This window comes from Xenopus laevis, chromosome 7L, assembly GCF_017654675.1.
Source record: "Xenopus laevis strain J_2021 chromosome 7L, Xenopus_laevis_v10.1, whole genome shotgun sequence".
In the NCBI taxonomy this organism is placed as follows: domain Eukaryota; kingdom Metazoa; phylum Chordata; class Amphibia; order Anura; family Pipidae; genus Xenopus; species Xenopus laevis.
In genome coordinates, this window is record NC_054383.1 from 91,185,811 (window position 1) to 91,310,837 (window position 125,027).

Below are 125,027 nucleotides of genomic sequence, written 5' to 3' on the forward strand. Positions count from 1 at the left end.
CCTTGGACTCCCTATTATTATCCAAATAATCTACATTTTTTAAAAATATCTCCTTATCCTCTATAATAATAAAACAGTATCTTGTAATTTATCCAAACTAAAATATAATTAATCCTTATTGGAGGCACGACCAGTGTATTGGGTTTATTTAATGGTTACATGATTTTTTTTAGCTAACGAGGTACAGTACGAAGATCCAAATTATGGAAAGATCCATTATCTGGAGAACACCAAGGGGCACATTTACTGTGGGTCAAATATCGAGGGTTAATTAACCCTCGATATTCGACCATCGAAGTAAAATCCTTCGACTTCAAATATCAAAGTCACAGGATTTACCACATTTAGTTCGATCGAACGATCGAATTAAAAATCAGTAGATCGAACGATTAAATCCTTCGAAATGAACGATTCGAAGGATTTTAATCAATCGATTGAACGATTTTCCTTCGATCAGAAATTGCTTAGAGAGCCTATGCGGAAGGTCCCCATAGGCTAACATTGGTGCTCGGTAGGTTTTAGGTGGCGAAGTAGGTAGTCAAAGTTGTTTTTAAAGAGACAGTACTTTGACTATCGAATGGTCGAATAGCCAAACGATTTTTAGTTTGAATCGTTCGAGTCGAAGTCGTAGTCGAAATTCGATGTTTTTTTCATTCTAATCCTTCACTCGAGCTAAGTAAATGTGCCCCCAGGTCTCAAGCATTCTGGATAACAGGTCCTATGCATGTAATAAGATGCACGTGTATATCTGTTGTTTAAGCAACAGAAAAATACTGGAATACATTTTGCACAGACCCAGAATAGCAACTATTGCAGCCTATAGGAATTATGTGAATATTCACCTTAAGATGCATTCATGGGAATTTTTAAGTGAGAATCACCTGTTACAGGCATCTTTAAACTGAATCTTTGGTGACAGTTCATCTTTCTGTGGAAAATGATCCCAAACACAAGATCAAAGCTTCCGTTCAAAGTTCTGCTTGTGTTTCATTAATTCCCAGCAGTGAGAAAGATAGTAAAGAGCAAGTTTAGGAGTCTGTGATGGGGTCAGGGAAATGTCTAAGGCCAAACTTATCAGCAGGAGAATACCAGGAGGCTGTTAATTATATAGAGCTGGCAGGGGAGTTTCTCAGAAAGAATTTGCACAGTGCAAATGGGAGAGCATGTGCTAATAGAGTCCTCACACTATCATATAGTCAGAGCTGTAAACGGCATAAGGATAGATATGTTCTGCCTGTACACTGTCTGACTGTGCTAAACTCTGCAATCTATCTGGACCAGGGCATAACTACATATGAAGCAGACCCTGCGGCTGCAGGGGGGCCCATGAGGTATAGGGGGCCCCAGGAGGCCCAAATAAAAAGCAATTTCAACATATACTGTGTTGGTAAAACAGGAAAACCTCTGAATATATTGGGGGTCCTAAAATGTGGGGCCCAGTAACATCTAGTTACACCACTGTCTGTATCCACTGTATTTCTCTGTGCTCTCACACTTTATTTATTTATTTAATATAATATTAATTTGAAAAACAAACTTCTAAAACATGGAAACACCAGGAACATTACTTGCCTGCCTTTTGTCTTCTCTATCTTCTCCCAGTTCCAGGTGCACCCTGAACCCAACGCAAATAAAAATAGATATTAAAAGTTTTGAAAGATTTAAAGAAAAAATAGATAGACCCCTAGGCTATAGCCTAGGTAAGCCTGTGCATTAATCCGCCCCTGACTGCACCTAAAAGGGAGGTTTTCTACAGGTAAAAATAGCCTTGCATATGTAAATATAAGGAACATCCTCAAATATTCTAAATAAAGAAATCTCCTACCAGGCCAGCTGCCACATTTCTAAACTACTTTAATACATAAAGATAAAGTATGAAGGAGAGGAGGAGATCCTGGAAGCCAACCCAGTTATCCACAATTTGGCTTAGAAGCAATAGATATAATTTCATTTGACATATGATGTACGTCTGTACATTTTGTACCAGAAGCTATAATGCTACAGTTATCTATTTATATGAACTTATTTATGTGACATGGTGTTCCTCATCCCTCAACGTTCTATAATGGTATGTTCCAAAGTACATGTGATTGGTCCCTCAGACAATCTAGTGCCCAAAAGACAACACAAAGTTCTCTACTATGTACCAATATCCATCCTTCTGCAAATGGAAAGCTACAGACAATTCCAGCTGGCCAGTTCCTCTCTGGATATCCCAAAGAAACCAACTATTCAACTTCCAGCAGTGTCGGACTGGGACACCAGGGGCCCACCAAAAACCCTTAGACCAGGGGCCCACTCAAAAACCTTTAGACCAGGGGCCCACTCTAAGTATTATTCCTTACTCAACCTCTATTCTCCTAGTCTCTTTTCTTTACATACTATAACCTATTATTCCATCTATTTAGCCTCTTTATTCTCATAGAAATAGGGAAGGCCATGAAATAAGCCAAATGTTTAGAAGCAGGAGGGCCCACTGACACCTTGGCCCACCAGGAGTTTTCCTGGTATCCGGTGGGCCAGTCCAACACTGACTTCCAGAACTATTGCCTACTATGGAGTCTGGTGCAATGTTTAGCATTACAGGCTTACAGAACTGGGATGTTAATTTTCATTTCAGCTAGGCACTATACTGAAGAGTGGTATGTTCCCCACATGTTCTTTAGGCACTTTAGTTTCCTTCCACACTCCATCTATAACAAAGGCAGGTTTAATGACTCCTGATAAAAATTAACCATATTGTGCATGTGAAACGGACCAAGACTGTAAGTTCCATTGGGGCAGGAACAGATATTAATGATCTACAACCTTTGTAAAGGGCTCTGGATTACAGAATGGCTATCTTCCATAGACTCAAAATAATACAAATTTAAAAAAAAATATTTATTTTTTATCTGTAATAAAACAGTACCTTGTAACATATAATTAATCCTTATTGGAAGCAAACCCAACCTATTAGGTTTATTTAATGTTTACATGATTTTCTAGTAGACCTAAAGTATGAAGATTCAAATTACAGAAAGATCCCTTATCCGGATAACCCTAGGTCCCAAGCATTCTGGATAACAGGTCCCTGTATTACAATTCTCCAATTTATGCTAGCATTGTATAAAAAAATAATGTATTGTTTTTCCTTCTCGCCTTTACAATTCATTCCTTTTCTAGATGTTTCTCCTTTGTTTCTTGTAGCAGTGTATGAACAAACAAAAGTATTTACTCTTGGTTGCAGATCTGCTATAAGCATGAAAGGGTTATTAGGTTACATACCAAGAACTCCAAGTGCCATGGGAAAACATATATTACCAGAGACAGTGTCCCTTGCCATCACTATTTATTGATAATAACCCAAAATCAGGTGAATGCAATGCTGAAAAACAAAGACTACATGGGAAAAATGTTTGTTTACTTAAATGGGTGGTTCACCTTTAAATTGACTTTTAGTATTTTATAGAATGGCTAATTCTAAGCAAATTTTGATTATTTATTTTTCATTGCTTCAGAAGGAAATTTATGTCACTTTGGAATTTCCTATTTCTCTGAGAGTCATAAGCGAGTGTGGGAAGCTGCTAATCGAGGCTGCTACAAACTCCAATCTAACCCTACAATCTCGGGTTTTTAACGCTTATTTATTATTATATTTTCCCGAAAATTTGCTTTGCGGGAAAAGCTCAGATTTTCACGATTTTTTAGTGAATTTTCGCCTAAAAAAATCATGAATTCACCCGAAAGCGCCGAAAACATAGTGAAATTGCCCGAAACCCCAGACACAACCAAAAATCAATGGGACTGTTCCCATTGACTTTTATGCAACCTCGACAGGTTTGAGATGCCGTGTTTTCATATTCAGGCTTTTTAGCCCTCCGGGTTTAATAAATTCCAAAAAATTAGTGATTTTTTTAAAAGTCAGATTTTATAAAAACAAAATCACAAATTTTTCAGATTTCGGGGAATTTCGGGTATTCGGAGCTTAGTAAATAACCCCCTAAGTGTTAAGCAGCGTTAAAAACCTTAAGGTGTTTAAAACCGAAAAGGCTTTGTGAGGAATTGCATTTGGGAGACTGTAAGTACCCAGTGTAAATATGAGTGCAAGTGGGTTTGCTGGTATCACTCAGTGTGTGTCTTGTCACATGTATGTGGCATTGGAGCAGCAGTTCCATGCAGTATTTACATGTGAGAGATGTCGGTGGGTTTTCATCTTGGAATCTGAACTGCAGACTCTAAGGAGTGAACTTGCAGCACTGAGAGCAGCGGCAAACATGGGGGAGGAAAGGAGGCTCACAGAGCTAGTGGATTGGGGGGAGGAGAAGGGGCAGTGGAGGCTAATGAGGGAGGATGGTTTGTGACAGTCAGGAGGGGAGGTAGGGGACAGAAGGGTAAGGGGGCTGGTCCACAACTTGTCCAAAACAGCAAGTTCGCCGTTTTGGCTGAAGATGCTGGGGAGGAAAACTCTGAACTGGCATGTATGGAGCAGACCGACTCTCAGAGCACCCTGGGAGACAGTGGTTCTAATACGGATGGTGGGGGGAGTGCAAGGAAGGAAAGGCAGGTTTTAGTTATAGGGGATTCAATTATCAGAAAGGTGGATAGGGTAATCTGTCGTAGGGCCCCTACATGCCGAACAGTCTGCTGCTTGCCTGGTGCTAGGGTTCGGCATGTGGTGGAACGAGTGGACAGGTTATTGGGAGGGGCTGGGGAAGACCCAGCGGTCTTGGTACACATAGGTACCAATGACAAAGTTAGAGGAGGTGGTGAAGTCCTCAAAAACGATTTTAAAAAACTAGGTGTAAAGTTGAGGGCGAGGACTTCCAAAGTAATTTTCTCAGAGATATTCCCTGAGCCACGAGCAACGCTAAGGAGACAGCGGGAGCGTAGGGAGATTAATGCGTGGCTGAGAGATTGGTGTAGGGAGAAGGGTTTTGGGTTTTTGGAGAACTGGACTGATTTCTCAGTCGGCTACAGGCTGTTTGGTAGGGATGGGCTGCAGCTGTTTTGGGGGAGAAGATGGCTAGTCGATTGGAGGAGATTTTAAACTAGGCATGGGGGGGAGGGTTCAGTAAAAGATTCAGTGGAAGACAGGTTAGATGAGATAGTGGGCAATGAAAGGGAAAATGGGGGAGGAGAATTGGCTGGGGGTATCGTTAAGGATAGGGAGGACCACATGTCATATGTTCAATATGGTACCAGTATTAAATGTATGCAAATGCAAGGAGTCTGACTGGTAAAATGGGAGAGCTGGAGGTGCTGGTGCTGGAGGGAAAATATGATGTGATTGGTGTGGCCGAAACATGGCTGAATGAGTCACATGACTGGCAGTTAATATCAGTGGCTATACTTTGTTTCGGAGGGACAGAGGCAATAGAACAAAAGGAGGAGGGGTATGTCTGTTTGTTAGGCAGGATTTAAAAAGTTATATAAAGGAGGAGGTTATGTTAGAAAATGAGGACGCAGAAGTCTTATGGGTGGAGTTCTTCACCAATTGTAAAGAGTCCAGCAAATTAATTGTAGGCGTATGCTATAGACCCCCTAATGTAAGTGAGGAGGAGGAGACTAAGCTCCTGATGCAAATAGAAAAGGCTGCTAGTTTGGGTAAAGTAATGATAATGGGGGATTTTAATTACCCAGATATTGACTGGAGCAACAGTACTGCTAGATCAGTTAATGGGAACAAGTTTATAAACTTGTTGCATGACAATTTTATGGCACAGGTTGTTGAGGAGCCTACCAGAAAAAATGCTATTCTGGATCTAGTGATCTCAAATGACCCACAACTTATAGCAAATGTGCAAGTCATTGAACCCCTGGGTAATAGTGACCGTAATGTTATATCATTTAATGTCTGGTGCAAAAAACAAATGTATACTGGGGCAACAAAAAACATGAATTTTGGAAAAGCTCATTTTAGTGCCTTGAGGGCTGCCCTACAAAGTATTGATTGGGGCATTACGTTTTTAGCTAAAAACACAGAGCAGAAATGGTTGTCATTTAAAATGATATTAAATCATTACTGTTCTCAATTTATTCCCTTAAGGAGTAAATGTAGAAGCTCTAAGAAACATCCTATGTGGCTTAATACAGAAGTAAAGAAGTTAATATTAAAGAAGAGAAATGCATTTAAAAACTACAAATCAGTTCGGACAGAAGCTGCATTTAACGAATATAAACACTGTAATTAATGTTGTAAATCAGCAATCCGGAAGGCAAAGTAAGAAAATGAAGAGTTAATTGCAGTGGAGGTGAAAACTAACCCTAAAAAGTTTTTTAAATATATTAATAGTAAAAAGATGCAGGTTGAGAGAGTTGCTCCATTAAATAATGATACCAGTATGGTTGTAACAGATACAGAAAAGGCAAATGTGCTAAATCAGTTCTTTTCTTCAGTGTATACAATAGAGGAGTCTGAGTTCCCAGGCTCACTTTATAACTGCACTAATGGCTCAGATCAGGATATGATTTATATAGCTTTAATAGAAATTAATGTAAACAAGGCTCCAGGGCCTGATGGCATACACCCCCGGGTTCTAAGAGAGCTTAGTTCAGTTTTAGACCAGCCCCTATTTCTGATTTAATCAGATTCACTTTCATCTGGTATGGTGCCTATGGATTGGAGAAAAGCTGATGTTATTCCAAAATTTAAAAAGGGATTACATCTCAGTCTGTCAATTATAGGCCAGTAAATTTGACATCTGTGATGGGCAAATTATTTGAAGGCTTGTTAAGGGATCACATTCAAAATTTTGTCTTAGTGAATGGCATTATGAGCAGCAATCAGCATGGCTATGAAGGATAGGTCATGTCAGACAAATTTGATTGCTTTTTATGATAAGGTAAGTAAGATGCTGGACAGTGGGGGGGCAGTAGATGTGATCTATTTGGATTTCGCCAAAGCGTTTGATACTGTGCCCCACAAACGACTGCTTTCTAAACTAAGGTCTGTCGTTTGCACATGGATAGGAAACTGGCTACAGGATTGAGTACAGAGGGTGGTTGTTAATGGTACATTCTCTACTTGAAGTAAGGTTCTTAGTGGAATAAGGAACATATCCAAAATACGATCATTTATCACCCAAGATGCTGCCAAAATTCTTATTCACTTTCTCATGATATCGCGTCTAGACTACTGTAACTCTCTTTTAATTGGCCTCCCCCTCCAGAGACTGTCACCTCTCCAGTCCATAATGAACACTGCTGCGAGGCTCATACACCTCAGCAACCGCTCCTCCTCTGCCTCGCCATTCTGTCAATCCCTGCACTGGCTTCCGTTACCTTTCAGAATCAAATTCAAATTAATGACACTGACTTTCAAAGCACTTCAAAACTCTGCCCCACCCTACATCTCTGAACTCATCTCTATATACTCACCCAATCGCTTACTACGCTCCTCTACTGACCTGCTACTCAACTCTTCTCTCATTACCTCCTCACATGCTTTGCAAGACTTTGCAAGGGCTGCACCCCTCCTCTGGAACTCTCTCCCACGGTCTGTCCGACTTTCTCCCAACCTTTCTGCTTTCAAGAAATCTCTTAAAACGCACTTCTTTCGAGAAGCCAACCCTCACTCTGCTTAACTACCAAATGCAACACCACATACAAAACCACTTTTCTCACCCACTTAATTCGATCTTGCCCACTCCCACACCCTGTGTATTAATCCCTTCCATTTAGAGTGTATGCCTATGCATAGGGCCTTCCTCACCTTTTTGTACCTGTATTGATTGTGATGTATGTAACTCCATATGTTCTATGTATATAATTCATGTGATTTAGTTGTATAATCACATTTACTTTACAGTGCTACGCAATATGTTGGCACTATATAAATACATGTTAATAATAACAATAGTGGGGTCCCTCAGGGCTTGGGTCCACTTTTATTTAACAAATTCATTAATGACTTAGGGGAGGGTATTGTAAGTAATGTATCAGTGTTTGCAGATGACACAAAACTATCCAGCCCAATTAATTCCATCCAGGATGTGGCATCCTTGCACCAGCATCTTGACAAACTGGCAATCTGGGCAGTTAAGTGGCAATTGAGATTCAATGTTGATAAATGTAAAGTCATGCACCTGGAATGTAAAAATATCCAAGCCACTTATACCCTTAATGGGACTGCACTAGGCAAATCCATTATGGAAAAGGACTTTGGAGTCCTTGTAGATGATAAACTTGGCTGTAGCAAGCAATGCCAGTCAGCAGCATCAAGGGCAAATAAGGTCTTGAGCTGTATTAAAAGGGGCATAGAGTCACGGGAGGAGGGTGTCATTCTTCCACTGTATAGAGCACTTGTAAGGCCCCATCTAGAATATGCCGTACAGTTTTGGTCTCCATCAAACAGGACATTATTGTATTAGAAAGGGTACAGAGAAGGGCAACTAAGCTGGTAAAAGATATGGAAAATCGTAGCTATCAGGAAAGACTGGCCAAATTGGGGATGTTCACGCTGGAGAAGAGGTGCTTAAGGGGAGATATGATAACTATGTATAAATATATAAGGGGATCATATTATAATCTCTCTAATGCTTTATTTACCAGTAGGTCTTTGCAGATGACACAGGGTCACGCATTCCGATTAGAAGAAAAGAGGTTCCGCCTAAATATTCTGAAGGGGTTTTTTACAGTGAGAGCTGTGAAGATGTGGAATTCTCTCCCTGAATCAGTTGTACAGGCTGATACATTAAATAGCTTTAACAAGGGGTTGGATAGCTTTTTAGCAAGTGAGGGAATACAGGGTTATGGAAGATAGCTCATAGTACAAGTTGATCCAGGGACTAGTCTGATTGTCAGGAAGGAATTTTTTCCCCCTCTGAGGCAAATTGGAGAGGCTTCAGATGGGGTTTTTTGCCTTCCTCTGGATCAACTAGCAGTTAGGCAGATGAAAAACTAAAAAAAAACTAAAAGGTTGAACTTGATGGACGTGTGTCTTTTTTCAACCTTACTTACTATGTTACTATGTATGTATGATAGAATCATTATGCAGGCCTGGAGACTGTAGTGATTATTCAGTTCTGATGCAAGTTACACTGGTTTCTGAGCGGCCATGTAATGAAAACCTGAATGAATTACTAGTCAGACTTATATTGTTTTATAGTCTATATATGCTGTATAGTGTGTCAGCCCCTAAGCTCAGACAAGTGACAACAGCACAGAGTAGAGACCTGTAAAGACAGAGTGGGTCTATTGTTTAAGACCCACACCCAACCTGTACCTGCTTATTTTAATCCTGACCAGCACCCACTTTCAGGTTCTTATAAAACTTCACTCGACCCGCCCCTTCCTTAGTAAACCTTGTGACTTCACATAGCATGGAAGTGACATCAAGTGGATCGTTTTACATGGGGAACCTGCAACCTACCCACTGCAGTTAATGTCTACCCGTGGGCCATTGGCATGGTCCAGACATCAAGTATAATCCACCCTAACTCCAACTGCTTTGATGGTATTCCGGGGTATCCGACCTGCTTCTTTAGGACTTAGAAATCAGCAGATGGGGAGCTTCTAGAGGCAAATTCAGAGGCACAGATCTTCACTGGTTCACTGCTATGATGATGTTGGATTGGTACAGAAGCCCAAAACACAATGGGGCTCATTTATCAACACTGGGCATATTTGCACATGGGCAGTAACCCATGGCAACCAATCAGATTGCTGCATTCATTGTTCTACTTGCAGCTGGTTTCAAAAAGCTAATCACTGATTGGTTGTATAGGTAACTGCCCATGGGCAAATTTGCCCAGTGTCAATTAATGAGGCCCAATGTGCAGTATTTCTATTCTAATTATTTGTCAACCTTTAGTTCTCCTTTAAACAAAAAAGGGCTGCACAGTATGCTAATGTTTTATATAGGACATTAATGATGTAATGTAACTCTTTATTACCAGCCGAAACAACTTGTAGTTCACACCCAACATTTCAAGCTCTGTGGTTTGTTAAACTGTTTTGCTGAACCTGCATCAATCCTATGGATGAGCCTTGTTTGCATTCGCCTGTTCAAAGTAATTGACCTTCACGCTTCTCTGCTCTATCCCACAATCCTTGTGTACAAAGCGCTGGTGGCTTGGAATAACATGTGGGTGATACTCTACACCAGTTCCCTAACTGGGAGCATTTTCCTTTCCCAGGAGAAGTTTGACATTTTGGCAGCTGTGTGAAAAAGTCAGGCAGGTGTCTGTAAAGAATTATAGCTAGGTTCAACCACTATATATCACTAGTGCCATATATTTTGTTTGTACATCTATATATATATATATAAGACAAAGAACGCAGGCAAAATGATAGAAATGTTAAAAGCAGTGAGCACTATATTATATTACATAAATATATTAGGATTTTTAAACATAGGTTTTAGATCTATATGTACCATTATATTTTTATTATTTCATTATTTTAGGCTAAAGTCACCTTATTATCAAGGAATATACCTAGGCTAAAAGGGATATCTTGTATATCCAATGTTAAAGGGAAAGGGATGGTTACTTCTTAAATGTCTTGCAAATTATCCGCACCAGATGGAAATGTAAATTCAAAGTCAAGACTCCATTTCCACAAAATTTATGATGCTTATTCACAGGTCTGTTAATCTGGCTTTTTTCTGTCAGATCTGCTCTCTTTCAGACCTTTAGCCAAAATGAATGGAATACAGGTATGGGATCCATTATCCAGAAAACTCAGAATTACAGAATAGTCGTCTCCCATAGACTCTATTTTATAAAAACAATACACATTTTTAAAAAGTATTTCCTTTTTCTCTGTAATATTAAAACAGTAGCTTGTGCTTGATCCAAACTACAATATAATTAATCCTTATTGCAAGCAAAACCAGCCTATCGGGTTTATTTAATGTTTACATGATTTTCTAGTAGACTTAAGGTATATAGATCCAAATTACGGAATGATCCATTATCCAGAAAACCCCAGGTCCTGAGCATTCTGGATAACAGGTTCCATACCTGTCATAGACAAAATGGAGATAAAGGGGTTAATATATAAGGTCTTAAATGGGGGAGAGAATCTGACTAAATATCTTACCAAGAAAAGCTCAGGAAGTGAAAACAACATCATTCTTCATGCTCTGCACTATGTAGTACAATAAATGGCAAATAAAATATACACATACCGTTTACTATAAAATAAGCAAACCACATTTTCAGTGATGCCAACCTGGACCGGAAATGAATTGGGTTTGCCTTGGCTGTCCCGACCACACCCCTGTTGGCCCCCCTCCCCCCCGATTGTGCTCCCTACTCACCTGTTTTGAGGCTTATGGGTGACATTTCAATGCATTTCAGTGCAGCGGATAAGAAAGGACAGCAGTTAAGGAGCTTGTTACTGCAGGTGACAGACTTGAGTGAATTTGAGTCAATCCCAAAAATGTGGGTGAGTTGGCATATCTGCATTTACAAAATATGCCCATATTTATTGGGCTGAGGTTAAACACAACAACATCAAGTCAGTGTCCATGCGTCAGTCCTATCCTAAGTGAAAAAAAGAAAGTGTTACCTTTGGGGGGAGACAGACCATACCTGCTTTTCTCTTTATTTAGCATGATCTCTTTCAAAGACACAATTAGGCGGGGGTTGGGAGAGCGAGCATTGAAGGAGAGAGCCACCTCCCCAAAAAATATAGTTTTTTAAAACGAAACAAGCTGAAATGCCGCTCCTCACCTTTCTTATTGGGTGCACGTGGGCAAGGGTTAATTTACATACTAAACAATTTAGCTCCCCCTAAAGGTAACGCTTTCTTTTTTATACTTAGGATAGGACTAACGCATGGACACTGCCTTGATGGGGCGCGTCAGCTTATGCAAGCTTTGTACAAACTTTGTAACTAAAAGTGTATTTTTTTAAGAAAGTTAACAGTTCAGTTGTGCAAGAATATTTTTTTAGGGGTTTATATGTTGAGAGTGCTGGGGCTAACTTGTTTAGTATGTAAATTAAGCCTTGCCCACGTGCACCCAATAAGAAAGGTGAGGAGTGGCATTTCAGCTTGTTTCGTTTTAAAAAACTATATTTTTTGGGGCACCTCTAAAGAAAATCCTGTAATATTTTCTGCCTAGAACCAAAAATATGTGCAACTAATACATTAGAACAGGTGATCTTCTCGTCTCACGGAAACGTGTGGGTATGTTTTAACCCTTTAAACGCCATGTCTAGAGATCACAAGCAGCACTTGAATATTCTGCAATTCTCTTGTTCATGTTTCTACTGGGAAGTGACTAAAGATATATTGATTGTTTTTGTATGTAATCTGTACATTCAAGGGTCTATTTATTATGCTGTGGAAAAAGTGGAGTGACACATAATCGGTGATGTTGCTCACAGCAACCAATCAGATCTTTGCTTTTGTTTTCTAAAGGTGGTGTGCTCTCTCTCCCTGATATGCCCACCTTGAGGGTGGGTGATATCGGGATGATCCGATCGTGGGCCATAAGACTCAATGACTGGATCACAAGAAGGCGAATACGGGTGGTCTGGCCTAGGACCGCATCAACAAACTGATTTGGTCCTCATTCCAATAAGATTTTTAAACATTGGCCGATTGACATCAGGCTGATTTTCTGACAGATATCGATTGGGGGAAGCCCATCGCAGGGCCCCATACACTGCCCAATAAGCTCCTGACAATCTTTCGCAGCTTATATCCATGTATGGGGATCTTAACCGTTGAAATCTAATTGCAGGTTGGTTCGCCCATTTTTTACACAGCATGATAAATAGGCCCCTTAATGTACTTAACCATTTAGTCTACTTTATAAATACACACTGCCATGACAAGGAGTGTGTGTCAAGTCTTTAGGAGATGTTTTTGTCGCTAAGCTCAAAAATGGTCCTCTCTATAGCATAAATAGAAGTTATGTCACACTGTACTGACATTAAATATATTCCAGTATAGCCATTTTCTTTATTAAGATTCATTGGTAAGGACGTTTTGAGGGTTTCCTTTCTAATATGCATATACAAACTGAACTGTAATTAATGTGACCACAATAAAATGTTGTGGATGGTCAAAGCTCCCATTAGCTTATAAGTTTTTTAATGTATGAAAACCTTGTTGTATCAGCAATATAGCCATAGCTCCAATGATATCTAGGACAGTAAATATGTGTTCAGTCCAAATCACACAATAATTGCCCTTCAAGAAGCAATCAGAACAGCATATCCTCTTTAAATCCCACCTTACCCTGTAACTGACCCTCATCCTGTCTGTGTGTCTTTAGTTCATTATCTAATTCAGGGCTGTCCAGAGGGTGGCCCCATCCGTCTTTACATGATGTCATCCCTTTGGTCCCAAACCTGTGCCTTGACAGATAAACAGCCCACAACATAGAACAATATGAACACCACAATCTGTCAGTCTTCCCTACAAAGTTTTAAAAGATCCATGCACAATTAAAAGCAGCAGCAACTTGCACAGCTACACAATACTGAATCCTTCTGGGAAACACAGAGAAGCACTAGGAAACACGAAGATTTTAATTTCAAAGCTAACAGTTTAATAAACAAGAATAAAGCCCCCACCCTCCAAAAATACAGAATATGTACATTATTTAAACAGTGCAAAACAATCTTTAAAATAAATATTACATGTTAAATAGTTAGTCACGATGACCCTTCAAACCAGTATAAAAAAAACAAGGTCTTTGTAATCAAAGATAATAAACCAAATAATTAAATTAACTTTACATTAAACAGTTTCCTGTTGTAAACAATCCACCATGCTCTTTGGCAATATAGTTAAAGCACTGCAAGAGTTCCTGAGATACAAGCTGGGTATATCAGTGTGCATTCAGCCACCCTCATTAGAATGCTGCCACAGTTCCAGCTGGGTACTTGCCCTTCCCCAGAAAAAAGCCTCAGCAGCAATAATGTTTAAGTAGGAATAAAATATGTGTTGGTGGGGAAGTATTTGCATTTTGGGAGTGACATTAGAAAATATCAGGGAGTGTTGCATTTTAGAATGAAGGAGTTCCGTAATTGTAATGAACACTTTGTGAGTCAGGCTCCAGGGATGGGAGGATTCAGCGACAGAGTTATGCAAAAGCTGAAGTGCCAAAGCAAAGACAAGCACTTGTCACTGTATACACAGTGCAGATGAGTGAGTGCCTTTCAATGACAGCATGAAGAACCCAATGGAGAGATGCTGATAATCATGGTATTATTACTGTTCCAGTTTCCAATCTGCCATTTAAAAACCTCTAGAGCAGTAAAAAAAAAACAAGACACAACTCGTGATGGAAAAAGGCAGTATGACTGGATACTACTGCCTGGCAGTCATTAGTGCTTGTCATCTTATGACAGTTTAATGCCAACAAAGTTCCGTGGAGGTACTGTTGTTATAAGAAACCAGCAGCAGTATGTCCATCACAGTGGCATTGCCGTATCTCCATGGTGTATTAATCATTTTCAAGGCATTTATAACCACCGGCTCGGAATGGCCCTGCTCTGCTGAACCCCTGGATTGAAGTATCCTGGGAATGGAGGGGGTGAGAAGTGATGATGATCTTTTTCCTTCGCTTCATAGTCCCAAATATTGTCATAGCTGAGGTCACTGTGAAAGCTCTGCAGTTCTGTGTAATCATGCTCCAGGGCCTCGGAACAAGGTGGAGGAAGGTCAAACATATTTTCAACTGCAAAAAGAAAAAAAAGATTAAAATGTAATTTCTGAGACTACAACGTTGCATACATTGGATGTATTCTTTACAACTATACCAGAAGGTTCCCCTATTTATTGGAAATGGTTGTTTAATTTTGCATAATGAAGCAAATGAAGTCAGGTAATTCACTAGAAAGGAAGGAAAATTGATAGTTCCAAAGGGATGTCCCTTAGTATATCTGCCTCACAGTCAAATTCAATTAGAAGGCAGCATATTGACTCTTGCTTTTGAGAGAGCTTATTCTTAAGCAGCCACAGGGTTTAATGGAACAGCTGCTAAGAAGACGGTAACAATTAATGAAAAGTCACCAAAATAGGCAGCTATGAACATGGGTTAATTTAGTGAATGCACCACCACTCTGTCAGGCTGTCTAGTTTAGCAACTGCACTGTACTCTACACCATCATCATCAATGGATTTGTAAAGGGCTGTATTCTGTGGAAGCAAATGCACACTTCCTCCCTTCTAAGCTTTACTTAGTCTAGCTTGCTAGAAATTGCATTTATATCTTACCTTCTTTATTGCGTTGAGAATGAGCCATTTCTTCTTTGAGTGCTGACACCTGAAATGGAATGAAAAAGTATATTAACCTACTGGGGAAACCATTTCCATATAGCTTTCAACACTGTGTAGTTGTAATATACCATCAACAAAATGTTTGGTGATTACTGGCAATAGTGACATCCAACCCATTACTTTATTGGTTCAAAATGGCAATGCCTGCTATACCCCACCTCACTCACATGCATACTTTATCTTCAGACTAGGTTAGGAAGGTCTCTCAAAGATATATAAAGTAGGAGGTTGTAAACTCACATATACAATATTGCCCGATTGCAATTTTTTTAAAATAATGTTCTAGTTATTTGTAACTGTTATTTGACTAAACAAAAATGCATTGCACACTTCTGTTATTGTCACTTTTTACAAATTTTTTAATCAAAGAATATGCAAGGAATTGTGGGAATTGGGAGTTTTGGCTAAAGAAGAACTTATTATTGCAAAACTGTTTCAGTAGTATATGGTATCTTCAAGAGTTAGTTTTTTATCAAGAAGCTGTTCACCTTTGAATTAACTTTAAGTATGATGTAGAGAGTGATATTCTGAGACAATTTGCAATTGGTTTTAATTTTTTTTATTATTTGTGGTTTTTGAGTTATTTAACTTTTTATTCAGCAGCTGTCCATATTGCTATGGTCCCAATTGCCCAAGTAGCCATGCACTGATTTATAAGAGACTGGAATATGAATAGGAGAGGACATGAATAGAAAGATGAGTAATAAAAAGTAGCAATAACATTACAGAGCATTTGTTTTCAGATGGGGTCCGTGACCCTCATTTGAAAGCTGGAGAGAGTCAGAAGAAGAAGGCAACTAATTCAAAAACTAAAAAAGGACAATTGAAAAGTTGCTATTAGCTATTCTATAACATAGGAAATGTTAACTTAATGGTGAACTACCCCTTTAAGGTCTAACAGACAAGAGCAAAATGATAACTTACGCTTTTGAAAAAGCTGCCCTGTGCAGGTGGCATGGCCCTTGTGTGCCTTGAAGTATCTGGTTCATTGTTCCTGTGCATTATGGGCCTGACAAGTTGTTTGTTTCCCTTCACTGGATGAGAATATTTCTTCTGCAGAGCAGCTGGGTGTGGTTTGTGGCTTATTTGGAACGAACCAGTGGTCTTCAATTTTGAAGCAGGCTTTTCAGTTTGGCTCATATTCAGGTTCTTTAGAATCTAAAAAAATGGGAACAAACAGCCTGATTTATAGATATGCTTAAATCTAGGAGATTTATAGCATTTTAGTGCGTTTAATACCCCAGAAGAATAGAACTGGAACCACTTTTGCCACTGTGTGCATGTTTTTGACACACTGTTTAATGGTATAATCTAGCAAAATCAGGCAGGGTAAAATTGGGCTGCATATTTTATCTAGTCCATAGGGAAAGTGTTTTCTGCTGCACGGCATTAAAAACGAAATAGGGCTGAGAAGAGGTTCTAAGTGTCAATAGTGCCTATAACAGCCAATTACATCGTTGCTTTCATTTCTTAATTGCAGTCTGATTAAAACAAATTGCTGATGTGTTGCTATGGACAACAGTACTGGCACACTTCAGTTAGTAAACCAGCCCTGATATCTCTTAGATGAAAATGAACTTCTTACCTCATCCATAAAGTTGCATTCTAGGTCATCAATAGGAGTGTATGGGTCAGCATATAGTGAGGACTTCATGTTGTTGGAATCAGAGTGGTAAGAAGATTGTTGGCTGTCTGACTGCAGACTCCACCTATTTACCTGAAATAAACAATATATATTTCGGTCAGATATTTTCAGTTCCAATGTTCCATTATGTCTAGATTCCCACAATGCATCAGATTTCATCTTCCAGTATGCTTTAACTAAGAGGAATGTTATACATTTCCATTTATGAGACATGCAAGAATCATCCAGTAACTTATATGAATGCAAAAATAAATGAAAAGCACATTGCTAATGGCTATGAACACATAAATAATGAAACATAGACCAATGTAACTTGATTTGCCTTGGCCCATCCCAGGTAGAAACAAGGAAAAATAGGGAAAGACTAGAGGTGGTTTCAAAATAATAATATATAAATCACTGTGAACTGCAAATATGGATGCTCAAAATGATGAGGCCCAATGCTATTCAACTAATTATATTCAATTCTCGAGTATGCTTACTGAATCACATCTGGAATGTGTTACATTGCTTTACTTAACAACAGGTTACTCCTAGCTGAATAAACATTAGCATGAGAAAACACACTGGTCTGGAATTTATAAGGGACAGGCCCATTGGTTTTATGTGATGCTGAGATACAGAGAGAGAATGTCAAAGCAATACGTGTAGTTGTGTATGACACTTTTCTTAATGATTTCTGGTACATATTTTCATTTACTAATCATATGAAACATTTTGCAGATATAACATTTTGTAGCTGACAGACCATCTCCCACAGACATGGGGATTCATGTAAAGTTATATGTCTATCCTTCACTACTATGCTGTATAGGTTTGCTTAGGAGATAGTATTAATCTCATCATAGCTGGTGATCTAAATGTTAACATTTGAAACGACAGAAGTTCCCAAGGTTAGGATCAGGTGGGCAATTTTCCCTCAGCTATTAATCAGTGTTGGAATGTTGTTGCACAAACTGTGATGGTTGAATGTCAGCTAGAATAGTTGCTTGAGAAGCTGGCTGCCAACATCTTCCTAGATATAGCTCCCTGTTGCTGGTAAGATGTACACAGCTCAAGCCTTACAAAATTCATGGTTCAGACAAAAGCTGTGTTCTACTCAGTTTGCAAGCTAATGTATGGTAGTTCATAAAATGAAAGGCTAGTGGACATTGACTAGAAAAACTAACATACCCCATCATGATGGTCCCCTGAAGAATGCTTCTGAGATTTCTCATAGCAGTATGGCTCTTTGTACACTGGGGACATAACTTCCTCACTGGGTGTCTCAGGGATCAAACCAAATGCTGTTGTTTCCAGGTCATAGCTGTGAGGCAGGGCTGGTGGAATTTGCACCTTGACTTTGCTCTTTCCTTTTGATCCACGATTGTTACCACCTCTTTGCAGATCACTCAAGCCATTTGTTGCACTAGACCACACTGGATTACCCAAACACTGCAAAACAATTTAAATAGGAATAAATATTGATTTTACACAATGCAAGTGTGCTTATTAGATACAGATGCATAAAAGTATATATGTAGTTGGTGAGGCATTTCATATTCTTCAATAGAATGATGGAATTCATATATATTTATATGTACATAGCCGAAACGTTAGTCTCCCTAGAATAAAGACGCATCAAACAAGGGAAAGTTGTACTCACCACAAATTTTTAAAAACATTAAGCAGGGGTGCAATGAGGTTGTGACCACAAAATTCAAACAGACAAATACAGGAGGTCCTCTGCACTCAACCCATTATTATATTATTATCAACCCAGCAATTAAAAATGCCTTACCCTTTAAACAAAACAGGGATTGTTTGTTAAGCTGGCCAACTATGTCATCCCCCAATACCAGGGATGACTTTGACTTAGTTGGCCAGATTAAATATATTTCAATATATGGACAAACAATCCCTGTTTTGTTTAAAAGGTAAGGCATTTTTAGTAGCTTAAGGCACAAAATGTTTCAATGTCCTTAATATATTGATAATGGGTTAAGTGCAGAGGACCTCTTGTATTTGTCAGTATATATAAATATAGTATTTGTGTTAAGGAACTTACATGTACAGGTTCGGAATATCCAGGAGACAGGGGATCATCTTGCACTGGATGTTCTCGGAGGACGGTGATTGACTGGCGGTCAGAGCCATGTGTGGTGCTGTGAGACTGGCGGTTGGAATTGGGCAATTTGCCGACTGAGGTCCATGATTTGCTGTGAACGTCTGAGTTAAATGAACTCCTGCAGCTTGATGTTAGCTGTGGGGGTGGAAGGATATTCATTACAGACACTCAACAAGTAGCAACTCCAGATGAAACTAAACTCCCAGCAATCCCCAAGAGCTGATATTGGGATGTGTACTAGAGCAACAGCTGGAGGGCTACAGGATGAACAACATAATTCTGTATCATTTAAGAATTGTACACAACATACCTGTTCCTGCTGGGCAGAGTGAGATCCACAAAAGCTACTGGAGCCAGAGAGAGAGGAATCCCTGTTTTGCTGCTGTGCCCTTTTCAGGTGTTCAATCCACTCTTCATAATCCATCTGATTAAGGCATATCACCCTGATGGTATTAATGTACCTTCCTGTGCAATCACATAATGGAGACTTAATAAAGTTTTACCTTTTATCTACATTGTAGCTTAACTTCTTTCATAAGGTAAAGAATGATAGTATATATATATATATAGAACTCCAATAAGTACACGCACACCATTTTCTTTGTCAAGATTTATTTAGAAAAGTTAATAAACATTGCATCGACGTTTCGGTTCTTGGTTTCAAACCTTTTTCAAGATGCCATACTCATAGGATTTAACTTTATTAACCCTCGAAATTCGACCCTTGATAAATGTGCCTCACAGTATTGTACAACATGGAGCGGAATGGACGAGTCTGTGTGTGTGTAAGCGGGGTTTCACAGTGGGCAGGTTTCTGTGTGTGTTGGTGGCAGGCAGGCAGACACTGGGTGTCTGTACCTTCTGGCTAAGCTCTGTCGCATGCTCTTTTATATACTGCCAGAATCCCTTTAATAATCATTCATTTAGCTTTACAAATGCAAGGAATACTTATATAACTAGAAAAACCTAGTTATATAAGTAGAACTGGCAGGGACAGTGTCTGGAAAAATGCTAATATGGCTAATATGATGATTCATAACCACAATTTGCCAAAAAAAATGCAATTAAATTACTGGCACAGTTTTACGCATTTTTGTTTTAAAAAACCGATAATTTGGCAGTGATATCTCCCATTAAATTATAGTTGATTGCCATCACTTACCTTCTATTAAAAATGACTTCCTTTTCTTCTCCACCTCATCTGAAACTACCCGTATTGCTTTCAGTGGAAGCTCTCCCTGTACAAGAGAAATCAATGTCAGGAGCGTGACGGGTTTCAAGTTATGTAAAAAAAAGGCACATAATTCAAGAAACTAGGTGTATATTATTGGTAGAGACTACAGGGGTACAAAAAACAGTACATATATAGAATAGTAGGGAAGTATAACATTAATATCTGATCTTGCATTGCTGCTGTGCATTTAAGTGAATATTTTTTCATAGTTGCTGATAGATAATGTGTTTCGTCATATAGTGAATAATCACTTTGATTCCCTCACACGGGAGTTGTTTTCTACCTGTAAATATTGTAAATTAGATGTTGCTTCCTGTTCTCAGGCACACCCCTGCCTATATAGCATGAGTCTCGGTTTGTCAGCTACACTGACTCAACTAGTTTCTCCAGACAGACATGAACACATAGCTCCTTTCCTTTCTTTCTAACACAATTGCTAGCTGTACAGATTGAATGTACTTGTAGTTGTTTGCACTGCTGGATAACAGTGGCAATTTATGCTGGTAGTGCCTATACAGTATTCTAAAAGGAAAACATATAAATAATACTGTGTATGCAATGTGCAAGGAAACCACAGTGGCCGATTCTGGCTCTTCTTTGCTGGCTGAGATATGCTGTCAGAGAAAAAGCCCTGTGTAGAATTAGCTTTTAAAATATAGATGTTATTGTCAAAATGTTAATTTAACAATGAGAATTTTTACCTTAAAGCATAGATATTTCCCATCCTCAGAGAGTATAACTAAAGAACTTGAATAGAGGACCAATAGCCTTTCATTGAGCTCCTAGAGAAATAAAAACATTGAAGGAAATCAGTCATTTGAAACTCGAGATTGTTGTGTTTACAGTACAGTATTTTATTAACACACCAATAAAGTCTGCAAAGAGTGCTGAGTACATCTAAAAGACTAAGCAAATCAAGACAAAAGGTATCAGCCAGACAACAAGTGAAATAAAAGTGCTATTAACATTCACAATTATTTAAATTATGAACCCAGCTGATATTTTGCTACAAATGGCATACCCAGAAACAAAAAATATTTAACAATTCAGGATGCAATTGATGGCAAATCAGAGTTTCAGTTCTCAGAAAAAACTAGACCGGGGCACCATTTTTCCTATCTGTTCAAGTCTGGTTTTATAAAAGCACAGGTTTTGAAACAAACTTTAATTAACCTGTTTTCTTGCCAAGAATTTTTTGATGTATACAATCATAGGTGTGACAGCATTGCTATAGTGATCAGTTAATTTTTATGTTTCATGGCAAAGCTCACAGCAATAGGATCTTAAAATTTGACACATTGCATGGGGTGCTAACCTTGAAAGGCAATGTCTGCAGCTTGACCTTGGAGATGCAGGTAATGGAGCCCAGTGATTCTCTCTGCCTTTCCTCCCAGTCCTGGACCGGCTGACTCTGCACAGATCTTCTGAGTTCAGATTTCTCCCAGTTGCTATCTTTGCTTCCCTAGGGAGAAAGAAAATATAAACTCATTATATTACATTTTAAAAAAAATAAACTCTCTGTAAAACAGAAAAAAGGGTGTAGTGTACATTGTGGCCTCGGTCTCCATAACATAATAAATTGCAACTTGCTTCTACTTTAGGAAACTACAGCTGCTGTAGCTCCAGTTGCACTTAGAGGTGACACATGAGAAGTGCAGATGTTCAAACAGCAGGTGTATCTATGGCCCCTACAGGTTTATTTTTGATTTTCTAATATAAAAGCTGACCAATCAGGCTGACATGTGACATCAAAACTTACGCAATATTACCTAATCTAATACAGAGGGCCCTTACTCACTTCCTGGGCAGCTTTTCTCATAATGGAAACTTTTCCCAATTTCTCATGTTTGGCTATGTGTTGTTAATAAAATACAGTTCCTACTGTACGTTTATGGCAAAAGCCAAGTTGTGTACTGGGAATGACTTTTCACTTTGGTGACCCTGGTTGGACCAAAGAGTTCCTTTGTGTGACCCAGGCTGTCTTTGCAGCTGTGTTGGTAGCCATGATATTCAATTAACTGGCAGTGTAAATGAAGCTACACTTCCCACAGCTGTTGCTGCTGTTCAGAACTGTCTGTTCTCATAGCAGCCTCTTCTAGAATTACAAGAGAAACAAGTGGAAATACTGAAGGGAATACGGAAGGTTAGAAAGAGGGCACACAGTATTAAGGCTATTCTTCTGTTTCACCCTTTGAGACATTATACCAGATTTTGAATATACAAAATACATACAGAGACTGTAAAATTCTGCACAAACATTTAAGCTTATCTAAAATAGAAGACATCTTATATGTTTGATTAAAGGTGGAAGAATAAGGTAATATTTAAAGGGATATTGAAAATCTGAACATTTTTCCTATTTCATAGTGTTGTTCTATGTAACAAAAAAACAACTGCCATATGAGCTACTCTCCACCAGTACCACTGACGTATACAGTAAACTGAAACTGTAAAGTAAATTGTAAACAAAAAAATGCTGGAGCTCACATGGCTCAAAATTGATAATAAATGCACCTAAAATATATTGCCCAAACCATTTAGACGTCAAAGTGGGGGCTTCACCGAGGACCAATTTACATTTATGGCAGAATTTGCATATGAATTTATATATGAAGAACAGACATTTTTTTGAAGTAAACGCCATTTCCAACCCTATCGACATTCATGAAAGTGGAAGAAAACAAACAATTCTAATTTTGATGAAAATTTCCCCTTAGTTATCCTCTTGTTCATTGTTGTTTCAAACCATACACTAGACCTTTAGTGAAAAGGACTGTGCATTACCCAAAACTCATAAGAAACACAACTTTCAAATATAATGAGAGAGGGAATAGTCAGCTAAATTGTATTCCTGTAGGGATGCTGCTTGGAATCGGTTGGATTTTCTTTATAAGACTCTTTTTGTCTGCGGTGACAGCTGGAGCTGCCTGTACTCCCCCTATGTGATGAACACAGCTGCACGTCTACAGAAACAGGTGGGCGCAGTTGCTTGTTTGCAAGAAATAAACTCTGATTATGTAAGATGACCCTACTGGATAGCAAAGTATGTATGCTGATACCAGTCCTGAATACACCACAAGAAATGTACACAGGACTGTCTGTCTTTCATGTAATTTATACCTCATTTGCAGATATCTTATCTAGGTTGCCCCCGTTAAGTTGGATCTGTTTCTCCAAGTGGTAAAGCCACTTCTGCAACTCTTGCTGGCTTGCACAATAGACAATCAGAGGGTTCAGCAAGGGACCTGTGAAGAAAAATACATTTAAATATATATCTATATATCTATATATATATCTATATATATATATATATTTATATATATATATATATATATATATATATATATATATATATATATATATATATATATATATATATATATATATCTAATGCCACCAACGAAAACGGAATTAAGAAATCTTTCATTTAGCTTATATTTTGTCATTTTCAGCTTCATTGGTTTGTATAGTGAGAAAATTCTGAATTCTCTTTATTCCCCTTTTCCTACTGATGTGTTTCACAACCAAATAATAAAGAGGGATCTACCATTCCAGTAGATCTAAGTAGATCTCCTTGTGAAAGTAGATTTAGCAATAGTCTATGCCAGACTAAGAGAGTGGGCTTTTACCTGTTATCCGGAATGCATACTCTTGTGCTTGGTTAGAAGGGCCTTTGGAGCGCTCCAGTTTATATATACTCAGCTCCTTCAGCGGCACCAGTCCCTGGAATCAGAAAAAGAGGCATAGTGAAATATCAGCTTCACAACCAAGGGACTTAAAAATTTACAAAAGTCACTCGTATTTCTGTCCATGCTCTCTCCTATTCATATTACACTCTCTTATTTAAATCAGAACATAGTTGCTAGGGTAATTAGGACCCTAGCAAGCAGATTGCTGAAACTGCACACTGGAGAGCTACTGAAAAAAAAAAGCTAAATAACTCAAAAACCACAAATAATAAAAAATAAAAAAATAACTGTAAATTGTCATAATAAAAAAGGTGAACAATGCTCCAGAAAGTGCACACACTTGACTAGTCTAGTTACCAACAATAAGGCATAGAATACTCTATATATAGGTAGATTATATATTTAAAAAAGAAATCTAAATTCTATGTATGTTGTTCTACAGAATAACCAAACATATTTGCTCTGTGTGCAGATGGCCACACATCATCTACCATCAATACCAGTATTTGCATGTAGATTTTCTCTTCTCTATAGCTGAACAGAAATAATACACTGGTGGGAAAAGGTGTTTCCAACCACAAATGAGCAGAAAAGACAAGGCAAGAGACACGCACAGCATGATAAATTGGTAAACTGGGCAGTCAAGTTATTCCTAAAACAAATATCCATTTAAGGTGCATCCTGCCTAGAATTACAGTGACTACTGAGTCAAAATGCCTAAATGTATGCAAATATACAAAAAAAGTATTTGCAGCTGCCGCATTTGTGAGATCTGTAGTATAATGTCACTGAATGCAAAGTCTCTAAACTTAAACATTTTCTGGTAAAGAATGTGACACATATCCATGAAAAGCCAATTAGCTGTCCCTCGGGATGGAGAAGGCTGCAGTTGTAAGCAACCTTGAGGGCAAACATTTTAAAGTACACTTCTTATCTACTTTTTACTATTCAGGGCTGGGACACACTGGGCGATTTGAGGAGATTTAGTCAACTGGCGACTAATCGCAGGTTGTAAGCAACCTTGAGGGCTGGTTTGCCCCTTGAGGGCAAACGTTTTAAAGTACACTTCTTATCTACTTTTTACTATTCAGGGCTGGGACACACTGGGCTATTTGGGGAGATTTAGTCGCCTGGCAACTAATCGCCGCGACTTTTCTCCCCATGCCTCCCCTCGCTCTGCACCTGGATAAAATGAAAAGTCGCCGGCGCTAAACACACACGGCGATTCGTTTTCCGAAGTCGCCCGAAGTTGCCTCACGAGGAAACTTCGGGCGACTTCGGAAAACGAATCGCAGAGTGTGATTAGCGCAGGCGATTTTTCATTTTAGCCAGGCGCAGAGCGAGGGAAGGCATTCGGGGAAGATTGGTCGCAGAAAGTCGCTGCAATTAGTCGCCAGTCGACTATATCTCCCCAAATAGCCCAGTGTGTCCCAGCCCAATAGTAAAAAGTAGATAAGAAGTGTACTTTAAAACGTTTGCACAAAGGCCCCACTTCTGAGATAAGGGCAAGTATTTGGAGTCATGTAAACAGATCTAATGGAAGTGACCCTGAAGGTTGAAGGGTCAACAGATATTTAAGAAATGGTGGTCTGTGTGTGTGTTTGATGTGAAGTGTTACCAATACATCTATACTTATATACAGCACAATCTAACAAGGCAACTCATCAGGCATGCATCAGCTGTCATTGTGTGTGGTCATGGGAAAACCTTACCTGAGAAGTCAAACCAGTGGGGCTGCGAGACTGAAAATACAGGTGGGACTGAAATAGCTCCAAGTAACAGTCACTTATGTCCTGTAAAAGAATAGAACAGGTTAATCTGGAATATCCCCTTTGGCAAGTGACATGTCCCTCTCAAAACCAAAATGATTGTTTAAACAGTTGGATCCCGAATGGTCAATATTTGAAGTCTTGGTTAAAATAATAAAAAGTCAATTTATTACCGTCTTAAAAATGTAAACAACTCTCGTCCCCATGTTTGCAGATTTGAGAAATCAACAATGGAGTAGGAGCAATACATGCACTGAGACAATTAGCAATGGGATATGGATGAAAGATAGGACAGGTAATAGGATTTTCTTGGTTTTCTGCACTGCATAGAAACTTAAACATAACAAAGAGAACTGCAGTAATTAGTCTCACAATCCGGTTAAAAAGTGGGACAGTCTGTTTGATTGAGGTGTCTAACTAAACTGCAGACAACACAGAAACTGCATCTTATCATCCGGACAAACAGGTTAAAGTCCACACTAGACATGCAATGGGAAATGACTCACAGGTATACAGAGTAGGGGAGGGGATTGGCTTTGGAAAGAACACAATTTGGCTTATGTTTAACACTCTGCTAATGATAACAGCTGATTATTTCCTTTAACCTCTGACGCCAAGTTGTGCCAGCTCATCCCCTCTGCTCAAATATATCCAGTATTGCAATAGGTATAGTTGTCTGTAATTTGTGTTAGCAAAACTATACATGGGCATTGGAAAAATTGATTGTGCAAAGGAGAAAATGTTATCATGATGAACTATTTCCCTGAAAGGGCTTTTTATTACATTGCCCGTTAGGATATAAGCTGACTGACTCCAATTCTGAACAATTTCCTTAAATATGTTATTGCCATACAAAAGAACTGGTTGACATGAAAAGCACCAATCCAGTGGCAGATAATGATGGTGAATATATTTTAAAGGCAAACATACATTTTCCTTTTAGTACTGTAATGCTGATAAAATGTAAACATGAGCAAAATTAGTCACCTACAGAGGTGCAAAAATACACATACATATTTAGGATACAAACCAACAGAGTTTTTAAGGGCTTTAGCACACTTGCGGTGCTTTGATTTCCGAAGTCGCCCAAAGTTGCCTCACGAGGAAACTTCGGGCGACTTCGGAAATCGAAGCGCTGCAAGTGCATTGCCAAAGACGATTTTTCATTTTAACAGGCAGAAAGCAGGGGGAAGGCAGTTCGGGGAGATTGTCGCCCCAAAGAAGAGGTGATTGGTCGCCAGGCGACTAAATCTCCCTGAATCTGCCCATGTGCTAAAGCCCTAAACATGTGAGCCCTAATCATTCTGTGTTGTGAAAACATATATGATCACCACCCAAAAATTGTTCTTGACTTTCCTTTTTTTTTTTTTGAATAATGAAAGAAAACTTAATTCTAAGCAACTTCCCAATATTGAATAAATTATATTCAGTTATTTACGCAGGCCGCATGGCAGGTCTGGACTAGGAGTCAAAATAGGCCCGGGCATTTCAAGCAGAGAGATGCCCAATCAGCTCCCCACCAGCCCACTAAATAGTGACTTTCTATGCCATCTTATGGCAGCCCCTCTGGTCTCTCATTTGCCAGAACCCACAGATTGCCAGTCCAGGCCTGCCGTGTGGTCTACTTCCTCGATTGTTGCAGAAATCCACGCTCCCCAGCAACTCTCACTTCAGAGAGTGGGCGGCGCAGAGATGATACTTTGCTGTCAATTACGTTTAAAATAACTTACGCAACAACCACTGAATTCAATTTTCTTTCATTATGCAATGCAAAAGTGAATTTCCCCTTTTATAATGCTGAACGGACAGAAAACTCATAGAGCAACGAAAATATACCTAAGCTATAATTCTGCATCTCAGGCAGGTCCTGTAACATCCCATAGCAATCATTAACTAACAACCAAATAATGTTTAACAGAACTCATACTTTAAAAAGATAAAAATGGCTACACAGCCTTAAAAAATCACATCAATTTAATGAAGTTAATTGCTGCCAATAAATACTCTTTTAAAAATCCCATAGAAATGAAAGGAGAGTGGTGGAATAGAGGATTGCGGCGATCTCTAACTTCACTTTTTTGATATGGCAAACAAAATTTGGTACCGCCTAAAAAAGGGAAGATGCATATTTAGAATAGTCAAGCAATATGGTATCTCAGTGTTCAGTGCACCCGATTATGCCTTCATGAATTAATATTTATTTAAAGTAAAATACATACTGTATAAGTTAAAACCTACTTAAAGTAGGCTATATTTCCCTTCCCTTGGGCCTTATTTAGAACACTCAACATTACACTGATCATGGCAATAGCAACACTACACTTCATTTTGCTGGCGACAGTGGTAAAATGATTCCCTCTGTTGCCTGGGTGCTTGCGCTGTTTACTACACTGCATAAAATATCTAAGGCTTCCTGGGGTGTAACAGCCACCCTGATATATATATATATATATATATCTCCTCATTCCTTTACCTGGCTGTTGTGAAAGCAGAATTTGACTTTGGAATAGTGAATCATTTGGCCCATATTCCTGACGATGGTTTTTTTCTTGCCCTTCCTGAAGATACTGAGAAATCTTTGATCCACACTGTCCTTGTGTACATCATGGTTTCCAATGTCCTGTTAAAAGAAAGAGAATAAAAATCCTGAGTGATACTTTACATGGACAGTTGGTAATTTATCCATGTTTGTTACAGGAATAATTTCTTAGTATGGCCAAAAACATGCCAACATTTAAGCAATGATGTTTGAGCACATGCAGATGGCCAACCAGTACTGGTCTAACTGTTAACTCCATTCTTCTCTTGGATGATAATTGAACCCATACTTGTCAATCATCCATTTTTAACAGTGTTACTTGTGCAGAAATTGCTTAATACATAGGATAGATGTCGGTAGTATAATTGAGTACGCAATGTGTATTTAACAATTTTGGTTTTACAATACTTTACAGAAGAGGTGGGTGGCATGTGTCCCTCCAGATGTTATCAAACTACAAGACAGCATTCCACCATCAGCACAACATAAGAGAACCAGAGTAGATCTGTGCTCTGTGTCCTCAAAGAGAAAATTCTTTAGAGAATGCAAGATCATATATTTATTGATGGATGAGCCAGAAACTGATCCTGTCAGCTTGAATATTTCCTGCAATGGCTCTATCGTTAGGTTTCTAATATAACTTGTATGCATATAGAATTTCAAAGAAATGGCTGCTTCGGATTAGATAAGGCATATCTGGAGGCTTGTCAAATTGGGAAGTCTGGTTACATGTCAACACTGGTGTCTGGAAAGGCTCGGGAGTCAGCTTCCTTTACAGCAGTGATCCCCAATCAGTAGCTTGTGAGTAACATTTTATCCCATGGCACATACCACTAAAAAAAGTATATTATTATGAAAATGGTTTATTTACAAGAAGCAGGGTTTTACATCTGAGCTGTTTTATGCAATATATTTTTAAAGAGACCTACATTGTTTGAGGGGTATTGTTTTCCTTTAACTAATTATGTGTGACAAGAACAACTATAATACTAAATACATCAGGTTATGGTTCAATAACAAATAAAGCATCTAAAGCAAAACATTTAGACCCACACCCTAGGAAGGGTTTAAGAACACAATAGTAGGGGCTGCCAAATATCACCTTGGCTTCAGTAACAGAAGAGGCAGAGGTAAAACAAATTTTGCTTCCATACACTGTCAGCACCATGTAAATGGCAAGGCCACGAGACCTAAACCAGCATACATTACCAACCTCAAACCACACCTTTGTCTCTATAACACTGCTAATCTGCTCTCTCAGTCACACCAGACTGACTGCTCTTAAAATGGCAACAGATTAATAAAATTATTGAGTCCTTTGTGTGTGTCTGTGTGTGACAGCAAACACGTCCGACACATATTAATAGCATGCAGCTCACTACTTTTCTCTAAATGGAGAAAAAAAAAAGACTAAAATGTGTATAATAAAAATAGAATTGACAGCAGTACAAATGAATATGGTAGAGATGGTGTCCCCTTGTCTGATACCTCTCAAAGCATCAACATCACAAGGTAACATACCTGAAGCCCTGCAGCTGTTTAACAGTCCCCAGCTTGTAGCTTAAAAACAGCTGGGAGGTCACAGTATAGGCACCCCAGTCATTAAGGATCATTGCAGTACAAAATATCTGTGCAATTCACCTGCAATGCAGCATTTTTACCTAACATTCCAGTGTAATTGCACTCAATGCAAACATTTGTGTGAAATTCAACTAGTGCAAGTAAGAATGGCTATAGGCACAGCACACAAAGGGAATCCTGGAATTACAGCCTATTCTTGTGCCAGAGGGAGCTGAACTATGCCTCTTATACTGCAAAGCATAGGCGAGCAGCATATAGGTACATGGCTCTGGTATATGCAGGAGCCAATACGGGTACATGCACTTTCAAGGACAACAATCACAAGGGTACAACAAGGCTTTTTGTGGGCTTTTCTTGCATTTAGAATTCAACTTAACATGCAAAATAATTTCAGTTAATGAATCTGAACAATCAACCCATATAAGCAAGTGACTAAATCATAAAACATGAAAGTAAATGGCTAGATATTTACAGAATGCATAATTGAGTGCCTTACGCACCCTTGAACGCTAGCTTGCAAATACCTGCTGCTTACATAAATCCAAAAGTACTTGGCAGTTTGTAGGTACCATGAAATCAAGCCGAGATTTGATTGTGTTCCAGATCTTCAGAAAAGAAAGCAATAATACCTGTATAGGAATGCCTACCCCTCCCTGAAATAACTTAATAATAACCTAATAATCTAAATAACCATCTAAAAGTAAACTATATGGTAAGGCCTGTCAACCTGGGATTCTGTAATAGGCAATAAACACTGCAATAAAAACACTCAGGTACACTCCTGAATATGTACAAAATATACACAGAAAAGTTTTTGCAAAAAGGGTTCATTCATTTCTGAAAACAATATGGTGATGATGAAAACAGATTGCTGTTACTGAAGTTACTATACTTTTTCTTATTAAAATCTGCTCATAATAAAGGCTACTAATTAACCCAAGGAATCATAGAAGGAAACACACAAATCTGTACTTAAGGTAAGGTATTTAAAAAAAAAAAGTACTGAGATTTGTATACACCCACCCAAAAAACCTTAGACCAGAGGCCCACCATAAAACCTTAGACCAGGAGCCCACTCTCAGTACTAATATTCTATATCTCTTCAATCAACTTCTATTCTCCTACTCTGTTTTCTTTATACTATAAACAATTATTCCATCTATTTAGCCTCTTTGTACTCATAGAAATAGGGAATGGCCATGAAATAGACCAAAAGTTTAGAAGCATGAGGGCCCACTGTCATCTGGGCCCACCAGGAGTTTTCTTGGTATTCCGGTGGGCCAGTCCGACACTGTACAAATACAGTATATAAAGTTATAAAGGTATGGCCACACAATAAAATAACATATGGGTATTTACGTTACTGATCCCTTTAGTACTGTAGGTAAATTCCCAGCAGTGCTAAGACCCAACAACAACTCGTGGTTTACCATGCATCAATGTGACTGCAGGGGCAATAAACCAGTAAAAAGCACAATAGGGCCAGGTCAGTAAAAGCCACTGGCTGCTCAATTTGGTTTCACCCAAAGGCCCCATGGAGAAATTTATTACATGAGTACAATCAACATGGACACCTGTGAAAAAATATATAAATAGTTTCACTTTCTTTGCACATCTCATGCAAACCAAGTACTGCATAGCACTGTTACAGCTGTGACAGATTTGCACATGCAAAGTGCAGACTCTATAAACAGTGGGAAACTGCCAGCAAAGCAGGATGCATACCGTATATACTGATGGGATCACAGAAGGGTCACAACTGAACCCTGGGCACACTAAAATGACAAGATATAGAGGCCAGATAGTGAAAAATTGGTGTACATGGTAAACCTTAGTGTTACCAAATGCCTAATCATTGGATCAGCAGAATGGATTTTGCTATATAAATTATATTCCATTATCCCGAAAACTGTTATCCAGAAAGTTCAGAATTATGGAAAGGCCATCTCCCATAGACTCCATTTTATCTAAATTATCCACATTTTTAAAAATGATTTCCCTTTTCTCTGTAATAATAAAACAGTACCATGTACTTGATCCAAACTAAGATATAATTAATCCTTGTTGGAAGCAAAACCAGCCTGTTGTTTTTTTTTTTTAAAAAAATGTTTAATTGATTTTATAGTAGACTTAAGGTATGAAGATCCACATTACAGAAAGATCAATTTTCCGGAAAACCCCAGGTCTCAAGCATTCTGGATAACAAGTACCATACCTGTATCTTTATATATATAATACACAAAAGCCATGAATATCTTGTAAATTATATTCTTATAAACGGTGAGCCTCCATACTGGTTCTAGGAGGTCCCCCATAGGCTAAAACAGCACTTCGGCAGCTTTTAGGAAGCGAATGGTCGAAGTCGAAGTTTTAAAGAGACAGTACTTCAAAAAAATTTGAATTTCAAAGTTTTTTCAAATTCGAATCGAAGTTGAACTATTCCCTAGTCGAAGTACACAAAAAATTGCTCGAAATTCAAAGTTTTTCAATTTGAAACTTCACCTCGACCTTTAGTAAATCTGCCCTCACATGAATAATAAGGAGTTCTAAGGGCCCAGAACAGTGACATGAAAATCAGTTCAGTTGTCATATATGCAAAAATGACCTATTCGTTCTTGCTCCACAGCACAAAAGGTAGGAAATGTGTCATTCCCACATTCTGTTAGCACTGCCTCATTATGCAATAGTGTGCTTGAAAAAAAACCTGCATTTTAAAGAACAATATCCTGTCTAACACCTTCCATGGAATGTGAAGCAAGGGGATAAAAAAGACAAAAAAAAATACTTAACACATTCAAACTAGTCCTTGTTTAACAGTCCAAGAAAAAATTCAGAATACAGCACACTGATTTGTCCAAAAATAACCATTTAAAAATAGTCAGCAGTAGACTACATTATACAATTTACAAGTGTAAACGTTTTTGATCATCTCAGTTCTTTTGACATGTCTGTTTTTTCAAGCAAACTCTATATATTTAACTATTAGCCTATGCTTATTCTTAATAAATCCTAACTGAACAATGTGACATTGCATGTATGGGACCAAAACAATCCCCTTTCCAAATGGATATACGAATACAGGTTAACCGGAAACACGATATCCAGAAAGCTCCGAATTAAGGAAAGGCCATCACACATGGACTCCATTTTATCCAAATAATCCAAATTTTAAAAATGATTTCTCGTTTCTCTGTAATATTTAAACACTGCCTTGTACTTGATAAGATATAATTAATCATTATTGGAAGCAAAACCAGCCTTTTGGGATTATTTAATGTTTACATGATTTTATGATCGACTTAAGGTATGAAGATCCAAATTACGGAAAGATCCGTTATCCGTAAAACCCCAGGTACAGAGCTTTCTGGATAACAGGTCCCATGCTTTTATTTTGTGTCGATTCTCCTTACATTCATTTACAGTTTGCTATGTTTGTCGAAGAATGTATTGTATATCTACATTTTACAGGAAATTAATTTTTTTTTTGTCCTGATTTGGACACTGCCAATAGAAATATACAGGTGTGCAACCAGGAATGCTTGGGACCAGAAATCATAATATTTTCATAATAAGCCATAACGCTACTTAAAATATTTAAACATTAAAAAAAAACAATAGGATTGTTTTGCAATAAGGCTTCATGTAGGCATTGTACTGTCTTTTCACTACAGAGTAAAAGCAAATCAAATCAATCAGTTGTGTTTTTATTAAAAGTGGACACTTTGGGAAATGGCACTGCCATATTTTGGAGTGTTATGGATAAATCTGCATGCTCTGTGTGGTGTAACGGATCAACAAAATCTGATTTTTGAAATGGTTGTTCTGATTTTATACATGTATATATTTATATAGATATATATCTTTTCTCTCTCTACATGAAGGCATACATGTATGATATAAAGACATTGTATGTATTGACTCAAACTAATAATCATGAATGATCTCTCAAACTTTTAAATCTGATCAAATACCCATATGTAGGAATTCTCAAAGATGAGATACACTGAAAGCAGGATCTTTGCCAAGCTATGAAACAGATACTTGCTGCAGAGGCCAGCGATTATGACTGGCACAGGTTAGTTCTAACACCACACCTCTGCATGACATACTAATGACTAAACATACTGAGAACTTCATATCCGTAGCTATAAAGCAGGGAATGAACCTTGCCAACTACTCTGCATTACCTGTTTTAAAGTAACATGCCATTATAATCAGCTTCCTCCTCTTGACACTTGTGATATTATGTTACAACAATACACTTTTTCACCCCTGACTCACAATCTTATCTTTGTCACCAAGGCCTCAGTCTGTATCTGGCTCAAATCTTCGCGAGGCAACTTTGGGGCATTTGCAGAAGATTAGTAGCCCGCACAAGAGGAGAATAATTGTGGACGATTAATCTCCTGGTCTGCCATAGCCCTTAGGTTATTACACTAACTAATACATGGACTACAAACCAGTTATTTTCAGTGCATAAAAATTAACAAATTGCTATGTAAAAAAGCATGAGAGTGAAAAAAAACACATTCACTTAGTCATGAATGTGAAAATTAATAAATCTGTTCCTTCGAGCCATGTGATAATTGAATCCAATTTTTTTTTTGCAAATTAAGGGACAGATTTGGATCAATCTTTTTTATGGATTTAGTGCCAGCCATAAAACTGAAGTCTACCACCATGTACAGGTGGAAACTCTCATATGTAGGTTCGAGTTGATAATCCCTTAATGGGAAAGAGTACAAAATAGTGTGGAGTTGTACAGCTTCAGCAGGTTGGCCGTCATACTATAAACATATCAGCTTTCTCGTATCAATTACTCCAGAAATGAGACGTTGCATCTGTGATGTTTGGGGCAGTCAGCAAATCCTTACATGCTGCAACCAATCTCTCCATTAGGAACAGAGCATAGCACAAGGAATATCTCCAGCCTATCCCAAATTCCTGGCATAGAAAGGAATGTCCAGAGCAGAAGCATGCCTGATAAGAGCTGGATCCTGACACATGCTGAGACCCTTAATTTCTAGAGGGGCCTGCAATTCACTGGGCAAAGCGCCACTCATCAACACAATTCATACAAACCACAATACTTTCTTTGTGTCATTAGAAATGCACAATGACAAAATCTTACCTTCCCTGGGATGTAATGCAGAATGTTATCTGAGATTCTCTCTCTTCCAACTCCACTTTCGTTCCCAAACAAGTATGTCCACTTGGTTCTGCCATCCTGCCTATAAAAAAAGAAAGATTGAAATGTGTGCACTGCAACACAAGCAAGAAAAAAGTGCCTAGGAGATACCATTCTGTCAGCATCTGCAAGAACATTGTTAGCACCCTCATGCACAGATATCCAGCTACAGGTCCTTCTCTAAAGTGCTTTCCATGACATAGGAACCTTACCAGTTGAGATTAGACTACCAAGATTTCAAGAGGCTGCTATGTATAATATTACTTACTCATTAGGAAAAGGTCCCCTGTTTCTACTTTGGGTTAATATTTTGCTTAAAGGGGTGGTTCACCTTTACGGTAACTTTTAGTATGTTATAGAATATCTAGTTCCTAGCAACTTTGCAATTGGTCTTCATTATTTATATTTAATTGTTTTTGAGTTACTTGCCAGCTTTCAAATGGGAGGGTCACTGACCCCATATAAAAAAAACAAATGCTCTGTGAGGCTACACATTTATTTTTATAGCTACTTTTTATTTCTTATTTTTCTATTCATATTCCATTCTCTTAATCAAATCAGTGCATGGTTGCTAGGCTAATTAAACCAGATTACGACAAGTGCAAAAGGGAGAGTTGCTGAATAACCACAAATAATAAAAAATGAAAACCAATAGCAAATTGTCTACATCACATCTACACCCCCTTTAATATTTTTGCTACAAGGTAAACTGGTAGAAAGTTGAGCCCTGTGTCTGCATGTACTCCAGGGCTGGTTATGCCTGCCCACAGCATAGTATCACATTTACAATAAATCACCATTTGACATTCAACTATCCAGGACACACAGGTATACTCGCTGTATATACTGAACAGCATAAGGAACTGTATAGCTGGATTTACTGAAAAGCATCAACACACAAAAAAATATATTTTCATAAAGAAATATATCTCATTTTATGCAACGTTAAAATGATTTTTAAAGTTATTTGTATATGCCTGGCTATTTCTCTGCATTTCTGGTTCTAGCACCTAATAAATGTAGCTGAAGTCAGCTAACAAACCTGGAGGAGAACTTACTTCTGCTACAGCCAGAACCAGAAAACAAGGGATAAGCAAATGCAGCTTTGGATTGCAATAACAGATACAAATTACTTTAAAACCATTGAGAAGTTGTGATTAATGTATACAAAATGTTGCTTAGAATTGTTTTCTTTAACATATGTCTGTATATGTCACTAATTCCCTTTTGGTAAAAAAAGTGAAAGCAAACCTTTCTTATGTATTTTTCCCTTTAACAGCAACCCGGTAAGTAATAGTAAAGTAATTTAATTTATTTAAGGGCACAGACACACACTGTTATTTCGGGAGATTAGTCGCCCAGCGACAAATCGCTTCTTCTTCAGGCAACTAATCTTCCCGCCGGCTAGAATGTAAATCGACGGCAGAATGGCACTCGGAACGCTTCGGTTTCCGAAACGAGGCAACTTCAGGCGACTTCAGAAAGCCGTAGTGATCCGAGTGTCATCCCTCCGGCGATTTACAGTCTAGCCGGCAGGAAGGCAGTTTGGGGAGATTAGTAGCCCAAAGAAGAAGCGATTTGTTGCTGGGCAACTAATCTCCCGAAATAGCAGTGTATGTCTCTGCCCTTAAATGCATGTTTATATTAAAAGGTGCAACAAAAAAAAAAGTGCACCAGATTATCAAATCCACCACAATACAAATCCCGATAACCAGTTTCTAAAAAAGTTCCACAGTCCACTAGAACTGTTTCAAGGCATTCAATTATAGGCCCATATTCAATAAACAGTAGTAAAAAAAGCACTTAAAATGATGGTATTATCCCTGGATAACTCCCAATTCACTCTACCTTTCTGTCCAGATTCAGTAAATAGCAGTAAAAGTCACCAGTCCCAGGGCAGAAGTTCATGAGCACTACAAGATGCAGTCTTGCTCTCATTAGGGCTCTTGCACTTCTGCCCAGGGACATCATCAATGAGCCCTAATATCTCAAGATATTACACATCACCTTGCAGAGACTGTTCATTAGCTCCTCTACCAGTGGAACTTTTAGTCTGAGGTCCATATCATGCACACACATGCATCCACACCAGAAACAACTGCATTGCAGTTTTTTTATTCATCTTTTTGCAACACACATTCTCCCTGCAGATAATGCCCAGGTCCGAATTAAATTCAAGACACCTTTACCGCAATATACAAAACAGTCTATATCAGTCATCTTAGTTCTAGTAAAATCTAGTGTCTCCCTAATTGGCCTTCAGGCTGAAATTCCCAGAATATCTAGAACAGCAAATAAACATTCGCCCTGGCCTTCAGGCTGCCCCCAAAACCAACGCTTTGGGTCACTTGGGGGCAGCAGCAGAGCTAGTGAAGCTACTCAGAGCTACATTAGATAGAGCAGCGATCAGTGTGTAGAGAAGGAATGACAGCAAGCCGTGCTGAACATCTGGATACACTTGCTGGGGTAGTTGCCGTTAAGCACCTGCCATCAAAGCCTTTGAACAGTATTTTTAACTTGTCCTTTTCTACAATTAAATGGGTCATTCAAATTTTGATTAACTTTTAGTATGATATAGACAATTTGCAATTGACCTTCACTTTTACATTTTTATGGTTTTCCGGTTGTTGAGTTTTTTGTTCAGCAGCTTTCCAGTTTGGTATTTCAGCAGCTATCTGGTTGCTAGAGTCTTATTTTCTTTACCAACCAGGCAGTAGTCTGAATAAAAGACTGGAATAAGCATAGAAGGGGGGATGAATAGGGAGATAAGTAATAAAAAGTAACAATAAAAATAAAATTGAAGCTTTACACAGAAATAGATTATTGGGTGCAGGGTTCAGTGACCCCCATTTGAAAGTTGGAAAAAGATTGAAAAGGAAAAAAAACTATTTAAAAGAATAAATAATGAAGACCGATTGCAAAGTTGCTAGGAATAGGACATTTTATAACATTAAAATTTAATTTAAAGGTGATCCACCCCTTTAATGGTTTTTGATTTATGATGCAGGTAATTGTAGTCCAACAACAGCAGATTAAAACGTTGTGTACACAGACCAAAGACATCTTTTTCAAATTCAAAGATGTTAACGTGCATGCTCTTGATCAGGCTGTGTATGAGGAACTGCACAGGAGAGGAGGCTGGGTTTACCCAACACTTGTAAGAAAGACTTTAAACCCAGAACTGCACAGTAGCAGTAGGCACGCCAAATTCTCTCCAGCTATGTGCCTGCCAGGGCAAGCCATATTCTCCTGGCTGGACAGAATTCCATGTTTCTCTGCGCAGTCTCAAACTTCTGATTAAATACTGTACAGATAAACCTCACCTATGTCCCTGAGGCTTCATGAAACCAAAGGAGATCATGTACAGAAACTGGAGCACAGCACATTCAAGGGCAGTGTAACTAAATGGCATTAGCAAAGAGTAATAAATGAACAGTTCAGAGAAGAGTTTGCAAAGACTATTTAAAAAGCAAGAGCATCCGCACAGTGAATGTAAAGAGCATCACTACAATAAGGGGATTGTTTACTAAACTCAATTTTTCTCTGGGCCAGGTTTTTTGGGCAAAAGCTTGAATTGTTTTATGAAAAAAAATTTTTTAGAGATGTATTATACCCCGAAGCTGCAAAAAGTTCAAATCCGAAAATCCATGATCTCAAACCTGTCAAGGTCATGTTTAAGTCAATGGAAGATGTCCCTTTAAGAATTTGAAGATATCGTGATCTGCGCTGGTTTTCCTCTGATAATCCAAAAAATGTTGTTTTTTCGTGCATTAACCCGGAAAAAACAAACAATTTGTGCATCAAATCCGAAAAATTTGTACGATTCTGGTTTTCGCTCCATTTTATCAAGTTTTTTTTACCAACTCTACTTTTTCTTGTTATTTTATTGGTAAATTAGATAAAATTCTTGGAAGGGTGATTCGTCAAGCTTGGTTTAATAAAAATATGAGATAAATTCAAGTTTTCATAAATAATCCCCTAGATGTAGCATTCTTGTATGCAGTTAGTACATTAAAAGGATTTTCTCATTGTATGCTGCTATGTTGCTCATATCAACCAAACATAAGAACCTTTTGCCTCTGGTAGGAGGAGTGCACAGTGTTAGAGAGCCAGTAACCCCCCCAAAAAAACATAAATGTCCTATATGCATTAACATGTAATGTTCACTCATACACACTGAAAAAATTTAAATTACAGGATTTTTGCTCCAAAAAACATTTTTTTCATGTAGAGGAAGCAGCACATAGTATGTATCAAAAATGTTGCCCAAATGCAAATGGTGTTCTTCATAACTAGTTTCAAAATTTGCCCCTCTAGTGGCTGTTTCTGTTGTCTTGTTTTTGGCCACTATGATGGTTACCTCTGCCTGCAGTGCACACATAATCGAGCAGATAATATATTCCCTACTGTCACCAATAGCTTGATCATAGAGCTAGGAGAGTTGTAGTTCAGTAATAGATAAGCATGGCATCTATGCAAGCAAAATTTCCAAACAGTTTACACTAGAAATTCCATATTCGAATTACTCCGATTTCATCAGATAGTGTTTGACTGGTATCACAAATAAATCTGTCCCAAACATACATTTGCTATAAACCAAGCAGGAACCCCTGTACGGAAATGTACTGAGTTCACTCAACTGTGATTGCATTAATATAATATAATTAAGGAAAACTATTCCCCCCATCTCTACTTTAATTATACAATGTCTTGGTGGGGGGAAGGACTTCTGCCCTAGGGGGTTAACTGTAAACCACTATTCATTGTGCTTGAAACTCAATTACAAACTTTTGACATGGTAAATATGTTATCTCCCCTAACACCAAAATGCTCAGTAACCTTTTCATCCAGATCAGGTCAAGCTGTGCAGGATCCCTTTTACTGTAAGTCACTTAGGAAATAATCACGCCTGCCAGATTTCAAGCAATGTAAGTGACATGCAACTAAAACAAACTGTGCGATAGCAAAAATAAAAGATTAGTTTGTGATAAAAACTATGACCAAAGTGCATTTCTAATAGATCAATTGTAATAAAAGCAATACACAGTCTCCCGTTCTATGTCTCATGACACAGAGCAAGTATAAAGCCTTTATTATGCCTCCCAATGCCCCAGGCACTTAACTAAGATTGTAAGCTTTATGTGATAAACATACACGTTTGGGAATATCTGCTCTGAAACAATGATACTTCCACAGGGTCCTCTTAAAGCAAAAAATAAATCTTACTGTTGACTGATTTCCTTTCTCTCTTTAAATCTAAATTAGGGATGCACCGAATCCACTATTTTGGATTCGGCCGAACCCCCGAATGCTTCGAGAAAGATTCGGCTGAATACTGAACCGAATCCAAACCCTAGGGAAGGTGAAAACATTTTTACTTCCTTGTTTTGTGACAAAGTCACATGATTTCTCTCCCGTCCCTAATTTGCATATGCAAATTAGAATTTGGATTTGGTTCGGCCAGGCAGAAGGATTCTGAATCTGAATCCTGCTGTAAAAGGCTGAATCCTGAACTGAATCCTGTATTCGGTGCATCCCTAATCTAAATGGTAACTAAGTTTGAATAAATTCATTTTGGTCCCAAAGCAATTATATTGTTTTTTTGTTTTTTTTAATGTTATAGGAATATTGATAAAAAGAAAGATAATGCTAACCTTGGCACCTAAATGTATTGTAATAAAGAAATAAATATGCTGCCTTGGGATTTCAAATACATGTAAGACTATGATTCTAGCTGAGATCCCCAATATTTAAGTTTATAATTCTCATTGTATCAATAATAGGGGAAAAAATCCTTCAGTAAACACATCATTTTCTCCTGGCAGTTGCGAGCACTGCAAACACCGCATGCCCTGAGCATTACCCCCCTGGGCTTCTTCCAAAGCAGTGAAGCACATGGCCACCGCTGCTAAAAATATTGAAGGGACACAAAGTCCAATGTACAGCTAGTGTGAGACGCATTTGCTCCTGCAGCCAGTAACACTACAGTGTCAATGAATGAATATCCCAAGAGGCTTCTGCGCTTTATAAAAGGGGCGCATTAAGGCAGATAAATATGTTTATAGGTGCTTCGTGAATGTGAAGCATATTGGTATAGATATAAACACTTACTCTTTGCCCTGCTGCAATGAGTTCTTCCTACTAAAGGAGTATCTGAGGTGGCGGTGCGGCTGCGGGACACAGCTCAGGTTCCCCATGTTATTCCTTCGAAGCCTTTAGTGAGACTGAATGGTGAGACTGAATGGCTTGCGTGCTCACAGCTCTCACCTCACCCCTCGCTTCCGCCAGCATGGGTACGAGTGGGTGTTACCGGCCTGTGAGTAAACACAGCAGCTACCTCACAATACAAGTTATGCAAAACGTGTTGGGGAATGTGTGACACATTGTGGGATGCGGTGACCCGTGCGTTAGTTCCTTATCTCATTTGAGCGGGATAGCCAATAAAGAATACATTTTGCGCTTGTAGAGAAGTCTGAGGTGATGCAGCGCCGAGTCATGACACAATAATCACAACTGATGCCATAGTTTCCTTACTATAGTGTCGGTCTGTACCAAAGTCTGAGATATAGTATATTGCAATACAGAAATAATATACATTCATATAAAGTGTTGTGGTAATAGAAATAGGAAGCATTTATTTGTTGGTAAAATTGAGGGGCGGCTGATAGATTAACTTTAGGGTGACGGGCTCATTTATTAACACTGGGCAAATTTGCCCATGGGCAGTTACCTATAGCAACCAATCAATGATTAGCTTTTTAAAGGCAGCTGCAAGTAGAACAATGAATGTAGAAGTCTGATTGGTTGCCATGGGTTACTGCCCATGGGCAAATTTGCCAGTGTTGATAAATAACCATATACATTGTGTGGATTGTGGAGTACTGTCAGCAGAGGCTAAATTGCCCAAATCCCCCTCTGGCCCCCTGCCCCAACTGCAACACCCCCTCCAGCGAATGCCTTTTTTTCATTTCAGGGCCATGACCAGGGCTGGGGAGGGAGGTCAGGAGCAGGCAGCAGTTTCATGCAGGGAGTGGATCTGGGCCAGGGTTCACTGGGTTTGTCCCAGTGTCCCACTGGTCCAGTCGACCCAGACCAAGATATGTTGATATTGAAATTGCTCATTAATTCAGGCCTTACTGAGCCCTCTGGGCTTCTAGGATCCTAAAACTGCAGCATCTGCTTCCTCCAGGGTTGCCAGGCCTAATTTTTAAAACCAGACAAAGTCAGCTACACAACCAGTACAAAACTAGGCAAGAAGCACTTCAAAAGTAGCCCAAAAATAGCACAATATATGCAGTGAAAAAAAGTCTTACAAATAAATTAATATATGTGAATATAGGTATTTTTCAAATTTTCACTGTTTCCCAATGAAGTAAAATGGGACAGATTTGCCCACCCGCATAACTACAGAGGGAGGCCCAGGAGGTATAGGGGACCCATAAGGCCCTAATACATATACAATTTCATTAAATATTGGTAAAACAGGTCAACCTCTAGACATTTTGGTGGCCAGCAGATTTTTGCCCCAAAATTGTCTGAAATTGAGGAAAGTCACCAGAAAATGCAAGAAGGCTTAATAGTGACAGGAGACTGGGGTACAGAGCCCAAAATCTGGTAACTCCCGACTTCTACACAAGTCAGTCCCATTGCATGCTGGGTATTGTAGTCTTACATTAAACTTGTCATTTGGCAAATTATTAAACAAAAACTACATTACCCAACATGCATTGGGAGAACCAGGCTTGGCACATTAGGGCAAGAAAACTTTGGCTGGTTTCCAAAGTAAAAAATATCCAAAGGCCCAAAAAGTAGTCCAAATCCGTACCTTGGCTAGTTTGTACTTTAAAAACCTGCCTGGGCGTTAAATTAGTAGCCCAATTTGGCTGGAAAACCGCTAACCTGGCTTCCTCTGTAGTTATACCTCTGATTACACCAAATAATTGCCAGAAAAGAGTAGGCATTTTCCAAGTCCACTGATGAGCATGATAGTGCCTTAAATCAAATCAATCATTGGTTGAAATGACAGATGACTGTCCCGCTTTATACTGTGTTTTGGGTGACTAGAAAACAAGTAAACTTGACATTTTTGGCCTGCTATGTGTCCCAAAAATGGCAAATGATTTGTTTGTTCGGCCTTTGGGAAAACAGATCTGGCAGTGTATATCAGCTTTTATTGTTTCAGGTCATATTACGGAACAATGTATCCCTTTTGTAATAATATATTAAGATATTAGAAGACTGTAAGGCATGCCATGACCATAAAATAAAACAAGGCCACAGGCTGAGTGCTTTTTATACAGGTCATGAGACCCCAAGAACAACACTGAAGATTTGCCCGCAGATTTCAAACTGCATGTTTAAAATGTCAACATATTTGATTAAATCGACAATGACCATATACACTGCATGTGTACCTGGAGAGTGAGATATCCCCTTCCACAGTATTTTGGAAAAAATACTGGCATTCCTATATCTGTCGTCTTTCTTTGCTATTAATAACATTGTCATAAAGTCTGATTTTTACAGGCTGGCCAGTAAAATACATGCCAGACTGTAACCCTATTTAGGGGTCAGCATACTTGCCATAGACTGAATTCCCTGTCCAGAAAAGCCAACAAGAAGCCAGCAGGATCAGAACTGTTACAGAGAGGGCACCAGGGAGAATGCTATACACACACACTGTCCAGTCCTGCATGTAAAAAAAGTCAAATTTGCCCAAAAATACAACTCCCTTTGTGGTTTGCATTAGCAAGCCAATGACTCATTTCTTCTGTGATTTAGTTATCCTGTAAATTGTGCTACAGATTGACATATCACCTCTTTAAGTTACATATGATATATAATACCGGTACAAAAACGTGAACCATGCATTCCATTGTGATTAAATGGCAATTACAGAATTATGGCATTCATTCACTAAAACAGATGGTTGCTTAAATGATGCTGGTATACAGTAGGCTTGTAAATTCTATATATTGCTGTCTTTAACTTTTATAGGCTTAGTTGGTTAGTATGCAGTAACACAGAATCATGGGTGTATTATTAGTTTAGTGTATTAGAGCTGAACAAATAAGAGCCGTGATGTTCTCATTTATCTCAGTGTAAGGCACCAACATCTTTGATCGTTTTCCTCATATGTTTGCAGTCACATAAAACCCACTTGTTCTAGTACTTTTTATCAACATGTTACTGTGTGCAAGTCATTTGCTAATCAGAAAAAAAGGGCTTATTTGATGTTCAGGATACATTATTGACGATTCTACCTGCCACTACAGTCATTGCTCACTTTCTTTGTTTGATATGCAAAAATGTTAAAAAAAATATACACGGTGGGTAAAGCATACGTGCCATGATCTGCCTATTTTACCCGATAACTGAACTGCCAGTTCACTAGCTATTTGGCTACACACATCATGAACCAAAGTAGTTCAGTCAGTGCAGTCACTGATCCTACCTCTCACAGTCGCCTGAGGTACTGGATCAAGCAATGGAGTCAGTATGTATCTCCAGCACTGTGAGCCAAACATATTTACTAATATCTCCATTTGGAATGGACTTGATTCTTGGCAGATCCTTACAGGAATTCTGATTGCTCTAAAGGAGAACTAGGTCAACAAAGAATTAGTCTAGACACGTTTCACATGTTTTGTTTTGGGCTTCTATACCAGTCCTAGACCACCACAGCTGGGGGTGTAACAACACAGTGCTGCCCAGCCACAAAAAATATTCACAGGTGAAGATCTGTGTCTCGGAAGATGCTCCCAGTAACTCCATATTTCCTTTCTGCTTTTTCACACAATGCATGTGCTTTGGGCTGCTGTCATATACCTTAGCTTAGAAAATGGACATCATATACATATACATGTATAGTATATACAGATTATAAATGTAATTACTACTCTTATTACTTACCAACATCCAATACGTGAAGGTACTGTGTACAATTTTAAAGGCTTGAACCAGAATTGCTAAACCTCTGGGCTAGTACAGCAAGCCTTTCTATCCATTTATTTTTAAATACTTTAGTTCTCCTTTGAGGAAAGCAAAAGTGATGTCAACCAGATTGGCTAAAATGGGACAAACTGGTTAGTTTTATCTACACGTGTGTATATTGCTTAAAAATGTAAATGATGATTGTTTAAAACTCTTAAGGTTCTAGAAATAATTTTAATGCTGGATGTGTATGTTCAAATGCTTATGTAAGTATCACTATTTGATGTGCAGATTTTGACTGTTTTCAGGGTGAAGCAAACACTTGGAAAGCCACATGTAATCAGAAAACATCACTTATTTTAGTAAATAATTGTGGGACGCGTCCGCACACCACATGACAGTGCACATGTCTTCTCATACTTGTTTCTCAGTATGTTAACTGCTTTAGAACTTTTTATGTTTGGGAAAGGAAAGTTTGCCTTAGGCCCCTTTATTTATTTATCATTTCAATAAAACAACTATAGTCATGTAACAGCACAGAGTGATAATTAAAAAGCAGATGTCTTTTCATTCCTTATTAAAAAACAAATGCCTTTTTTACTATCCCATGCAGTATGCAGAGTTAGACAGATGTTTTTTTGCCCCACATGTGCATAATTACTACAACAGCTCAACAAGGCACTTTCACTTTACACTTCCCACTAAAGGAAAGCTTTATCACTGGTTCATGTTCCTAAACTAGATTATGTTGAAACAGTCATCAATAAATATATATATACGTGTGTGTGTGTACGTTTTCAGTGTTTTGATATCATTCATCATTTTCAATGGTTGGGAAAATACCCTCTTATTACCCAGATGGTAGAATGGCAGCACACATTTTCCAATAAGGATTTATAATTTGGTAATTTCTGTCTGTATTGTTTGATTAAGAGCCTATATTTGGAGCAGCTAATTAAAGCAATTATATCCAATCAAACTATGGTTCCATCAGTGCTAACTGATTCCACAGTACACCTGTCATTGCATAATTAGGGGTCACAAACCATCCCTCAATAACTAATATAGCAAACTAATTTGCTCTTTATATTAAACATATCTATGTGCATACACACACACAATGGCCCATGCAGAGAATCGAGTGTGAACACATGATTTAGGACTAATTCAGGCCCAGCCAAAAACATGGTTAGAATGCACAAAAAATATATATGATTGGCAAAAATAATTTAGATGGAACATTGATTCATACAGTATGTATGACCATATTGCACAATATTTAATTGACTAGCTAAATCCTTTAGGTTAGTATTAAGGAATTTCTTGCTGCAGATAGTGTCAGACTGAACTACCCAGAGAACTGACATAGAGGACCCACTCTAAGAACCATTACATATAACATGTGCTAAATAGTATTGGTGTGATGTGGCTCTGTGGTGAAAGTAAGAGTGTTGATAGAAACTGACATACCACCACTAACCCAGCAGGCCAGTTCTTGCTATAACTGATAGGCACATGCTTGTTCCATATTGTGACTACAGATCTGTGCAATGTCTATGTACTTTAAGTATGCTGTATTCTCTCTTTTCCCTACCTGCTTTGTGTGTTATATAGATCTCTACTCGTATCTCCCATAGGAGACTGAAGGAGCCGAAGTAGAAAATATTGTTGCTTTCTTACATTGTTGTTCAATAATACTTCTAATGTGTTTAACAGTAGAATTAAAACACAAGCAGGGGAATGTAATAAAAGTCGCAAAGAGCAAAACAATTCGCACCAATAAGACTAAAAATCCACATCTCGCAATGTAATATTGTTCCTTAAACTGTTATTGCATTGCGAATTTTAATTGCGCATTGCGAATTTTAATTGCGCACTCATAAGAAGTGCTTGAAGGTGTCGTAATCTTTTGGAGCAAACATAACGACTTTTTCAGTAAGAAGTTTTATTACATTGACTGCGCATTGGCGCAAACTATAAAATTCGCAAACGGTCTTTCACTGTCGGAAGTGGTCGCTAAACAGTTTCCGGGCGCGCAAAAGCTATATTAAATTCGCACAAAGCAAAATTTGTTCGCGCAAAGGCATAACTTTTCGCATTGCGAATAGTTTTTCCGTTAGCGATTTTTATTACATTCCCCCGAAGGCCTGCTATGTTCACATGGGGCATATTTATCTAATTGCTGGTTGTTTGATATGGGCAACATTACTGGTGTTACACATCATGATGAATAGGCCCAGAAATGTGGCAAACACATTGCAAGTGGACAGATACAAAATCTGCTTGTTTGTTTGTTTGTTTTGGCTGAAGGTTGGAAGGTAACATAACCAGTTGCCAACCACTATGGCTTTTCCATAAAGTAAGTAAAAAGCACAGAGCTGTACATATTACAATCAGTGTACTTTCTAGGCTAACAAGAGGGAATTATGTATATGAGGGGCTACATATTCAGAAAAGACATGATCCATTGTGGGTTCCATACGCAAGACACAACATCTTGTATCAATGTATCTGACCTGCAGCACCAAAAGCTGTTTTGCATATGGTTTCTGTGCATCCATCTTTGTCTCAGAGTGGCTGTAAACAAGTCCTAACAAGGAGCAAATGTGACCTCTGGACTCTAACCCTTGGGCCTTATACAAGTGACAAATCATATGCGATTAACCACACAATTTAGGGCTTGTTCTCTTTAGAGATACTCCTGATCTCAGTCTCAGCTGCAGTAAGTGGCCATAGTTTCTTTTGTTATTCTGTACATGACAATTCACACAGTTTGTAGCAACTGCAGTTTACACTATTGATTACAGCACTGACAAACACACTAGGTTGATTTCATTGGGGGCTAATACATTTGCCTGTTTGTTTTTAGGTCCCATTAGTATTACTTTTAATTAATGTCACTTTGACCTACTGTAGCTAAGTTGCTTGGAAACTGCTTTGAAGTGTCATCTAGTGGTAACTGAGTTTTTGTGAGAAAACATTGCAGCATATTATATATATTATTGTGTATTCAGTTGCTTATTTTACACACAGAAATGTATTTGTCCTTGTTACAAAATGTTGCATCGAGTTCTCAGTAAAAGTGTAGTAAGGCTTGTATTTAGCTGTAAAAACTGCAATAAGCAACTCTTCTGAAACATTATGAAACATTATGCAGGAGAGTGTGGCCCTCTGTGATACTTTTACACCTCCCTGCCTATCTATATCAGGTGATCTGGTTATATTTTTTCAACTGATCAGTGATGTTGTTATCTAGGGGTACAACAATAGAGATAGTATAGCTGATAACCCCAGTCACTGCTCATTCAAATAAAAGGGAAGCAAATACTGTAGGTACATCTGGAGTTCAGTTCACAGATGTACAGTATGTAACAGCAAGTCAACAAATAGGGGCATAGTTCTTAACAATATGATGCCCACATGTCTGCTTAGGAAGAGAGAGTTGTTTTCCATAAATGATGATTTATCTGCCTACTTCCTGTTGTGTGTGTTTTTTTGGCTAAAACAAACTATAGATTAGTTACATTTTTGCTATAAATGTGATATCCCAAACAGGTTAAGCAATGAATATCCTTTCAAGCAGTCAACAAATGAAGTAACATTGGGAGATAAGAAAACAAATAAGGCAAACAAAAAAGTAACAACTCAGGATGTCAGTACAAACTGGCAAAATGGGATGACCATCTGTAAGTTATTTTGGGATGCAGTGGTTGAATGGTAATTACCTTTATGAAATAGGTGTAAAATATTCAGACCGGTATCAGGGCAAGTCTGCACGTGTTTAACCCAGGTATAAATGTGCAAATAAATTAAGTCCAGATACACAAAATAAAAATGAAGCTGTAAAGTACCCCTCCTTGTGCATTGAGATGCAAATAAAATCAAATGCAGGATTTTTAGAATGGAAATTTTTTAATGACAACTACTTTGATATTGTACATAAACTAATTACTTAAATAGCAAATAGACCAACTAACTTGATCTCAACAGAATAATCTTTTCAGCAGTTAAATGTAATTAATATAATAGATTCACTTATTGTACAATGGTGCAGAATATGTTGGTGCTATATAAATACGAAACAAGGTGAGAGAAAGGTAGGATGACTCTGCTAGCCCTATGAAGGTGAGGAAATCATAGACTATACAATATATATATATATATATATATATATTATTTTTTGGCAGTTCATATAGTGTTCAGGCTCCTTTTTTTTATATAAGCCCAACTTAATTATTTTCTGTTTAAAGGGTTTTTTCACCAGCAACTTTTAGTCTGCTGTAGAGAGTCATATTTGCAAATGGTTTTCTTTCTTTTCTTTTTTTTTTAGTTATTTTGCTGTTTATTCAGTAGCTCTCCAGTTTGTGATTTCTGTAATCTAGTTGCTAGGGTCCAAATTACCCTAGCAACCATGCACTGATTTGAATGAGTGAATAAAAAGAGGGCCTGGATAGAAAAACGAGTAATAAAAAGTAGCAATAACAATAAATGTGTAGCTTTACAGAGCATTTGTTCTTTAGATGGGGCAGTACCCCCCATTTGGAAGCTAGAATGAGTCTGAAAAAGAAGGTAAACAATTCAAAAACTATAAAAAAAAAATTATAATGAAGACTATTTGAAAAGTTGCTTAGAATTGGCATTTTGTAACATTCTAAAAGTTAAATTAAAGGTATACCACCCCTTTAAGCCCAGAGAAGGCACGAGAAATTATTGTGAGTTTAAGGCAATCAACCAAGCAGCACAGATCTCTTATAAAGCAGACTGAGACAGAACAAGTCAGCTCTTTCTTGGGACTGAGCATAACAAAAGATCTCAGCTGGAGAGAGAACAACAAGGCTGAAGTCGAGATGGTGCATTGGAGGCTATACTTTTTGAGAAGACTTAAAAAAATGTGAAGTAAATAAATTTGTTTTACAAACTCACAATTCAAAGCATCTTTACAGGATGCATGCCAATCTGGTTTTTCAACTTTACACAGCAAGACAAGAAGCACTTGGGCTTGGACAGTTTAAAGAAAACAATAGGCACGGCTCTCTCTTCACTGGGCAGCTGGATTTGGCTTGATGCAGGAACAGAAGATCAGCCATAATGAGAGAGCCGACCCATCCAGTACAAAACCTTTTCAAAAAACCTTTTCCACTCCCGTCTCCCAGTACAATACAAGGAACAGGAAATTGGATTTCGTGAAAACAAGATGCACCAGATTTATTATGAGTTTTTATGCTAGAGCAGTTAAGTGGATCGCTATCTCCTAACTGATAGGGATGTAGCGAACCGCCGCCGATGTGTTCGCGAACGCCGTTCGCGAACACCGGCATAATTTGCGAACTGTTCGCGAACTGTTCGCGAACTTCGATCATCCGAAAATCGTTCGATTCGAACGATCGAAGGATTTTAATCGTTCGATCGAACGATTTTCGTTCGAATCGAACGAAAATCGTTCGATTTTAGCGATCGAATGGTCGAATGGGCGACCGATTTTGACGCGAACGCCTATTGGCGAACGTCGCGCGACGTTCGCGAACTTGCGGCGGACGCGAACAGTCGAAGTTCGCGCGAACTAGTTCGCCGGCGAACAGTTCGCTACATCCCTACTAACTGACCTAAGATACCATCTCACTGGCCTTTTTTTATATAATTATTCTTTTTAACCAAGTATTGATCATTTAAATAGTAAATGCCTGGGTGCTGTCTTGAAAGAATGAACTTAGTATTGCAGATAATAGACACACAACAAGACTTCATAATGCAGTGAAAAACATCAACTTTATTTGACAATGTTTCGGCCACATTTGGGACCTTTGTCAAGACATAGAAAAAAGGTCCCAAATGGGGGACTTAATGTTTTTCACTGCATTATTAACTGCATTATGAAGTCCTGGTGAGCGTCATCTGATATTCTATATACTATATATAGATATATATATATATATACAAAGCACATAACAACATAGATGTGATAAAGATAGCTTGATATGTGTGTGTGTGCTGTGCCTGTTACTGCAAAATATATTTCCATGTACTCAGAAGGCAATAAACTTGAATGTGAACTTGAATGTTAACTTTTTTGCAGTTACCTGATCAATGTGCTTTAACGGGAGAAATTTTCATTTCCTTTAATAGAATGCATCTTGTGGGAGAGCAAAAACAAGGTATTAGTGGACAATGATACATGAACAAATTGGTCACCCTGCAATTAATATGGCTAACATGCAAACTACCACTGGGGAAACATAACTGGGAGTCCCGGGCTGCCACCTCAGGGGGACTCCACATATCTCTGCCCGCCCCCCGCCATAGTATTTTACCTATTGAATTTACATCGAATTGTACCTATTGAATCTAAACACAGCACTAGGCACTAAAATGGACACAGAATTTTTCCCATAAAAATGCCCTACACAATTTGTTTTCTCCAACATGCTATCATATATATCAGCTCTGTGCTCCAGATTTCTGGTAGCACCTCATTTTAGCAAGTGTTGGTGTAAGTGAGCCCTGTACCTTAAACATTCAGGGCTTGTGTCATGTTCCTATAGGTTCTTGCTTAGCACCATGTGAATCAAACACAACTCAAAGTCATGTACTGTAAGTATACATTCATGTCCCATTTACTTGCCTCTCATTCAATTACACATGTATGTTGTGCCCATGTGTACACAGTGCCAGTCTTTTCACTTTTAGTATCTGCCATAACATTTTATAGCAATTACTTAGGCATTCTGGGAAGAAAGTTTGCATTGAAGGTAAACAAAAAGTAAGAGAAAGCACTATGTTTGCACTCTGTACTCCTTTTGTAAATATCCCCCATAATGAAATCTCTTTGCCCTGGCTATGAGAAAAATAGGATTGTTTCTATTGCTGTTGTGCATGGACTTTGCTTTCTTTGTCCGTATTTGAATTTAAAGGCATAACTCTACAATTGTTGCCCCCACCCTCTGCAAATGGTTCCAGCCTGCCCAAGACCTGTCCATCCAGCTGATTAGGATGTGCAATGAGTATGACTAACCCATACTGTATTGTAAATAGTCTGTTTCATGGCCCCCAGCAGCTACAAGGTTTGCTGTATTGTTATGTCATTGCTTCTAGTGACATAATAGCATGCTTCCATGGTAACAGGGAGCCTATCCTTTCCTATACAGACTTATCCAGGCCTCACTCTCCCCCACTATATCCCGCAGGGCATGCACAGGATTTTGGGGCGTTCCCATGGTTTCATTTCACCACAGTTTTCCTATCCACATTGCATATTGCTAATCTAAATGGAATTCTTCAACATTTGTAATCCTACCTGTAGCCATCACATCCATCACACTCTGGAACAGTGGAAATGCATTCTCTGAAATGATAAATGGTATTTTACCATTACTATTATGTGTCAAAAGTCTTAGTTTGGCAGATGCCAAAAGAATACAATCTGCCTAAATGTACAAGGCCAATGATACATTATGGTTGAGAAGCAAGGGCTGTTTTCCATAGTTTTGGCAAGGGCAAACCATTGAGAGAAAGACTGAAATGCATGGTTCAACTTTTAGAAATTACATTTTTTAGGCAGCCTATATATGAATATAAACGTGACTACAGCATGCAATAATATTCTTGATAATTCTGTACTTTCTACTTTGAGGCAACAATTCTGGTTAATGAGCCTATGCACAAAGCGAGGTCCATACTAAATGGGTTTGCAGAGAAAGAGAACTTCACTGTCCTGCACAGAGCCCTGACCTCAACCGAACTGAGCACCTGCTGGATGGCTTTTAGTGCCAACTCCAAACGAGTGCGCAATCTCGCAAATGCTATTGCAAGGCTTTGCACGTAACCTTGAATGTAACTGTACTTTGTATTTAATCTTATTGCTTATTATATTAAACTATTGTTCTGCAGTACAGTGATTTATGCACAATAAGCACTATATAAATAAAATATACATACAAACATACATATTGGAAAGCCTTCCCAGAAGAACAGAGGTTTTTAGAGTAGCAAAGGAAGTACCAGCTTCATATTAAAGGAGAAGGAAAGGCTAAAATTAAGTAAGCTTTATCAGAAAGGTCTATATAAATACACCAGTATACACTCAAAGTAATGCTGCTTTGAGTCCTCTGTCAAAAGAAACACAGCATTTCTTTCCTTTTATTGTGTACACATGGGCTTCTGTATCAGACTTCCTGTTCTCATCTTAAACCTCCAGGGCATGGCCTTGAGCATGCTCAGTTTGCTCCTCTCCCCCTCCCTCCTCCCATCCCTGCTGTAATCTGAGCTCAGAGCTGTTAGTGAGCAGGGAGAGACTCAGGCAGGAAGTGATGTCACACCAAGCTTATATGGCAGCCTCTATCCTAAATAAACAGAGACAGTGTCCAGAGCTGTTTACTCAGGTATGGTAAAGCATTCTGCAGAATAAATATAGTGTTCTAGCTTGCACTATTGTGGCTAATCTGTTGGCAATAAACTGTCTCGTAGCTTTCCTTCTCCTTTAAAGGGGATTTAAAGTCAATAGGTTTCTCGCACTAAATTGTGATTTTGTACAGGATGGCTTTCTCTTCTCTCCCTTGATTGCTATATATATATATATATTATATATATATATATATATATATATATATATATATATATATATATATATATATATATATATATATATCCTTGTTTTTCCGCAGTCCACTGTATGTAACGAATAACCCAGGTGCTACTCACTTAAGTGTAATAAATACTTGTCCAGGCAGAATGAGTGTACACTGGGAACCTTGCCAAAGGTTATTTTAAAACCATAATTTTATTAAGTTAATTAAAAAACAGCCCAACATTTCGGTCTACACCTAAGACCTTTATCAAGACCATAACTGTAAGTTTGGAGACACTCACCCAATCACATGCAACAGATGAAGTCCTGTGAATTAAAGGAAAGAGACCAATCACCAGCATGTACCCTGTTAATGTGTAATTTAAGCGAAAAGCAGAACGCCCTGTGCCAGAAAAGAATATATAGATCATAGGGATGTACCAGATCCACTTTTTTGGATTCGGCCAAACCCCCGAATCCTTCGTGACAGATACCGAATACCGAACTGAATCCGAACCCTAATTTGCATATGCAAATTAGGGGTGGGAAGGGGAAACATTTTTTACTTTCTTGTTTTGTGACAAAAAGTCACGCGATTTCCATCCCGTCCCTAATTTGCATGTGTAAATTAGGATTCGGATTTGGTTCAGCCGGGCAGAAGGATTCAGCCGAATCCGAATCCTGCTGAAAAAGGCCAAATCCTGGATTCGGTGCATCCCTAATAGATCATAAGTAGTGCCTTAAAAGAATAAACATGTGCACCAGAGTAAAAAAAGCAACATTAAAACGGTGTAAATCACAGGATAAAAAGAACATGTATCTAATCACTATTAACCAAGGAAACACTAACAAACCGTCAAGCGCAACTGTATCTCAGTGCCACCGCCACACAGTATCGACGATTTGTTAATCGTGTGCGGTGGCACTGAGATACAGTTCACTAAAATGGTTAATTTAATTGACAGTCCAGTGCGATTTACCTATGACATACATCCCTATACAGTTATTTTCTGGATGTTATCCTTACATTGAATGAGTTGATTTCTCTTTATACCGTAAACCTACTGACAAAAATGATCTTTTCCACTTTAACTGTTGTCATCAGGTCTGGATTAAGGGTTAAAATAGGCCCTGGCATTTCAAGTACATAGAGGCCCAATCAGCCCACACAGAGGCCCAAACAGCCCCCACCAGCCACTAAACACTGACTTTCTATGGCACCTTATAGCAGCCCCTCTGGCATTTGCCAGAACCCACAGATTGCCAGTCCGGGCCTGGTTGTCATCTTCAATGATTACCAATCTCCCAATTCTGCAGAGTTTTGAGAAACAATTCTGTTTCAACCATTCGTGATAAGCAGCTATGTGGAATTGCTTTAGAGAAAGGGGCTACACTGCAATGATACGTTACCAGGGGCTAGCTACGCCGAAGGTTAATCAACCAAGCTTAGTATTTAGCACTAAGTACAATCATTGCACGAGCAATATAGGTCGATTTGTTAAAAAAGCAATGGAACATCATCCAGTCCAATAAGGATTTCGCTAGGATCATCCCAAATCCCCCAATAGTTTGTTATAAAAGAGGCACAAATCTGCAAGACCTATTGGTCAAAAATGATCCGATGTAGTTTTATGTCACTAACTTGGACTTGGTTGACAGGTGACAAACCAGATTGATTTCGATGTCCTAATTGTACTTCCTGTCGCTTTATTTCCCTGGACAAACCTGATTACAGCCTCAAACTGGGAAAACATTTCTGATTAGGCATCATATCACTTGCAGTACTACTCATGTGATATAACTTTTCACATGCCCTTGTGGGCTGTCCTACGTTGGTAAAACAGACCTGACACTTAGGGGCACATTTATCATGGGTCGAATATCGAGGGTTAATTAACCCTCGAATTTAAATCCTTCGAATTAGACCCTCGAAGTTCAATCTTCCAAATTCGAATATCGTATTCGAAGGATGTAGCGCAAATACTTTGATCGATCAAAGTAAAAATCGTTAGATCGAACGATAAAATCCTTCGATTCGAACGATTTTAATCGATCGATCGAAGGATTTTTGTTTGATCAAAAAAAGCTTAGAAAAGTGATGGGGAAGATCCCCATAGGCTAACATTGTACCTCGGTAGGTTTGAACTGCCGAAGTATGTAGTCAAAGTTTTTTTTAAAGAGACAGTACTTCAACTATCGAATGGTTGAATAGTCGAACAATTTTTAGTTTGAATCGTTTGAATCGAAGTCGAAGGTCATAGGAGCCTATTCGATGGTCGAAATACATTCGAATCCTTCACTCGAGCTTAGTAAATGTGCCCCTTAGACTTAGGATGGACGCACACCGTTCTGCAATAAGTAATGCGTTCAGGGACGGTAAGAGGACCAAACTGGTAGCGAAACACTTTTTGAAACAGCGCCATAGACTTCCAACTTTCAAATATATTGCAATTGATCACATTCCATCTCCTAGGAGAGGCGGTGATCGTTCCAATATTCTTCTCCAAAGAGAAGTATTTTGGATAAAAAAATTATATACCTTGACCCCTTTAGGTCTTAATGAAAGTTGTTCTTTAACATGTTTCCTAAAACAGATGATTTCTTAGGCTGCATTTTTGATTTTTGTTACAATATCTGTCTTTACAGTTCCCTGTTTACTGCTGTGATTTTTTTTGACAGATTGTTACATTGTGCGCTTGGCAGTTTGTTAGTGTTTCCTTGGTGAATAGTGATTAGATAAATGTTTCTGCGGTCTTGTTATTCTGTGATTTACACAGTTTTAATGTTGCTATTTTTTACTCTGGTGCACATGTATATTCTTTTAAGGCAAAACTTATGATATATATTCTTTTCTGGCACAGGGCGTTCTGTTTTTTTCCTAAAAAAGAGTTCAGCAAAATAAATGGCATGACAAGAGACCCTCCTTCCATTGAATTAAGCTGTCCTATGGGATGCCCTATAGCGTGGGAACCTCTGTTTTGAATAAACATAGAAATGAAGACATGATAACAAATATTATTTATAAAGGCAGGAAAATATAGAATGAAATGTAGATTATACTGACAAGAAGAAATCACATCAGACAGAAAAGTGAAATAATGTGAGCATCATGCATGGCAGAGAGAATGAGGTAAAACAGGTTGGGATTGCTGATGCAATATCATGCCCTATACTTTTATAAATTGGTGTTATTATACTAAGTGGCATAATTGTAACCTTTAATGTAGAGACAGAGGAATGCATAAATGTATTAGAGCCATAAAGGGTGTTGACAATACCAAAGTGATGTGTTGGTTGAATGTGACATTGAGCTGTACCAGCACCTTGCCTACAGTATGATGATAACTTAACCCAGGGTATGTTTTAAGAAAGCCAGTTCACACCTCATCTCATGTGTATTTGAGCCTGTAGCTGATGCAATTGATTCTCTATGCCAGTGATCCCCAACCAGTAGCCCATGATCAACATGCCGCTCCTATGGTTGCCACCTTTTTTGGAAAAAATACCAGCCTTCCAGTATTCTTTCGGGTTTTTCCTATTAATAACATTGGCATCAAGCATCATTTTTACTGGCCAGGCCGGTAAAATACCGGCCAGGTGGCAACCCTAGCTGCTCCCCAACCCCTTGGATGTTGCTCTCAATGTCTTCAAAGCAGGTGCTTATTTTTGAATTTCAGGCTTGGAGGCAAGTTTTGGTTGTATACTGCCAAATGGAGCCTCCTGTAGGCTTCCAGTCCACATAGGGGCTACCAATAGCCAATCACAGCCCTTATTTGGCACCTCCCAGAAACATTTTACATGCTAGTTTGCTCCCCAACTCTTTTTACTTCTGAATGTTGCTCATGGGTGAATAAAGGTTGGGGACCCCTGCTCTATGCTGTATAAAAGTCCTGATGCTATAAAAATAAAGGTTAATTACACACTATTGTGCCTAATAATCTTGGCTTGGAAACCTACCCCCCCTCCTCGATTTCATAATGATTTTTTCCTGGTTAAGTATTAAATCAAATAAAAATCAACCGTATTTTCTTAAAGCCTCTGTTATCCTTCATACAGTACTTTAAATAAAGCCACACAGGGGTTCAGATAATCTCCCCACAGCTGCAACTGTCCCTAAATGACCCATCCTGATCAAGTGTTGGTTAGGATCCAGTCAAACTGCAGAACAGCAACAGTATTTACCTTTTAACATGAGAGTTATCCCACCCCCACTCTGTATACAAAAGCACAACAAACAGTGGGACGAGTCTCTTCATGTAGAAAGGTTTCCCAATATTTGACTAATATAGGACAAATGCAGAAAATAGAAAGTAGGAGAGGTGACATCACCCTGCAAAACTGGCCAATTCCGCCCACTGGAAAGTGCACCCTACAGCAGGAAAAAGAGGGGTGTGTATTGTGAAGGAACTTAGTTAGAACAAAATACATGCCTCAGCTACTGATCTCTCCCTGACTAAAACAGATACCAGACACTGAAAGTCAGTGGTCAGACAGACAGAGACAGGTGCTAGCAATGTTAGAGAGAAGCAAGCCAGGAAATCAAAAAGGGCAAAGGGAAATACAGAGGGCAGTGGGGACTGGAAATCTCTCTTGGTATTACCTAAAACACTGATTAAAGGAAAACTATACCCCCCAAACAATGTAGGTCTCTATTAAAAGATACTGAGTAAAACAGCTCATGTGTAAAACCCTGCTTCATGTAAATGAACCATTATCATAATAATATACTTTTTTAGTAGTATGTGCCATTGGGTAATCATAAATAGAAAATTGCCATTTTAAAAAATAAGGGCCGCCCCCTGAGATCGTAAGATTCACTGTGCACACATACAAACCACATAAGGTCACATGAGCCAATTAACAGACAGAGTTCTGCCTTTTGCTTCCTCACTTCTTCCTGTTACAGTTATTGTTGTAGTATTTCTGGTCAGGTGATCTCTGAGGCAGCACAGATATAGTCACGAAATGGTGGTTCAAGGCAAGAGATGTAAAAGGGCAATATTTATGTAAATATATAGTCCAGTTTGGTAAGATTCTTTAATATGTCATTCAATTTGAAATAAACTATCTGTTGCTTAAGTATTCATTTTGGGGGTATAGTTTTCCTTTAAATATGCAGCACATTGCAAGTCCATGTAGTCTTATATACACGGGCATAACTATAGAGAAAGCAGATGCTATGATTAGTGGTGAGTGACATTTTTGCAGAGTTTCGACGTGAAAATTATGCCCATAGACCCCAATGGGTGAATGTATTTGAAATTGTAACCAGATTCTAAGAACCAGGAAGGACTCTTATTTTCATTTTCAGATTTGTTTGGTTTAGAGCACACCGGGCAAAGGTTTGCTCATATGGCAATTGGGCCAAACAAGTAGATGTTTCTGTGCATGGCCAGCTCTAGTTGCCAGCACCTGATGGAAACATTTGGAAAATGTATAATATTTACTGGAAAGTGTAAGTATACAGCCAACAGCCATGTGTTTGCCCCACTCTGTTAAATGGTATGTTGAAGTCTGTGCAGCTGCATGTTGTTAGTAAATAAGCTATGCTTTTATGTTAATTAGCATTTATAGCCCAATACAGTGCATACTTAGCCCAAACAACTAGGCTAAACCTTACATGTGCTTCAGGGCAGAGCCTGTGATGAATATAGAAATTGTGCACAGAATATTCATTTGCTGCTTGTGCTTATTACACATTTGAGTAGGATCTATCATGTTTGTTGACTCAGCAGATACATTTCTCCTTCTTGCATATTTGCAACAATACATAGGAGAGAGTGCTGCCATATTGGCTATGTATTGTCATTCCTTATCAACTCCTTGACACTATATGGATTTTGGAAGGTTGGTCACATGGTCAGCCCATGTAGGAATTTATGTATAGGCTTATAATTGCTCTGTAATTTGTATGCTTCTATTACTGCTAGGTTTGCTGTTGGATCACAAAAGCAATGATACGACTGCCTCTAGGAGCACAAGCCAGGACATGTTTTACATGTTATAATTAAGGACAATCTAATTCTGATCTATGAAGAAAACCTAGATGGGGCCCCTTTGTAAATGGAACACGAATGGGAAAAGTACAATCAATTTAAATTGAATTCAGCCAAAATAATGATTTCATAATGGAAAACAGTTGGAAAAACTGACATAATTTGAGACTGGTCTTTCTGCTTATCAGTGCCTGTTTCTACACAGTTTAAACTACAGACAGCAGCTTATGAATAAACTAAAAGCTTTGGTACTTGACTCAAATGCACCAAAACCAAACAATTTTTTCTACACCTGCCGACATGATGTCAAGTAACCTCATGTCATTAGAATGATCCTGATCCCTGGGTGGAGTCCTTAATGTTGCCATTTAATGTAAAGAGGAATTGGATTTAAAAAAACTGCATGATTAGCCCCTTAATGACATGGGGTTAATGATATTCCTGTAAATGCAATGTATGTCTGGCACCTTTTGTACATTAAACTAAGGTTCTAAGTCACTGCAACACAAATGGACAGAAAACTTCTTGTCTGTAGTTCTTATTCTGCCTCCTCACCAGACAGCAAAGATTATTCAGTGACTGAAACATTCACTGAATAGTTTTAATGGTGACAGTTGTGTGTCTTACAACAGTGGAAGCAAATGGTTTACTTTTTGATCTCTGGAGAATTAAACAGTGCCACACAGGTCCGGACTGAGAATTAAAATAGGCCCTGGCATTTCAGGTACACAGAGGCCCAAACAGCCCCCACCAGCCCACTAAATACTGACTTTCTATGGCACCTTAAAGCAGCCCCTCTGGCATTTGCCAGAACCCACAGATTGCCAGTCCGGGCCTGGTGCCACATGTGTCTAGAGAAAGTTTTCCATCATTTTGATCACTCTGGGCACACACAGCGAGAGAAAAAGATCTACTCCCTCTACAGCACCGTGTATCTGCACTGACAAGTACAGCTTCCTCCTACGTGCAGGTAAACTGAGCAGAGTTTTGGCCCGAAAAAAAACACGAAAGCAGGCATTTTTGGGCATGACATTCCACAAATAAGTGGGATCATCCAAGACAGAGGCAAAATATTCTATGGCTGAGGTTCCCAACCTTCTTTTACCCATGAAACAATATACGTTGAGTTGGGGAGCAACATCAGCATGAAAAGAGTTTATGGGGGGGTTGCCAAATAAGGGCTATGATTGGTTATTCTTTGCCCCTATGTGAACTGGCAGCATACAAAAGACTCTGTTTGGCAGTACACCAGGTTTTTATAAAACCAAAACTTACCTCCAAAACTGGAATTCAAAAAGAAGTACCTGCTTTGAGGCCACTGAGGGCAACCATCCAAGGGGTTGGTGAGCAACATGTTGCCTGCGAGCTACTAGTTGGGGATCACTGTTCTATGGATTGTAGAATTAGATTCACCACTACCAGGAGTGCTGTTACTATCAAGGCTGGGTCTGACAGTAGGCTGGGTATGATTACTTTTTGGTAGTTAGGAAAGGACAAGTGATCCAGAATAAATTGTGAATGACTCACTGAGTAGTAGAAGTGGTCCGGGTGCACCAGCCCCAGACCACCGGCTTTAGGGAGCGGTACAGCAGAAAACAAAGCAGAGCCGACCGGCACTCAACGGATCCACAAATCAAAAGAAATGGGTATGATTACTACCAGGATAGGAGTCTTTGGAGAAAGCAAGTAAACACGGTCAGGGTCTTTTTTTTACTGTGTTAAAATTTTCTGCTACATAGTTTTCTACCGTCATTACTGCTTGGGTCATTGGTCTAATTCACAAATGGCAAACAGTAGAATTGGTAATTGGCATAATAGAAACACAGCTTTTAAGATCTAGTTCTGAACACTAAAGATAGCAATACATGGGCTGATCCAGGCACAGACAGTCAATTTGTGGGTTCTGGTTAGTGAGGGGGGACTGTTTGGGCCTCTGTGTACTTGGAATGCCAGGGTCTATTTTGAACCTGATCCAAACCTGGGCTGAAACCATATTCCAGTGGTCCAGAAAGATACCTTGAGAGGCCATGCACATTATGGCCACCTTTAGATTTTTTGCTTGTTTGGATTCAGAGTTGAAACAATCGGCATTCTGTGAAGTGAAGCTGTAGTTCCAACTGACATGGTGCCTCAGCTCCTGAACTTCAAACCAGCCCAATCCATGAATAGACCAATCTTTATATGGAGATTGTTGGGCCAACATGCACTTACCAAAAGTCATACAACAAAAATCGGTAATCTAGTTATAATAAGCTTTAGCAATTAGCAGAAGGTGAATTTACCAGCTACATGTTTGAAAGGAAACTTCTGATGGATTGTTGCAGGTTACTAGATATGGTGGCTTATTAAAGGACTCAAGAATAATAGATTTATATTTCTTCACAAGAAGACAGGTTAATTTTATTATATGATCATTGCCAAAGCATATGGATAAATCAGAAACACAAGGGCTTTTCTACTTTTCCACAGATGAAAAAAACCTCTGTTTCAGCCAAATATAAGTTGCAATTGTTGGCCATTTAATTCCATTTCATTAAGTTTGTTTCGGTTCATATACACACACCTTCCGTAGCTGAGTGGAATGAGATGGCAGGAGATGATTCATTTTTTGCAAAGCTAGCAGTCATGGAAGGTGTGGTTCAGTTATTATACTAATTACCATCAGCCTGCTGACAATGCAGAATGTGCAGCTTCACATGGCGCCCTGTATAACATAACCCTCACATGGGATACATTCCAGCACCGCGTCTGACGTAACCGGTAGGAATTTTGTGTTTGCTGAAGAGAAATAAAACATCGGGTTATACAGAAAAAGGAAACATAACCATATATTTTATTTTTGTACAGCTTAGCAATATTGCTTATGTCATCACAGAAAAAAATATATATTTGAATAAATACATGAACCGTCCTTGCTTGTTTAGCACTCATTTACAATTTCCCTTTGCAGGTTCTGCTGTTAACAGAATGGGCTACATCGGAAAGCTAGGTTTATGCCAGCTTTACTAGCTTATCTCACCGACTGTCATTCTTCATGGGCCACACAATTCGTACTCAAAAAACAGAATATATAGACATAGAAAATCACTCAATAGCAGAGCTGAACAAACATCTCCTGTGATCACACAATGCAACAAAAACTTTTGGGAGATAAATGTAATGTTCTCACCGTTATAAAGGGGAAGTAAATCATTGATGTTTCATGAAGACTAAATCTGCAATTAGAATTCAGAAATCTGAGCCGGAACGGACTGAAAACAGAATGAAAGCTAATTACTAAAAAAAAGGCCACTGCTAATCTTTTCTCTTTTTTCCATTGTGGTCAGCCAATTAGTACAAGAAACAATTTCTCAATGGCAACAGCAGTTTAAACAATGGAAGGTCATTATGGCAAGATAACTATATTAAACGACAGGAAATAACACTAAGAAAAGCTATTTATTTTGAGTGCATTTTATTGTTTCAGACACTGATGTGACCAAAGCATAAAGACTGTAGATTAAATCCAAGATGATATGTCTGAAAGAGCTATTTCTAACACTTTACACATCTAAATATATATCCATGTCTTTGTGCAGAAGCTTCCACAACCTAAGGGCAAAGCTATATTTTATTTGCAAATATGATCTAGAAAGCCCTTTGGCTATTGTGTGAGCAACATAAAGCCATTGACATCTATATTGTTCACACAACATAAAGCCACTCAGACAGAGAAAGCCCAATTTTAGGGATATACAAATGATTGACCTTCAGGCTGACCTACTGGATACTGTGAAACTTGGCTACAAACATTGGCTGGAAACCTGCACTGAGCTAACTAGCACTGACTAGTGCGGATTTCTACAGGGAACAAACCTATTTTAAGCAGTTTTTCCTTTAGGCCAATGCCGCATGGAGCCCTTTTTAAGACTGCATACAAAACACGTGATCCCCCTCCAGCAGCTTTACTTGAATGGGAAAGTCCAGTCAGGGATTTTTGGCACAATAATGCTCACTAGATATTTTCAGAGTGTTCAAACAAGTAGATCTAGGCCTGATTTGGGCACCCCCTTGGCAAAAGATAAGCTCACACATTGAGGCCTATAGAGACCCATCAGACAGGGACTGCATCAATGCGCCAATATACTCCTTATCCAAAGGGATTTCCAAACCTGCATGATTGATATTTACACAATTTTTGGACATATATTGTCTGGCAGGTCAATCGGTGGGCTGCTTTTACTGATCCATGTGCGACTAGATCACACGTAGTGTTTTCTCTAACAGCATGTTTCAGCCAGCAGTAAAGCACATGAACTGCCCAGCATTTTTTAGCCTGAAGATGCTCTAGTAACTGTTTTTGCGTTGGCACTGCAAGAAAGTTTCCATTTGGGTGCTTCTCCAAGGCTGAAACATGGCAGGGATAGAACCCAATGTGCCACCAGAGCAAGAATAATCTGAAACAAGATAGTCTGATACCTAATAAGTTAAAATTTAGATATAATTAATATGAAGCAATGCTTATACAAATGCAACTTGTATTTTTCATTTTAGACTATATGGGTATTAATAAACTCGACATTATGTCTTATAGGAGGCCTAAGCATTAAACTGAAATTGTATTAATAAGTGAGATGAAAAACATAATTAATAGTGTTTTAGCATGATCCTTTTAATGCCAGTACGCATTGATTGGGGGTTTGAGGCAACCATGGAAATTCAATGTTCAAAAGCAGCTCAAGGGCCACCTTTTACAAATCCCTGTTATTGAACATCATAACCACAAACAAATCTTTCATTTTAAATATGTAGGTGCATTCCATATGATTAACAGGGGGCATAATTACAAATAAGTCTCTGGCAATAGAAGCTTGATAACACAAAATATATGGCTTCCACTCAAATCTGCTGACAAACTTTATAGATATTCGAATACATCTGCACCATATGAAGTAACAGCTGACCTCCCAAGAACGTTAATTGTATTCCCGTTACCATGATCTCTTAAAAATACCAGACTTGTAATTGTAGCAAAACAAGGGCAGAGGTACCAGGCTCGGTGCCTTTCACATTGAACACTTGCCATGATGTTACCGGTACCACAGTTTTTTGGCTTTGTGTAAATAGATCCCATACGTTATATCTTTTGCGTCTACTAGGACCAGAGGTGGTTGCTGGTGTCCACACTTTTCTTATTAGAGCAGGGGTGCACGATCAATATTGTAGATAGTGGTGTGAAGGATCAGCACTCTCCCATTAGCTTAATGAATGAAGTGTTGTTTTATTGAATACACAACATTAGATCAGACGTTTCGGTCCCACTTGGGGACCTTTTTCATATATATATATATATATATATATATATATATATATATATATATATATATATATATATATATATATATATATATATATATATACATATATTTAATTATATTTAATAAAAAAAAGTTTATTTTAAGTCCTAAGAGTGCAGACTCCATTTGATGTTTGTATTAATATTTACTGAATCTGCAACCAGGCAATTTATTTTTTCGAGAGTATACACACACACACTATGGGGGTTATTTATCAAAGTCTGAATTTATCTCAATAATTTCTGAAAAAACTCCGCACAGGTTTTTCAGCTTATTTATTAATACACTTTCCCGAAAATTTTGTTTGCGGCAAAAATTCTCACATTTTTTTTTTAAAAAATACAAATTTTGCGGTTTTTTTTTTTTGGAATTTCCGTCTGAAAACTCAGATATTTTCGGATTTTATTTCATGAAACCCAGCGCAGAACAAAAAAACTTTGGGACTTCTCCCATTGACTTATATGCAACCTCGGCAGGTCTGAGATGCCAGATGTTCAGATTTGGATATTTTCCATCATCAGGGTAAAATAAATTCTGAAAAATTTGTTTTTTTTTTTCATGCCAGATGTTCAGATTTGGATATTTTCCATCATCGGGGTAAAATAAATTCTGAAAAATTTGTGTTGTTTTTCCCCACTAAAAATTCAGATTTCATACTTAAAAAACACACATTTTTTGGGGTTTTGCCATTCGGAGTTTAGTAAATAACCCCCTATGTGTTTGTTTGCATACACATATGTGACTGGGTAATAAAAGCAACTTATATTTTCCCATGAATGTTCTTTTAGCCTGGTTCACTGCAAGGCAATCCACGGCTTACTGCTCTCCTTGCAAACACATACCCAAAACCTGCTGTTCGGATGAACCAGAAAGAATGTGTTCATGTTTGCGCTTTAGAGCTGCTTGGCTTTGTGTTTGTGCAGTGATCTTTAGTCAGCACTGAAAACTCACGAGATGCACTGCCGAACAATAAAAGGGAGGACAGAAGTGCATCCTGGGATGGGAATTGTGTCCTCTACTCACTCTATCCCTTATTAGGGTAATGACAATCATACAAAGAACATAATAAAAAGCCACCAACAGAAAACGGCAACAGCCAGGTCATGCAAAATAACTATAAAAAATGAGAAAGAGAAAATGAATAAACAATATTATAATTTTTTTTCCATATGATTAAGATAAGTTATTTGCAAGAGAAGCTATACCAAATTTGTAAGTATGGTTTGCATTCTGTTTATTAGAATATAAAATAACCAGAATGACAGCATAGCTTATTGTGTGCCTTCTCTGCATAATAATATACAAATGAGTGTCACATTGCTTGCCTCAACTTACACAGTGAACACTGAATGGCTATAAATAAAAGGAGCGGGTTTTCATAGGAAGAATGCCTTATCAAGGCAATCAATAAGGCCACTGAAACTAATCATATGTATAAATAACAACTATACAGAGAAGGGATGTTCCATAAATAAAATGAATAACTAACGACGAATGGTAAACACTTCCTAGTAATATTGTATAATTTCACTCTTGAGAAAAGTAATGCAAAATGTTGCCCACTGGTCAAAAGTGCATAAGAAGTGCAAAAGAAAAAGTACATTTAAACAATGGAGAAATTTACAAGGAAATGCAAGTCTAGAGAAAAGTGCAAAATTTTCTTTCCCAATCTACCGGATAATACCCAAATACTGTCAGTGGTTTGAGAATACGTTGTAGTGTTTATCAGAAGCACTGGAATACAAGGTTACGTGCAAATTGTGCCTTAACTGTCTCAAGGATCAAAGGGTTTGCAAGAATGATGATGTTAGCACCCGATGGAGCAGCATGGAGTAAACAGAAGGGTGTTCAAATAACACAGCCAGGGTCTGGTTTGATGTGTCACAATCATCCTAGTTCCAGTTCCTTGTAACAGTGCTACACAAGATAAAAGAAACACTGTGCCCGATATATCATGTCTATCCAGGTGAGGAGGAGCACCAAACACCACAACATGTCTTACAGTTTCATCTCACAAATGGGGCTAATTTATCCTTCCAATCACCCAATTTAAACAGATTAGTCTCATTGCAAATAAATAAAAAGGGATCCTATCATTTGTATCCATGTGAATGAGGAAAGTTTCATGTGTCACGGTGTAAACTGAAACATATGGAGATACAGAAGACGGTCACAGTTTGAGTGGTTAGCCCCCTTTCTTGCTTGAGACTTGCTCAGTGCAGAACAGTGTTGTCAAACTTGTATCCCTCCAGGCGTTGTGAACTACAATTACCAGAATCTCTCACCAGATGGGGGAGTGCAAAAAGCTGCAGCTCATAATAGCTAAAGTGCCAAGATATTGAGAATCCTGTTAAAAGTGTAAAGTTGTCCTTAATTCTGCCATTTCTCTGAGATCGTGTAATCCATTTCTTATTACTTGGGGCTCAAAATGTCAAGTCAAAACAGCAGAGGTATCAATGCAATGGAATTCAGGCCTTTCCAGCACTGAAGAGGTCATACTGTATGTACAGAGTACTCATACTGGGAACAAGGACCCCTGTTGAGTTGCCTAACCTGTGACTTAATTCTCTGGATTCCCTTGTTCAGCTCTATGCAGGCCTCTTCTGCATGTGAAAAAGTTCTTTCTTTGTCAGAGGCTGGTGGAAGAGACCGAAAGGGTAGGGGAAGAAGGGGGTGGGAAATTGAGGAGTTCAAGGACTGCCACGCCAACGCTGCTTCTCCTTGTGAACATGCAGGAGGCTGCTACCCATTTGTTGGTTCGTGGGTTGTATTTCTCGATGGAGTTTAGACTGGAGCTGCCATCATTGCCCCCAACAGCGTAAAGCCATCCATCCATTGCTACAAGGTCATGAGTGCTTCTGTAGAAAATATGAGGGAAGAAATAGTTGTGTTAGGGATAAAGAATGTACATTTCTTTCTAAGGCAAGGTATAATTCAGAGAAGATTACAAAGATGTAAGGGCATACTAAACAGAAACAACGCCTGGGTAATCTCCTTTGGGCTACCCCTATGTCCTCTCCCTCAAAATCTCCCATATAGCTTCAGCCTGTATGACACTTTTAGCCTCTCGTCCCTACTCCCATTATGGATGTTGAAAGCTGACATTCCTTTTACTTTGCTGAGATTTCCATTGGCATTACAAACATGAAAGCTCTTTTGCAAAACGGTCATATTCATGCATTCAGGGATATGGTCCTGGAATTCTCCATCTCGAGATCTGACCACTACATATACTTGCAATTTGGGCAAAATTCACCCAAGACAAGAGAAACAAACTGGTCATTTTCTTTGTTTAACCTTCAACGCACCTGCCTCCCTTCTGTGTGCCATTCTATCAAGTACAACTCTTGCACTCACTTGTGAATGCCCTCCTGTTATGCTATAGAGGGGGCAACAATTTGATCCAATGTAGGCTGCCCCTTTAGAATGGCTGTAAATCCAACATGCATCCAGGGCCCTGTACTCAGGTAGCATTACAACTAGGGCCAGATGATGCAGATAGTGTTGCCACCTTTTTTTAAAAAAAAAATTAACGGCCAGTGGTGGGGGGGGTGGAAAATAAAGGGGCGGAGCCGATGACGGTGCAACACAAAAGGGGCAGGGCCAGCGCCCAAAGCTGATGAAAATGTACATTTTTTAATCGGCAGGCAAGGGATTTTGAAAATGGTATTACAAATTACATTGCCGGTAAATTTGTAATACCGTCCCCGGCCCTGGCAGGTGTTTTACCGGCTGGGCCGGTAAAATACCGGCCGGGTGGCAACCCTAGATGCAGATGGTTCTGGATTTTCCACAGGAGAAAAATCGGCTGCCCTGCTACTCCACTTGTCTTCTGAAGGCGTGGAGGATTTCGGCGAAAAAATTTCAAATTTCTGGGCCGAAATCCATCCCATCCGACTGCATCTAAGCCAGAGGTGTCCAACCTTTTGGCTTCTCTGGGCCACATTGGAAAAATAAAAATTGTCTGGTGCCACACATGAAATACACAAACACTTTTGATTTGTAAAATTAAAGAAAATACACAGAAAAGAACTGCAATACCAGTTTGATAACCAGATGGAGCTATACTTTGGAATATGGGACACCTGGATATTAAACAGACTCATTATTATATTATTATTACTAACTGGGCAATGGGCAGAGTCCCCCATCCTCCCTACTCCATAGGTAACCACATTGTTACAACCTGGCATAGTAAGCCTGTTCCTAACAAGACGACAGACTGAGGTGTGTCTGGACTTAGAGAGCACAAAGTGTTATTTCACTCTCGCTTTCTCTGTATTTCCATACATTTATTTCTTCATTTCTTTCTTTTTTTCCCCTTCTCTTCCTTTTCTCTTTGCTTCAAGCTGGGCCGCATTCATATCCATCCTGGGCCGCATGCGGCCCTCGGGCCTCAGGTTGGACACCCCTGATCTAAGGGGAGACAATGCTTCCGGATGGAGACAGAGCAGAAGAGGTGGAGCAGCGGGGAAGCCAGATCCGCAATTGTCTGGCTCTAGCCTAAGTATAGGGATTACTTCAATGTTCAACATTCAACATAACTGGTAAAACAGGCAAGGCCACAATACTTAAAAAAAAGAAAATGGATTGCAAATACTATTTATAGCCATTATACTTATTCCAGAGAATTTGCAGATCAGAAATAACATACACTCTTTTATTGAACATAAAACAGGCATTGCCACACAAAATAAAGTTACCAGATACATAACTGGTAAAACAGGCAAGGCCACAATACTTTAAAAAAAGAAAATGGATTGCAAACAAGCAATACTATTTATAGCTATTATACTTATTCCAGAGAATTTGCAGATCAGAAACATACACCCTTTTATTAATTAAACATAAAACAGGCATTGTCCTTTAATAGAAGTGTGAACGAGAAGAAAACAATGAAGATAAAAAAGCAAGAATCCTCTTTTTTTTTTTTACCTAGACCTCAAATGCCTTTAATGCATCATTACTAAAGTGTCGGTTACGATTACAGGTGTCGGTTCATGTTACTGCAGCATATATTGTTTTTATATTTTCTTCATGGAAAACCTTGTTACGGGGAGCAATGTGTCTCATCTTATGAATGAGGGTCAGAAAGCCATTTAAATCCATTAGAAATGTGTGATTATTTCTTTCGATGTAGAGGCACATGGAGTCCATTCAGACCTTAGCAGAGCCTCACAAGTTTAGTGCAAGGTTACACTGAGAAACTGTTCTTGCTCCTCAGTAATCATGTAATTCAAAGCATGGCAAGCACTGCCAGCAATGGCTTAGACTGGGAGAGATCAATACATAAGTAGAAGCTAAACTGCACCAGAACGGTTTTGTATAGAAACGAATCAAATGTTAAGTACACTGATAGAAACTAATTGCAGGTTAGACACAAAGGGTATCAGTTGCACCTATGGTAGTAAAGCAGTCTCTCTGTCCCTTTATTAAGCTTTGCTATGTAAAGTGCTGCTACAGATGATGTGATCTATTGACGAGGTCTCCAAACTAGAGTGATTTGGCCACCACCATGACAGTCCTAGTCAAGATGATCCAATCATTTTGCTCAGATCAAATCATATAGTATGCCTACAGAGTCCCATTGGGAGAAGACTGCTTCAACACGCAAAGTCTGATTTCTGATGAGGATCAATATCTGGTCAAACTGGCCATATATTGATCAAGTAAGACCATAAAATGCCAATTCAGCCTGGAGGAGCTGATTTGGTAACATACATAGTTACAGAGTTAAATCGGGTGAAAAAAAGACCAAAGTCCATCAAGTTAAACCCTTCCAGATGAAACCAGTATCCATACATACATACACACAATTACCCCATCATACAGTCACATAAACAATATAACAATAGTTATACTAATTGTAGATTTTATTATCACAATAGCCTTCGATAGCTTGTCCAAGAAATTATCCAAGCCACTCTTAAAGGCATTAATAGAATCAGCCATCACAACATAATCCTGCAGTGCATTCGACAACCTCACTGTCCTCATTTTGAAGAACCACCTACACTGCTTCATGCAAAATGTATTTTCCTCTAGTCTAAAGGGGTGTCCTCTGGTGCGGTGATCCTCTTTATGGTTCCCTGTTATTTGTCTAGAATATCCTCTAATATACTTGAGTATTCATGTCCCCTCGCAAGCGTCTTTTTTCCAGAAAAAACAACTACAACCTTGACAATCTACCCTCATAATTGAAATCTTCCATCCCTCTAACCAGTTTAGTTGCACGTCTCTGAACTCTCTCCAGCTCATTTACACCACTCCACTCTCATTTATGCTCTCCACTCATTTACTGGAGCCCAAAACTGCACTGTAGTTAGATTTAGCAGCTTTTATTTACCGGTTTATGGCCTGCTTTACCTCCACTTGCTGAAATACATTGTATACTGATCTGTTGCAAACATATACAGAATATTGTTCATTCATCAATACCCTCTAGACACCTTGGCTACCAATCAGCCACATGGACTATTTGCTTTATTGTTAGTTCCATTGTTAGAACTATCTGCAGTGAGTTTCTATGTCCTCCCTATGTTTGCATGGGTTTCCACCCATATTGAAAAAGATACAGGCAAGTTTATTGCTCCTGATGCATTTAAACCATTTTGTGAGCATGTACAGACAGATTCTCTGACATGGAGTTGCAGAGAGGCGGTTTTGGGCTCTTTTGGTACATGACACAAGTACATACACTTCTGCACCCATTATTGCAGCTATTGCTGGCTCTGTTGTATGATAAATATGAAAATTTCCCTTAATCTTTATTTTATTTTCAAGCACTTGTAACAGCTTGTACTGGGCAGGTATTACACCAGAAAAAAAATCAATCAGCAACTGAAAAATTCTTTCCTCTAGTTGCCTGGAATACACTTTGTATGCCCCGGGAAAATGTTTGCCTTGCTTTCATCATAACTAGTGATGGGTGAATCTGTCCCGTTTGACTTCACCAAAAAATTAGAGGAACTCCGGAAAAATTAGCGAAACGTTGAAATATTTGTGAAACGCATGGCCATTCGAATAATTTTGACGCGCGGCAATTTTTAATGTGTGAGACAATTCTAACACATGACAAATTTTAATATATTTTTATATATTCACCTATTGCATGCCTTTGATGAGGAGCACCCGGGACTTGATGGATTGGCGGTGAGTGTCGGTGTATAGTTTGACTATATATATATATATATATATATATATATATATATATATATATATATATATATATATATATATATGCAAAAATGTCATAATTCCATCACACTTTGTTTACAAGAGAAATAAATAATTTCATCAGTCATCCCAGTTTGTCTGACAGTTCATGTCTGCATTTCCAATCATCCTTTATAAAGGTAATAGTCATAATATGGTAACATTCAAAATGTAAGTCAGTAACAAGATTAGTACCATTACAAAGCCCCTAAGGCTATCCAGGAGGGAGCTGTTGGAAACACCCCAAGCTAACACATACCAGAGCCGAGGCTATCCAGCAGGGGGCTGTTAACATCACCCTAAGCTAACACATACCAGAATTTACAGCCATTTAATGCTAATGAGAGAAAATCCCCCAGTGCAAATAAATGGTTTCAAATGGTTTCAAATCTTTTGTCAAAATAAAATTTGGTGTGTGCATAAAAATGAATTCCCTTTAAATGGGACCTATTATCCAGAATGCTTGGGTCGAAGTAGCCCATTCGATGGTCGAAGTAGCCAAAAAAAACATTAGAAATTCAACGTTTTTTTTCCTCTATTCCTTCACTCGAGCTAAGTAAATGGGCCCCTAAATAAACCCAATAGGCAGGTTTTGCTTCCAATAAGGATTAATTAGATCTTAGTTTGGATAATGTACAAGGTGCTGTCTTATTATTACAGAGAAAAAGGAAATCATTTTAACATTTTGGATTATTAATTTAACAAGGAGTCTATGGGAGACGGTCTCTCCGTAATTCAGAGCTTTCTGGATAACAGGTTTCCGGATAACTGATCCCATGACACTTGAGAAAGGGCCCTTGAAGCCTGAAACATGTCGTGTGGACACAAAATAAAAGCCTATTAGCAGTTATTCTTCCTGCTGTATGATTCCCAACCTTTATGATACATTTGCATGATTTGTGGATGCCAGGACGGAGTATCCAGGGAACATCATACAAACAGCCTACACAGCTGACTGTGTGAACCTACATTGGAGATCCCATACCCGTTCTCCTTTGGTTACAGCAGACTAGGTGCTTGCTCAAGCAATGAACCCCCACATGAATACAACACCAGTTTTGGCTAACAACTGCAGGACTTAAACTTTTCAGCTACACAACTGTCGTCAGCAAACATTACTATTTGTATCTGCAGACAACAACTACTACAAGTTACAATGCTAATTGTGTACATTGGGCAGCGACTGGAGGCAATGTCTCATGTTTGGTCTATGCTATTTTTTGAAAAAAAAGTTGCAGTTTGCACCTTTCCTTGTGATATTTGCCTAGTGCAACAAGCAAAAAACATGTCTGCGTTCTTCTATATATTTAACTGAATAGCTGATTGTTCGTAGCAGAGTAGGGTGTATCATAAGTGAGTGTATTTTTGCTCTGTGTGTGCAGAGGAGTGCTGTTGGAATATCCGCTTGGTATATGCAAAAGCAGGCATTTTGAAGCTGTTCTCTCTGTGTAACAGCACAAAAGCGGAAACTTCATTTTAAATGCATCGCTGATTTCAGTGAATCTGCTTCTCTCAGCCTCATTAATATTCATTAGGTGGAGTGAAGCAGAGGCAATGCGAGTGTGCACTTGCCCTTACTAAGAGAGAAGATGGGTCCCATTAAACACAGATAAACTAGGTCCCCCATGGAAAGAAAAGAGAAGCCAAAAACCACAGATATCCAAACTGCAAAAACCCTCCAGCTGTTGTTGGAGAACTGCAGGTTGGACTTCCCTGATATAAAGCTGTATAGTGGTCTCACAGAGGGCAATTTAAACATATCAATTTACCCTTATTTTGTTGGTTCACTTAGCATTTGTTAAATAGTGGCTATATTAACATTATATTGGGAGTGGAAAGTATTCCTTTTTCTTTTCTAGCCTCTAAGAAGTTGCTGTTGCTTAGCCAAAACCGACCCTATCACCTTTTATCTTCTCATAATTCTCTTGTTACAGAGGTCCCAAAACTCTGAAACTGACCACCCTAGTGGTGAGCAAAGCAGTGGTTGGGGGGTCCATCCTAATTGTCATTCAGGGTAAATTTGGGGTGGATTCTTGTCTGCTAACCTATCAAAGTCACCACATCTACAGTTATTTGTAAAGCTGTGAGCAAAGGACAACTTGGGGGTCTCTGAGAAAGTACGTAGATACGAAACACGTTAGACCTTGGATGCTGTGCTTTTAATCAAATATAAGAATAAAGATGTTTTAAACTGAAGCTGGACTGAGCAATCCATGACCTTTTTGGTGTGCGCTGCAACAGTTTGTAATTTGTGACTTCACTTTCTCCCTTAGCGACAGACTCGGGACACTACAAAGTGGGAAAGCCAATTATTATATGTTACCAGTAAATATCGGAAAAGCCAGAGGACGGTTGGATCAATTTTGAACGTTCAGCACAGGGACCGGGCCGACAGCACCTGGCCACGTGAATTGAACGGCGAGATCCAGAGGCTGTTACAAGTTTAATTTATTTTGGGAGAAACCCGCTGGTTAAGAAAGATAGATACCCGTTAATGGTACTGGGTGTATATGTGTACAAATTCTGTGGGTTAAAAGCAAAGGACAACTGCCTAGATTATGGAAATCCCTTGGAAAATCTGTGAAAATGAATTTGCATTGGTGTCAGTTGGAATCTATTTACAATAAGAAGTGGCACTGGTGGCTTCAGGCGTTTATCTGCCAGCTAAAAATCCCTGTGGAAAAACTGCCCCATGATCCATTAGCCTGCATTTCCTTGTACAGTAAAGGCTATATAGATATATATACACAGTAAGCACTTAGAAATAATGGCACAGTCAGACTTCCAAGAAGAATGACTTCAGATCCTAAATACATAATACAGCGAGAGGCTGAGGGTAGTGACACCACAAATACATGAGAGGCAGCAGGAACTTTGGCCCAAGTGCCCAAAGGAAATAGTTCCTGACACCACATACTCACTTACCTTTACACAAAGCAGATTACCTGAAGCCTAGAGAAGATATAGCACTGTACAGATCAAAATGAAGTCAGACACTGAACTTTTGTATTTTAAAATTTTCTTTGTATTTATTATTAGAATGACCCATGTGAATTTTATGTTTATTGCTGTGCAGTGCTGTATGTTTAAGCAGCACTATATAAATAAAAATATAAATACATATAAAAATTTGAATGCTCCTTTGTTCATAGTTGTAGATATGAGATACGACTTAACCAAGCCATGATAACGACTTAAGAAACAACTTTGAATAGCAAAAACAATAACTTTCTGAAATATATTCCTTACATACAATGTCTTTACTTATATAAAGCTATTTGTAACAAGCATCTTCATGGTACCTTGTCTACTTGTTTATTTCGACTATATCCCTTATCTCCTCTTAAAGTGCTTTAGTTGATCAACAATGGTTCGAGGGAAATTTAGGTTCCTGCTAAGACCAAGACTTATGGTAAGTTTATACCAGAAAGTACAAAAAATTATTGTAAATACTGTAGTATCCCATCGTAATTCATATGAGGTATCAAAAGTTTTGCAAATGGGTGCAATTGCCAAATAACAAAATGCAATGTCAGCTGTATTCGGGTAAGACCAATGTTTATAAAATATGGTTACTACTGCAGGTCCATAGACCTCCTCTGTACAGCAGTAGCTGTCTGGAACCAGGTCTATTTCCTGATAAATTCGAATGTACTCAAAACTCGAATGGGATGTTAGGTATGAAAAAACTCGACTATCTAATATTCGATCGAATAGTCCCTACCAGAAAATTTGAATCGTAATCAAATCGAGTTTTCCTCTGAAAAAAAACGGAGTCAGGAAGGCAATTAACATATTCATATGGTTCAACTACCCACTGCTACTGACGAGGTGGCGAATATTAGAATTAGAACAGTTTCCATGATCGAGGTGTGATAAATCTCACATTCTAATTTAAATTCGAGTTCGACCCTTAAAGTGGTGGTTCACCTTACAAACACTTTTTTTCAGTTCAGTTGTTTTCAGACTGTTCCCCAGATATAAATACTTTTTTCATTTACTTTTCATTATTTTTTTTTCACTGTTTTTCCAAAATCCAAGTGACTGCCAAGTGATTGATCCGGAAGTGCCACTGTTTGTGCAGAGTAATGGCATCTTCTCAACACAGAATTTGGTTGAAGGCCACAGGGTAAATTGAGAGGAATGGAACTGGGAATAGAGTGGGATTGTAAGAGCAGCTGAATTGTGGGAAGGAGCAGCCCTGAGCCACGGTAAAAAAACCCATTAAGATAGACACAGTTTCAAACAGAATTGCAGTAGGTTCAAAGACAAATTTAGAAAATGCCAGCCAAGTACTACTACTACTAGAAAAGTGGATAAAGTTTGCCATACATGTCCGATAAAATTGTTCGAAAAGCAAGTTGTAGTCTGTCAATAACCGGGCACCCTACATTTAGAAACAGGAAGTTAAGGTGTCTGTAGCACCAATCTAACAGTTATCTTACTGACAGCCTTAAGGCATTTCTTTGTCATCAATTTGGAGCCCTAAACAGCACTGATCCATTTGAAACACTGTAGAATGAAAATGAGGGAAAAGCATTTTTCTCCCAAGGAATTATGTTGTATAGACTCTATAATGGATGGTACATGTATGTGCTATCTGCCCACATGGATATATATATTATATATATATCCATCCACGTGGGCAGCACCCGCTTTTGAAGTTTGCCTCAGGTGCACGGTAAACAGTTTAAATATTAAAAAAGACCAGAAACACAGAGATATCTTGTGAAATGCTTGAAAGTATATTAAAGTTACATGAACAGCTGTTCATGTAACGTTTAATACACTTTCAAGCATCTCACAGGATATCCCAGTGTTGTTGGTCTTTTTTTAACATTATATATACCTGCATTATAAACTTCGTCCACTTGATGGCACTGCATAAAAATTAAACTTGTCAGAAGTTTGCTGCATAATGGACCCAAGCAGATTGGAAATGTTTCTTTATGTGTTCTCATGTTTATATTTTAAGAAAAGCAGTTTTATATTCCTTGCGGAAGTCTGACAGTTTCCATAACAATGGATCACTTGCCCTAACTTACTGCTGCTATTTGGCATACTGTTTTTAACTATTTCTGATTTCTATATGCCTGGGAGATCCAAATTGCTGCAGAGCTCAAGCAAATTGATTTCTCTTGTTAAACAAGTTACATACAGTAGATGGCCCTTAACACAGTACTAACAGTCCCCCAGGTGATTTGGGGTGTTGCTAGTTGTATTTTTAGCACCCCAAGGGCACAAACAAAGTAAAACTCCACTGCTACCTTTTAGATTATTACAGAACTGTACTGGAGGGTGATTTCTCATGTTTTGGCACTCGTCATTGGGATACTACAAAAGTTAGCCAACAGATTTACTGAAAATTGGGAAACATTCACTAGAAGACACAAGAGAATTTAATAAACACAAAAAATCCCAATTTGCTAGGTAAGCACATTTATATTTGAGAATGAGCTTAGAATAAATCTTGGCCACTGATAAATCTGCACTGATTCAGTGATGTTGTATTCTGTATTAATGGCATTTAAGTGTGCAGACCTGATTATAAAAGCACATACAGATACTTGAGTGCCAGACATGTTTATTTGGCAAAACACATCTACAATTTACTTTTTAAATCACATTTTCACTGCTGAACTCCATCCTCCACTTTTAAATTTGCTCCTGTTTTTTCTTACCTCCTAATGTTCATTGGGGCCACACTCTCCCATGTGTTTGCCTTAGGGTTGTACCTCTCTACCGAGTTTAGACAACTCGTCCCATCATTTCCTCCTGCGACATAGAGCATTCCCTCCAGCACAGCAACTCCAGCACTGCTCCGGCGACTCAGCATGTTAGCAATTGGGGTCCAAGTATTTATCTGGAGCAGAAATAATAACTTATAATGGTCATATCTGACTGTATGGTTATGAAATTCACATCAGTCTTTTTTTTTTTGAGTTCATGGAACCTTAAGCAAATTTCTTGCCAACAGAACAATATTGCCACTAGAAAAAGCCCTTAAAACAGAAAGCGTCAGTATGCTCAGTTGTACAGCATAGCTAAACAAGGATTCTACCTATTACTGTCTGATTTACATTGATGACAATTGAGGCCTTTTTTACTTCTGCTACTTTCACATCAAAAGTTATTGCCTTAAGGAGGGCAATGGGCATCATTACCATCAGTAATCATGGTGTTCCATAATACCAAGTTAGCAGGGTCCTCTTCCCAGGGAGCCCTTATTATTAGTCCTTCGGTCACCTGGGTCCCTGTGTGGCGGGCCCAACATATAAAACCCAAATATAAATGATAATAATGCCTCTTATATGCGTGATTACACCCCTAATCCACCACAGCTACACCCTAATTATGCCATAGCTCTGCCCATGTTTCCCAACACAAAAATCATTCCTTTTCATCTCAGGGCCCTCTGATGCATGTCTGAGATTTCAGTACCCCCTAACCCCAGCCTACTGGCCTGGCTTAATCAAAAGGTTTCCAGATTTCAAAGCACATAGCTATTTGCATGGTATGTTTTTAACATACAATATAAAGTTGATGCGATAAATTAGTACTTAGCAGTTTGCTCTTTACCTGTGGTTCATATTTCTCCACTGTGGCTAGATGGGAAGAACTGTCGTATCCTCCTACTGCATAAAGATTTCCATCTGAAAGCATCAGAAAAGCCTCTTCATTAGATGGTCCATTCCAAATGGGAGAACAATCTGATGGAGTTTCTAATATATACCACATATATGCACAGGAGTAGACAGAAGTAGCACTCACCCAGTGTTGCAACTCTAACATATCTACGCCTGGTGCTCATGGCTGCTATTGAAGTCCACGTGCCAGTTAGGGGATCAAATCGCTCTGCACTACAATAACCATAATGTGAGCCAGATGATGTGCAATGTAAAACCATGTTCCCATTAAGTCTAACTACATGTCCCACTTGCTACAAGAAGAAACATGGAGAAAAACAAAAACAGTCTCACTCTTACTCATCTCATCTTGTAGGAGACAGTGTAACTAAAATATTGCAGTTTTTGCTAAACTGAATATGCAGTAGAGCCCTTTCAGCTGATTCAAATGGGTAGTCTGCCATTTCTGAGACAGTGATGTTGCAAAGTTGTTAAAATTATGCTGGCCATAACTTCTCAGATTTGAACATTATAATTGACAAATTGCCATGTCACCAGGAGGAGGCAGTTTTGACATCAGCTTGCAGTTGGTCTGTTTCCTTAGCATGTGAATGGGGCATCAGCAAATGTAGAAGAAGACAGGGCCACAGCACTTTAACACTACTGGCTTAAACCCAAAACATCTGGATATTTGTACTGCAGGACAATTGGCTGGGAAACCATCAGGTTGTCCCGATAGAACAGGTTGAAAATGAGGTTAAAAGATTCTTAGCTGCAGTACTGCTTTTTATCCACAGGATTTGCAAAAGAACAGTGCCAAAGTTAGATTACTGCTGCAGATACGAGACAATTTTGAAGCATCTCCAAGAAATGAAACACCCCTCATTTAACTCAGCTACAGGAACTCCACTACTATATATTTTTCCATGAAAAAGGCAATTAAGTCCTCCTTTAATCGCTGTTGATTGCTGTATAGTTAAAGGGCTTGTTTTCTACCCTAGCACACAACTATAAGTCCTGGCACCTGTTTAAACAAGAAGCACCGTCATATCCACCGGCTGCGTACAGCAGGCCATGAAGAACGGCAACCCCAAGGCAACTTCGACGTGTTCCCATGGAAACCTCAGGTTGCCAAGTATTGGTAACAGGATCATATGACTCCACTGTCGCAAGATCAGATGTACCATCATACCTATGGAAAGAGCTAGTTTACCTTCAGTTTATATTAACAGAACATTTGTTAATAATTTAGTTTAAGGCAACATATTTTCCGTGGTTCCATTCTCTTACCCTCCCACAGCATATAGTTTGTTTCCAATGGCTGCAACACCAACTCTTGCTCTTCTGGTTGACATAGAAGTCACCATGTGCCAGCGGTCAGTCCGAGTATCATAGGCCTCGCAGTCACCATGTATAGCAAATAGGCTCCCACCACCTGTGATTGGACATACAACATAGCCGAATGTTAATCCACGTAGACAGATTTACATGAAACAAATCACAGCTGTGCAGACAAATATCAGAACTTGAGACTAGCTGTGCTCAGTTTCAACTGTGACCATGGGTTTCTGTCACAGACAAACTCTTTACCCCCGAGCTACAGCCAAAAATGTTAACAAGCAGAAAACTACTCAAAATAATTTCAACTACTACCCTCACTTACCGTTCTTCACCAATGGTTCATAATATCTAAAACCCAAATAAAACAATTATCCTGTCCAGAGTTCACACATTTTTACCTAAAATGGCAAAGCTGAAGACTAATTGAAGGCTTTGCATTGATGAAATTATAAATATATAGCAGATGATCGCTTCATTATTCTATACCTATGCTCAAAAGAAAGAATTCTTAGGTTAACGCCATTTCCTGGCTTTTCCTAAACAACATACCATTATTGGTGATAACAAAAGGTCTCCATAAACCAAATGTTGAGATTTAGGACTCACGCTTCTTATAAGCAACAACTAGGAAAGTTTCAATATCCACTTACTCTAGGTGCAATAATGCTACACATTTAGTGCTATCCACTCTATGAATTTTGGGAAATAGCATCACCTGGATAAAAATACAATGGTAGATAAATAGGAAATCAATACAGTTGGTTTAAAGGTTCCCTACTTTAAAGACAAATTGACCTAAATCTAAATAAAGTCATACTACATTTATATATACACTCAATTAAACATATGAATACTAACAAAAAAGACTGCTACATAGGAGTAAAAGTTACAATGTTGCATTAACACATTTCCATGACAATATTTTTTCCCTTACCTACTGCAAAAAGTACAGTGCTGGCACCCTCACAGCGTCTAGGCCGAGTCCGGCTATTACCAAGAACACCTCGTTGTTCTGGCATTAAATGGTACTTGAGAGCTTCAATCAGAAGATCCTTACATTCAGAGTGATGACGCACAAGAAGTTCAGTGTCCACACTGCTCATTAGGAAATCTCTGCTCAACAATGGTAGGCGCACACACTTCATCAACTGCAAATGAATACATTCATGGCTCAGAAGTTACCTAAAATATATTTGTTATGCTTCCCAGTAAAAGAATGATTTTGGAACAACAACTGGCTATAAACAAACAAATTACAGTAGCTCCATGAATAAAACAGTGAACATTTGGCTAGGCTACATAACAAAAGCAGGAAGTTTAGGGGATAAAGGTTTAGGCACTAGCCTAGCCACACGCCAGCAATTAATCCAGCTAGCAAAAAGAGAGTCAATGCCTTATTTTGCTACAAACAGGGTGCTTCCAAATTTATTCCATGGTGCTGTAGACACTTTACAAACTGAGGAAGGGCCATGTAATCCTGAAACGTTTGATCTTTGTAAAGTGTCTACAGCACCATGGAATAAATTTGGGAACACCCCGTTTGCAGCAAAATAAGGTATTAGCTCTCTTTTTGCTTGTTAACAAAAGCAGGATAAACACATATAGAAAATATTTTTTATTGTAGACTTGTAGCAATTGAAGGGGTTAAATATTGAAACTGATTGAAATAGTCATTTTAAAGGGGTTGTTCACCTTCAAACACCTAGTTGATTTAAGATGGTTCACCAGAATTAACAACCTTTTCCAATTACTTTCTATTTTCTATGTGTGATGCTTTTTTCTAAAATTGAAGTGTAAAGTATCATTTTTCACCTTCTAAAGCAGCTCTGAGGGGGGTCGCCGACTCTCTCTCTAAATTGAAACATTTAGTTGATACACTTCTTATCTTTGTCCCTGCTCAGCAGAACCTCTGGGTTTCATTACAGGCAGCTGTTGGAATTGATACAATAGTTGCTAACTAAATGTTGCAAAATTGTAACTGTTTAGAATCTGCACCTGAATTACTGAGCTGCCAGACTCAAACACCAGAGACGGGAACATTAAACTTAGATTTTGAAATAAAAAAAACTGTAAAAAATGGAAACTAATTGAAAAAAGTCTTTATTCTGGTGAATAATCTGAAAACCATTGAACTGAAAATGTGTTTGGAAGGTGAACAACTCCTTTAAGATATAAATTGTGATAGGAGAATGTTTTAAACATTAAGATAATTTACAGTTTTAATTATTATATAAATGTAAAATGTTATATAAAGTCAAGGGTTTTGTGGCATGCAAATGAATAAACTGTGATTGGTGGTCCCCATAATAAAGACAGAAAAGTTCTAAACAGCACAATTTGCATTTAAGAGAATTTTAAAGAATGTTCGTATATAAGTAATACCTAAAGCAGGTCTATTAATAAAATGTTATTTTAAGAAAAACCAAAAGATCACACAGATGCTAAAGCTGCCCATGCATGGAGAGATCACATAGCGAACCATATCGGGCTTATCAAATCATATGGGTGTCCTTTATAAATCTGTTTTGAGATGACTAAACCACTGTGCACGTGGCCTTTGCCTGACTGGGTTTTCACACCGGCCCAATAGATACCAGGATGATTTTTGGCCAAATATCAGGCAGACGAATCGGCAGGGACCACACATGGGCCAATAAGCTGCTGACTTGGTGTGGAGGGGTACGTGGCAGCTTTTAGTGGCTTGTGTATGGTTTCGTTTGAGGAGAATAAACTAATCCTTAAAGTTGGCAAAGTGACAAAGTTTGTCAAGCGGGAACAGAAGAGAGAAGTAGGGAAAGTTGAAGTTACTTGGTGGAGAATGGCATAGCCAGAAAGTGTGAGAAAGTGAGTGCAGCATTAAAGTGGAAGAGAGAGAGAGAGGTGGCAAGACTTCACTATTGTACAGAACTCACTCATACGAGCAAGATGGCAAATGCCGTGTTGCATTTAGTTTTAAATAGCACTGCCAACATAATCATAAAAGTTTATTTTGACAGGAAGACACAATTCCATCTTAAAAACCTTTTTGGCACTATCCTTACCCGTGGCACATGCTGTCTTCTGCCATCCACATCGTGTTTTACCCAGTTTAGCACTGCTCGGTACACTTCTTCTTCTGAAGGAACATTTAGACTATCACTAGATATGAGATCCAGAACCTGAAGATGAACACAAGAGCAGCAGAGGGTATTGAGAATAAGGCTTACCGTATGTAAAACAAATATAAAAAGAGAGAAAAACAGAAGAGGGAGAAATAGAAAACAGCAAATGAAATCCAATTTGTAAAAGATACACTTAAGTTAGACCATGCTATATAAAATACATTGTAAGATTATATAAAAGATAAGCTACCACGGCTGTAATTTATAAGGCTATCTCAAATTACTAAGGAGTTCCGTGACCTCAAAACAGGGTCAAGTGTTTTTATGAAGGTCACAGTACTGGAAATATACAAGTGCAGAATAAACATGAGCATATTTTCAGTTACCCTTGACTGAGTTAAGAGAACAGGGCTCATTCATCTATGAATCAGAAGGGCTAAAGCATAAAACATGATTAACGATCATAACTTTGTTCTACTGTTCTCCAGCTGCTATGGGTTCCCTCCACATGTGCAATACTATTAGAACAATTTCCTGCATGGATAGAAGCAAGATCAAGTACAGAACTTGAAGAGGGGGGTCTAGACAGACTTGAATGGGTGGTTCACTTTTTAGTTCATGTTTTAGTATGTTATAGAACGGGTAATTCTAAGCAACTTTTCAACTGGTCTTCCTTTTTTATTGTTTTTTAAGTATTTGCCTTTCTGACTCTTTCCAACTTTCAAATCGATCACTGACCCCATCTAAAAAACAAATGCTCTGTAAGGCTACAAATGTATTGTTATTGCTACTTTTTATTACTCATCTTTCTATTCAGGCCCTGTCCCATTCATATTCCAGTCTCTTATTAAAATCAATAAATAGTTGCTAGGGTAGTTTGGACCCTAGCAACCAGATTGCTGAAATTGCATACTGGAGAGCTGCCACATAAAAAGCTAAATAACTCAAAAAACACAAATAATAAAAAAATGAAAACCAATTGCAAATCATCTCTCATACTAAAAGTAAATTTAAAGATGAACAACCCCTTTAACACCAGCTTTAGTTTACAGTAGAAAGCCAATGCTAATGTGCGTTGCAAATAGACAAAAGGCCAGATTATGAAAGTAAACTAAAAAGCTTCAGTTGTATTCAGACCTAGCATTATTTGGGAGGAGTTTTTAGTTTTTCTTTGTCTCCTGTGGGAAAACATGTAAAACAACTAGTTTTCCATGTAATTTGTTCACATGTAATTGCTTTTTAGCCTGTATGTTATATAAACAATATTCCAGTGGGCCAAGGACCAACGTGAATGATTAAACATTTTGGTATTGCAAATGTAATAGTGTACTGCTATTGGTAGATGACTCACAAGTGTAAAGAAAATAAATGAAAAAAGAGTAGGAACATTCACATTCAATTCCGTCCTTGAAATTCCTGCAGCTGGTGTACTGGCAATTCCCCATGTGGGAAACTCCAGCACATTGTGCCTTAGACAGTTACTAGGCAACAGAGCATTCCCTTATTTATATGAAAGTTCTGGTTCATGTGGGGGCATTGTGGTTTGGATGTGTGTGTGTGTGTGTGTGTGTAGGGGAAATAGAGGAAATATCAGTGTTAAGCAAGAAAATAAATTTATACACAGGCGGAGGGGGGGGGTAAAACCAAAGGAATGTCAGAGAAGGGTCTACAGTGATGTATATCCTGTACATGCAAGGATTGATTTATTCTTTTAAAAATGGTATGTATGAATGCATATCTTTATGCTTATCGCAACTTTGTAATACATTACAGCACAGACAAAGCACACGGGTAGAAAGCATAATAAATATATAGAGTTGCATGGATTAAGTGTCTGACAAAGATGAAGAAGATTATCCTGAGCTATGCATCAGATCACAATGGTAGCATATGTACACCTAACCGGATAATTCTGTATGGGCAACCCAATGCAGTCCTCACCAAAAGGGTTTCAAAGCTGTCAATAGGTATCTGACAGATGTCTGACCAGTTTTCAGTCATGAAGGTCATGATTCTGATTCAGCCTGGATTTGTAATGTGGGCATTGTCAGCATGTGTACTATTATATAGTACTGTACAGAGAAAAAAAGATGGAGAGTTATAGCAAGTCAGCAATGCTAACTGGAGAGAAGATATTCATTGGTATAATGAGTTTAGGTTAACTTGCAATGCAGTGTTTATGTCCTACAATGGAGTGCTGCTTTCCTAGCCATTATATTTATTTTGGATAGTGTAAGTGTGACAAGAAATAAGACAGCCTTTATGTGCCAGTGCATTACCTGCTTCAGTGGTAGCAGCATGAATTCTTCAGTCTTAGACACCTCTACAAAATGCTGGAGGACATACTTGTGTGCAGACTTAAGGAGATCGCTGCAGGAGTGCGTATCTGCAAAGCCTCGGATCCCCAGGCAGTTGGAAGGATCCAGTTGACTGAGTAGAAACTTACAACAGGCATCCCTCACTCCATTCAGCTGTAAAAGGCTGGCAGCAGGGAGTAGAGTCTAGCAAAGATAATGATGGATGGCATGTTTTATTTGGAGGCTAATTTTAACGGGATACACAGAGACAACATCACAATAAAAGGAGTAAAATACTGCTGAAATAGCACAAATTTGAGCCCCTGACACAGCAAAATCCCTCCAAGAATAAATATCTTTAGCCATATGTTACTGTGATCAGGTGTTTAAAACGAGCTAATAACGCAGTTTACACCTACCTGCACATTTCCCTCTCCTACTACAATATCTGCTGTATAGGCATACTGAACCAGCTGTTCAAGGGCCTGAGGGTCAATGTCGTGTAAGGTTACATGTGTCTGACGACTCTCACTCATTTCATCTGTAAGGCAAACAAAAAACTTTCTTTAACAATTTAAAGTAATAATAGCGTTGAGATTGCATGATGTGACACTTCCAGTGGCTGTACAACAAGTCTTATGGGAGAACATTAAACCTCAGAGATTCAGATGTGTCAATATAAGACCCTTCAATGATCCATGCAGCTCCCCACATTCAGATGGCTTAGGCTGTTGAAATCTATATATTAGAACTGGAGGAAATTAGTTGGACCTATTTGGAACTATCAAGACACTCTATATACACTCCACTTAACATTATTAATTGATGGCCAAATTGGCATGATCTGATTAAACCAATGACCAGATGACTTGGGGGCACTATTAGCGGAGGACTACATCTACTGGCTTTGCCAGTGCCAATCTGTGGACTGGTTAAGTCAATAACTATATGAGTACTGTACAGATATTGATCAGGAAAGACATTTTAGGTTTATAGATGCCAAATGGCTGTCAACTCATTGAAAAGTCACCAACTTGCCAGCCTATGGCTCACTTCATATGTTAGAAACAGCTTTAAGATTACTTGTATCTATTTCTATATCATGTACACTAATTATAAAATGTAGAAAACATCAGCAACATTTCTACAAGCTATGTTTTTATCTATAAGTGCCTTTAAAGGGATACTGTCATGGGAAAAAAAAAAAAATCTAAATTAATCAGTTAATAGCGTTAATCCAGCAGAATTCTGTGCTGAAATCCATTTCTCAAAAGAGCAAACAGATTTTTTTATATTTAATTTTAAAATCTGACATGAGGCTAGACATATTGTCAATTTCCCAGCTGCCCCAAGTCATGTGACGTGTGCCTGCACTTCAGGAGAGAAATGCTTTCTGGCAGGCTGCTGTTTTTCCTTCTCAATGTAACTGAATGTGTCTCAGTGGGACATGGGTTTTTACTATTGAGTGACGTTCTTAGATCTACCAGGCAGCTGTTATCTTGTGTTAGGGAGCTGTTATCTGGTTACCTTCCCATTGTTCTTTTGTTTGGCTGCTGGGGGGAAAAAGGGAGGGGGTGATATCACTCTAACTTGCAGTACAGCAGTAAAGAGTGGTTGAAGTTTATCAGAGCACAAGTCACATGACTTGGGGCAGCTGGGAAATTGACAATATGTCTAGCCCCATGTCAGATTTCAAAATTGAATATAAAAAAATCTGTTTGCTCTTTTGAGAAATGGATTTCAGTGCAGAATTCTGCTGGAGCAGCACTATTAACTGATTCATTTTGAAAAAAAATTTTTTTCCCATGACAGTATCCCTTTAACAATGGTCAATCTCACATTACTTGTACAATATTGTTCTCACAGTTGCTATAGCCATTGTGGAGCTTGCAGGGATATATTGACAATTTCTAATGTTTGTGTATGTCAGACCAAGAACAAAAAAAAAAAATTAAGACAAAAATACTTACTTGTAAACATGGCATGGAAATAAGGGCTGCATGATGCAAGTACCACTTTATGACCCTTTATTTCCTTGGTCCCCACATGGAGCACAATGTCACACAGAAGTCCACGCTGGCGCATCCGATTCATGCACACAAAGGCATCATGGTAGTGCCTCTTTGAATTGTGGGATATGCTGTGACCATCCCGAGTGAGAAGCTGCACTGCTCCTTCCATGGCTGGAGACTGGTCTCCTGATTTCTCCTTCACTGGCTTCACTCGTTGAAGCTGTACATATAGCACAAAGAATAAACAGAGTCTTACGGAAAGCAATAATCAATAAAGTAATCATTTAGTACATTTTACTGATAAAAGAAGATCAACCAAGTGTATTGTTAGCTGAACTGATGAATGTTTACTCCCCTGCCAGCTTCCATGTCATTAGCAACAGGACTTTTAAAAGTGTGGGTTCTCCGAAATGGATGCAATGAAGAACACATATTGACAGAATTCATGGAAATACTTGCGTCCAAACATGCTTCTGCATTTCTACATGGCTGCCAATGTGGCCATCCTGCCCTTGCCACTGCTACTGCGATCTTATTGGAGCTAGAGGTAGTTCCAGGGCATCAATTGGACTTGTGCCCACTGAACCAGATGAAAATACTGGTTTGAAGACATGAAATAGAAATGTCACCCCTACTCTGAAAATGCTAGGTACAACTTGCATCCAACACATTCACAGTATGCAGACTGTACTACACATGCATCAAAGAGGGGAATGGTCTGGTCCAGCAATACAAAGTATATTTTATGTTACAAAACACTTAAGGTGGCCATAGACGTAACAATTATGATCTTTCCTGAGATCACTGATCACTACAGACATTTGGGCGTCCGTTTACTAAAGTGCGGTAAATGCGACTAATTTTTACCGCATGTTTTCGCAGCGAATTTGTTTCCGCCAAATTATTCGCAGCGACAAAGTTTACGAAACGGCGATGCGCTCAGAAATGTTTGCGATCACTAGCGGTAACTACGTCGACGAACCATTTTACGTTTGCGTTAATTTTAGCGAGTTGCGGATTTTCTGGCGAAAAAATGAGTTAGCGAATATTAATGCGAATATTAATGCTATAAAATAGTCTTGTTTTATGGCATTTTTTACTGACACATTTATGGCCAGATATGCATCTTCAAACTGATAAACTTTATTGATTGTGATCTATTAACAGCACAGTAGAGACATTTTACACATAACTTGTATGCATCATATGAATCCACAGTTCAAATACAGTTCAGTTCACAAGGCTTACCCCCTGCCAATATTTTCTTAAATAAACAAATCTTTTTTCCAATCAATCTGTGCATCATATAAATGCATTTTAATCCAGCCAATCACAATGAAACCGACCCACTCCCAATGGAATTGACAGAAATCAAAATCATACAGCCAATAGACACCTGTCATTTCACACAAGACAGCCCACTGATTGATTAGATATAACTAGCCTACACAGCACTGACCCTTTGACAGGAGTCTCAGGAGTGGGAGACAGATTTTGGAAACAGAAGAAAGCAGCATCATGGCAAGTCCTGATCACCAGGGAGCTGAAGGAGGGGATGCTTCTGCAGGGAAGAGATGCAGAAGTACAAAATTTTCATATGATGAAAACTGTGCCCTGGTTCATGGGGCAGTTGCTCACTGGCGTGAGCTCTTTGGCCAGGATGTAAGTCGAACCTCCATGGCCCGAAAAACTTTTCTTTGGGAAAAGATTTGCACAGCCGTCAATGCAGTATCTTTTCATAAAAGGACAATTATCAATTGCAAGAAAAGGTTAAATGACATCAAACTACAAGTAAAGAAGAAGTTGGCTCAAGAGTCAAAATATGCCAGAGGAACAGGAGGGGGTCCAGCTCTGACACTAAAATATCTGCCCTATGAGGAGGAACTGAAGCAGGTTTTTGGACCGGATGTCATTGAAGGAATCCAAGGCCAGAATGATACCGATCTGCAAGGTAGATTTTTCTATTGTCTTTCCTCACTCTGCAGAGTTACAACAGCACTGATTAACTGCCACTCTGCTGCCTTCTTGGAAGGATTGCAACATCTATACCAACCCTCCCCCGACAGATTTGTTGATGATATGAGTTGATACTGTTTGCACTTGCCTGTTTGCTGTACTCCTTCTTGTCTTCTGTTTTTGCTATGTGAAATATATTATTTCACTATCTGTTGTCATAACCCCCACAAACACACACACCCGTGCGCATGTAATGGTTACTGTTGTTAGCTTGTCTGCTTCTGCTTTCACCTTGCACCCCAGAAACCCACTTATTTCCCCCGTCTGTTGTCATAATCCTCCCCCCACAAACACACACACCCGTGCATATGTAATGGTTACTGTTGTTACTGTTAGCTTGTCTGCCTCTGCTTGTCCTACACACATGTAATTTTATCTATACCCCACACCCCACTCAAACTTGCAGCACTTTAATGCCCTAGATAACAGTGTGCTTTATATAGAAACAGTGTGAATAGTCCAAAAAATTTATTTATTCTTTTTTGCATAGTTGTTCAACAACAGATTACACAACAGCAAGCGATTGTAGATGATCACCCGGCCAGTGAAGTTGCTGAGCAGACAATGGAGGAAGCCATCTGTGCTCCTGAAATAGAGCAGAGTAATGGTGAAGGTAAGTATTAAAACAGTCATGTGTGTTCATCCACTTTAAAATGCTATAAACTCAATTTCCTAAATATGTTTTTTTATTAGAATATATAACGCTCGAGACAGTGGAGCTTGCAGATATAATGAACTTCGCAGGAAATGATATAGGTACATACTTGTCTTTTGATAGGCCAACCTGTGGATGTTTATGTTGGAGAGTGTGTGTTTGTGTAAAAAAGTATGCATATGTATGTATATATGTCTTTCGTATGTCTAGGAGCAATATGTGTGTGTGTGTGTGTGTGTGTGTGCACGTGTGTGTGTGTATGTATGTCAAAAACTACACAGGCTGACAGCACTTCTGGATATATTTATTGGGAGAAACTGCTGTAAACCGCCTAACTCGTTTCAAGATTGTATCCATTAATTATAAACATCTTCTTTCTATCTGTGGATGTTTATGTTGGAGAGTGTGAGGCGCCCGTTTAGTGTGTGTTTGTGTGTGTGTAAGTATGTATATATGTCTTTAGTATGTTTACGAGTGATATGTGTGTGTGCATGTGTGTGTATGTATGTATGTATGTATGTATGTAATAGATTTTTCTAAACTACCTTAAATTAATTTTTCTTTACTACTTCTAACATATATATAATCTTTTTATAGAAACCACAGATGAAGAGACAGCAGGTCCATCAGCTCCATGTGTTCCTGAAAGCCCCCCTGCAATCCCAATCCCACCACAAAGGAGTGCTCCTGGACCGTTTAGTGCAAGGAGGCGAACTCCTGGAAGGGGAAGGCCTGTTGAAACCAGTGATCATTTAAATGTAATCACACATTTAGGCAGGTCATACATGTTGTTAAAGAAAAAAAGGCGAGACAGATGTCGAGGCATATGTCACAAATGCAGAACCTACAATTGCAAACGGTGGAGAAGTTAGATAAACTAACTGACAAGTTAGATAAACTAACAGACGTATGGCAGGAAACAAATATTGTTTTAAGGGAAATGTTGCAGGCAGTACTCATGCAGGGAAGGCCAACAACAATTTCTGCAGTTCAAAATGAGGAGCCAGCACTGGCAGTTCAAACTGAGGAGCCAGCACTGGCAGTTCAAACTGAGGAGCCAGCACTGGCAGTTCAAACTGAGGAGCCAGCACTGGCAGTTCAAACTGAGGAGCCAGCAACGGCAGTTCAAACTGAGGAGCCAGCAAGGGCCACAGTTACCAATAGGGTTGGTCTGAGAAGGGGTGGGAGACGTGTTAGGCCGACTAGGTTTACAGACCTTTAAAAAAATGTTTTAAGATATTTTTTTATGTGTTTTCGATTTTGTTCAAATAAAGTTTGGCACTGGTTTTCATACATTGAAATCTCTTGTTTGTTTTATTTTTATCCTATTGGATACTGACCTGTAAATTTAAGGGTAAGATTGCTGTAAGTATAGTCACAGAAATGTTTCTTGGGTATAAAGGCACTCTACTGACAGGCCCAATGCCTTCCTCCTACAGTATGGTACTCCCCTATTTGTTATTTTCATGTATATTTTTAGCATGTTTAATCAGCTTTGCACTGGATAATTTATGGGACAGCATTTTTTAATGGCTATATAAATCATTTCAATGGGTCAACCACAAAACACATAAATATTACACCGAAAATACTTACCGGGACGCTAGGCCACAAAAATCCTGAAAGACGGACAATGATCCATTTTCTTTACTTTTTTGCTGTGGAAAAAAAAAATATATATTTATATATATGCTGCTATTCTACACTTTTTTGCAGGGGACAGATCATTTGTTCACCATGTACTTTGATTATATTTATTGTATTTCTCATTTGATGGATACTGACCTTTAAACATAAAGATCTCTGCTGCTTCTTGTGCTTGAAATTGTAACATTCTGGTTCAACCCAACTTGCCAAGAAACTGTTAAAATCACTATTGTAATGGAAAATAGAATAGACATATTAGCATAAATTGCACAAATATTGCTATATTTACCCTCATTACATTTAAAAAGGTGGTTCAATATAATTTAACATAATAATATAACATAACTTATTCACAGTGCATGGTTGCTAGGGTATTAATTACCATAGCAACCACATTGCTGAACATGCAAAACTGATAGCAGCTGAAAAAAGTTGGCCTTGGTCGAATTCCTTGCTGCAAGACCTAATTGTTTGTTACACAAAAAAAAAAAAAACATTTCATGGTATGTATATAAATACATGAATGATTTCATGAATACATTAATAGGGTGTTTTCAATACAAAATGTGCGACTAATTACAAATATCAGGCGATTACTTTAAGTTGACTAATGGCGACTAATTCAGCTAACTAATGGTGACTACAGTATTGCACAAGTTAATTTGCGTCTATTCCTAAAAATGTGTTTGTAGACTATTCGCAGGAATGTTGCGACAATTATTAGCAACAGAAAATACGCCACTTTAAATATACTCGTAATCCTGTCTGTGGCGACAATTAGCAGTTTGTGAACAAGAAAAATAAGGCGACTAACGGTCAGTATGAATAGCGACTATTCTAATAACTTATACGCAATGCTACTGTGTAGACTATTTCCGCGACAAATAATATTTTTGCGCAATGACGTCACACGCGCATGCGCACGTACGCGCACCTGCGCACGTCTTTACTGGGATTGCAAATTGGAGACATGGCTGGAGTTAGCTCCCTCTCAAGTGAAGAAGCAAAGTATGTGGCAAAATTTCTTCTAAGACGTGATTACGATAGTCAGCCATTAGGCACCGTGGGGGTGCATGAAGTTAAAAGGCGAATCATGCACAAACTTGTGCGTAAAATGCATAGAAAGTTTGGCTTAGACATGGAGGTTCGGCAACTACAACGCCTGTGGTCGGACATGAAAAGACGCAACCATGATATGATCCAAGAGGTCCAAGAAGGTAGATATTGTTATGACTGTATAGCAGTAGCTGATTTATTTATATGGGCAACATCACCAGTATTGTCTGTCACCAATGTTAAAGGGCTGGTTCACCTTTAAATTAATTTGTGTTATGTTATAGAATGGCTATTTCTACACAACTTTTAAGTTGGTCTTCATTATTTATTTGGTATTTATTTCGGAAATTCAAATGCTACATTTGAATGGTCTAATATACTTTTAAGATAGTCTTCATATTCTTATGACAATTTCCAGCTTTCAAGTGGGGTCACTGACCCCCATGTAAAAACATGTTTAGTAAGAGTACAAATGTATTGTTATTGCTACTTTTTATTACTCATCTTTCTATTCAGGCCTCTCCTTTTCATGTAATCAATGCATGGTTACTATGATACTTTGCACCCTAGCAAGTCCAGTACCTTAGAAATGTACAGTAGGTTGTTTAAATAATAAATCAAAACATTATTTTGAATTATTTTATCCCAGAACTTGCCCCGGTTGAAATTGAGCCAGGACCAGATGCTGTTGTGGAAGAGGAAGAGGAGAGAGCCAATCCGGATCCAGGAGAGGGCCCATCTGTGCAAGAAGCAGGCACACAAACCTGCACAGAACTTTTATATGCACCAGTGCTTGCAGAAATAAAAAAAGATATTGCAGACATAAAAACCTGCCTTGCAAACATCAAGCAGGTCATGGACGACAGAAAGGATTAAAGCCGTTGCCTTACATTGTTTTTCACCTTTTTATTTTTTGCTAAGCTGACAATTAGCAAAGTTTTTTTTGTTTTGTATAATTTATATAATTGTCTAAACTGGAGACTACTTTTAAACTTTATTTTTATACACTTCCTGTTATGACGCAATAAAAGGATTATTATGTATACCAATGATGTGTGATTCACTATTTATGGGTGCATTTCTGCTATATTTCACTTTTTATGCAGGGGAGATTAGCTCATTCACAACAAATGTACTTCATATATTTATTTCTGATGGATACTGACCTTAAAACATCTGTACTTCGTAGAAGGTAAAGTAGAAATTTTAAATTTGAAACTTGAACTTTTTACAGGTTCCAATCGTAGATCAAAAATAAACTGGAAATCACATTCCTAAAAGAAAATAGATAAATAGATATAATAGGGTTGAATTTATCATATGACTCTTTCCAGCTTTACAAAAGGGGGTCACTGACTGATATAAGGCTTCAATTATTATTGCTACTTTTTTAATAATTATCTTTTAAATCAGGCTTTTTCCTATTTATATTTCAAGGCATTCTTCTAATTTTGCCAACATGACCTACCATTAATTCCAAACATAAATATGTTCCATTCAATGCCCAAAGTAACTTACACTGGAAAAATGATGTGATGAGATGCGATCTCACACGTTTCCCTTCATCACTTGAATCTTGGGAAAGTGCAGGGTAACCGGGAATTTCAGGAGGAAGTTCCTCATTAGTTTCCAGAACCACTCCATGATCCAAAGCCAGATTGTTCAGAACCGCACATGCCTGAATTATCAGAGAAACCGTTTCTGGAGAATACTGCAGGCATCCACCAGATTTAGAAAGACAACGGAAAGTAGATTTGAGGACTCCAAAGGTCCGCTCAATAACTCCTCTTGTCTTTATGTGGGATGTATTAAATTTTAGTTCCGCCAGTGTCCTGGGATTAGATACAGGAATCAGAAGCCAGGGTTTACTTCCGTATCCTGCATCTCCTGAAATAAATATGAATAAAATTAATGGTCCTATACATATAAGGATGACTTTTGATTACAGTCATGCTACAGCAAGCACAGGGCACCTACATAGTGAGTGGCCATACATTTGCAGATTTGCTGGGCTGACTACTTTGCAAGTTTATCTGCCTAGAGCCTGGATAGGAGTGGGCCTGATTAGAAAGAATACAAAGATGAGTAATAAGATGAGTAATAAAGAGATGCAATAACAATAACATGTATCCATAGAGAAAGATTATTTTACAGATGTCAGTAAGCAGGTCCGGACTATTAAAATAGGCCCTGGCATTGGAGGTACACATAGGCCCAATAAGCCTACACAGAGGCCCAAACAACTCCCACCAGCCCACTAAATGGACCTTATAGCAGCCCCTCTGGCATTTGCCAGAACCCACAGATTGCCAGTCCGGGCCTGTCAGTAAGCCTCTTTTGAAAACAAGAGTCATAATAAAAAGGCAAATAATTAATCAAATAAAAAAGGCAAGTATGTTACTTACCAACCAACCAGCCCTCTGGCATGAGTCCAAGCTGAAAACGGTCAAACAGAGCTGACTGCCGTAAAATGTATGAGTCGTGACAGCTCCCGGGAAAACCAGAGTGAATACTCATAATCCGTTGATGGGAGTCACAAACAACCTGGACATTCAACGAATGTGTATGCTTCCTGTTCCGAAATTGTTCTTCAGTAGCATGAGGAGGTGTTAATAAAATGTGTGTGCAGTCTATTGCACCAATGCAATTGGGCATGCCTCCTAGGTTATAAAAACCAGTTTTCAATTCCTGCCACTGTTCTGGGGTTGATGGGAAACAGACAAATTTTGGGGACTGTTGCACTATAGCTCTCAAGACAGGTTTCAAAAGTCGAGAAAACGAAGAGCGACTTAGCCCAATCACCCTTGCAACAGATGGCTGAAAATTGCCTGTACCAAGGAAATGCAAAACTGCCAGCAATTTAACTATGCCTGGAATAGCCTGTGAGCGACCAGTCAGTGGCTCGAGTTCCTGAGCTATGCAAATATACAAAGCTTGTATAGCTTGCCTATTCAGACGGAACAACTCCCTGACATCAGAGTCACTCAGCTCTTCTAGTACAGAGCGTGGTCGAAACCGTCTAGGCTGACGAAGCCTGTCCCTCCTTGCCATAATTTGCCTATCACCTCTAAAAGATGCTGCAGCCGCAGCCAAAAGCACAACCCAAAACATCTCGTTCTCCTTCTCTTCTCCTGCCACTTCTCTCTTCTCCTGTCACTACTGTCTTTTCCTGTCAGGAATGGCAACATGAATTATGGGTAAAACTATGTTATGGGATATTTCCTGTCCCTCCCATTGACAATTTTCTGGAGAAAAAATAAGTTAACGCCACTATGTATATGGCGTTAAAATGGTGCGAATATTCTGGCGTTAATATTGTCTTTAAACCATTTCGCTGTTTAGTAAACCAAGCGTTAATGTGTACGTAGCGTTATTTTCAGCAAATGCGATAACTGGCGAACAATTATTCTTGCGCAAGAAAATTCGCAAATTTATATTTACCGCAGGTTAGTAAACTGGCGATAACATATTTGGCGAAAATTCTGTCTATATATTGTGCGAATATTTTTAACGCACTTTAGTAAACGGACCCCTTGGAGCTGAATTGTCAGATAAACAGATAATAGAATTCTACCTGTATCTGACGATTCAGCAGTAAACACTGGCTGATATTCGGGTGCCATCAAAATTTTTGGCTACGACTTGGTCATCGATCATCGAGCCGACTGATATCCAAGCCTTTTGCCAATATCGGTCGGCTCTTCTTCAGCCATACAGTAGAACATTTCATGCTGCAGCACTCCAAAATGGTGAAAATTGTGTTTATTAGTGCCAAAGACTAGGCAACGCTTCAGGCTTCTGCCTTTTCTCAAGGTTTAAGAAAGGGCAGAAGCACAAACTGTTGCCTATTGGATAATTCTATCAGATTGCTGCATCGAAACACTACTATAGTTCATATAAACCAGCTGCTGTGGCGGAAATTGAAAAAAGGCTATATGGCACAGGTTAAATAATGGATAACAGATAACACCATTATGTTCTACAGAGCTTATCTGCTGTCTAACCTGAGCCTTTTCTCCTTTGAATGGCTGCCCCCATTGCTACAAAGCAGCTTATTTATATAAACAAATGTAGTGTTTCTGAAGTAAACAAAGCAGTTTTACCAGTAAAGGTCAACACTGCATTTATTTATATTACTTTCATCAAAAACACTTTCATTTTTGATGTTACTGTCCCTTTAAATTTCTTAAACTATGTGTGCAACTTGTGTTTTTTTAGTGCGGTGGGTCTTAGAAAGTACTGAACAGGGATAATTGATGCTGGGTGCCCATTGTGACCCCAGTAACGGAACACCTCAAAAGTAATCATATTTTATATCAAAGGGGGCCTAAAAGAGAACTTTAAAATTATTTTTTTTTGTTGTGTGAGCTGGTGTCTTTCTGTATGCAGCTTGCAGACTTTTTGGTGCTTGTACCAAAGTCTGAAAATCAGAGAAGAGGGCGCACACCCTTAACATTATAATGCAAGGTGCTAATCCATAGGCAGGCTCCCAATGTGGGTCTCCAAATCTAACATGTAAATAAACAGGAAAAGAATTGCACACTCAATTTGCAAAAAATTATAATATATTTATTACATAAAAAAAGAATGTACCAAAGTCTGAATCATTGGTTCTGATGTGTTCACACAGAGCAGACGGCAGATCAACCCCTACCCATCAGTGCTTTGTTTTAAACATATTTGAAAAAGAAATCAGCAAAGCTGAGTCACTTGGATGAACAAAAACACAATGTCCTTGTCTGTGCAATCTCCGAGTTCTGCATGCAGAATAAATCTAGAAGCTGTTAGTTATGATGGAAGGCAGGTATGGGATCTATAATCCTGAAACATATTATACAGAAAGTTCTCAAATATAGGAATGCCATTTTCCTATTTTGAATTTTTGAGTAATTAATGCTTTTTTCTTAAGCAGCTTTAACATGGTGCTCCAAATAACAGAAGACACCTTATCTAAATTCACCAGTGGCATACATATACAAGTAAAAATTAGGGATGCGCCAAATCCGCTATTTTGGATTCGGCAAACTCCCGAATCCTTCATGAATGATTCGGCTGAACCCCGAATCCTTCATGAAAGATTCAGCCAAACCCCCGAATCCTTCGTGAAAGATTTGGCCAAATACCGAACCGAATCTGAATTTGCATATGCAAATTAGGGGTGGGAAGGGGGATACATTTTTGACTTCCTTGTGTTGTGACAAAATGTCACGTGATTTCCCTCCCCGTCCCTAATTTACATATGCAAATCCTGCTGAAAAAAAGCCGAATCCTGGCGGAATCCCGAACTGAATCCTGGGTTCGGTGCATCTCTAGTAAAAATGCTGGTGACTGTTCCATAATACGATGATGGGTTAGAAATGTAGAAAAGCTGCAGCATTTCACCATCAAAGCCCACATAACGTTCAGACTACCAAACAGAGCACATAGGATAGAAGAGTATATGAATCCAACAGAAGAAGGGTTACAGGACTGATGACTAAAACTTATAATTAATGAATTGGAGGCAGGAAAGCATTAGACCCTATACTCAGTACTGATTCATCATTAAATGTTCCTTGCCCACACCATGTTGTTGTACCCTGTGCTACACACCTACAGGCTGCTGATTAGTCCTGGGTAAAAATAGTGATACTCTTGAAGAAACAATTTCTTTCCATTTGTAATCACAGTAGGGAGTTGATGATTAAACCCTCCCTTCACAAGATGCTGAGAGTACAAAGATGTGTGATGTAGGCGGGAAGCCAAATCTTTAGCTCATATAGTGAATGCATGCAAAGAATTCTGTACAGGTGCATGAACAAAGGACTGGAAATATCCACCTTTACCTCTACTCATAGAAACAGGTATAGAGTGCATAAAATAAATACTTTCTCCTCTGTATTTGCAATTCTAGCTTGCCAAAGCTGAAAACTTTCCATAGCCAAAGCTCACCTATCAAAGGAATAGTTCAGTGTGAAAATAAAATCTGTGTAAATAGATAGATAGGCTGTGCAAAATAAAAAATGTTTCTAATATAGTTAGTTAGCCAAAAATGTAATGTATAAAGGCTGGAGTGAACAGATGTCTAATAAAACAGCCAGAATCCAACTTCCTGCTTTTCAGCTCTATAACTCTGAGTCAGCAACTTGAAGGGGGGCCACATGGTTAGGGTTGCCACCCAGCCGGTATTTTACCGGCCTAGCCGGTAAAATACCTGCCAAGGCCGGGGCTGGTATTACAAATTTACCGGCAATGTAGCTGCCAGTAAATTTGTAATACGATTAAAAGGAGCCCTCGGCCTGCCCCCAATCCCCTGGAACTTACCTTTTCTTTTACTTCTTCTAGTGTCCCTGACGTGGCCCGCCCCTTTTGACATCACGGCCCACCCCTTTTGACGTAACGGCCCGCCCCTTTGTGTCCCCGCCCCCCAGCAGCCGGTAAAAGATTTTTAAAAAGGTGGCAACCCTACACATGGTACATTTCTGTTCAGTGAATTTGTAATTGATCCTCAGCATTCAGCTCAGATTCAAAAGCAACAGATATGACCCATGTGGCCTCCCCTCAAGTCTCTGATTGGTAACTGCCTGGTTCAGACTGACATTTTATACATCAAATCACTCAATCCTTTATACATTACATTTTTGGCTAACTATATTAGAAACATTTTTTATTTTGCACAGTCTATTTACCCAGTTTTTATTTTTACACTGAACAATTCCTTTAAAGGATCAATAATGTTAATAATGGTTGTTTTTTTTTAACATTTAAAGCACATATCTTGGCATTTCTTGGCAACAACTGTTTTGTTTGAGAGGTTTTCATTCCACAGTCCTGCAGAGAGACATAAATAACATCCAACCTTTGCTAATCTTCCTGTGTAAGAACTAAACCCATTGTATTGTACAAAGTTGATCTACAAACTACTACAAAGTAGTAAAAGAACAGATCAGCCAATGTTCTGCCCCTGACAGCAATCATACGATAGTTATGTCCAACCAAACTAGTGACAGTCTCCCACTGAAAACCGTACGATCGGCAATACATGCAGAGATATTATCGGCAGGTGACAGAAATTTTCTAACCTGTCCGATCGACCAAATGACAGAACTCCGCCGGATGAAAAATGTTGGGACTCTTAACACACACGGTCCAAAAATCGTACGAATTTACGATTCGTACGATCAGATCGCTGCGTCTATGGCCAGCTTTAGGGTAGTGACACACGAGGAGATTTGTCTCCCGCGATTTTTTTTTTTTTTGCGACAAGGAGCTAGTTTTTTACAAGCAAAGATTTCAGGCAATTTCAACTTTCAATTGATTTGCATCCCATAGTACACCACAGTGCTTTCTCCGCCCACACAAGATGGACGTCCTTCAACAAGATCAATGAGCCTATCTGTGTCAAAGAAATGCTTTAAAAAAAATGCATTTTCTGCAGCGTATTGTCGCGCGAGTATTTTCCGTATCTTTGTATGTGAATGATGAGCGAGTGTGTGGTCGCTGGAACAAAGAATGTGAAATTGCTGCCCTAGAAATTACATCCATACGTTCTTACGACATGCTGCATACACAAGAATTTGCATACTATCGCGGCTACTAATCTCCTTGTGTGTTTTTCAATCCTTCTAAATAGCCATGCTATTTCTGATAAATCGCTCCAAAAAGGGTCTCTGTGCTCTTTGGGACTACATGCGATTTCAAATAGTATTGTGTATGTAGTAGCTGGCAAGACTACATGACTTGTCGATGAAACTCGATTTTAAAAAATGCAGGCGACAAATCTCCCCGTGTGTTACTACCCTAAGGCTAGGGGCACATGCCAATTTTCTGTGCCTGTGTTTCACGATACACCGCCTTCTTTGGGTGCCACTTGTCAAGGGGGGGTGGAAGGGGTTGTGTGGCCAGACTAAATCTGGCTATAAATGTACGGGGAAAAACAAGGTTTTTGCTTTGAGACTCACTGCCTTCCATCCCGTTTCTGCACTGACAGGCATGGAATCAGCCGGTCAGCACTGGCACCCAGGGACTGGGTGGGAGATTCAAGCAACTGACAAAATTGGCACATAAAGTCCCCAGTGCTCCTACTGTATGTCAGTATGGATGTAGAGGAATGATGAGGTGCAATGCCATCCCTAGCCCCAGGCATTTGTGGCCTTTCTACAAATCCAGGCCTGAGTACAGGGTGGTAATACATTATGATTCAGTTTATGTAAAAAGACTCTTTCTTTTTGGTGTTATTGGTCAAGGTTGGGGGTTCTGTGTCTCTGCAAGTATAACGCTGCCCATAATATACAGTAGGGCTGTCCCAACTTTTCTGTCTGCAAATGTGTAATAAAAGTCCTGTTTATTAAATCTCGAGATATTGTCTGGGGATCCAGAAATTTGATTTACTACATTTGTGGACCAGATTTAATTGAATGTGTGATATAAGTCCTGTTTCTTAAGTGGTTCCTAAGATGTTGTCTGACAATTTACACATACTTTTTACCTTTGATCATATGTCGGACAATTCTGGAAGTTGCATATATAGGAGAAAAGTTATGTGTGCGCCATCTCCAGCTTTCAGGTCTCCACTGCAAAATGGCAGCTTCAAAATGAAAAAGTTTTTTGTTTAGATGACTAAACAAAAAACAAACTGGACATATAAATAAGCATGGGTGAGGCATTATCCCTGGGCAGGTCCGGACTGAGAATTAAAATAGGCCCTGGCATTTCAGGTACACAGAGGCCCAATCAGCCCATATAGAGGCCCAAACAGCCCCCACCAGCCCACTAAATACTGACTTTCTATTGCACCTTATAGCAGCCCCTCTGGCATTTGCCAGAACCCACAGATTGTCAGTCCGGGCCTGTCCCTGGGCTCCAATACACGCAAGCTGTGTTCTGCCTGCCTGAGCCACAGTGACTATGAACAAGTATAACTTCTACTACTTAAAATGTGTAAATTCATTAAAAAATGATGTTGCTCTTTTTGTGTATTTTTCACTGTTTTACAAATCCAGCCCAGGGGAAGCAGGATGCGTGGCACCAGCCATGTGACTTATTGCCGTGAACTCACCTTTGAGAAAACTGTCAGCACTATGCAAATAAAACAAACAATACTGATCTTTCTGTGCATAACAAATGTGTCTGTTGCAAGCACCAAAATGTCTGGAAAGCTGACACATATTAACATTTTTCCCTAAAGAGAGCCTTATCACATTCATCATATTTTCTACCTCTTGCCACAAATTAACAGGTTTTTAATCCTACTGGTATACAGTATTTTGTGGACTAAAAGACCTGAAATGAGGTTATATTTCTTATCACCACTTCTGTTGTAGTTTTCTTTTCAGTTTTCTTTATTTTATATTACATGCAATGCCCAGGTACAGGCATAGAATAATGTAGGGCATTGGAGTTTCCTTCATTTAGATCACCGTAACTTAACGTTTCCAAAAAACAAAAGAATAGGATTGTTTTGCCACTAATGTAAATGTATGCAGCTTAATTACTGTCAAGTGCAAAGTACAGTACTGTTTTATTGTTACAGAGAAAAGAAACTGCTTGCTCAGACATTCTCATATACAGCTTTCAAAATAATGGGTATTCCGGATAATATATCCCATACAGGCCAAGAATGACTTTCTGAAGGTTTTGAAAAATGCCAAAAGAGATTGCTGTAACATGACAATCATTATTTATTGGGCCTGTGAAGGGCAGTTTGAATTTCTATGTACTTGTAATGCCAGGGCCTATTCAGAATTCCAGTTTCCTCATCATCCCAAAAATATATTTATATCGTATACAGATTGTGTTGTGAATTTATACAGGATTCAGAGCTACAAATTCACATTACATGGGTTGTTAAATATGTTTTGTACATCAGTCTCATGCCCCACAATTTTCAGAAATTTAGCCAATCAACTAACAGTAGATAATTCAAATGTAATTACTGTATGGTTGCTTAGGGTTACCACACTGGTGGAAAACTGCCTAGTGTTTACAAAGGAGTTCCGTATCAAATTAAAAAGAATGTCTTCAATCTGCTCTATAGCAACAAGTGGCATCATTGTCAATCTCCATCATGATGTGGAAACTCAGCTGTACTCAAACAAAATGCTGGCTCTTTGGTTTGTGCAGGTGCCAACTGGTTTAACATACTAAAGAAAAGTGTCAATGTTTCTCTTTTCAAGGGAATATTCCCAAATCAGAAGCCGGCACATTATTAGTGTTCCAGTCACGACCCCTTACAGAACATACAGTATTTCTGCCCATTCAAACATCTGCTGCCCACTTCCTGCATTGATAGATAAATGGGATATTGTTCTGCTTTTGGAAAACAATGCAGCTATGTACGCTGCTTCCATAAATGAATAGAAGTGCATATAAATGACTGGGCACCCTACTCACCAAACAGTATTTGCATTAAGATTAACTGTTTCCCTGGAAGAATAATGCTAAAATATGAATTTGCCCTTTGGTAAGCACAAATGTATCTTTCCATAATGGAAACACTGATTTCCCATGCAAGGTCTGAGTATTTACAGAGCAGTAAGATTGGTTATATGGAAACTTGTAATAAGCTCACCAGTCCACGTGTGTTTAGTTGCAATGCAGCACAGAGGACACTTATTTTGTTATATAGGGAATGTCCTAAAATGTGAAAGTGCCCTGGATGCTTCAAAATACATTTGAAAGGTGAGAATGAGTTGTTTTTTTTTAATCTATAGTTTATGGCACACAAGACATTTATTTCATTTGTATTGTTCTTTTCTCTTGTTAATTGTCCTTGGGAAAATGTCAGGGATTGCCTGGGAGAATCATAACCAAAATTGTGGTTACTGCACATGCAGGTTGCCACCTGAAACTTGAGCAGTTTCAAACTCACTTTTTACTCAATTTTTAAATTTGGAGGTAGAGGCGGTGTACCACTTTTTTCTGCAGTTGGCACATGCACAGAATGAACTGCACATGCCTAAGACAACAATGGACCCAGATAAAGTGGGGAGTAGGGTGTAAGTTTGTTTAAAAGAGCTTATTGACTTTTAAATTAATTTTAAGTATGACACAGAGTGATGACAATTTTCAATTGGTTTTAATTTTTTATTATTTGTGGTTTTTGAGTTATTTGGCTTTTTATTCGGCTTGTTAGGGTCCAAATTACCCCAGTAACCATACATATATTTGAATAAGAGACTGGAATATGAACAGAACAGGACCTGAATAGAAAGAGTAATAAAAAGCAATAACAATAGTTTTGTAGCCTTACAGAGAGCATTTGATTTTTAGATGGGGTCAGTGACCCCTATTTGACAGCTGCAAAGAAAAAAAAGGAAGCAAATAATTCAAAACATTTTTACAAATTAAAAATGTACTCATAATTAGCCATTCTCTACCATACCAAAAGTTGACTGAAAGGTAAACCATGCCTGGTTCAAGGTATTACTTGTTTTTGAGAGGGACATTGAAGCTGCAATATTCACTCCCAGTGAAAACTAGTTTCCCAACACTAAGCCACCTTAACATTATCTTACAGTAAATAAGGAAAGGTACACATTACAAAGATGCAAATGTTTTACAGTGCAAGCAAAGACTACAATGAGGTGGCTTGGGATTGTATACTTTAGTTGTGCCAAACGTATAAGTGTCCAATTTGGTGAATTATACTTTAGAGATAAACATTAGATTCTTGGGAAATATTTAGTAGGGAACCAATGTTGTCTGATGTATGAAATCAAAATTAAATTGTGGCTAAGATTTATTGTGGCTAATATATTGAAATAATTAAGGCTTTACACTTGAGGCCGCTGGAGTTTTAACCTAGCAATCTATCTTGATGTATAAGACTTGCTCAGGTTTCGGTTGTTAAGATGAACAATATTGAGGACAGGGGGCAGTCCTGTCTGGTTCTCCTTTCAACTGAAATCTGGGCTGCATTAAAGACGACTTTTCTGGGAATAGCTTTGGGGGTATCTGCATAATGTCATTGTGAGTAGTAGAAGCCAAGAATCAGCTTACCATTTAAATGCTGTATATGCACTATTCTGAAGTACAAATGTATTAGAACAGAACTACTTGAAATAATATTAATAGGAGCAATACACCGTTTTCAAGTACGGATTAATTTAAGTGTGCTTTCCCATAGAAAATCAGCAGAGCATGTGGACATTTCTTATTCTGCACAAAGTATGAATCATCTGCATAACTGTATGTTTTAATAGGAGTAAAAACTAACTGCTACATGGTTTAGACTGTTGGGGTGAAAAAATAGTTTCCATAGACTATCAAAAGCTCTTATCTTACAGTACAAAAATAACTTGTAAATATAACAACTTTCAAATATTGTTTCGTCTACCTTGTGTTTTCTGTCTTTTCTGTTTGTGACTACTACCCACCTTTAAGTCCCAAAGCCTGGCTGTGGTAGAGTCCCTTGTAGCTAAGCCCATGGGCATAATAAACCTATGCCCATTATTAGCCCAATAAATTTAATTTGGGTTGAGTATACTGTCTAATTTAATTAAGTAAACAATCTGTTTTGTGATAAAAACAGCTTCCTTATAGCAAATTAATTCAGATAGTGGAGACAACTAAACCAGACCAATAAGATGTTTGTAATTTTTTCAACAAGTTCCTCACATTTTAAGCATGGTCTTTTGATCTGGTCTTGCCCAAATGTTGCCAGTAAACACGTGGTGTGGCATAGATCAAATCAGAAACTGTAACCATTAAATGTCAATCATCAGCATGATGGTATCTTTATGCTGGCACAATTGATTCTATGTTGGTTGGATATGTGACAGTATTTTAAATCAAATCCATTGACATTAAGGTTTATAGAGCTTAATGTAGCTGCTGTAGTTTGATGGAAAACAACAGCTGTCAAAACATCCTATCCACCAGTCAGATAAATAAAGACTGAGGGGTGGCCATAGGGAGATGGTTTTCCATAGATCAGGTATCCCCGACCTTTTTTACCCATGAACCACGTTTAAATGTAAAAAAAGAAGCAACGCGAGCATGCAAATAATTCCTGGGGGTCACAATTACGGGCTGTGATTAACTATTGACATCCCCTATGTGGACTAGCAGCCTAAATGAGGTTCTGTTTGGCACTACACTTGGGTTTTAGGCAATCAAAAGTTGCCTCCATGACAGGAATTCAAAAATAAGCACCTGCTTTGAGGTCACTGAGAACAACATCCAAGGGGTTGGTAAGCAACATGTTTCTCACAAGCCACTGGTTGGGGATCACGGTCATAGATTCTCATAGGAATAGGGTGTGTTGGCCATTGCTGTTTGGTCCCCGTGTCCCATCCAAATGAGGTAGTGCCCTCTAGTGACCATATGTTCTTGGGAAATGGCAAAATGCTGGCTTGGTTTTACCAGGCATTTCTCAGACATAAAATAAACCTTATTCTAATCAATTTGCAAGTATTTTTTTTGTAAATGCACTTGGTCAGTACAGTATAATGCCCCAACTATAATTATGCATGCCCCATTACCCACAGAAAAAAAGCTTTCCCAAGTAAATTTCAGAATAATTTTACTGTCTTTTGTCATCTGAAAAATATTACCTTTCATACAGTTAAGAGTTCCAGCTCCTTTTAAACCACAGATAAAATAACAAAAGGGGAAAAAACATGACACAAGTATAAGCTATAAATACATAGTATTCCAACCACAATATTGTTGTCCCGCATATATAAATACAACATATATAAATAAGGCAGCAGAAGTAAAGGAGAAAGTCAGAATTCTCATTTATGGCTTAATATTTGAAATTTTATCATACAAATTCTTAGCCAGCATGGTCAGGAATCTACATGGTATAAGGCCTATTTTGGATTCAATGGCTGCTGCAGGGTTTCCTGGTTATTTCTTTGGAAGAATAAGATTTACCTGAAGAGCACTGGAATCCTTGTGAAAATACAGACGGCTTCTATTTCCTGAGTAAGGAAAATGATGCTGCTCTGAATTAGTTTGCTTCTTTCTGTAATCCAGCTCAGTGCTGATCTTATAAACAATGTGCATGACTAAGAGTACAATACTTATGTGGGCTGTGTGCATCACATACTATTGACCCACTATAATCCACTGTATTGTTTAGAAAGACATTGAATAAATCCTGCTTATGCCAGGCATCACTGTGTCTCAGTAGCTACAGGTCATCACAGAAGTCAATCTAGGGGCATGACATGATCTCTTACACTGTTATGTTTATAGGCCTGGGTAATTTTGTCTGCATTTCACATCAGATTCTTTTTTAATCACAACATAGAATGATAGGTCAAACTTATGAAAACAAGAATGGGTGTTTGAACAAGGCACACTTTGGGGTGTGGTATATAAGCTAAAATCAAAATCTCTGTAATTAAATTGCTTTGAAAAACAATGTATAACCTAGACCAGAAGCCCATAAATCAAAATAATGGTAATGGCACACAGGGGACTTGGAGTGGCACCTGTTAAAGCAGTCATTGTGATTCCAGCCAAGTGTCATCTGGCAAGCGCTCACATAAGCCCTTTCAGGTGATTACTATACAAATCAAAGGGTCATTTAGTGATATGTTTTCAAGCTGCTTTAAAACATGGCACCAAAATTTCTTAAAAGAACACAGTGTGACATTATTTTCAAGGTAATGTATTACCACCACCCAATGCAAGAAAATACATCTAAAGATAATCAGGAGGTACAGAATAGAGCTTGACCCCTAAAGTAGATTATAGGGATCATTTGCTTGTGTGAAGGCAGTGAGCAAAAACATTTATTTGCACTTTGCACACTGCCTTCTTTTGTCCATGAATTTCTGCATTTCTCTGTGATCTGTTTCCGAAAAGCTAAGAGGCAGCAGAGGACAAACAGAGCCTTGTCCTTACCACCTGTGCCAGGAAATACAGACAGGAATGACCTGTGCCCCCATCCCTCCCTGCATCAAACAGCACTGTATTCATTATGGATGGGAGGCGGGCGTCACAAAGACAACCTCATGCCTCTGGCCCTCTACCCTTCCCCTACCTTGTGTCATCCAGTCCCACAAGTTCACTGGCCTGTGCCCCCTGGAAGGTGTGCTCTGCACCTCACTCTAGCAGAGCACAGCAGAATTGCTTTGTGAATGAACACTAAGGGCAGAAACACACGATGCTATTTCGGGAAATTAGTCACCCAACGACAAATCGCTTCTTCTTTGGGCGACTAATCTCCTTGAACTGCCTTCCCGCAGCTAGAATGTAAATCGTCGGTGGGATGGCACTCGATCGATTTGGTTTGCCAAAATCGTTTTTTCCTTGTGAGGCAACTTTGGGCGACTTCCTAAAACAAAGTGTTCAGAGTGCCGGCTAGAATGTAAATCGCCGGCGGGAAGGCAGTTCAGGGAGATTAGTCGTCCGAAGAAGCAGAAGCGGTTTGTCGCTGGGCGACTAATCTCCCAAAATAGCATTGTGTCTCTGCCCTAAAGGGCTTCCTCTTGTGCCCCTTAGTGTTCTAGCACTTCTGCCCAGGGCCACATTTAGCATAGTAGCAGTGTACTAAATTATCTCCATAAAGTAGGGTGGGGGCACTGGTTTAGGGTCTGTAGTCTTATTTTATTATAAAAGGTGAATGATCAGGTTAGGGTCTATGTTTCTTTGCCCTGATTACAGGGGAATGATTGGATAAGGTCTATACTAAAGTGTCCCCACTGTCTAATTAACACATTCTCAAGTGCAGGACAGATATTGGACCGGGCTCTGTAACAAATTCTCTTGGCTAAACTGAGCTGATTTGGACAGGTCCTGTCCTATTGTGTACAGGAAGTAAATGGGTCAGGTTCTGTACTACTTTCTCCCTATTGCAGCAATGAGAATGGATCATGCAGCATTTTTGTGTCCCACCACTGCAACAGAGTGACTAGGTGACAGTCTGCATGACAGCATCCCTACTGCAGGACAGTGACTGGACAAGGTCTGTGCTACATTGCTCCAAGTGCTTCGATGCAATTAGTTCAAGGTCTGTACTACAGGTCTCCAGTTACATTGAATGATTAGGGCAGGTTCTAAACTACGGTGCCCGGGGCCAAGTTCTGTATAACACACTTGCCGGGTCAGGGTCTTCACTGCAATGATACTATTACAAGAAAATGACAGTATCGGGTTCTGGAATTTAGAACCCCGCTGCTTTTAAGGATTTAAGTCAGGTTCTGCATCAAGGTGCCTCCATTGTAATAGGTCCTGGAGCAACCTCTGCACTACAGCATCTGGAGAAGGCGATTAGACCTAAGATCTAATCGTTGCAGTGGTTTTCAACGTGCCTTTTGCAATATTAACAGAGCTATGCAGGAGAGTGAGTTAGTGAGGTTCTGTGGTGGGGTTCTGTATGACTGTCCCTCCACTGCAGGGGAGAGGGTGCTGCTTGCTTGTCACTGCAGCAGAGCTAAGAAAACAACTGCAGAGAGAACAGAGCTGCCCTATTACTAATCACAGTGAAAGGGTGCCAGGCTGCAGAGACTACCCGGCTGCTCACATACCATTCTCTACATAAGCTACAGGATCAATTGCAAATATATTGCCACCTCATGGCAGAGAGAAGGGTTCACTGAACATTAGTGTGTATATAGTGTAATAAAATAATTAGTAATAACTAATTCATACATAACAATAAAAGAATGATATCAAATAGATACACAGAGATAGGGACTATGATAATTACAATAAACAATGCACTGGCCTTTACTACAGGCACTTATGTGTATATAACATGTAGTATAAAGAGCAATAGAACTAAACACATCCCTGCAGGGAGGCACTGGTTAATAATGTGCTTAGAATACTCACAGACATATGGCTGCAGGAGAGGCTCTCACACAGTGATGAGGATACCCGGTGCCTCAGTCTCAAGTCCTGCCGGGGTTCTCGGTCCAGCTCATTGGATGCACAACACGGGGGGAGCTGACATGTCTGTAGAAGAGATCGCCTATCAGGCTGCTTAAGTTTCCATAGCTGGGCCGAGAGCCACACACAGCTCTTTGTTATTACTCTGGGAAAGGAACCTCTCTAGAATACCAAATGGTCCGGGGCTGAAACTGACACAAATCTCAGCCAACCAGGAAGCGACATTCTCTTAAGGACGCTCCACCCTTTTCCTTCTACTTTTGTGACCACGGACTGGGATTCCGGGTATTGTTAATAATCGGGCTGCTTCCAAATGTCTGTCACTGAAACATCTCGTTCGTCAAAAGGGAGATGATAATGATGTCAGATTAAGTCTCCTCTCGACACGCCAAAAGGAAACGGTACTAGAAGCTGTATGTTTACACAGGGCAGTGGTACTGCGGCCACCTTAAAAATCAATGGCAGCGCCCAGTCCTGCCAAGCAGAGTCCTCTCATATACAGGTTTATATGACAGGGCCACCTTAAATGAGAAGTCAACCTGTTCGGGAAAAACCTCCCCCCCTCCCTCCAGTGTCGGAGTAGGACACCAGGGGCCCACCAAAAAACCTTATATCAGGGACCCACCAATGAACCATAGAAGAGGGGCCACTCTCAGTGCTATTACTCTTTCTCTGCTCACTTAAAGGGATACTGTCATTGGAAAAAAAAAATCTAATTGAATCAGTTAATAGTGCTGCTCCTGCAGAATTCTGCACTGAAATCCATTTATCAAAAGAGCAAACAGATTTTTTTTATATTCAATTTTGAAATCTGGTAGATCTTAGAACAACACTCAATAGTAAAAATCCATGTCCCACTGAGACACATTCAGTTACACTGAGAAGAATAGTGCTTGCCCGTTAAAGTAGATTATAGAGAAGGAAAAACAGCAGCCTGCCAGAAAGCATTTCTCTCATAAAGTGCAGGCACAAGTCAAATGACCAAAAAAAATTGAAAACTTTGTGACTCTCCGGCGCATGTGCAGTTGGAGCTATTTGCTGTTATGGAGCTACTGTGCATGCACCGCCGGGCCAGTCCAACACTGGGGGTGAGTAACAAGTTAGAGGCATTTGCCATAGGGGGGGAGGGAAGGGTTTTTTCCCCATACAGGTTGACTTCTCCTTTAAAGGGGTTATTCACTTTAAACGTTTGGTATAAGCAACTTTTCAATTGCTCTTCGTTATATATTTTTTTATAGTATTTGTTAAGGGATACTGTTATGGGAAAACATGTTTTGTTTTTAAATGCCTCCATTAATAGTGTTGCTCGAGCAGAATTCTGCACTGAAATCCATTTTTCAAAAGAGCAAACAGATTTATTTACTCGGGGCTAGACATATTGTCAGTTTGCCAGGTGCCTCAAGTCAAGTGACTTGTGCTCTGATAAACTTCAGTCACACTTTAGTAGAGTGATATCACTAGGGTTGCTACCTTTGCCAGTGGCTAAAGCCAAACAAAGGGGGAGGACAGATAGAATTGGGGCGGAATAGTGATGTTCGGGTGACATCAGAGATGATGTCGTAGAGTTTATGATGCCGGTCAGGGTTATTGCAACTGGCTGGATTTCTGTCCAGTTTTTGCAATGGAACAGTTTAAATCGAACAGTTTTGAATGGGCAGCCCTTTGACAAACTGAGATGTCCAGTTGAAACGCACACGTCTGGAAACCTTATCTCTATCTATTCTGCCCCATAGGTAAGATCAATCCTTTAACTACAGGTATGGGATCTATTATACAGAAATCTGTCCTCCAGAAAGCTTTGAAATACAGCAATGCTCATTAAGAAAAAATATTTCTTCTTTTTGATTGATTTGCTTATTTCGGTTTCTGTAATAACAAGAAATTAACTGCACTTGATAACAATTAAGACATGTCAAGGTGAGTATCTTTGATTAATTGGTTTTCATTTATTGGCCAGATTATTGTTCGGGGTTTCACATGGAAACAGAAAATTGAGACCCAAACAGGCCTTAGAAAAACTGAACAGTTCGGGTCAAAACCGAACACGTGGCAACCCTAGATATCAGCCTCCTCCCCCCAGCAACACATCAGCAGAACAATGGGAAGGTAACCAGATAAGAGTTCCCTGGTACATATAAGAACATCACTCAGTAGTAAAAACCCATGTCCCACTGCGACCCAATTCAATTACATTAGGAGAAACAACAGCCTGTCAAGCAGTTCCATCATGAAGTGCTGGCTCTTTTTAAAAAGAACATGACCACGCAAAATAACTTGAGATGGCTGTCTACACACCGAAATTACAACTAAAAAAATACACTTATTGGATTAGGAATAATGGTAGAGTAAATTATTTACAGTGTAAACAGTGTAAATTAGGAATAAAAACTACACCATTAAAATCCTTTAAATGATTTGCCTTATTCTTCTTCTGACTCTTTCCTGCTATCAAAAGGGGGTCACTGACCTCATCTAAAATGTTCTGACAGGTTAAGGGCACACCTAGAGTCGCCTAGCGACTAATTGCCTCTTCTTTGGGGAGACTAATCTCCCCGAACTGCTTCCCCGCGTCTTCCGCCAGCTTTAATGAAAAAACACCTGCGCTAATGCACTTGCGGCGCTTCGATTTCCAAAGATGCCCAAAGTTTACTAGTGAGGAAACTTCGGACAACTTCGGGAAATCGCAGCACCGCAAGTGCATTGGCGCAGGCGTTTTTTCATTAAAGCCGGCAAAGACACGGGGAAGCACTTCGGGGAGGTTAGTAGATTAGAAGCGATTAGTCGCCGGGCGACAATCTTCCCGAATCTCCAGGTGTGCCCTAACCCTTAAGCTACAAATGTATTGTTATTGCTACTTTTTATTACAAATCTTTCAATTCAGACACTCCTCTATTCATATTCCAGTCTCTTATTCAAATATGATTGCTAGAGTAATTTGGACCCTATCAACCAGATTGCTGAAATTGCTGAAGAGCTGCTGAATAAAAAGCTAATTAAGTCAAAAACCCCAAATAATGAAAACCAAATGCAAATTATCTCAGAATATCACTCTCTACATCATATTAAAAGTTTACTCAGAGGTGAACAACCCTTTTAAAAGCAGGTCCATTTAACCACTAAGGACAGTGACAACAAACGTTATAGCATTTGAGTTTGAACCATCCCTTTAAACATCTAGCTAGTATGGCGTGTGCTGGCAGTTCTGCGGTTCCTTTTTTTTAAATCAGATTCTTGGAAGTGATTTTTGCAGAACACCGTCACCTTAAATTGACCTTACATCAGACTGTAATAATGCATGCTAGGAACAGAGACAGGGAAAACTAGAGGGAGTAATCGAAATATAAAGCTATCCAACAGCAAGAAGAGAATACACCCATTGTGTTTAGGGTGTAATATATGGCAATTACTGAGAGGGAGAGAAAAACATTGCAAACACTACCAATTTCCAGGGCAGCCTATTAAACTGGACTAGCAAGAAATAAAGGTTGCCAGTGAAAAAAAAATTCACACCCCCATATTCCCAGACAAATAAGGTACTGCCTGAACCAGGCAGGTTAGGGTAGGATAGGCTTATGGGTAATGCCACATGGGGCTGTTTTAGGTGCTTTAAAGGGGTGGTTCACCTTCAAATTAATTTTCAGTATGTTATAGAATGGCTAGTTCTAAGCATCTGTTCAATTGGTCTTCATATATTTATTTTTTATTGTTTTTGAATGATTTGCCTTCTTCTGACTCTTTCCAGTTTTCAAATGGGGGTCACTGACCACATCGAAAAACAAATGCTCTGTAAGGCTACAAATGTATTGCTACTTTTTATTACTCATCTTTCTATTCAGACCCTCTCCTATTCTTATCCCAGTGTCTTATTCATGGCCGTGCATGATTGCTAGGGTAATATGGACCCTAGCAACCAGATTGCTGAAACTGCATACTGGAGAGCTGCTGAGTAAAAATCGAAATAACTCAAAAACCACAAATAATGAAAAAAAGAATGAAAACCAATTGCAAATTGTCTCGGAATGTCTATCTCTACATCATACTAAAAGATCATTTAAAGGTTAACAATCCTGCAACTGCAAATTGTCTTAGAATATTACTCTTTATATCATACTAAACGTTAAATCAAAGGTGAACAACCCCTTTAAGAACAGGTCATTCTGACCAACAAGGCAGTGACAACAAATGTGATAGCATTTGAGTTTTGGTCAGTTTAGTTGGGTAACCAACCAAGCCTTATTTTGCACAATTAGTGTGATCCATGCAATTAGTAAACTGCATCGGCAGCATTCATTACATTAGTAAAGTACGGTAACTGGTCCTTAAGTGTATACAGCAAAACATACTGCTCAAGATGAGATGTGTCCCTAGAGTACAAAACTATAGCAAATGCACCATCAACATCCAGATGGGAGCACTTCTTTAGTAAAGCTTATAAGCAAGATGACACCCAAAACCTAGCATGCATAGCATATTATGAGTAGAAAGGGATGAAACAGGAAACTGAGCAGAAGAGGGATTTTATGTCATTATTTAGGTGTAGAATTAAAGATTGCTAACCCTATCAAGGCCAGATGTGTTATTAGAGGTGGGTAGAAAGGATTATTTACATAAAATTGTTTAGTGTTCCTTTAGGGTCAGGGCACACGCTCAGATTTGGGGAGATGAGTTGCCCGGGCGAATAATCTCCAGAATCTGGTCTTGTGCCATAACCCTTAAAGTGGCCTTACATGTAACAATTATCAATCTGACGATTCAGCAATATCTCTTCCCTTCAAAGGTGCCTGATCAAAATTTGTGTCTTGGCCGATCAATGAGACAACCGATATCAAAGTATTTTGCGGATATCAGTCGACTCATCTCCCACCATACACTCACCGAATATTGTATGAAACTTCATACTTTGTTTGGTACGATAATATGTGTGTGTGACCACCTTCAGAAATAATGGCAGCAATAGATTAGCACCAGAGAGGCATCAAGAGCAAATAATCAGATCCAAACTAGCAGGTATAGCTTATTTTAGCTGAAAGCTTAAAGTATTACTTGACCCTAATTTCAAAGATGTCTAGACTGCCCCACCAAAAAAAAAAAAAAAAAAAGACTTACCATTACAGAGCAGCAAATGATTATTATGCTGTAAATCCAAATTCAGGAGTGGCAGGAGAGGGGGATAGACCAAGACAAATCAACTGGTCAGAGGATTATGGCTAACTCTGAAGGCAACCCTATGTAAGTTGTGCCCAGTAGCAGAGGGGAATATATGTTTCTGTGCCCTCAAGCCTCACAAACTTATTTGTTTATCTGAAATTTGGCAAAATTATCAAAATACCAGTTTAAGGCATTGTGTAAGGCATTAGGTACTGGAAGTAGCAGGTATACAAGCGGATCACTTTGGCACACATACATTTAGGATAGGTGCAGGAACAGCAGCAATGTCATGCTTGCTAGAGGCACAAATAACAGCATTAAGTCACTGGAATTCCAACACGTACAGAGCTACTTTAATTTAGAATGCTGTAGTTCTTAACATGCAAACAGATTGCCTAGTGGGCTAGCTGGGCCAATAGTCACACAACTCTGTCATTAATCAGGTTAAGGAACCTCTCTAAAATTCCAAATGGTAAAGGGACGAAAGCGAGACCAACCAGGAACCAGCATTCTCTTAGGGAGAAGTAACTTTTTTCTTCTCTTATTATACTGCAAATGATTTCTATCCAACAGAATACAAACCCATAGTAAAGATAATACCATTGTAAAGGAGTTGTTCTTCATTTTCATCAGGTAACCTGACAAAGTGAACATGAGCCTTCTCTCTACACACCCAAAAGAAACAACACAAGAGACTGCATGTTTCCATAGGACAGTGGTTCTACCACCTTAAAGGTGTGGTTCATCTTTAAGCTAACTTTTTGCCTGTTATAGAATGGCTGTTTCTAAACAACTTTTCAAATGACCTTCATTTTTTCTTTTTTTATAGCTTTTTAATTGTTTGCCTAATTGTTAGCTTTTTAATGGGGGTCACTGACCTCACCTAAAAGACAAATACTCTGTGAGGCCACAAATGTATTGTTATTGCTTCTTCTATTTCTTACTCATCTTTCTATTCAGGGCCTCTCATATTCCAGTCTCTAATCAATACATGGTTGCTAGGGTAATTTAGACCCTAGCAATCATATTGCTGAAATTGCAAACTGGAGAGCTGCTTAAAAAAAAGCTAAATAACTCAAAAACTACAAATAATAAAAAATGAAAACCAATTGTAAATTAACAGAACCAATCAACCTAGTAATGCATGTTGGGATGGATGCACAGAAGACAAAATGGAATAACATAACATGCTCGGCAGCACGTTGTGATTAGGGTGTAAAATATGACAATTACTGAAAGAGTGAAACCTACTAATTACTAGGTTTACATGACAAACTGGAACCCTCGTGTAGTTCTGCAGCTGCTAGAAATAAAGGCTACCAGTGAAAAGTCACACCCAAAATGGCAGCTTCATAGTGCAGAACATTGACTGGTTTCTGGGAGGTTCTGAAGAAACATAACTACTTTGGACACTACACTGTTCCTACTCCTATCTAAAGTGAATACAATTTAACAGTACTTGCTGATTGCATTTGCTTTGAAGCACATGCTCCCTCTGCAAGCTGCTAATGTACATCAGGCTAGCCTTCAGCCCTGTGCCAGCAAGACACTTACAGTATCTCAAGATATTCACTGACATGATGATAGATTATGTAAGTGAATGTAAGCCCTGCTTCTAAATTATATTCCCCTAAAGCAGTAAGGTGGGGGGAATGTCTGATTCAAGCATCTAATCCACCTACACTCTATGTTCACGTACAAAGTGAAATCATTACCCAAAGTAAAAACATAATTCCAGAAATGGAACAATAAAAAACACATACTTGTCTCCGTCTAGTACTATGTGCAAAGTGATTCAGTGCACTAATATGGACATGTGATGACTGCCCTTACTTATTACATTCAGTGATATAGAGAGTAATGTACTCATTTTAAAGTATAAGATATAATATATCCCCTACTGGGAACATTTGTTTAGTGAAGACTTGCACTTCCTCTTAGATATGTTATAGGTAAAACAAGACTATTAAATACCAACTGAATAGATCCATTACCACAAAAAGGCACAAGGCCATAGGCTGAGTATTTTTTCTTCTATAGGGCATTGAACTTCAAAGTGATTCCTAATACAGGTATGGGGCCTGTTATCACAATGCTCGGACCAGGGGTTTCCAGATAACGTATCTTTCTGTAATTCGGATCTTCATACCTTAAGCCTAATAGCATATCATGTAAACATTCAATAAACCCAATAGACTGGTTTTGCTTCCAATAAGGATTAATTATATCTCAGCTTGGATCAAGTACAAGGTACTCTTTTGAAATTACAGTGAAAAAGGTAATCATTTTTTTTAAAAAAAAACTTGGATTATTTGGATAAAATAGAGTCTATGGAGCTTTCTGGACAGTGGGATGCCGGATAACGGATCCCATACCTGTATCATTGAACAACAAAGTGCACAATTTTCAAATAAGTCTTGCAAAACATTATTAAAAAGAGGAACTAACCCCCTTCAGAGGCTCCTGTCATCTCCACAACCACATCAACTTCAGTAGTTCAATAGTGACAGATGTAGAACAGGAAATAGTGACCGGACAAACTTAGTATTTTTGGCTGGGGAGCTTGACCCATTTACTGAAACTACAACATCTATGTTTTGGGGGGACACTCCACCCTTCTTCAGGATATAAGGACAATGATCAGTGATGTTTGGCCATGACACATTCAGTCTCAGACTCCCTAATGGGGAGCCACACCAGCTTAAAATTGTTTTGTTTCCAAAGCATCTGGGTGTTTCTCATCCTCATGCCACAGATCTTGAGTAATTGGTTTAGATACATGCTGCATAGAAAAACACCAGATTCAGGATTTGGCTTTAAAGCTCTGGGTTCTGTATGTAACAATTTTAGGTCATTTTTTTGTTCACTGTTAATACAATTTGCCTATTGTGTTTGAATATGAAAACTGGTTGGACTGGACAGCAGGACAACAGAAGAAACCTGTTGGGCTTTGGCACTTGTAGACCCCACTGCCTGCCTCCGGGGATTGTTTTTCAGAGGTACACAGTGGGGCAGCTCGCAGGCAGGAGGGGTTAGTTGTAGTAGCGGGGGGGGGGGCTTGAGGTGATGGACCCCAGACACCCCAGATAATGCAAATTGGTGTTCAGGTTTGGTTTGGTATATAGTGAAATCTCTTGTGGAGAGTTCAATATTTTGTTCAGCCTTCTGTTACACTATGTAATGAGTTTTAGTAGCAGTCGGATGCAAGCCAAATCCATTACATAGGTAAAAGCAATATATATTAAAGTGTATATTTTGATTCACGCCAGAACTGTACACTGTTATTTTACACCACCACAGAGCCTGTTTAATCCATTGCACCATTCCAAGTCAATGGGGCCTAGGAAAAATTCCTTAATTAAAAGTTATTTTTAAAGGTGTGTATTTCGATTTAACCAGCTTCATAATACAAATAAGTGGTTATATACAAAGAGTGGGGGAAAGAAGGGCATGAGCACTAACAGGTGCAAAATTGTGCTTAGTCAGGGAAAACTACCACTGTCTGGTAGTGCTCTGCACCTCATGCAGAATAAATCGAGCCTGTGCAGTTAAAGCTGATCCCGGACAAGCTCCCACGGTACACGCTCCATGTCAACAAAGTGACAGAAGAGGATCCACAGGGACAGAAGATGGCACCTGTGATCTCCACAGATGCACATGAAATGAAGTTTCAGCGTGTGTATGATGGGAGATGAGCCAACTGATATCGGCAAAAGACTTGGTTAGAATAGATTGTAAGGCCTCTTACACATGGCCGTTTTGCCTGTGCTCCCATGAATCGCGATTTCTTCTGGCCGCAGGGTAGTGCAGGAGTAGTCGCAGCCAATTATTTTGAAGGGGCTGTAATAACACAGACGCATGTAAGCGGCAAACGCAGGTTGGGACGCAGGAGAGCACAGGCAAAAACATCAGTGTGTAAGAGGCCTTACAATCTAACCAAGTCTTTTGCCAATATCAGTCTTTTGTCGATAGGCAGTGTGTAAGAGCCCTAATTGTTATGTCTATGACCACCTATACTCTGCATTTTTATTGCAGGTTCACAAATAGAGACACCTTTGATATAATAAACGGTGCAGAGAATGGGACATGGGTTTGGTGGGGGGTGGTTGAGTTCCCTTTATTGTATTCAGAGAGTTACGTTTCTCCATACAAAGCTGGAGTACCATTTACACCCATTTCATGTTTTTTGAAGTTATTGATTTCACTTTGCCCCCTGAGATGTGTATAACATCAAATGTAGAATATGTGTAAACTCTATAAGTAGAGTACATGGCTATATGAGCACACCTTTACCCAAAATGAAAAACCTCATTGTGGGTGGCGTTAGATAGAATTAGCATAATTACAACTTAATAATTGCTACTGCTTGCAATAAATCAGAGAAAATTACAAATCCCATTTAAATGTATGCACACACAATGTACAAATCTACATACCAATTTTACTAAGTCGGAAATAATTGTTCCCTCAGTCTGGAAGGTAATGCTAGAAATCATAAATGCTGTATATATGCTGTAGATGATGTTTGATTGTAAGAGCCAACCCCACATAGTTACAGTAGTCCCAGGCATAGTTACATAGGAATTAAATCAGATTTTCTCCCATACAAAAAGGGGATAACAGATCATTTACTTGTGTGTTTAATAAATGTTTGTCTGTCCGTTCAAAAATGATGATTATGCTACGTTTAATCTGCCACCAATCCCTCAATGCAAATTGAAGCCTCTCAATATTATTATTTCTTGTCAAAAGCAAGGGAAAAAAGCAACCAGTCTTTGATTATCTTTGAATTGTAAACCCCAGCACTAACCAGGGAATGGGAAGAAAAATCTTCACTCCTGGGAGGTGGTCGTTGCCATCTTGGAAACATCCTGGTGCTTCAAACACAAACACACTTTTCCCTCACCAGCTGTCAGTGATTTAAGGAGTCTCCCGTATTCAGAAAACTTCTGGGAAAAATTTCAGAAAAAGGGGTGGGGAAGTGAGGTTTCCCAATCTAATTCCCTGATTACCTATGGAATTTCAGAACATTCAAAACTTATTTTTTTCCCAATTGAATTCTGAAAACAATGATTTATTTTCTGAAACGAAAGCACGCCTATGTATTTTCCAGTGTTTGTTGCTTAGTGAAGCATTCTACCTTTTCCAACAACAAACTGGCCACCAGGAGTTACCGTTTCAAAAAGTCATGGCTGCTCTTGAAAAGAAATGGAAGAGAATCCTACTACAGGTATGGGACCTGTTATCCAGAATGCTTGAGACCTGGGGTTGTTTTTATTTTTATTATTAAGGAAATCTATTTTAATATTTTGAATTATTTGATTGGAGTATATGGGAGATGACCATTTTGTAATTCAGAGCTTTGTGGATAACAGGTCTCTGGATAACGGATCTCATACCAGTTATTGTTAATCTTTATTTCACGTAAACTTAAAAAGCTTTTCTCCACTTTTATGAATTAAATACAATGGGTATTACATAATTTCTAGTATGAGCCATCACTACGTCATTAACGTATGATCCTTTTGTACCTATTGAGTATTACTGCCATGCAGGGTTGGACTGGGCTGGCTGGACACCAGAAAAAAACCCGGTGGGTCCTGGCCATAGTGGGCCAAGCTGGCCCAGACCACTCTCCACCTGAAACCCTGGGTGCTGCACCCTGATCATGGACACAAGAATAGAAAATAAGATATGCAGGGGGTTTGCAGCTGGGATGGGTGGCAGAGGAGGTTTTAGCTGGGGTGGGGGGCCCTGGGTTGTGTACCAGCCCCTGAGGTTGCACCCCCTGGTGGGCCCCAGACACCCCAGTCCGACTGCTGCCATGTCAAAAGATGCAGGATTTAAGAGGTAAGACAGATGTAATGGCACTTTGTGCAAATATGCAGAAGTGCAGTTTTTGTGTTCTGATTTAACATAACCGCACCTGCAAATTACCCTGTGTACATGCTTCTTAAAGGGGTTGTTAACCTTTCAATTAAATTAGTATGATGTGGAGAGTGATATTCTTAGACAATTTGCAATTGATTTTTATTTTTTATTATTTGTGGTTGAGTTATTTAGCTTTTTATTCAGCAGCTCTCCAGTTTTCAGTTTCAGCAATCTGGTTGCTAGGGTCCAAATTATCCATGCATTGATTTAAATCAGAGACGGAAATAGGAATAAAAGAGGCCTGAATAGAAAGATGAGTAATAAGTAACAATAACAATACACTCCACTTTGAAACTCCATTCCAAAGCTGGAAAGAGTCAGAAGAAGAAGGCAAATATTTTAAAAAAAGTATAAAGAAAAAGAAAAACGAACTGAAAAGTTGCTTAAAATAGGCCATTATATAACATATACCTTTAATAAAGGCTCTGTGAAGTGAGAAAAGCACCTGCATTATGACTATGCATGAAAGCAAGAAGGTTGGCAGCTTTGAAGAAACCATCATAAGGGATTTCAAAATGATTTGTCCCTAGGCTGGCTATCCTATACCTAGTCTGATAAGCAACTTTTGGCTTTACAGCAACCAACAGCCAGGGGCTACAGCTTTCCTACTTTGTTCTGTGCTTCCTTTTTCGTAAGAACAGTGGTAGTAATGTCGTTTTTTAGTAGTTTGTATCATGGGCATGCTGTAGCGTTCGCATATACAGACATATTTCTGTACCAGCTTGGTGCTAGACCAAGAGTCAAGGGGAATACAGCTTCTAAAATACATAAAAAATACACTGCATGTAATACAAACCTGAAAACCTACCCTCAATGGGGACACAGAAGTCCCTTTGGCATTTCCAGAGTTCCAGTTCTGGCCAGGTGCCCTACAACTGGTATAGATTAAAGCAAACGTAGAAAAGTAAATATATACGTGGTAATGTACTGAATAATTCAGAGGAATATTCCTATAGGGCTGGACCCTGTTACCTTACTTAATGTGAGGTAATGTATGAAGTATTATTATAAGAGTCATTCAGATATAACTCACATCAAATCCTACCCCAATAAACCATTGGCTGGAATCCCTGTTTGCTGGTTTGAGAACCCACCATGACAGCTTAATACAGTATAGGGAACTAAGGGGTCCGTTTACTAAAGTGCGGTTAATTTGACTATATGTTTACGCATGTTATCGATGTGAATATTCATTTTTATTAATAAAAAAAGTATTATGGGATATTTCCTGTTCCCTTGCGAAATTTCTGACGGAAAAAATAAAAACAGAGGACTCTGTTGTTAACAGATGTATGATGGCCAGTCTCTCTACATGCAGGATTTGTGCAAAAGTCAGTTATTTTGTTAGACTTGTTTGTACTGTACAAAATATTTATATCAAAAGATATATGTCCCAAGGCTTGACTCCAGTAAAAACAAATTGTTTATTAATGTTCACATGCTAAAAGATAGATGCATACTGACCCCACATGGTCCACCTTACGCGTTTTGTACCCTCTGGCACTTAGTCACAGGTGTCTCTATAGACACCTATGACTAAGTTCCGGAGGGTACGTGCAACTTATACTTACTTTGCTGCGATCAGGGGAAGGAGGGCAGCAGTGGAGCAACATTGTTGCAGGTGGCTCCACAGCTCTGGTCTACCGCTAGCCAACTATATGGCTCACCTTGGCACCTCTTTGTAGTAGCCATCCTTTTATCTTCATTCTCTACATCAGCCAAAGAGGATATGGCCCACTGCTCTCCCACTTATATAGACTACCTAGATAGAATTTCTGTTAGACCTGTCTCACAGCACCATCTAGTGACTGGAACTAATACTTAAAACTAATACAAAGTATTCTAACTTTAAACTGGGAGGGATGCAAATGGATAGATTGTTATTGTGTACAGTGTGAAGGGCTATTAAAATTCAACTTAATTTCTTCTTCTTCGTTTCTTCCCCAGTGACCAAATCTGTACTTCTCCTGCCTGCTGAGGATTTCTGTTTTTTTTCCTACTCCCTACTAAGCCATCCTATGCTACCTTTCTTCCCCTGGGAACAAATCTGTGCTTTTCTCTTCCCTAATGTGGAATTATGTGCTTCCTCTCCTATGTGCTTATTTTCTACTGTAGTGTACAATTCTGTACTTCTTCAATTCCCTAGTTCTTTGTTTACTCTTTTATTTATCCCAACCCTGCCATGCACATGTGGTGGCAGACGGGGAGATTAGTCGCCCAGAGACAAATCTTCTCTACTGCGGGCAACTAATCTCCCCAAAATGCCTTCCCACCGGCAAGAATGCAAATCGCATATAGCTTCGTTATTTCAAAGTCACCCGAAGTTTCCTCGTGAGGCGACCTCGGAAAACGAATCAATATGTATGACATTCCCCCGTTGATTCGTATTCTTGGTGGTGGGAAGGCATTTGGAGAGATTAAGGGATTTACTCCCGAAACGCGTTAGGTTTTACAGCAGCAACCCCAATAAACCTGTTCCAGAAGTGCCGTCTGTCTGTCGAGTCTTGTAAATTTGGAGAGATTAGTTGCCCCCCAGTAGAGAAGATTTGTCGCTGGGCGACTAATCTCCCCGTCTGCCTCCACCCTAAACGTTTCGATGTTGTTGGAACGATCGTAAATGTACCGATAAGTAGACGATTTTATAAGATTGTCCTAAAGTCAGTTGTTTCACAGACATTATTGCCACCTTTAGGACCAGAGTAAAAAGATTACATTTGTATGTATGTATATATATTTTTATTTGTATAGCGCTCCTTAAAGGGCAAAGCACTGTACAGCAGAACAATAAATTAGTAGAAGTGCAGGGGGTCATTACAATAAGTACAAATACGTATAAAAATACAAAAGTATAGCTACAATACATATTAAGTGTGTATTGTCAAGGAGACAAAAGGATGGAGGTTGCTGCCCCGTCTAAATGAGAGGGTAACATACAGACACAAATCGAGGGGATATTAAGTGCTGTGGGTTACAGTGGGTGACTACCAAATAAGTGCCAGTTCCCAATTCAGGTGTTATGCAAGTGCTCGAAGAGGTAGTCTTTAGCTGGCCATAGACGCAAAGATCTGATCGTACGAATCGAGGATTCGTACAATTGTCGGACTGTATTTGAAGAGTCCCGACATTTTTCATCCGCCGGAGATCGGTCGTTTAGTCGATCGGACAGGTTAAAAAATTTCTGTTGGCTGCTGATAATATCTCTGCATGTATTGCCGATCGTACGATTTTCAGTGGGAGACTGTCACTAGCTTTTGTCTGACATAACTTTCGTACGATTGCTGTCAGGGGCAGAACATCGGCTGGTCTGTTCTTTTACTACTTTATTTGATCTGAATGGTTAATGGCAGGTCGGGAGATGGAGAAGTCCGATCGTTCGAGGATTCGTACGATCAGATCTTTGCGTCTATGGCCAGCTTTTGAGTTTAGATCTGAAGGCATTCTCCCTCCCTTGCTCAATTTTACCCAGTCCTCTCCTAAATTAGCCCTTGATCTGTCCTTGAATTGTGAAAAATCTGGCACTCATTTCAAACTAAAATACTTAGGGGCAGATTTACAAAGCTCGAGTGAAGGATTCGAATTAAAAAAACTTCGAATTTCGAAGTGTTTTTTGGCTACTTCGACCATCGAATGGGCTACTTCGACCTTCGACTACTACTTCGACTTCGAATCGAACGATTCGAACTAAAAATCGTTCGACTATTTGACCATTCGATAATCGAAGTACTGTCTCTTTAAGAAAAACTTCGATATTCGAAGTCGAACGATTTTAGTTCCTAGTCGAATATCGAGGGTTAATTAACCCTCGATATTCGACCCTTAGTAAATCTGCCCCTTAGACCCTCTAATGCCACTATGAATAAAAGGAGCCTAAAAACTCAATATTCCCTTTGGTCAATTTCACCCATTGGCTTCTCTTAAATTAGCCCTTTTTTTGCCTCTTGTTTCTACTGAGCATGCCTCCCAACTGTCCCATATTTCTCGGGACAGTCCTGATTTTGACAGCTCAACCCATAGTTCCTGATTGTTGCTGAAATGTCCCGACTTTCTCTTTGATCTCCTGCACTGAACAGCCATAAAGAGACACAAAGTTTCTAAAACTTTATTTGGTTTAAGCCCAGAATACGTGGCAGGTGCACTTAGATACATTTGTAACAATTTAAGATAAGCAAATAAACAATTGTAACAATTTAAGATAAGCAGGTCTCTTGGGGGAACTGAGACATACAGCTTATAGTAAAGGGCAATTCACCTTCATTAGCAAAACTTTAATTACACCTAAAAACAACAGAAATGTGTCCCTTTTTGTCCCTCTCTCTATTTCCAAGATGTTTGGACTGGAGGCATAGTACTGGA

General features: G+C 38.9%; 3 protein-coding genes across 5 annotated transcripts; all 3 read right to left on the reverse strand.

Annotated features, from left to right (window-relative positions):
• Positions 1 to 13,466: 13,466 nt before the first annotated feature.
• On the reverse strand, positions 13,467 to 41,272 carry plekhn1.L (pleckstrin homology domain containing N1 L homeolog). Of its 2 annotated transcripts, XM_018225974.2 has the most exons (16): positions 41,089 to 41,271; positions 34,921 to 35,020; positions 28,143 to 28,289; positions 25,613 to 25,693; positions 23,841 to 23,934; positions 23,332 to 23,456; positions 21,527 to 21,673; positions 20,913 to 20,993; positions 20,140 to 20,215; positions 19,288 to 19,442; positions 18,918 to 19,112; positions 18,044 to 18,304; positions 16,811 to 16,942; positions 16,150 to 16,383; positions 15,163 to 15,211; positions 13,467 to 14,623 (listed from the first exon to the last, which is right to left on the reverse strand). In XM_018225974.2, the coding sequence occupies exons 1-16, from the start codon at positions 41,172 to 41,174 to the stop codon at positions 14,409 to 14,411; spliced, it is 2,178 nt and encodes a 725-aa protein (XP_018081463.1). In that variant the 5' UTR covers positions 41,175 to 41,271; the 3' UTR covers positions 13,467 to 14,408. The 2 variants fall into 2 exon arrangements, with proteins under 2 accessions (XP_018081463.1, XP_018081464.1); XM_018225975.2 differs by lacking the exon at positions 16,150 to 16,383 and having other exon boundaries at positions 41,089 to 41,272.
• Positions 41,273 to 65,321: 24,049 nt separating this feature from the next.
• Positions 65,322 to 119,696, reverse strand: klhl17.L (kelch like family member 17 L homeolog). Its single transcript, XM_041569331.1, has 12 exons — positions 119,554 to 119,696; positions 87,353 to 87,614; positions 85,802 to 85,923; positions 85,365 to 85,586; positions 83,026 to 83,142; positions 80,919 to 81,132; positions 79,934 to 80,078; positions 79,668 to 79,835; positions 78,789 to 78,877; positions 78,597 to 78,670; positions 77,699 to 77,880; positions 65,322 to 67,660 (listed from the first exon to the last, which is right to left on the reverse strand). The coding sequence occupies exons 1-12, from the start codon at positions 119,611 to 119,613 to the stop codon at positions 67,432 to 67,434; spliced, it is 1,884 nt and encodes a 627-aa protein (XP_041425265.1). The 5' UTR covers positions 119,614 to 119,696; the 3' UTR covers positions 65,322 to 67,431.
• LOC121395562 (putative nuclease HARBI1) lies at positions 89,864 to 95,951 on the reverse strand. Of its 2 annotated transcripts, XR_005962552.1 has the most exons (6): positions 94,746 to 95,017; positions 94,287 to 94,655; positions 93,935 to 94,042; positions 91,851 to 91,938; positions 91,662 to 91,723; positions 89,864 to 89,996 (listed from the first exon to the last, which is right to left on the reverse strand). XR_005962552.1 is itself a non-coding variant. In XM_041569332.1 (4 exons), coding segments are annotated over exons 1-3 (1,077 nt in total). In that variant the 5' UTR covers positions 95,880 to 95,951; the 3' UTR covers positions 91,851 to 91,938; positions 93,935 to 94,040. The 2 variants fall into 2 exon arrangements, 1 of the variants encoding a protein (XP_041425266.1); XM_041569332.1 differs by lacking the exons at positions 89,864 to 89,996; positions 91,662 to 91,723; positions 94,746 to 95,017 and adding an exon at positions 95,174 to 95,951.
• Positions 119,697 to 125,027: the final 5,331 nt, after the last annotated feature.

Excerpts from the sequence above, each read along its gene's own strand:
- plekhn1.L (XM_018225974.2), bottom strand. The coding sequence starts at position 41,174 with ATGGGGAACCTGAGCTGTGTCCCGCAGCCGCACCGCCACCTCAGATAC. Across the intron at positions 28,290-34,920 it reads TGCATTACATCCCAGGGAAG|GACATTGGAAACCATGATGT; the intron begins GTAAGATTTTGT and ends TTCTTTTAACAG. Across the intron at positions 19,443-20,139 it reads GAAGTCATTTTTAATAGAAG|GAAGGTACATTAATACCATC; the intron begins GTAAGTGATGGC and ends GTGATTGCACAG.
- LOC121395562 (XM_041569332.1), bottom strand. The coding sequence starts at position 95,879 with ATGTTTTGGGTTGTGCTTTTGGCTGCGGCTGCAGCATCTTTTAGAGGT. Across the intron at positions 94,656-95,173 it reads GCCAGAGGGCTGGTTGGTTG|GAGATGCAGGATACGGAAGT; the intron begins GTAAGTAACATA and ends TATTTATTTCAG.
- klhl17.L (XM_041569331.1), bottom strand. The coding sequence starts at position 119,613 with ATGTTTCCAAGATGGCAACGACCACCTCCCAGGAGTGAAGATTTTTCT. Across the intron at positions 87,615-119,553 it reads ATTTTTCTTCCCATTCCCTG|CTTCAACGAGTGAAGCCAGT; the intron begins GTTAGTGCTGGG and ends CTATATGTACAG. Across the intron at positions 83,143-85,364 it reads TGCTGCTACCACTGAAGCAG|GTTCTGGATCTCATATCTAG; the intron begins GTAATGCACTGG and ends GTTCATCTTCAG.